Source organism: Chenopodium album, chromosome 2, assembly GCF_948465745.1.
Source record: "Chenopodium album chromosome 2, dcCheAlbu1.1, whole genome shotgun sequence".
Classification (NCBI taxonomy): domain Eukaryota; kingdom Viridiplantae; phylum Streptophyta; class Magnoliopsida; order Caryophyllales; family Amaranthaceae; genus Chenopodium; species Chenopodium album.
This window is the reverse complement of record NC_137835.1, coordinates 85,445,266-85,588,621: the sequence shown is the minus strand read 5'-3', so window position 1 is coordinate 85,588,621 and position 143,356 is coordinate 85,445,266. Positions and strand designations below refer to the sequence as shown.

The following is a 143,356-nucleotide window of genomic DNA, read 5'->3' as shown; positions in this document are numbered from 1 at the left end:
GAAAGCTATTATCCACACTTTTTAAGGAATTTTTGAGGTTACGGGGCCCGGGGTCAAAAAGTGTTGAGACCCTAGGGGATACATCTTAGGGTCATATAATGCCGTTTGGAACCATATATAACCATTAAATGATGTCATAAATGTCCGTGGTAGGCTTGAGTTCACAAAATCGGTGTAAGTTGCGAATTAATAAATTGACCATTTTAAGGCAAATTGGATGGTTCCACCCACTCAATTGGACTCCCGTAGGGTATTAGGGACCGTGGTAAACAACTCGACAATTTTTATTACCGGGCAAAGAAAGGTCAAAAATTCCAAAATAGAAGGCTATTATCCATGCTTTTTGAGGAATTTTTGAGGTTACGGGACTCGGTGGCGAAAAGTATTAAGACCCTAGGCGATACATCTTAGGATCATATAATTCCGTTTGGAACCATATATGACCATTATATAATGTCATAAATGTCCGTGGTAGGCTTGAGACAAAATCGGTGCAAGTTGCGAATCGGTAAATTGATCGTTTTAAGGCAAATTGGATGGTTCCACCCACTCAATTGGAATCCCGGAAAATATTAGAGACCATGGTAAACATCTCGGCAATTTTTATTTTTGGGCGAAAAAAGGTCAAAAAATTCCTAATTTGAAGGCTATTACCCATGCTTTTTGAGGAATTTTTGAGGTTACGGGGCCCGGTGGAGAAAAGTGTTGAGGCCCTAGGGATACATCTTAGGGTCATATAATGTCGTTTGGAATCATATATGACCATTAAATGATGTCATAAATGTCTGTGGTAGGCTTGAGTTCACAAAATCGGTGCAAGTTGCGAATTGGTAAATTGATCATTTTAAAGCAAATTGGATGGTTCCACCCACCTAATTGGACTCCCGGAGGGTATTAGGGACCATGGTCAACATCTCGGCAATTTTTATTTCCGGGCGAAAAAAAGTCAAAAATTCCAAAATTGAAGGCTATTATCCACGCTTTTTGTGGAATTTTTGAGGTTAAGGGGCCCGGTGGCGAAAAGTGTTAAGACCCTAGGTTAAATATTTTATTCACGTTTTTTGAGAAATTTTAGAGGTATCGAGACCTGGTGTCGAAAAGTTTTAAGATAGTAGGGGATACATCCCGGGGTTATATAATGTCGTTTGGATCCATATATGATTATTATATGTTGTCATATATGTTTGTTTTAAGCTTTAATTTATGAAATTGGTGCAAGTTGTAAAGGGGTTAATAGACCGTTTAAAGGAAAATTAGACGATTCCACAGACCTAATTTGACTTTGAAAGGGTATTAGGGTTCATGCTTAACATCTTGGTAATTTTTATTTTTTGGAAATAAAAAGTCAAAAATAGTATTGAAGGTTTTGGGACCTGGTGTCGAAAAGTTTTAAGATACTAAGGGGTATATATTGGTTTCAATTAGCTTCATTTGAAGCCATATATGACCATTATATGTTGTCACAACTGTCTATGGAAGGTTAGAGTTTATGAAATCAGTGCAAGTTGCTAATGGATAAAGTGATCATTTAAAAGCAAATTAAATGGTTCCACCCACCCATTTAGATTCCCAGAGGGTATTAGGTTCCTTGTTAAACATCTCGACAATTTTTATTTTCAGACCAATAAAAGTAAAAAAAATTCAAATATTGAAGGCTATTATCCACGTTTTAAAAACAATTTTAGAGGTTTCGGGCCCCGCTGTCGAAAATTCTTGAGATACTAGGGGATATATCTCAGGATCATATATTATTTCTTAGAACTAAATATGACCATCATATGTTGTCACAAATGTTCGTGATAGGTTAGAGTTTATGAAATCGGTACAAGTTGTAAACGGGTAAATTGACCGTTTAAAGTCAAATTCGATGGTTTCACCGACCCAATTGGACTCCAAAAGGGTATTAGGGTCCTTGGTAAACATCTCGACAATTTTTTATTTCGGGGCCGATAAAAGTAAAAAAATTGAAGGCTAATATCCACGTTTTTTGAGCAATTTTAGAGGTATATATTGGGACCCGATGTCGAAAAGTCTTAAGATAGTAGAGGACACATCTTATTGTTATATAATGCCGTTTGGAACCATATATGATTATTATATGTTGTCATATATGTCTGTTTTAAGCTTTAATTTATGAGATCGGTGCAAGTTGTAAACGGGTAAATAGATCGTTTAAAGGCAAATTGGATGATTCCACACACTTAATTTGACTTTGAAAGGGTATTAGGGCGTTTATGCTAAACATCTTGGTAATTTTTATTTTTGGGAAAAGAAAAGTAAAAAAAATTCAAATTAAAGGTTATTATTCACGCTTTTTGAGAAATTTTGAAAGTCTTAGAACTTGGTGTCGAAATGTTTTGAAATACTAGGGGACATATATCGGGCTCATATAGTTCCGTTTGAAACCATATATGACCATTATATTTTGTCACAACTGTCTGTGGAAGGTTAGAGTTTATGAAATCAGTGCATGTTGCTAAGTATAAAGTGACCGCTTAAAGGAAAATTGGATAGTTCCACCCACCTTGTTAGATTCCCGGAGGTTATTAGGGTTCTTGGTAAACATCTCGACAGTTTTTATTTTTGGACCGATAAAAGTAAAAAATTCAGAAATTGATTTTTGAGCAATTTTGGAGGTTTTGGGCCTTGATGTCGAAAATTCTTGAGATACTAAGGGATATATCTCTGGGTCATATAATGTTGTTTAGAAATATATATGACCATTATATGTTCTCACAAATGTTCGTGGCAAGTTAGAGTTTATGAAATCGATACAAGTTGTAAACGGGTAAATTGACCGTTTAAAGTCAAATTGGATGGTTTCACCAACCCAATTGGACTTACAAAGGGTATAAGGGTCCTTGGTAAATATCTCGACAATTTTTATTTCCGAGCTGATAAAAGTAGAAAAATTCAAAAAACTGAAGGCCATTATCCACGTTTTTTGACCAATTTTAGTGGTATCAGGAACCGGTGTCGAAAAGTCTTAAGAGAGTACGGGATACATCTTGGGGTTATTAATGCCGTTTGAAACCATATATGATTATTATATGTTTTCACAACTGTCTGTTTTAAGCTTTAGTTTATGAAATTGGTGCAAGTTGTAAACGGGTAAATAGACCGTTTAAAGGCAAATTGGATGATCAAAAACACCTAATTTGACTTTGAAAGGGTTTTAGGGTTCATTCTAAACATATTGAAAAATTTTATTTTGGAAAAAAAAAAGTCAAAAATTTTCAAATTGAAGGCTATCCATGCTTTTGAGCAATTTTGAGGTTTCAGAACCTGGTGTCGAAAAGTTTTGAGATACTAGGGGATATATATCGAGGTCATATTGTGCCATTTTAAACCATATATGACCATTATATGTTGTCACAATTGTCTGTGGAAGGTTAGAGTTTATGAAATCAGTGCAAGGTTCTAATGGATAAAGTGACTGTTTAAAGGCAAATTGGATGGTTCCACCCACCCGGTTACATTCCCGGATGGTATTAAGGCCCTTGGTAAACATCTCGACAATTAATATTTTTGGAGCGATAAAAAGTCAAAAAATTCAGACATTGAAGGATATTATCCACGCTTTTTGAGCAATTTTGGGCCTCACTGTCGAAAATTCTTGAGATATTAAAGGGTCAAATAATGTTGTTTGGAACTATATATGACCATTATATGTCGTAAAAAAATTTCGTGGTAGGTTAGAGTTTATGAAATCGTTACAAATTATAAACGTGTTAATTGATCGTTTAAAGTCAAATTGGATTGTTTCACCAACCCAATTGGACTCTCAAAGGGTATTAGGGTCCTTGGTAAACATCTCGACAATTTTTATTTCCAGGCCAATAAAAGTAAAAAAATTCAAGAATTGAAAGCTATTATCCACCTTTTTTGAGCAATTTTAGAGGTATCGGGACCCGATATCGAAAAGTCTTAAGATGGTCCAGGATACATCCCAGGGTTAGATAATGCAGTTTGGAACAATATATGATTATTATACGTTGTCATATATGTCTGTTTTAACCTTTAGTTTATGAAATCGGTGCAAGTTGTAAATGGGTAAATAAACCGTTTAAAAGCAAATTGGATGATTCTACACACCTAATTTGACTTTGAAAGGGTATTAATTAGGGTTCATGTTAAACATCTTGGCAATTTTAATTTTTGGTATAAAAAAAGTCAAATTTTTTTTAATTGAAGGCTATTATCCACGATTTTTGATCAATTTTAAAGGCTTTGGAACCTGGTGTCGAAAAGTTTTAAGATACTAGTGGTACATATATCGGGGTCATATAGTGCCGTTTGAAACCATATATGACCAATATATTTTTTCACTATGTGGAAGGTTAGAGTTTATGAAATCAGTGCAAGTTGCTAATGGATAAAGTGACCGTTTAAAGGAAAATTGGATATTTTTACCCATTCAGTTAAATTTCCGGAGGGTATTAGGGTCCTTGGTAAACATTTTGGCAGTTTTTATTTCCGGATCGATTTTAGTAAAAAAATTCAAAAATTGAAGGCTATTATCCACGCTTTTTGAGCAATTTTGGAGGTTTTGCGCCCCGTAGCTGTCGAAAATTCTTGAGATACTAGGAGATATATCTCAGGGTCATATAATGTTGTTTAGAACTATATATGACCATTATATGTTGTCACAAATGTTCGTGGTAGGTTAGAGTTTATGAAATCGGTACAAGTTTTAAACGGGTAAATTGACCGATTAAAGTCAAATTGGATGGTTTCACCAACCCTATTAGACTTCCAAAGGGTATTAGGGTCCTTGGTAAACATCTCGACAATTTTTATTTCCGGGCCGATAAAAGTCAAAAAATTCAAAAATTGAAGCCTATTATCCACGTTTTTTGAGCAATTTTAGAGGTATTTGGATCCGGTATTGAAAAGTCTTAAGATAGTAGGGGATACATCCCGGGGTTATATAATGTCATTTGGAACCATATACGATTATTATATGTTGTTATATATGTCTGTTTTAAGCTTTAATTTATGAAATCAGTGTAAGTTGTAAACAGGTAATTTGATCGTTTAAAGGTAAATGGGATGATTCCACACACCTAATTTGATTTTGAAAGGGTATTTGGGTTCATGCAAAACATCTTGGAAATTTTTATTTTTGGGAAAAAAAAGTCAAATGTTTTCAAATTGAAGGCTATTATCCACGCTTTTTAAGCAATTTTTTGGAGGTTTCGGAACCTAGTGTCGAAAATTCTTGAGATACTAGGGAATATATATCGGGGTCATATAGTGTCGTTCGAAACCATATATGACCATTATATCATTTATATGTTGTCACAAATGTCTGTGGAAGGTTAGAGTTTATGAAATCAGTGCAAGTTGCTAATGGATAAAGTGACCGTTTAAAGGCAAATTGGATGGTTCCACCCACCCATTTAGATTCCCGGAGGGTATTAGGATCCTTGGTAAACATCTCGGAAATTTTTATTTCCGAACCAATAAAAGTCAAAACATTCAAAAATTGAAGGCTTTTGTCCACGTTTTTTTGAGCAATTTTAGAGGTATCGGGACTCGGTGTCGAAAAGTTTTAAGATTCTAGGGGATACATCCCGGAGTCATATAATGTTATTTGGAACCATATATGATTATTATATGTTGTCACCATTTTATGTGATAAGCATGAGTTTATAATTGAAATCGGTGCAAGTTACGTTGTAAACGAGTAAATTGACCGTTTAAAGGCAAATTGGATGGTTTCACACACCCAAAGTCACTCCCGAACGAAGGATATTAGTGTAAATGGTAAACATGTTGGCAATTTTTATTTCTTGGCCAACAAAAATAAAAAAAAATGTACAAAATTGTAGGCTATTATCCACGATTTTTGAGCAATTTTGTAGGCTTCGGGACCCGGTGTTGAAAAGCCTTGAGATATAGGGGATACATCTCGAGGTAATATAATACCGTTTGGAACTATATATCTCCATTATATGTTGTCATAAATGTCCGTGGTAGGTTGGAGTTTATGAAATCGGTGTAAGTTGTAAACGGGTATATTGAACGTATAGAGGCAAATTAGATGGTTCCATTCAATTGGACTTCCGGAGGGTATTAAGGTCCATGGTAAACATCTCGTCAATTTTTTTTCGGGCCAATAAAAGTAAAAAAATTCAAAAATTAAAGGCTATTATCCACGTTTTTTGAGCAATTTTGATGATACCGGGACCCGGTGTCAAAAATTCTTAAGATATTGGAGGATACATCTCAGGGTCATATAATGACGTTTGCAACCATATATGATTGTTATATATTATCATAAAGTTCCGTGGTAAGCTTCAGTTATATGTGGATCACAGTCTGAATTTTCACACCAGGTTAGTTGCACGGTCATGGACTATAGTCTAAAGTTTCATTGAGTAGACTCGATTAGGTTAATTAACTGCTAAGAAGCGCTTGTGGAATATTCAGAATTTCATAAAAATATGACTTACCATAATATCGCGTGCAAGACAATCAATTGCGTGCGCTGCCTATAGCAGCGCAACCAATCCACTTGCGCTTTCCGCGTAACTTATTCAAGTACATTGTAGGGCATATATACTTTATGATGCACAAAGAATTATTGTGTGGAATCTATGGATGGTGGAACAATGAGGCCAGGCTTGTAGCCCATTTTGTTCCTTTCTCAGATCATTCATACAATTATACTTGGAATCTTTTCTGATATTTTAACACATAATAACATTGAAGAATCAAGTAATGGAAATGTATGCACATGAGATTCACAAAAGGTTGTTTGAAATGAATGTTATTAGAGATTTTGAGACTGGGTGCTGAAAAATCAAGTAATGGTTTGGGATGCATCTAAGGCCACTAAGGGTCATATAAAGTTTTTACACTTGTTTGACTTTATATACATCCATCCTTTGTCTTGGCCATATAAAGGCCCATTGTGACAATAAGCTAATGAGAAAATATGTTTTCATAACAAGCTAGATTAGTAAATATTAAGAGGCAAAGTGAGCAGTTTTAACCATACAATTGGTATTCGGAGGTTTGCGAGGTCCATGGGAAAATGAATGTTATATAATACTACCTCCGTTTTTTATTCATTGACACGTATTTCTTTTTAGCAAGTTTTTTTTAGTTGTCACATTTCCTTTTTGGATAAGTTTTACTTTGCTTTTTAAGTGTATCCCACTTGTTTTATCATTCTCTCTCACTCTCTCTCCCCTCCTTAATATGTGTGTCTAAATTGAACGTGTCAACTAAATAGAATCGGAAGAAGTACATAATTTCTACAAGACTATCAATAACGTCTCAGCGGTGTCAACATTATAATGGTCCACATGAAATATGGCCAATTGGCAATTGGCATGTATCAATATTTAGTACTGGTATTTATAGAAACCCAGTTAGTTAGTTACCAAGGGAAATTCGAACCACCTCACTAGTTAGTAGTTACAATCAAAACCCCCCATCAACTAAATATATATTTAAGTCCATAACATTCTTACTCATTATGGTCCATCCACCGTACAGCTAGTAGGGAAAGTATGTATCACTATCAGGGTGGATAATGCAAACATTTTACAGGGGAACTTTTATTTAACTCAACTCACTTGTTTGCCTTACATCCGTATTTATACATAAAGAATTTACCAAATTAAATTGAAGGCACAAACACGGTTATTATACGAAATCATACAACCATGCATGAACAAGTTAAGTAAAGTAAGCTGTTAGGACTAGTTACTGAATTAATAATTGATTGCAATGGATAGTGATTATATTGATTGATGAGAGAGATCCAAAGACAAGCTGTACCTTGAAGAAGAATAGAGTTTTACGCTATTTTTGTGCAATCAATTTGTTACACCCATGGAGGTTTTGACAAAGTACTTATTCATTTAATCTTGCGTATGTACGTACGTAGTACATTATTACGTACTATCATTTACTTCATTTCAATCCATATAATTCAACTATATTAATTAAGACAAGATCGAGGACGTAATATTATTTGTAACAATTTGACTTTCACGACAATATTGTTACAATTACGCCACCGTTGCCAGCCAAGAAGGCAACAAATCAGAGAATGCATGTAGACGGCAATATGCATGGATTGTCTTAATTAAAATGGTCCAATTAACATGGAGCTAGCTAGCAGAGTGATCAGATCATAAGCAATGTACAACATGTTTCGTTCATTTATTGACCAATAAAGTATAACCACATTGCAAAGGTGATACATGTTAATACATAATTCGAGCACACTAACGTACTTTGTGATTAGACTATTATATTAGTTGAGTTCCTTTTTAACTATCAAGCATAGTAATTTCTCTTTTTTCAGCAGTTTATATAATACTCTATCCGTCACATAATACTTTGACACAATTTTCATTTTCGTCCATCCCAAAATACTTAATACATTACTTAATATAAAATATTTTCTTATACTCTTTTTGAGACCACAAACCCAAAAAACCAATTAGTTCCTACATTTTTTTTCTCTCCTCATAGTCCTCACTACCCCCACCTCCCCTACATTTGTTTTCTTACAATATTTAAATATAATAAAAGATAATCCTTTATATATATAATACTCGTAAAAAATGTTTTAAATGGATGCACTTATAATTTTCTTAAACTATGTGTCCATCCCAACGTCCCAAGTATTATGGGACGGAGGGAGTAATAATTTAATTTACATGTGTATGTATATAAGTGAGCAACCAACCAACTGAAGTACCTAAAAAATCATACTATTCAATTGTTTTTATTGCATTATTGCACTTGTTCAATTCCCCTCCTTCCCACGCAATAGTAGAAGGACTAATTGAACATTCCTCAATTAATGCACTATGCACTCCACTTGAAATATGAAGCAATCAAAAGTAGCATGGTGGCCGTCAATCTCGTCTTAAACAACATACAAATGAGATGATACAAGCATGTTGTAAGAATTTCGGTAAAACTTAATATAGTAATAGTTTATGACTGAATGTCTTTGCTTGTATTAATGCCGCATGCTTAAATTAATCTAATACAGTTTGTAATAGTGTGGAAATTAGATATATAATCACTTAAGTTTTAAATTTAATTTTCCTGTAAAGAAAATGTAATTTTGTTAAGTGAAGATATTAGACAGATCTTATATTTTTATACTTGTATTCTGCTTTCAGACTTTCTATATTGGGGGCCAAATTACACTTGTATTTTTTTACACACATTTTCAGAATTTGATTGGTGATACATACACAATTACACATTACACATTACACATGCATGTTGTGATAGAGTCGTTGGCGATATAACTCATCTCAGTAATTGAAGCCACCAACCTCAAGTTATCTATAGATCGAATCCCCACCTCGTATAACACTAAGTAACTTGTAATATGTCAGAATGAAGTACCAAGTAATACATTATTGTAACTCATAAATTCCAAGTAAAAAAAAAAACTAGAAAAATTTCCTCTTTAGTATTTAATTCTGATTTATGTGAAGAGATTAACGAAGAAAAGTTTAGGAGTCTTACCAAATTAAAGTCGTTGCCTTATATGACTTGCAAAAGAAAGAACGTGAGCTGCCCAAGGGGTGTTTTCGAGAACAACTATCTCATTATCTTTAGCATAAGGTGGAGAAAGAAAATAATAAGTAGAAGGGTTTTGTGTATAATAAGTGATGAGTATTATCAGATAATGATATTGCCTTTCTATATATTTATAGGGATGTGTGATGACAATATTCATAATTATTATTGAAAATCTTTTGGTTATGAGAAAGATGAGTCATAATAAATCTGTTATTGAAGGGGACGTCTAATGGGAAGGTTGTATGTGCTCCATTCGTATCAAATTAATTTAGTCGGAGTTTAATGTCAAAGGTATCTTTCATATTTAGTGTATCCGACGGACCTCTTTTAAATATAAACTTGATGAGGCGGAGACCAAAACATCTCTATCTATTGCAATTTCACATTGAATTATTTTAATGAACACAACCTTATTATTTGTTAACATGACTAAAGAGAATAATAGAGCAATAAAAACACTGTTAAAAGACAAAAGATGTGACGACCAAGTAAGTTTATACGTAGAACAACGAACCAAGCAAGCAAGTGTTGATTATATGTTTAAGCATATAAATAAGCTAAAAGAGCTAGTAACAATGAAGTAATCTAATCGTAAGAGTTTATGTGGGGGATGGAATTGAATATTCTTGCATGTTTATAGTGTATAGTAACAATGATAGAATCACAGTATCAAGCACAAAAGTAGAAAAAGTGTTTTTCTTTTGATGTAATTCACAACATGTACCCATTAGACACGTTAAAGTTGTTAATAGCATTGAAAGCAACATGTATCCAATCCATCTACAATCTACTAATAATTAGGTGCTTGTACCGATCCAAAGTATGAACACATTAAAAGATGCCAAGGTAGCACGTAGGCCAAATATAACCTTTGATGGAAATAGTTCAAATAATCAAATACAGCATAAAAAGAATTTAATCCTTCCAATCATAACATATACACTTATACAGTATATTGTACCAGACAACAATTGGTGACTACTTACGTGGAAGAGAAGGGTTCACATAATCCCTTGGAAAACACACAGTATGTTCGTATAATCGTTGAATTCATCATTTGCTGATATTTTGAAATCAAGATTAATGCTTTTTACATCCTCAAATAATTACCATGCATGCATGTATATAACATATTATATTATGCAATATGCATGCGATGTGAATCCTTTTTACTAGTTATGTCCCTTACATTTTCTCTCCCACTATCAACAGGTTTTTAGAAATTCCTTAAACTATTTTATTTACCCCTAGACATCTACACTCCTTGTTTCTTGAATTTAATATAAGTACCTTACTTTAGCAAGCAATATATAAATCGAGGAATGAGAGAGTGCAACTAACTATTTGTTGTAAGAATATAAAAAATTAAAAAAAAAAAAAAAAAAAAAAGGCTATTTTTGTTGTTTGTAGATTTTTAACAAAGGATATTTCATTATTATTACTAAAAAATTATGCATCTACAAAAAAATCATATTTATTTTAATACACATGTTTTTGGTGTAATAATTTAATACAAAATTAATAAGTAACCTACTAAAAGTCTAAAACCCTTAAGTTGGTCCCTCTCACTCATTTTCCACTATACTGCTATTATTGGCGCAATTAATCTTTGAAAAGTAGATATGCATTACAATATTCTGTTAATTGAAAGATGAAAACTGCATGCTATTAAATATTTGTTGAATTGTAACATATGGGGTACGACCGTATGAGACACATAACCCTTGGCAGATGTCAACTAAATTAGTTAATTAAAGACTTGCATGCGGGACTGCTAAAGATTTGCTTATGCTGAATTGATTGGTATGTTGAATTTACATGAATTTGAACTAATTAAGTAGAGTTGTGCAAGTTAATTGTTAAGTGCATTTGCACTAGAAATTTTATCATATCATTAGTCGTTTATATATAGAGAAAATAGTACTCCGTATTCATTACTCAACAACTCATACTACAATAACGTATATCGCTAAGAAGGCTAATTAACTGTATTAGACTTGTTAGCTTCCCTAAATTTGTGATTACAATTGGGAATTCTTTCACACATATTCTGTGTGGCAGCATCTGTGGAGCACACTTAACTCATGTCATAATCTAGCTTAGCTTGTGCTACCTTATTAGAATTAAGTAATAACTTTAATTTAATTTTTGAAAAATTAGCGGCGAATTAATGGAAGCCTATCCAAGAAGGGCTTCAACCAGCCAACGTGCAAGCTAATAAGATAGATAGATATATAGATATTACAATCAACATTGAATTGGATAGCAATCAAACAAATTAAAACACAGCAAAATGGTAATCCAAATCAACATCAGCAGTCCATTTCATATCAATACCATATCTACCAATTTAAACCCGTAGCTTCTTTGGCCATATATCATAGCATACCTAGCTATATCGAACGATCAATAATATATAATCAATGCTTTTCTATATAATCAAATTAAACAACCATATGTATGTGAAAGGAATTGCTCGATCAATTTGTTCCTACAACATTTAATAATGTTGTTGATTGTTTGATCATAAAAGAGTTTAGGTGATCGAAATGCAATGCAAGTCCATTGATGTGCCCTAATAGTCCTACATACTAATTTAAATTTGTGTAGCTTAATTAGCTTAATTAGTACAAGGTAGATACTTTGCATTGTCTGTGTCAAAAAAAAAAAAAAAAAAAAAAAAAGATACTTTGCATTGTCAAGTAGTTATAATGCAATTACTAAGTGCATGACATTTCACCAAACATTTAAATCCTCACATTAATTACATTTCAAATTCAAATACTTAATATCGCGTTGATAATATGGTAACACTAGAGAGCGCGACAACTAATTTCAAACTGGCTAATTAAGAAAGATTAGGATATTGTATTAGTGCATTATTACAAACAATCAAACAATAATATTCAACATATGGCCAAACCAAACTTGTAGCCTTCTATAGACACACCATTAAAAACCTATACTCGTAGTACATTACTAAAAACATGAAAGTAAAATGATCTCATGTACGAATACTTTGAAATGATCGATAACATAAAAATAAAAACGCACTTGTATTTGGAAGTTTGGTTTCCAACAAAAAAATGATCAACGTCGAAAAGAAAAAACGTCACATTGATGAGAACTTATTGAGAAGTCTGAGGAGATGGTGTACATATCCTCTTTTTTATTAATTTCACAAAGCACTTTAAATGCCTTCTCAACTAACCTGTCCTTTTCTTCCTCAACTCCCTAATTTCATCCATCTAATTCCAAACACCCCATTTTGTTTGGGTCATCAATTCATCTTATAAATTCATCTTATAAATTCATCATCTTATGTACGAGTAGTATATATCATACATCCCTCAACTATACTCATCATTACATTATAATTCGGCCTTTCGCAACGTTCAACCAGCCTCCAACTCATTACTTCATACATTACACTCTCCTTTTTTCCTTGTAAATTTTGTTCCTTTTTTTTTTTAAAAAAATTGCTTCTTTTAAATTATACTTGGTATTTATTAATTAATTAATTAGGTAGTGTTTTTCTTTTCTTTCTTTTTGCGTGTTAGATAGAAATGGTTCGTTTTTATGTATTTGTTACGTGTGAACAACTGACTGGCTAGTTTTGATCATACTAGTATTGCAAAAACCGTAAGGCAAATAACCAAGGAGGAAATTAGGGTTGAGCAAAATTAGTGTGATTGATCAATGCACAATGCAAAGTTGCATTGTTATAAAGTAGAAACACACACATTATTTACGAAGTTTTCACCAGCTTTATTAAATGACCTTAAAAAGTTAGCTTGAATTCACCACTTATTTATTACCAACTGACCTCATCAACTTTATCTTTAACGTATATGTTGTAAAGAAAGTAATAAATCAACGAAAACAAAATTGACCTATCATGGTTAATATTGTACGTACCAACATGTGGCTATATTTTTTATTCTGTATTCTATGCTTCTTTTGAGGTCAAATATTAACATAATTAAGGTTGGTGAACCACAGTGAATCATATATATAAGCTATGACCACCAAGAGATTCTCAGTACAAGTAGGTAGTGGAAGAGATGGACAAGACGGCCGCCCCGCCGTCGGTCCTATTTATCGGAATCTTCTCGCCAAGAATGATTTCCCACCACCTCTTCCTGATGTTTCTACTGCTTGGGATTCCTTCAGGTAAATTTTCTTTTTGTTTTTTCACCTTAAAGTTTCTCTAGGGTAGGATTTTGTGTTTGGTAAAATGAGTGATTTTTTTTGTTCCTTTCATGGTAATCAGCTAAGATTGCACTTGTGTAGTACACTACACTGATTATGAGACGACTTTTATTGAGTAATGACGTGACAATTTCCGTCTAATATATATTCGAATTTATCTCTTATTTTGTAGGCTCTCAGCTGAAAAGTATGCAGGAAATAATATGTTGGGTTGGCGTGAAATGGTCAATGGCAAGGTAATAACTTACAAAAGTAATAAAAAAATAAATTAAAAGGGTTAATTTTAATTTCTGTAATTTTGATCATAGTATATTAGTAAATACTCGTATTTAGCTAATTAGTTTTGGGTGAAAATGTTAAATAGTGGGGGCCTTATGTCTGGAAAACATACAAGGAAGTTTATGAAGAAGTTCTAAACATTGGTTCAGCATTACGGGCATGTGGGGCTCAACCTGTAAGAATTTTTAATTATTATTTTTTTTAATAATGTTTTGTCGGTTATATATTTTTACATGACCAATATTCTTGCTGACCATAAATTAATACAGGGTGCAAAGATCGGAATATATGGTGTTAATTGTCCTCAATGGATTATGGCAATGGAGGTTAGATTAGTTTGCTTCATAAATTTTAATAAGAATAAATTAATAAGTATACTATATTAAGTACATTATTATACCTTAAAAATTTTGTTTTGTGTATAGGCTTGTAACGCTCACAGTTTGATATGTGTGCCTCTCTATGATACCTTAGGTAAGAATTAATTAATTAACTCTAAACTAATTTGTTGAAACAAGATTAATGAGATTATTTCATCTTAACTACTGTTGTTATATTGTCTAATCAGGTCCTGGTGCTATAAATTACATAATTGATCATGCTGAGATTGATTATGTTTTCGTCCATTCCCTAAAGGTTAACGAAGTATGTGTACAACAACTCTATATTTCTATACTCGTACGAGTTTTTGCTTCGTTTAGAGGTTTAATTTCGTATGGCCTGATTCGCTGTTATGCTTGTGTTGTGTACAGCTACTTAACCCTGATTGTTCTTCCACTACAAGGCTAAAATGTAAGTGAGAATACTTTAACCTCTGAATTGGTTTGTTTAAGCTGAATTAACAAGTTGGGTATGACATTATTATTATTATTGCAGCCATTGTTTGTTTTACATCGCTCACTGAGGAAGAAAATCTCAAGGCTCGTAATGCAGGAATTGAGGCGTACTCATGGAATCAGTATCTCCAAATGGTCAGACTGTGTGCTTTGTTTTTAACTTGTGTTCTAAGTTAGTAGTTGGCTGTTAACCTTATCGGCTTTCAATATATCTGGTCATAATGTTCAAATAGGGCAAGGAGAATCCATCAGAGACTGTTCCGCCACAACCAATCAATATTTGTACGATTATGTACACCAGTGGCACCAGTGGAGATCCTAAAGGTGTTGTTCTAACACATGACAACATGGCTATGTTTTTAAGCGGGTTGGATCTTTTCTTGGAACAATTTGATGACAAGGTAACCAACCCCGTCCATACATTTCATGGTTCTGTTATCTTTGGCTCTTTATCATGCAATAATATGATTTAATTACGTATTCTTGAACAGATGACAGTAAATGATGTGTATCTATCCTTCCTTCCCCTGGCTCACATATTAGATCGCGTGATAGAAGAATATTTTTTTCATAAGGGTGCTTCTGTTGGCTTCTTTCACGGGGTATTCTTGAACTCTTGCTATTCTATTATATCATATCTTATAACACGTACCACCAAGAAACAGAATAGTCTGCTACAAAAGTTTCCTAAGCTTATATCGTGTTTTATGAGTGTTGTTGACTTGCAATGCAGAATGTAAAAGAAATCAGTGACGACCTCATGGAGTTAAAGCCAACTTTTTTTGCTGGTGTACCTAGAGTTTTTGACCGTGTGTATGAAGGCATGTGCTTATACTCGGTCCTCCCTCTTTGATCTGGCTTGTACCGATGTAAGTTTACTAATTAATTGTGTGTTCACCAGGCATACAGAAGGCAATTGAAGATCTTATTCCGAGGAGGAGGAAGATTTTTCACCTTCTTTACAAATAGTAAGTTGCTAATGTTCTGTTTACATTTTAGTTCCCTAGCACAAACAAAATACTTATGATAAGTGGTTTATAATATGCAGCAAATTATTCTGGATGAATCGAGGGTACAAGCACAAGCATGCATCTCCTTTAGCAGATTTACTAGCTTTCAGAAAGGTTATTGCCTTTGATCTGATTTCACATTCTGATCTACTTTGTGCTTTAATATTCTTCAGAATACAACTTTTATCAGCTCTTTTTTACTGATTTCAGTGCTTCATGTGTTATTTTCAGCTGAACAACTATAATTATAACTGAGTATGACACTTATTATTATACTGCAATGCCTTACTCATAGTACAATGTCTGCAATTAATTTAGGTGAAGAACAAGCTAGGTGGTAGGGTTCGACTTATGGTATGTGGAGCTGCACCTTGGAGCGAAGAAGTAGAGGAGTTTTTGCGTGTTACTTGCTGCTGTTTTGTACTTCAAGGCTATGGTAAAGAAAAATTATAGCCTGCTTATACCTTCGTCTTTAATAATTTAATTTGTAAACTTCGTTTTAAGTTTTTGTTTTAGATAGGCATTGCATTGATCAAATTTCTGGTTTTTGTGCAGGATTGACAGAAACCTGTGGATTGTCCACAGTTTGCTACCCTGATGAAATGTCGATGCTAGGAGCTGTCGGTGCTCCATCTGTATACACAGAAATGCGCCTTGAAGAGGTTCCGGAGATGGGGTACCACCCACTGGATGATCCTCCACGCGGGGAGATATGCTTGAGGGGAAAAACACTGTTTTCTGAATACTACAAAAACCCTGAGTTAACTACAGAGTCTATCAGAGATGGGTGGTTTCATTCAGGTTAAGCCTCTGTCTGGTTCCTGCTTATGTCAGATTTCTTCCCTTGAAATTTTTATACATAAAATCTTTCTTTATAAATTATCAGGTGACATTGGTGAGATGCTTCCTAATGGAACAATAAAGATCATTGATAGAAAGAAGAATCTGATAAAACTCTCACAAGGAGAGTATGTCGCGCTTGAGTACTTAGAGAAAGTATACAGCATTACTCCCATTGTTGAAGATGTAAAGCCTCTTCTGAGATAACTTCTAACCTCTTCCTCTGTACTTATCTATTTGATATATGTAATCAAATATCATTACAGTTATTAGTCTAAGGTCTTTCTTATTCTAGGAACTAATTTTTTTGGTGTCTTTATGAAGATTTGGGTCTATGGAGATAGCTTTAAGTCGATGTTGGTTGCTGTTGTGGTGCCAAATGAAGATAATACGAAGAAATGGGCAGCTCAAAATGGATGTAAAGGCACATTCACTGACTTCTGCTCCCTTAAGGAGTTCAGAAATTATGTCCTCTCTGAGCTTACAGTTGCTGCGGAAAGAAACAAGGTGCATACAACCTTCTTATATATACTAAACTTATCTAACACGAGTAGATCTCTGAACATGTCAATCATTCTTGTAACAGCTTAGAGGTTTCGAGCATGTCAAGGGAGTTGTTATAGAACCTCAGACCTTTGAATTAATACCAAGCTTAATGACACCAACTATGAAGAAGAGAAGGGATAAAATGTTAAAACACTATCAGGTAACAAACTAAACACTTTATTCATTCCACAAGTAGCTTTGATTTCACGCGATATTTCCTGATTTATCTTTCAAACCATGTACAGGCCGAAATTGATGACTTGTACAACACTTTGGCTAAAGGGAAGTGCTGAACGACAAATGCAAATTCGATATAATGTTTTCGTGTGTGCAGCTGTTTAAGAAGAATAAACAGTGAAGAAGGCTAGGAGCATTTTCTAACTTTCTGTATAAAGTTTGTATTTGAGGCTAGAGTTTGAAGAAAATGGAAAATCACTGAGTTTTATCATCAATTAGATTGATTTCTTTGTTTTGTAACGTTTCATGATGCTGCATAATGTTACTGCTTGTACTTCAATTCTTACTCAGTATATGATAATTGACTTAAAATTAAGAATTGAAGTTGGATAATAGCACAACTTAATTAATACGAGATGATAACATGATTCAAATCTGTTGTTTGGTTTTTAATTAGAGAGTTTTAATAGAATCCACCTAAAAAGAGTTAAACTCGAACTTTCATCATTAAGATCGAGCAACCACGTTATTCACGAGCTTGATATTCTCAGCCTAAAAAATGAAATAAAATTGAAATTGTGAAAATTCTTGAAACAAAATAGCCAATCATATCAAACAATATACTTTGTATAAAAGATTAAAACTTATTTCAAAACTCCATATCCTCAACTTAAATACTTTTAAAAGCGAGTTAGATTCAAACATCCTAATTTTTTTTTTAGCGCAACTAAAAGCTCAAACTCTAATAAGATAGAGCTTGGATGTATGCAATATATGCCTATTTGGGTTGAACGGTTGGGTCTGTTTAGCTCATTAATACCCCCAACTTAGGTCACAACATAAAAACTTTATAATAATTTTTCGTTACACCAAAAATAATAAAGTTATAATGTTGTTAAGCATAGCAAACAGAAAATATTCACTCAAATTTTACCGCCAAATAACTACCCTTCAACCGGCTACTTTAAACCAAATGATAAAGATTTCCCTTCAAAATTCCCAACTTAACGATGCTCAAATGCTCTTTGATGACAATCCCAGTTCTCGAGATGTTGTTTCATGGAATATGATGATTGCAGGTTATATTAAAAAGAACCATATTGATGTTGCCCGCCAAATGTTCGATGAAATGCCTCAAAGAGATATTGTCTCTTGGAATACCTGGATTTCTGGTCTTCAGAAGAAGAAAGATCACAAGAGTATCTACCAGTGTTATCTTCAGATACAGAGTTCTGGTTTGCGGCCAACTCCGTACACCTTTTCGATAGTGATTAGTTCGATTTTGGGTAGTGTATCCAATGTTTTTATTCCTCAGCTTCATGCTCAGATTATTTCGTTTGGTCATTATTCTAGTGTTTATGTTGGATCAGCATTGATGAGGGGTTATACAGATTTGGAGGATCATTCTGCTTTATGTGGGTTGTTTGATGATATATTAGACAAAGATAATAGTGTATGGAACGCATTGATTTTGGGTTATATGGACTTGGGTTTTACTGATGAAGCTCAGAGAGCTTTCAACAAGATGCCTCGGAAAGATGTGGTTTCTTGGACTACCATGGTTGATGGGTATTTGAAGAATAATGAGGTTGAAAGAGCTAGGTATGTTTTTGATAAGATGAACGAAAAGAATGTCGTTTCATGGACTGCTATGATCTCTGGGTATGTGGGAGTAGACAAATGTTTGGATGCATTAGAGCTATTTATTCTGATGATGAAATCCGGCCCTCAGCCAAATCCGCACACATTTGCAAGCATTTTAACTGCCTGTGCTAAGCATTCTGAACTTCGTACAGGACAGCAAATTCATGCAACCATAGTGAAGCAGGGTATACTTGTTGATAATGTCTTGGTGACTGCCTTTATCAGTATGTATGCCAAATGTGGAGACATTGAAGCAGCGTATTGTATATTTGAGCAAATGCCTGGCAAGAATTTGGTGTCTTGGAATACTATAATAGGCTGTCATGCCAGGCATGGGCGAGCAAGAACAGCACTGGATGAATTTGAGAAAATGATTAACAGTGGGGTGAAGCCAAATAACATAACATTTACCAACATTTTATCTGCTTGTGCCCATGGAGGTCTAGTTGAAGAAGGGGAAAAAGTCTTTTATTGCATGGAAAGAACTCATGGCATACATCCAGAAAAAGAGCATTATGCTTGCATGGTAGATCTGTATGGAAGAGCAGGTCACCTTGGCAAGGCAAAGAGCTTAATTGACCACATGCCATTTGAGCCGGATACTGTTATATGGGGTGCATTGCTTGCAGCGTGTGGCTTGCATTCAGATTTTGAATTTGGCAGTAATGCTGCAGATGCACTCCACGACTTGGAAGGAAATCACCCTGCTGCATATATGGTGCTTACAAAGATCCTTGGTGAAAGAGGAATGTGGAGCTCTTTGACAGATATTAAACAGATGGAATATGAACACATGAAAAAGCAAAAGGCTGGCAGTTGGATTGGTTAAATAGAGCTGGAAACCGGTCTGAATTCTGAAAGTAGACAGCATACTTGGTATGACCATAACTTTATTGCACACCCAAATATTAAGACGGTCGAGTAATGCCTGGAGAGCATACTGTGTCAAAATCAAGTAATTTCATTTAGACAAGCATGCACTATTTGTCATCCATTGATCTTCAGGCACTTCAGTCATTAAGAGATCCAAGTTGATATTTGCTCTCTCTAAGATTGCTTGTAGTCAAAATCCATGTAATTTGGTTTATACATCTGAAAGCAGCTGGAGATTGGAGTTTTCAGTTCCCTGTGGATGTCAAGGAGACAGAAAATCGCTTCACTGAAGTACCGGTTCTTTCACAATGAAACCAGAAAGAAACTTGGGGCTCTGCTATGGTCATACAGAATTAAATGCTATGCCACCATTTGGCCGGCTGAGATGGCTTCTTTCCTACTTCTTCTGCACTTAGCCACCAGCCCCAGTTGTCTTGCAGACACGAATTACCTGATTAGAATGAATTACTAGAAGGGAACTTTGGTACTTCAAATCCATTATTACACTGTATCTAAGACCTTACCCACAAGGCCACGATGGATAAAAACCCAATGATCAAAAGGTTCAGGGGGTCAGTTTTGGGAGCTCGCACGAAGATGCAAGTGAAGCCTGAACCTAGAAGAGGAACTATATATCTATCAGAATTTTTAAGTCTTCAACTCCCATGCTCGAATGAGTAATGAGGAAACACATTAGGAATAACTGATATGCTCACACCATGTTTTCGGATTCCAAAATTCTCCAAGGAATGTTCCAAGGCTAGAAAGCCATTATTTGTTTACATCAGTGGAGTCCGGATCAACTATTAGATAATGTCTTTGCCATATCATTTCTAATCCCTTTTGCTAGGCCAACCCCGAAAGTGCTATACATTTGAAAAAACAACAAAATGGATTGGATTTCTAAAAAATTAGATGCCACAGAATACTCAAAATAGTTTTCTACAGGCCTAACTTTAATTCTTTACCTTCCAAAAAAGTTTTCTTTTTTCAAATCAAAGATAGATTCGTCATTCACGTAAGTAAATAGAAATATTGCAGCAAGTATCAAGCAAGAAAATACTATTCCAAACAATTTTATAAACTAAGATGGTATTATTTAAATAAATAAAAGACAGAAGGTAACAATTTGCACGACATTGTAATTATAACTAAGTTTCACTCCAAGTAAAAGCAACTTCCATTACACAAGGCCAACCACTAGAATTCTAAAATTAATCAGAACAGGACATGACTGCAGCCTTTGGGAGCGTCACGAATCCCACCTTGAAATGATGAAATAGCAAGAACAAAAACTCCTCAACAAGGTGCACTTCCAAAGCTCTCCATGTCCCAGAAGTACAGGAAGAACTATGAGGTGAATATTCTGAATAATATCTCCTACCTCCTGTTCTTGCTCTCTTCCCCATCCCTCTCACGCTTCTTGTAAAGCTTCTCCAGAACCCGCTTTGCTTCACAATTAGGGAAGTTTTCAAGGTCATAGTAGTGTGGTGCAATATCAACAAGCCTGTTCAGAAAAAATATATATTATATTTTTAAAAAAAAGGCCTTATAACAAAAGATCATTGATAATAGCCAAGCAGTGGTATTTCAAGGACAGGATGATCTAACCATTCTCCACGGACATCAGTGACAGTACGAATGAAATTCCGGCTGGTCAACACGTATTCATTGTATATAACCCACTCTGGTTTATGATCCAAGCAATTTGAAGGATGCAAGTGAACCACCTATACGGAGACACCAGATGTTTGAGCATGAAGTTATAAATAAAGTCATTATTTGGGAGGGGAATGGGGGGGAAGGGATCCAAATATCCATTCATCAACAAACAGTTGGAATGCATGAATGAAATAAACATGAGCATTTGGATTTTATTTTTTTGCTAGCTACAGTGTCATAATATGAACTTCTGAAGACACTAGTACAGAGTGGGGAGCAAAAAAATTATGTACTCACTTGGTTATCTTTCACTGTCAGATAGTGTCCTGTTTTTTCCAGATGTGCCACTTGCATGAAATATCCTGACAGCATTGCCTTCCGTATGTTGACATAGTAATCCCTGCTGTTGAAATCGGTACTGCATAACTTCAGGTTGAACCTTGCCATAATGCGCACAAGTTGCTGTCTCACATTATCTGCAGCCTTTAATGTCCTCTGGTTGATAAAATTCTCGTAAGACCAGTTTGGGTCTTCTTCTGTGAAGTACAGGAAAGAAAAGGTGAGCAGGACCATCCAAGAAAAAAAAATATTAACCAAAAGCAAAAAGGACAAGAAAATGAGAAAAATAGGCACTCACGATTCTGCTTGTAGGCATGATAGACATTCAACAGCGTAAGGTGATCTCCATCAATGTGTCCAAACCTAGCTTTTGCTTCATCTGCAGCTTTCTGGGCCTCCCTAGGCCTCACAAAGCAATTGGGAACTAGATAAAGTAATTGTTATCACAGACGAGGCCCACGGAAGGTCAGCAGATGCATAGAGGCGAGACCAGACCATTTGCTTGATGAGAAAAAACTGAGAAATTGGATCTATCTGCATCAGCACTTACTTAGAAAATCTATGGCACATGCCACCAGGGGCATGGAACCCAGACTAGATAGTTGCTGATGGTGACCTATACCGACTCACAGACATGCAATGCAATTCATGCATAGACAGTGACCTATACCGACTCACAGACATGCAATGCAATTCATGCATAGACGTCTAATCGTCTATGCATGTATAGACGACTTAAAAACAATTGACACATGCATAGACGTAGCCTATGCATGTATAGACGACTTGGAAATAATGGACAGGGATGCTGTCAGGGACAATTCTTGCCCCTCACAGACAGCCAAAACAAGTTTTTAAAATGTGACATGAGACTCAATAATTAAACAAACATGCAAATAGACAAGAGACAAAAGATTACCTGAAAGCATTGCTGATATTGAAAGGATTTCATTTGAACAGTTGAACTCAGGACTCACGACAAGCATCTTTCCCATTTGGGGATCCAAAGGAAATTCACTCATAATCTCTCCAAGCCTAGTCAAATTACCTTCATCATCCAATGCACCAAGATAATTCAATACCTCTAAAGCTCGCATCAGAGTCTCTGGAGCTGGGGGGTCCATAAAGTCAAAATGTACCAAATCATCAATACCAAGCTTCTTCAGAGTAAGTACAGTATTCGCGAGATTTGACCGCAGAATTTCTGGATAAGTCTGCGGCTGGAGATCATTATGGAAACTTTTTTCTGTGTATAGCCTAAAGCATTTACCAGGTTGTGTTCTTCCAGCACGACCAGCCCTCTGGTGTGCACTTGCCTTCGATATAGGAGAAACCAATAGTGATTCAACACGAACTCGGGGATTATAGACTTTCTGTTTAGCAAATCCAGGATCAATCACAAAGACTATACCATCAATGGTCAAAGATGTTTCAGCAATGTTAGTAGACACCACAATTTTCCTCCCAGGAGGACCTCCCTCTTTTGTTGGAGGAGGAGCAGTTTCAAATATCTTCTGCTGCATAGCAGGAGGAAGAGTAGAATACAATGGAACAACTTTCACAGGTCCAACTTGGTCACCTAAATTTCCCACTTCTTTATTAATTTTACGACAAGCATCCTCAATCTCCTCCTCTCCAGTGAGGAAAACAAGTATATCACCAGGAGGTTCACACATGTGTATTTGTACAACGGTTCGAATAGCAGCCTCAAGGTAGTCTCTTTCAGGATCCTGGGTGTAAAAAATTTCCACAGGATGCAGCCTTCCAGGAACTTTCATAAGAGGAGCACCATTAAAATAATCCTGAAATTTCTCAGCCTCAAGAGTAGCACTCATAACAACTAACTTTAAGTCTGGTCTGTTTCGTAACACTTCCTTCAAAAGCCCAAATAGCACATCTGTTGCCAATGTCCTTTCATGAGCTTCATCAAGAATTATAACTTTATACCTCTCCAAAAGAGGATCTGTCATTGCTTCTCTCAACAACATACCATCTGTCAGATACCTGCAATACAGAATACATGGAACTTAGTAACCGCACAATTGTAAATAATCATTTTCAAGAAAAGGCACAAATTGAATCATAAAAGGACATGCATACTTCAAAACCGTTCTTGAATTACTACAGTCTTCAAAACGAATGCTGTAACCAACTTCTTCTCCCAAAGTCACATCCATTTCCTCTGCAACTCTACGTGAGACTGACATTGCTGCCACCCTACGTGGCTGGGTACAACCAACCATCATCTTTTTTCGTTTATCAGAAGACTCTAATTCCACAGCCTCCAAAACAAATTGCGGAATCTGATCAAGACATACATAGCAAGTCAGAAAAAAAAATTTGTCACATTTAATTTCCCTTACCAAAGATATACAAGCATGTTAACATCTTCTCAATAATTCATGCCAAAAAGTGCAACGACAATAAAACCAACCCTCTGCAAGTTAAAATTCCTAGACAACACACCTAGACCATAATACAGATAAATGTTCGACATCCTAGACTCTGTTTTACTCCACCCACAACTCAATCGTACAACCATCAAATGTTTAATAACAAATACCTCCCTTTTACAGCTACTTCACACTAAACCATCTTCAGATTATATTATTCTAAACAAAAGCCATATTCTTACGATATCTCTAACCCTTTTTGTAATTCTAGGAAAATTTGAATCCCAAAATAAGTAAATAATCTGTATTTATTGATAGCGAATGTGTATCATGGAAAACATCATAGACAAATACGCAATAGTAATTACATAGCCTAGAACCTAATGTAAGCAAAACAATTGTTTAAAATTTCAGCAAGAGACATTTAATCCCAAAAAATAACTCTAGCTATGATTACCAAAATATCAAGCTCAAATCAATACGAACGTATACACAAACAAATCAAACCCTAATTTCTACACATTAAAAACATAGGGAAAATACCCAAAAATCAAACGAAAAAACAATTATAAACAAACAAACTATCTAGGGTTTTCGAAAAAAAAAAACCCAAAATTTCAATAAAACTAAATTGAAAAAAAAAAAAAAAAAAAAAAAAAAACTAACCTGGGTAGTTTTACCACTACCAGTTTCACCGACTAAAACAATGGTCTGATTAGTATGAAGAACCTTCAAAAACTCCTCTTTCTGCTGCCAAACAGGAAGAGATTTACGCTTCTCCAGAATATCGAAAAACCGCTGAGAATAGGGCCTTCCATTCCATCGATTAATCGAAAGATTAGCGATTCCATTGTTCATCATCATCGGAGCAGCAGCACCGTTAGATTTGGTAAGCTTGTTAATGGAGTTGTCGTCAACAACGTCGAACAAGCTAACCTTCCTCTTTCTCTCTGTCCCCATCAATTCAATTTACGAAACCCTAATTTAAGCCCGGATTATCGGATCCGAAAACCTCCCAATTAATTTTTAATTGAATTTGGGGGAGAAAGAGAGGGGTTTTGAGTGTGCTATGGGTTGAGGAAACCCTAGGAGAGAGAAAGTGAGGAAGAAAGAAGGAAAAGGAAGAGCTTGCAGCCGTTGATATATATATGTGGGGTGAAAAAGGGTGGAGTAGAAATATCAATATTCGCAACTTCTAGTTTCGTCCTTGTATTTTGTATACGTCGGTTATTAAACTTTCTTTACCCCTACTTGACGCTCAATTCGGATACTTGCCTCAAATTTATTGAAGACGGGTTGGATTAGGTCGGGTTTATTTCAAATTAAGTCATATTTAGATGTTATGTTGGATAAAATCTAGTTGGGCTGAATCAATTTTTAACTTTTATTTATGTTACGGTTACTTTTACTCATTATAGGAAAATTTTTATTTTTATTTTTTTTTTTTTGAGTAGCTTTTTAGGAAGATTTTACAATTAATGTACACTATTTATTCTATACCCTATTTATTTTAATCTTTTCAATAATATTACTTTCGTTCTTAAGAGACTCACTTACTAATTACTAGGAAGTATATGTGATTAAAACCTAATAACTTTGCTTGTATTTTATGAATCAGGAGAAAGTAGTACTGCGATTATCTTGTAATTGGGTATATATTGATAGATGTATATTCGTTGCTATGTATTTCTTCTAGATTTTAACTATTTAATACTCCGTACAAAATATGCACAATTGAAGATAATATTATACTATATAATGGTCAAGAATGTACATGAAAGACCAAGTTACAGTCCTGTACTTTTGTGAGTCGAATTTTCAAGAAGGCTCATCTCCCTTGCCCTTATTTTATCATAATTATTCGAATATATTAACATTAAATTGTTTCCTTTAAGTTATAAAATGAACATATTAGCCTTTCATCATTTTAATTTATTTATTTGAATATACTAGATTTAAATTAAGTGATAGATTTAAGGCCTGTTCTCATACATTTATTTTCAGTTCACTTCAGCTCAACTCAGCTCAGCTCAGTTCAGTTCAATTCAGTTCAGCTCAGCTCAGCTCAGCTCAGCTCAGTTCAGTTCAGCTCCTAATTTCCTTCTCTTATAAAATATTCAGTTCACTTCAGCTCAACTCAGCTCAGCTCAGTTCAGTTCAATTCAGTTCAGCTCAGCTCAGCTCAGCTCAGTTCAGTTCAGCTCCTAATTTCCTTCTCTTATAAAATATTCAGTTCACTTCAGCTCAACTCAGCTCAGCTCAGTTCAGTTCAATTCAGTTCAGCTCAGCTCAGCTCAGTTCAGTTCAGCTCCTAATTTCCTTCTCTTATAAAATATTCAGTTCAATTCAGCTCCTAATTTCCTTCTCTTATAAAATATTCAGTTCAGCTCAGCTCAGTTCAGTTCAGTTCAGCTGAGTTCAGTCTATGAGAACAGGCCCTAAGATGTGAGGAAAACATATATTTCGATTTTATGTGATTTTCACTAAGACCAAGGTGGTTGAGACTATCAGTAAATTCTAGCTACTAGCTAATGAGAATGTATTGTTTTAGAATAATTTGGGTGTATAAATTTGTGATAATTAATTAAAGGTTTCATATTTAGGTGTTAATGCGAGATTAACAATGTTATGGATACAATTATTTATTTATCATTAATTGCATATAGTCCAGGCCATACAGAGTTGTGAATAAACTATTGTGATCTTGATAATTAGGTAGAAAAACTAATCCTAGTATAAGCTTTGCTTGTAGCTTGTAAGTAACATACTAATACTATCAAAATTAATAAAGAAATAAACTTATAATAAGTAATTAACAATATACAAATACTAGCTACAACTCTCTAATCATACAACTCCGTTGTTACCGGCCAAAATCAAGTACTTGTCCTTCCTTGTAAGTTTAGTGCACTGGAAATTGAGAGACTCTCCTATCTCTCTTTGTACGTGATTGGCCACGTCGAACCTCGATTGGCTACGATCTTGACACGTAGACAAGCCGGAAACGGGTTCAAGCAACTGGACGGTGTAGCTAGGACGTGGGTTCATTAGGAAGAAAATAGGGTCCAAACATTTGAGACCACTAGCAGTTGTTCCATAAAACATGGTCACATGACAATCCATTGCCACAGGGGCAATTTTGTCATTCATTTCAGCAAACAAGGGACTAAACCTTAAGAGAAATGGTTCTCTACATGTTGTTCCTTCAGGGCAAACAACTAGATCCCCTTCATTTAGGAGCTTCTCCATCATGTTCCCGTCTTGATCGCGATCACGAGTCAATCGGACGGTTTTGATTGGTGCTAGGATCTCAGATACCCTACTTAGGCTGTAAGTAACCGCGGTTAGTGGCTTGCTAAGTGCATATGAGAGGAAAAGTGGGTCTAACAATGTTTTATGGTTGCAAACATAGAGCTGACCCTTTTCACCTTTGGAAGATGATTTCGGGTTCGGGGTTGTTGCACTTGTTAGGAGCCTCATGCCAGTGAATGTTAGGATTGGAGTAGCTACTTTTTGTGGAAGGGTTAAAGCAATTACACCTCTAAAAATGGCAAGGATTATTCCAAAAGGTAGCCACATAAATAGGGCTAAAGTGGATATTGGTGTTGGTCTAAGAGCCAATCTTCCATCATGAAATATCAATGGTTTTGGGTAGTTTTCACTTGGTAGTGCCTGCCATTTCCTCTTCATTTCTTCATTCGTTAAATAAATTTCCTGCAAATTATTCAAAGCAAAATGTTAAGCATTTAATATTAAATACGACTAATTAAAATATCTCGTCATTGTTGACGGCCCAAATTATAAAACTTTATGTATATAGATATAAAAGATTAAAATTAGAAGTCAATAAGAGTGTGAACTCAATACACCATAAAAAAAAATTAGGTGCGAATTTTTTTTAAAGCGGTTTAAGTTGGTTGTGAAATTCATTGCTTAGTATGTATGATTACGGGATTTAAGTTGGTCTGTTTTAGGATGCTGCCTCTTCAAATCAATCGGTCTCATATCTCATGCCCTGTATCAGTGTATACGTATGTAAGTGCATGTCTACAAAATTGCGGCAAAAGCTATAACAAATTGCTCAACTTTCTATCAAAGTGACATCCCATAAAATCTTAGCCCTTAGGTCATACCTGAACTCTTGGAAATGATGTTAGTTATATCAAACTGAAAATATGATCAGCATATATGAAAATATATCTTTATATATTTGTATATTTTCATGACAATAGCAAATGTTCTGATCTTTATATTGTATATAATTTATATAGTACTTGTAATAAACTGTATACACATGACAATATATTCCATTCTTAGCATTACATGCAGTGGGATTAAAGGAATGAGCTAGGGGATCCTACAAGCTTTTTTTACATGGTTTTCTGAGGGAGCTATGAAAGTAATTACCGCTTAGGCTTAATTAGATTATTATAGTAATTTAATTGTTTGCGTCCATTTTTGTTCTTGTCCATTTTAATACAAAGATAGTGCACATTTGGTACCTATTAAAGTTATAAAGTACCAATATATTTCTTTATCGGTATTAATATGACTTTAGGATTTGACGTTTTGTGGATACTAAGAGAATCTTTTTGTCTATTAAGATAGTATATAAATATATATAATACCAATAGGCCGGGGTCTCTTGTGTCCAAAATGCATGCATGATCAGAGACTTCCTCAGTTGACCACGGGGGTAGTCAACCCAAGCCAACTGAGAGGAAGATCGAGCAAGATCAAGGTACATACAGTTGATACAAAAAGAACTTTTATATAGGGACAATAAAGGTCAATCATAGTGAATATCGTTGACTTTGCATAACATTTTTAATTACCATGTTATTTTTACTTTTTTTTTTTTTTTGGAACAAATAAACCACGTTATTTTTACTTGATATTTATTTACATTACTACTATTACATAACTCTTTTTGTTTTGTTTTTGTTTTTTTTTTTTTTTTTTTTTTTTTTTTTTTTTTTTTTTTTTTTTTTTGAAGCAAACTTAACTACTACTCAACAAGACATATAAAGTATATATGGAACGATAATATTAATTATTGACAGAAACAAAGATGATTTAGAGAAAAAAAAAAAGTTAGAAATTAGTTACCTTGCAAAAGCGGAAAAATGGATGAGCTAGGGATGATTTGGTGCCACTAATACCAAAAACCTTAGAACCCTTAATTTCACCTTCTTCTAACATGTGCTTAAGATCATGCACATTATCTATCTTCTTATTATTATTATCTTCCATTAAACCAATAAAATATCCATTATAAACTTTAAGCTCTTTTCCAACAACATAGTCAACCTCTAAATACTCTTTCACAAAACTCTCAACCATCACATGAGGTAAGTTACTTACACCCATTTTCCTCTTACACATTTTCACCACTTCAAGCCCTTGTAACCCTACATCTTCAAGGAAAAACTTAGGCAAAACCGCCCTTCCGACGACAAAACCATCTTTCTTGATCCCACAAAAGCTAACCATAACCATCATCTTTAACCCCATTTCCTTGCTAAACATGCAACTGAATGGGTACAATATAAGGAGGAGCAATGCCCTTAAGAGACTCCCGGCTTCAAACGCGACAAGCATGAAGTAAGGGAACATAGATGATGATCTTAACAAAGTTTCCTCCACATTAAAGATCAAAGTTTGATCATCTAATAGTTCATTTGATCCAATGAAAGAAGGGTATTTTTGAAGCTTGATTTGAGAATTGTTACGAATATTGCTTACTTTTCTATGAAGATACTTTGGGGTTTTGTAATGTTGATGAAGAATTCTAGAAAAGAAGAAAATAATAGAGCTAAAAAAGGATGTATACTTCACCATTTTTTTTTTTAATAACTTGTGTTTTTCTTGTCAGAATTCAAAGGGATTGTCCTAGTATTTATAGGGTTGAAGATATTGGGCCTTAGTATATTTATTGAAGTTATTTACGAAAAATGGGATTAGGTCCAGCTGTATGGCGGTGTGCCATCCAATAAATCAATTTGAATAGGAATATATAGCATTGTGTTGGTCAGAGTTGCTATTAAATTTACTCGGTGAAATTCCTTAAGGTGCTCTGTTTTGGAATACAACTACTAGTCACTAGTTGATTTGGTCAATGCTTTACTTAAGGCCTTCTATATCTTGCTCTGTCAATTTCAGTGAGAACTTACAAGTGGGATTTGGGAAGCCAACGCTAGTACGGCAATACCACTACCAAATCTTAGGTATTCTCGGGTATACTTATAAAGTAATGTACTCGTAAATGCATGACAAAGAATTGAACTCGAGACTTTAAGCACAACTCAATGCATTGTGACTCTGATAAAGCTAATTAAATATTATTTATTGTATTTAACCTATAAATTTACACCTTACCTAAATAAAAAAAAAAATAGTAATAATAATTTTTGGCGGGGCCGGAGCTACCCAGGCCCCTTTCTGACTACGGAAACCAATATGTAGAAGTGTTAATAAGTGTAGCTAGTTATGCTAATTCATCAAATAATTCTAGTTTGGCTTGAAATTAACATGTTGAATTCTACATAACAAAGTTCGACTTAGAAGGTTGTGAATAAGATTGAAGTATTGTTTTCATCTAATTAATTTATTCTATCATGTTATAACAATTTACTTATGTTATTTGTAAACTAAAAGTAAAATAATTTTGGTGAGAAATTTATCTAAGGCTTGAGATTTGACTTGAGTTCGAATACAAGTATACCAGTTTGAGATTGATGGACACAAGCTTGACTCCGACATGCCTATGCTTTGTTATCTATTTGAAGGACTCCAAAATTTTATAAAAGAAAAATGACACCAAATGACCAAACATATAATAAAAATATACATCAACAAATAAGAATTAATTAAAAATTATGAAGGAATAATGCAATACATTGTAAAACAGAGGAAATAATTCTTGTATTACATTGTAATTGAAAGCGTTATTTAGAAGAGGTTTTTTTTTTGGTGCACAGAGATCCGTTCTATGCGGCACGGGTCCACAACATATAATGTACAGTACATAGAATTATGCATCGCCCATGGTCTAATGTCACAATCACAAAACCGTTAGTCTAATAATCATAATAATAATAGATCGACTTCTCTATCATTCTTTAGAAGATCGAATTGTCACCCACTCACCCGCATCTCATGGAGAATGAAGGAATCCGCGTACATCATTTTGCATCATCCATCAATTTCCGAGGTCGGCTATGTACGTAGTCAGTTATGCAACAAATTTAGTACTCCATCAGTCCATCTATCAATCAATTAATTACTATGGAGTACTCCATATAATATATAATTAATTTGGTCATTTAGAATAATTCGTTTTATTGGACGATACATGATACTGTATCTATTAATAAGGTCAATTGATCAATGTAACCCCAGACAAATTTGTAGTAGTATATTGACACTAAACATACATGTTGCTCACCTTTTTTAAAATATAATTAAATGTAGGTGGAGGATTAATGGATTATTAAAACATTTTATGCCTTGATAAACTTTGCTAGATATACGAATGTATATATGTACCAATTATATGCAATTTAATGCAATCTAGAAATTTTATATGAATGTTACTATATAACTTCGTATCTTTGGAGTTGTACTCTTCAATAAAGTCGTGTTATTTTATTTTTTACTACATGATAGACTATTAACATGTACATCTTGAAATTTTAAAATTTGTATGAGACAAATTGAATGTTATTATATAATAAGTTGGACCTTTACATTGAACTAATTTGAAAAGAGATCCGAGCTAATAATGAAATAGATAAAAAATCAAATAGAAGCACAACAGTTGTGCAATTATATATCCATGTGCTCCAAACTAGTCGATGGAGTAGTACGTAGTAGCATTATAATGCCTTGTCTCTGGTAATGCATGTTCATGATGGATGGATAAGTTATTAAGTTGAATAAAGTATATCGAGTTTGAATAAATCATCAAGTCAAGAAAGAGTATACAGCTTGAAGCAATGCATCTTATGAAATGCATTAAATTATCCTTCATTCCCATAATATTCCCATACCTTATTGGGGCTTTTCCTCTTGTAAAACGTTATTTTACTCGTTCTATTCTTCCTGCCCCACTCGCTGTACTTTCTAGGAATCAATTAAGGGCAGTTTTCGACTTTCGCTTACATGTGAAAGGAATTTGGTAGTTAAAGTTGCAAGCAAGTCAAATTTACTTGGATTTAGGTGATTTATACGCTTTACTTTCACAATGGAAATAGCTCTTAATAGAGTATCAAATCCAATGTTTTGTACTTCGTACAATTGAAATAAATTTGGATTTTACTACTTTCAAAATTGAAATAATCCTTCATTGAGTTAACATCCAATGCTTTGGATGATTACATTTCCTTACGTTTCCATTGATTTTACTTATTTATTTAGCAATTATATGGTCAATCTGCGCTCTCAACCTAGGGAAATTGAGAGATTGAGATGAATGTTTTATTCAAATAGTAAGCTCAACGTTGTTCATCAACTGTCAGTCGATCTGTTACTTATAAGTTTTCCAAAACTAGCGAAAGAAATTGGGCCTATAGGCTAAGGCTAAACCCTCAATCACCTTGACATAATCCAAGAAAAGTGCCCTTTACATTTTTAAGCATTATGTGAATAGGAAAAAGTTATCTAGAGACATGAATGTGCAGAGTAATTGATAAATGTATATTACTTGTATAACACTAACACTCTCATGGTTGTATGATAACTAAATAAGGTAAAAGATAATGATTTTTCTATGCTGAAATTGAAATAAAGTAAAGGTATAGTGAATTTTATTATACACATTGACATAAAAAGAGAGAGGACGATTATCAAAAAAAAAAAAAAAAAAAAAAAAAAAAAAAAAAAAAAAAAGAGAGAGAGAGAGAGAGAGGACTTTCAAATACTGGGAAAAAGTTTGGATGAAATCATAGGCCCTGTTTGGTAGTAAGCTTATTGGGAGTATATTAGCTTATTTGACTAACTTTAGCTGATTGACTAGTCAAACAAGCTAATACAAGTGTTTGGTAGTAAGCTTATTGAAAGAGCTTATTCCACTAAATAAGCTCTTTTTGAAAAAGCTCATTTTAGGAGCTTTTTCAATTAGCTTATTCATTAATTATTGTGAAATGACACTTATAACCTCATTTAATTTAAAATCCTATCTAAACTACCTACCCCACAATTAGCTTATTGGTCATTTCACATACTCAATCACCTTTAATCTATCAGCTATTTACCAAACACTTTTATATAATCAGTTAATACAATAAGTTAGTCAAATCAGTTAATAAAACCAGCTAGTCAAAATCAGCTAACTCAATCAGCTTCAGCTTTCAGCTTTCTCCCAAACAGGGCCATAATTTTTTGATAAAAAGTTCGGATAGATGAATACATAACTTATCAATCCATCTAACCTATAGCAAGCTTATTTGACTTGTTCAAAACGACAACAATATGCATACATGCATATGGTGAGACAAAATTGAATTAGAGCCATCCCTAGGTTAGAGGTCATAAATAATGATTGTGACCAAATAAAGAGGTAAAGGAGTTGCTATATTTGGATAAAGACTAAAGAGGGATGGGCCGGAAGAAGAAATAAATAAAGATGGTCATCGTCTCATCTATGATCAAGAAATGGAGATACTCGTATCATTCTAGGAAGTACATATACAGTTGTACTTATAAAGTATGCATACATGGTTATGTCTGTTTTACCAGTTATATATATTGATCAAGTCAACACGTCCTAGCTAGTAGCTACCCTTAATGTGAGATATGGACTACTAGGTCCCGCTTATATGGTTTACGTACATGACTTGATTTATTTCACATTGCTTATCGCCTTCACGCTTTTCGCCTTAGCCTCCAAACACGGTTTAGGAATTTGTACATTCTGCCTTGTTAATTCGAATACTCCGTATCATAGTGAAAGACGTTAATCATTTTACCTTTAAATTATTGCTTTTTGAATAACATTTTGAGTTTGGGGGTAAAACAGTGTAGTTAAGACTTTAACCTCTGAATGTGGGTTGACTGATTCGGACATAATATGATTTATAAGTACAACTATATCTGAGATAACCCCTCCGATGCCTAAATCAGTACATGTGATTGAAGATCAAAGAGAGAATTCAATACATACTCATGGAGTCATGGGATAGTAAATATGAGCCCCACAATAGATGAGCTGGACTTGTCCTCATATACAATGGACATGCTTAGGATTAGGTTTGAAGAGTCTAATGGACTGATTTAGCTTTTGGGTTATTTAATTGAACAGCCCAAAATAGTTAGACCCAAACACTATGTATTGTTTACTGCCTCTAGAAAAGAGTTCCAAGTCAAAAGTATAAAACGTGTAAATCATTTCTAAAATTAGATTTAAGACTCCTAATAAGTAATAATTTTCAAAACAAGAATGGTTCAAAGTTGATGATACCGTGAAGTATATGGAATCTATTTACTTTTTCTTGGAAAATAGATCGAGGGTAGCAAAAACAGCCTCTTTGCTGGTACTTGTTTGACAAGCTAAACACACAACAATTCATTTACGTCGTACACACAACAGCAACATATGCTGCAACACATTTATTCTAGACCAAAAAAAGAGCGTTTGATAGAAATTGTGTATTAGCTTGACTAACAAGCAAACAACAGCATTGTGTAGCATTCTTGCATTAGCTAAATAAAATGCGTCACCCCTGGGCCAACAAGAGCATAGCCACAAAGAGCGAGAGGTTGACATTTAATAAAGAGTACATACTACATACGACGGCTTGATAATCCTAAGATGTCAATATAAGCTAGTAATGTCTTTGAAAAATTTAACTTAGATCTAACTGCATACTAAACTAGGTGGAAAACACAACTTGAAGTTTAAACCAAAGAACCAAAAAATTTGCTCCTCGTACCGGGAATCAGAGTCAGGACAAGGTGGCTATTTGAGAGATGCAAATATCTATACAATCTCCCATGGATGAGGCTCTATGAATATTTACAAACGAACAGCCGTTTGGAAATTGGATTTCTCTTTAGAAAAATGTATCAGAAGTTGAAAAATCCATTTAAGTGAAGCGTTGGGTTATCCAGATGTTTCTATCAAAGAATTTTTACCGAGCATCCCTGCCTTCTTGCTCCTGGGGACTTGAACTAGAAGTCGCATCCAAAGAACTACATAAAAAGTTGAAATTCCTAATATCAGCATTTGAGCATTACCTAATGTACGGAATATATATTGTGAAAATAACAGAATTGACTACTCACTTAGGAGACAGAGATATGGGCTGATTCGTTTCATATGTGGGAGCATTGTTGAAGAATTGGATCGAAATCAAACCTTCACCTGCTGTAGCTGGTGCAGGAGACCCCTGAAATTTCCTAGTAAAGCTACTTCCGGAGTATATGCCTGCAAGATCAAGTCCTAATGATGTTTAAGAACAGTTATGAGTTGCCTCGGGTGACTAAACATTGTAGTCATCAGAAGAATTCTTCCAAGGTAAAGTTCCTATATCAGGGAATAAACAATGCGGCCAAAAAGCATCCCAGATAAGGATAAACAAGAACAGCAGATAGTAAATGGAATAAAATAAATTTGTATAATTTCAATAGCTATACATAGCTTAACCGTTCGTAATTTGGGGGTTAGTGGCAGAACCAATATAATACATGATACATCAGCCAAATAATGAAGAGAAACTCTCAAATACAGGAACGAGGATGACATAGGAGGTAGAAGAAGCTGGAAGTTAGAGTTGGCGAGGATACACAGGATCATCTGTCACATAGATGTGCCTGTGGAATCATATATGAGAACTCAAATAACCTGAAAATTAAAGAAATTACACATGTCTTAAAGCTAAAACACATGCATTTTAATGCAAAACAATTGAACCAGTAAACTTGATGAAAGTTACTTTTAAATCAAACAAAAAATAGGAGTGGTATGATTGAAATAGAGGCATAACAAAAACAGAATTTTATGGGCAGCTACATTAATGCATGCAAGAACTTTTGACAACTGCACTATTACTTTCTTAGCCCAAATAAAAATTTCAGTTAAAAAATCAAGTTGTCACAAGTAAAACTAGAATAATGCATCATGAATTCATAATACATCCTCTAAACAAACATCAAGATGCACGTATGATGTTATCATGACTTGACAGATGACAAAGTTCACCGTTTTCCAATATCTGCTGGTATATTATTGAAGCTTCAACATATTTCTTTTCTAAAGACAAACAATTTGGGACAAAAACTTTTTCAGAATTAGTTCAGATAACATATATATATGTGACTCTACAATCTACATATGGTCCAAAGATGAAGCGTGAGGGTTCTCTCAAGGATGAGTACTATTTCCATGCTCAGTTTCTGATGCAACATACAGACAACAAGCAAGGAAGTGAATCAGTAATCACTAAAAGCATTTAAGGACCTTTATAATCTTCTCAATCTAAAGTAAATTTTTTGGAAACATGGGTTTGGCAAAGTTCAAATCTTTTTTTACACCCTAGAATTGCCTGATATATCAGCTTGGTTCAATCTCTCAAATTAGTCAGTCAATTAGTAATACATTTGTCACAAACTGGTATTCTATAAACAAGCTTCCAGGAGCAAGTCTCCTCTACCGGGAAGCAAAGAGTTAAGTATGATTGAGCCAACAGAACTATGCATTTGTTAGCAAGAATATAGGAGAGCATGCTGTATAACTGGGAAAATAGAGATGGCTCAAACTCTGATTGGAACTATGTCCATACCTTGAAACACTATAATAAGGAAGAACAAAACAGTTATCACCATAGCAGTTACGCTGCTGCTTGAAGACGACCGCTTAGCATCTTTCATCTTCCTAAAGGCTTTAATACGTTCAACTCTCGCCCTCTTCCTAGCAGCCAGCTCAGAAAGCTCCTTCACCAATTTCAGGTCCGATGCAGTCAACAACGGACCATTAGGAGGCCGGGGTGGTTTGGAGGCCTTTTTCGAGCCCAGCTTTTTTCGTGACTCATTAGAATTCCTCTTTTCAAAAACAGCAGCAAAATCTCTACCATCTTCACTTCCTGAGCTTTTTTCAATGAGTAAATCAACTCCATCATTCGACTTTGGAAAACCATCACTCGAATCAAGATCAATGGCACCATTTGCCAATCCATTATAACTTAAACCCCCATTAAGGGCCCCTCGACTCAACGATTTTCTCCCTCTTCCATTCCCAGAAACACCATCCCCACTATCTTCCTCAGAGGTAGTACCACCACATTCAAGATCAACCAAAAACTCTCCTTCTCGAGAAGCCATAAGGCGCTATATTATAATTATAGTATATAGTATAATGTTGTTTACCACCTACAATCTTCCTCTTATTTATCATAAAAATCTACAAAAATACTACAAAATTAAAGGCTTATAATTCCAATAAAAACGTGAATTGGTCAATTATATTTACAGCCAAATGACTTGAAAGAGTGGTAATCCTCTCACTTGATGTTCAAGCCTAACTACCTTTAAATTATTTTTTTCCCAACAAATTAAATAAAATAAAAACAAAGAATTTTGAGAGATCCACCTCAAACTTTGGCTGATGATTGGGAAAGAGAACCCTGCACCTCTAACTACCCAATTTACCTGCATCATTTTTCACATTAACAATCAATTAGCACCAAAAGATTTGATTTTTTCTGCTAAAAATAATATAAAAATATAGATAATCAAACCCAGAACATTATATAATTGATCAAAAATCAAAATGACACCCAGAAATCAATTTTAAAAACCCAGAAACATGACATAATAAACATTAAATAAAATGTATCCAATAATTAATAAATATGAAGAATTAAAATAAATGAATGTACGAACCTGATAGAGAAGCAGGGAATAAAACCCTAGATCACAGGCGAAAGGAGCAGAGAGAGAAAAATGAAAGATCTTTATAAAAATAAAAAGAAGCCGAAAATTAAGGGGTCAAATTATTGGACATCAAATCAAATTAAGGTCTCCCAAAAATTTAGCTCAAACCTATTTTCTAATAATGAATGAAATCCCAGATACCAAAATTAAAGGAATAAAATCAAAAAATCAAAAATTTTGAAATGAAATGGATAAAATGGGGACATAATAATGAGACAAAATAATTAATTTTATTTTACTGAAATAGAATTAATTATAAAATGGATTTGGATAATAACGAGAGGACGACGACAACAACCACACACAAAAAAAAAGAAAAAAGAAAAGAGAGTAAAATAGAGTAATGGTGTTTTTGGTGTGAATGTCTTATTGGAGTTTGAGGAAAACGTGTCAGAGTGCGCATATTTTCGCTGACGGCCAAAAAAGTACATTTTTTATACGTTGTTTTTTGGGTGACGTGTCAACGGCTACCCATGAGGCATGTCTACAGACCATATACGGATTGAATTTTAAATTATGGAGATGTTAGAGGGGTAAATTCGAGTGTCCGAGTTGCGTTCGGTGAGATTAGGCCGGGAATTTGAGTTGGATTAAGTGAGACAGGTCGGGTTTATTTTGAATTTTGAGTTATGATAAATTAATATCTCTGTGTTCATAATACAAATTGAAATTGTTTCATTGAGTTAGATTAGCGTGATTGGTGGTTAATAACTAGATGATTATAATCTTAGGCCGGGGAGTTGAGTGGTTTAAGATTACAATTAGGTATAAAGAGATGCTTGTTTTAACTTTAGTTTATTTAGACAAAAATTTCTTCTTAAAATAGTGTAACTTTTGTCCTAGAGCTCATTCAACCGTTGTGTTAACTCATGAATGACCGTAAGAATAAAAACAAGACTACACAGAATAGACACTATGATAATTACAAGGCAAAGGACCCAAAAGGTCCAAAAAACCTTGTCCGTGTATAATATGATGGTGTGTCCAATTGAGAAGAGACGTCACAAAGACTCAAAAGGAAAAGGTCAAGATCTCTCCTGATTGTGAATTAGTCAAACATACTGTTGGGTTTGGAAACCCATCTCTACCGGTGTTGAGAAGAAAGTTGAGCATATATCTCCATGTCTAGCTAATAATAACGATAAAGGTTCAAGCATAAAAGAGGGGAGTGAATATCACTTACTACCTCCGTTACATAATATCTGCAACGATTAGACATTTTTCCTCTCTATTTTATGTCAAATCGTTGCAAATAATATGTAACAAAGGTAGTACTACTGACACTGTTGATCAGTGGAATGAGTAATGGCTTTTGAATCCAACCAAGTGCAATCTTTTCCCCTCTTTTAAGGCGAAGAACAAGAAAGGTAAAATGTATTATTGGTATCGTTTTTGTAGGTCCAAAACGCAAAGGAACAAGCTCTAAGCATCTTATGGCTAGCGTATATGAAGGAATTAGTCAATCCCCATATTTTTAATGATTAACAAGTTATGAAAGTTTCACCCACTTCCCTCGATATAGTTCTTGTGTTAGTATGGTAAAGAGCTAAACTCTCCCCATGTTGTACTTATAGTCTCAAGTCTGTTGAGAGCTAGTCTCTTTTTTTTGTGCTTAAATTTTGTGCTTCCTAATAATAGTACATATCTTCCATCAACTATTCTTAGTTAGCATGTTAGTAAGTTACCTAGTACCTACACAGTAATTATTCTATCCATTACATTTCATACACAACAAGCTATAGAATAAAGTCAAGAAACTTATAACATTAAAATATAAATTAGTCGGTATAGAACGGTAATTAACCGAAGAACAAGACAATCTCGAAAGAATATGCGCTTAAACTTGACTTTTCTTGCCGGCCAACAACACTTGATCAGCTTAATTATCAAATTATATTTTCTTCCACACCCAAAAAAATAGCTTAAATAATGGGCTAATGGACCAGTTTCAGTCGTTATATGATGCATTATTTTCTAATCATAATCATGCATCTAGGCATAATCTTTGTACATGCATGTTTAGGTCCTCATAAGCCGTACTTATTTATTAATGAGTAGTCATTTGACTAGCTAGTATCGTGATTAATATAACTCTCGTATCAACATGGATCATCACATCAACAAAATGCATAACATTAGTAACTTTATACATATTACTTTTAAGCGTTGCCCTATATAAATGGACTAACTGAACCGTGAAAGATGCCAGACTCCTTATAAAAACACGAAAACAGGAGGAGGAGGAGGAGGGGGGGGGGGGGGAGGATGACCTAATAACACAGGACGGCAAAATGTCACTGTCACATAATCTCTAAAATATATTGTGCTATTATCATCCAAAATAGGTCACTGGCTTTACAGCAGGAGATTGCTGCACAGCACATAGTCTCAGATCATATTAGCAAAAAACACATTCAATAAAATCATTCTCAAAAATTAAATTGAAGTCAAATGAAGCCAAATGAGGACTATCATTTTGCAACATATACCCATCTTCAGCTAAGACACCCTTGTCAAATTCTTCCTAACAACAATTCAGTAAAAAATTGATTATTTCTCCCTTTCGAAATAACAGTTTTCTACACAAATCTGTAATGGCGATAACCTCTTCAGTAAATCAATAAAGATGAAAATACTAAACACAATTCAAAATAAACGGTCTAGCAGACAGGATGAACAAGCCTAGAGAAGCTGTTTGAATCACTCACCTGAAAAAATTCCTAGCTCTGTGTACTGACTGCAAAAAAAAACTATGAATGACAGCTTGGAGATTTTTTTTAACTAGGTGTGAATAAATTCACCTGATTTGAATAAATAGAACTTATTCAGGCAATAAAGGGAAATATATAACACGCGAAGGGGCCACTCTGATGGAGCTTCTGTGAATTATGAGAGGTGTTGCTCCTGAATCATCTGTAACCAGGGGAAGTGAGATTCTTCAAGAAAGAACTGCAAGTGTTAAACAACGCTTCCCCCAACGCCCTCCTCTTTCACCAACAATATGATGTTGCAAACAGGAGGATGATGATGAACAATATTTTCTTTCTTTATCCCCATCTGATAATGGAAGATCCCCATGTAAGACCAGCACCAAATCCAGATGTTGCAATGATATGTCCTGGCTGAACTTTTCCACTCCGAACAGCTTCATCCAATGCCAAGGGGATTGATGCGGCACTGGTGTTACCATAATTTGCCAAATTAGACAAGACGCGTTCTGTAGGAACTTCCAAACGTGTTGCAACTGAATCAATAATCCTCTGGTTTGCCTGCGCTCACAATTTTAGATCTTTAATGTACAGCTATATAAAGCACCAAGATTTCCTTGAAAATTAGGAACTGAAAAAGAGAGCAGATTATTCTAACTTCATGAGTACTTCAAAATGCACTGCTTCATAGCTTATTTCAGAAACTAACAAAAGTAAAAGATGTTGATTAAGCACGATACCTGATGCAATAATAACCAATCAACATTGGAACTATTTAGACCAGCCTTTTGAAGTGCAGCCTCAATTGACTGGGGCACACATCTTACAGCAAATCGAAAGACCTCTTTTCCATTCATATTAATACATGAATAGGATGGGCGCCTTGGGGGGAAACCTGCCATGGCACAATTGTTGCTTATTGCTTCATCCACTTCATCAGGTCTCAGGGATGCATTTAAATGCCTACATGTAAGAGAAGTACATAAGAAACATGATTTGCGGAGACATCACATATAGTCCAACCATAACAACTGAACATTGATTCTGCTGTTGGCAGGGTCCTTAGTTGCCCATCTGCACATAGCCTTACTTCCATCCAGAATAAAACTAACTAAAGAGGCTGTCAGCCCGCCCCAAAGACTCAAAGATATATCACCTCTAGTTCAATGAAACTCAAATGCATACCTTGCACCCTCACCATCACTATGCAGGTCAAAAGCAAACATGCCGTCTTCTTCACTGTCACAAGCCTGGTCCAATTAAAAACACCAAATGAATTTGTGCATCTACACATCAACGTAATAAAAGGATAAGCAGTAATCCAGTAAATGCCACTCAAAAGCCAGGCCATATGCAAATATATCAAATACCCTATTTTCTTATACAGATGCCTGTTTTCTTCTTCCCCTTTCCCTCCTTTTGAATTAGAGGACAATATTTGATGGAGTGGAGAGCGTATGTAGAACATAGTGACATACAGCTCAAAGTCAATGCTAGACGCCAAAGCCAGAGACAGAGAATGAGATAGTTTGTACAGTGGTACGTGGATAAGGGCAGTCGTTTATACAAAATTACAGCAGTTGTACAGCATAATTTAAGGGCATCATGACTAATTAATCTACCTCCATCCTTTTATCAAGGACCATGTGTACCAAAAAAAAAATGTGCCAAATGGAAAAGTTGATATTAAGAGAGTACTGCTTAGAAACAGCGTAGGTTATCTCAACTGAAAAAGAATGTTTTTAACAGCCCACTTGTACATAATCATATTAATAGGGGTCACTAAGAAAAGAAGCTGCACTTGTTCAGTGGGAAACTAACACCTAACCCCTGCACCTTTTCCTAGATCGTTAGCTCTTAAGTAGTGAGGTAAATACTACTACAGGCAACTCCCCACCAGAAAAAAAAAAAAAAAAAAAAAAAAAAAAAAAAAAAAAAGATTTGACAGGTTGAGAGAGCCAAAAGGAGCCGACAAATAAGACTGAAAATCCAAAGGAAATTGACACCTCACCTGCACTACTACAGCTCCAGCAGCATCACCAAAGAGTATGCAGGTTCCTCTATCAGTCCAGTCAACAAAACGAGAAAGAGCATCAGCACCTATAACTAGGACATTCTTGAATCCACCACCTGGAATTTACAAAGCAAAAGATAAGCATTTTTGAAGTTTGAGGGATAAAAAGAAATTACTAGAGAAAAGAAATCAAAGTCACTACCCCTTACGTGACAAGCAGCAGACACCAGACCCAGCAAAAATCCACTGCAAGCAGCAGTAATATCATAAGACAAGGGACTTCGGCTGCATCCTAATGCTTTTTGTACCTGTATAATAATTACTTAATAGCATGATTCAGGATGCTTATATAAATATGAAAGGACAAAAAAAGGCCGCAAGTCCATATGCAAAATATGCATCCCTGTGGAGAAATCAACCATTACTTTTTACTGGGTTTCACCATCACTACTTTTTGCCTTTCTATAATATTGACTGCTTAGTTACCTAGACTACATTTGTTGTCAGAATTCAACAGTTTCACTCATTAATATATATGAGCAACAGGCATCAGGCATCAGGCACAACTGTATTTGGTTGATCTCATCTAAGTAGAATGTGTAAGTAAACATTTATTTATATTCTAAATTCCTAAGAATTCCATACTAAACTTTCTAATGCCTCCATTCTATAGCCAAGATTAAAGCTTTAAGAAACTGACGGTAAGAAAAACAGCTCTTGACACAAAACCAATATTGAGTTCATCAAAGGTGTACTGATAAAATATATAGGCATACACACATGTCCCTGGGTCAAGCCTCACACTGAGGCTGTTTTCAGAAAAGCAAATGGTCCACATATAACTGTTCCTTTAGGGAATTTACAAAATGAACAAGCAAAATAGAAATATTTAAATTAACATACTCATTTTATATTTTAGAAGAAAAAAAACACTAAGCAGAAGGTTCAAGCCTGGGTGAGCCAGTGAAGGGAATAGCATATTCAAGAAGCTGTAATAATTCAACTCATGAGTAGCCAACATTAAGAAAAAAAAAAATACCTGAGGAGCACTGCCAAAGAGGTCCTCGGGTGTAGAAGTGCACATCAAGATAAGGTCAATATCATCTGGGCCAACATTGGCCATCTGTAGAGCATTCCTAGCTGCTTCGGCAGCTAAGCCTACCAAGCTATCGTTACCTGTAAAAGAGCAACAAAACCTGAGATCGACATCTGTGTGAGACACAGGCATGCAGTCAAAGTTAAGGAAAAGATCTTACAGAAAACCAGAATCCATTATTACAAATACCCAAGCTCATTTGTTGGCTTAATCTCAGTTGGTTTGGTTTAATTTAAAGGATATAAAATGTTAAAATTTGATAGACGTGTATTGCTTGAACAACATAGCCAATTAATGTAAAATCATGGGTCTTGCTGGGCCAGCATTATCAAGATTGGACACACATACCAGACTTACGAGGAAGGTCACTATGAGAGTATGAGTGTTTGAAGTAACAGGGATCAACAAAAGAGTCAAGCAACCCTCTCTAAAGTTCCATATATAAGACAGACACACTAACCTGAAAGGACACGTCGATTGCGAATCCCTGTCCGAGTAGATATCCATTCATCCGAAGTTTCAACAAATTTAGAAAGATCATCATTGGAGATCTGCAGCTTTGGTACAGCAGAACCACAACCTACTAGCTTACATCCCCTGTTTACTAGCCTGCATGAGGAACCGTCAATATAATAGCCAAGTTTATTTGAAGGAGTAAAAAAGAATGGAGAATAAAAAGCCCAAGCTCCATGTACTGGGAAGAAAAGATGCGCACGGAAGAAATTTTACGTTTGATTTGACAGTAATTTTCCCTTTTTCAATTGTTTGTTTTGTACAGATTAGAAAACAAAATTTCCAAAAGGTAATAGTTTTCCAAAGAGTTTCCACAGTTTCCTCCCTATTCCTAACATATCTTTCCACTCCTCCCATCCCTCTTCTCCCTTTCACTCCCATTTTCCACTTCCTATCGAATTTTTCTTGTAAGGAAACATACAAAGGAAAATATATTCACAACTTATTCTTGAATATAGTTTTTCATTAAAAATCAATTCTGGATATATATTTTTTTGTCACAATAAAAAGAACCTAAGACAAGACAAAAACATTTTAAAATTAAACATCCCCAGCAATCTTAATATTAGGATGAGTACTGACTAGTGACTAGCAAGCCATCACACAGAATTTCAAAAGGAGTATATCCCATCTTGTTCTGAAATTCATTTGTTTTCTTCAAAGTAACACGAACTATTTACATGTATCAGGATTCTGTAGCCAAACCATGCAATCGGACATATAATTCAGCAAAGACAAGCTTCAAACTCAACTATCTGATAACTCTGAAACAATGTCCCTTGCATGACGGTGCTAGAACTATTGCAACAATTAAAATTCTAATACGGAGTACCAATTTACCTCCATCCAGATTTTAAGCCATATTGACTGACAATGCAATATAAGAAACACAATCCATTGACTCTTTTACCTTGGCTGGTTATTCAAGTCCTAAAAGATAAAACACCACTCAAAATCTAATATAGTATACGTACAACATGAATTGTTATTCACTAGATTTGAGTTTTTGACCCCTATAATAAGCTGAAAACCTAGTAGAGAATCAGAATTGATAGCAAACCAGGTCAATGATAATCAGCAAAAGACTTAACCTTTATCTCACATTCTCACAGAATCAAATTAAATTCAACCCAACGAAGAATTATCTAAACCAACAATCAAAAATTACAAAATACCAAAACCCTGAAAAAATTTCCACAAAAATCACCCTAACTTGTAATTTATAGCAAGTTTCTTCCAAAAATTGCAACAAAACAATTAAACCCAAAACATTATAATCAACAAAGTTGCAGCAAAATCTACTTCACAAAGCTGAAGATTATATTACAATTTACAAGCACAAATTACCTTGAATTGACATCAATGTCGGGTTTCTTACAACAAATGTTGGAGAAACGGCGACCAAATCCATTGATAGAAAGCATGATATTTTGCTTTTCATTAACGTTGGGATTCAAGAAACGCAAAATGTGCTGGAAATCTACGTTGGCTACCAAAGACTGTTGATGAATTTAAGAACAAATTATTAAAAATAAAACCCAAATTTTAATAAAGTTTTGATCTTTGAAGTGAAAGAAAGAGATCGTACCATTTTCGCATCTCCAGATGGGATTAAGGATGAAGTTCAGAAGTGGCTGTTTTCTCTCTCTCTTTGGTGGAGACTCCAAAGAAGGAAGAGTTTGGTTTGGTGAAGTAATTGGGAAAATTTATGACGAAAATAAAATTAAATAAATTAAAAGAAGTTTTTTTTTTTCCTTTTTTTTGGTGAGAAAAATAGGTGGAGGAAGATGAGAAAAAGTATGCTTTGAGGCTTTGAGCCTTTGAGGTCTATTTAATGCTGAATTTATTTAAATCCAAATCTATGAGATCCAAAAGTGGGATCAACCAAAATTGCAAGAAATGTTTTGGTAGTTGGGTATTAATTTATTAAATAATACTCATAAAAAATAATAAAAATGGCCGTGCAATATAAAGATTGTAATTAATACAAAGTATCGCCTATAAATATCATAAAAGCATTAAAGCTACACGAACCAACTTGAATTAGTTGTAGAGGATAACAATTCGGTTCTCACCCTTACCGTGTGAGATTACTTTGTATAAATGCACTTTGTTTCATGATAATCTACGCGTAGCAACGTATGACAACATAATATCATAATCCACTCCAACCCTGCCAAACTTTATAAAAAATATGAATCGTATTGACTATCGAGTACAATTTTGGGTTGACTTTTGGTTGAGTTAGGTAGATACAAGTCGATTTTAGATAGTTTTCCCGGATTAGAAATTGACATCACTAGCACTAATGATTTACTGTACTTTTATTTACTATATATTCTTTTAGTAGACAAGGCAAGATACAAGATCATGTAACTTTATTTGTATCTATCATGAACGCATTTGAATACAACTTTATTTGTATCTATCATGAACGCCCTTGAAAAATTTACGAAGTTTGTGTGATTCCTAACTTTTTCTTCTTCTTTTGATTCCCCCCCCCCCCCCCCCCCACCCACCACTTCTTTTATCTCATTTTCACCCATACTCGTCCGATAGACTTTCTTCAATTTTTGAAGATATCATCCAAAATACAAATACATAATATAACTTCATACACTACAACGAACTAAAGTCTTGTTCTATTTACCTTAAATATAATATTTAGTAGAAATAATATTAATTTAGTAAAAATACCATTTACTTTAAGAGAACAAAGCTATAAGCAAATTAGTAAAATTATAATATAATCACATTTTAAAAAACATACTTCAAAGTTATTAAGTATCATGTTTGAGAAAAAAGCCTAAATCATAAGAGAATTAGATCTAATTAAAATAACATAACTTTCACATAATAGCCATTTAATATGAAGTACTACTACTCCCTCCGTCCCCCATTGATAGTCACTTTTGCCATTTTTTGTGACTCAAAATGTTAGTCACATTTGCTTTTTTCAAGTACCATTAAAATTATTTTTTTACCAAAATTCTGTAACATTTGCAAAAATATTTGTGCAAATTTAAATTTCCCATGTAAATTTTACTTTCCCATGTACTTTAATTACTTTCTCTCTCTATTTTTTTGCATATCCAATGTAAATACTTTTTCAATGTAAATTTTTTAATTCTCTTTAATTCCCATGATTTTTCTTCAAAAGTGACTATCAATCGGGGACGGAGGGAGTATAAAGCAAAACATGTTCAAACTTGAGTGAACTCTATGCATGTCTATTGGCTATCAATAATATACTCAATAAAGTCAATAACTTAATAGTCAAAGTACAGTACAATACAATCCATATCATTCCTGTACATTATCCATAATTTGTTTGCTATTATGACTCAAGGCATAATAAAAATTCCTCTTTTTTTTTTTTTTTTTTGGGGGGGGGGGGGGGGGGGGGGGTTGGAAGACAATCATCCAAACATCAAGCATTTTCATCATTATGTACTTAAACTTCTGCTTTGCAACCAAGATTATCACAACCTCCACAAATCTGTCTATTTTCTATTTGTATGCTGAGAAAGCAATGAGTTATCACACAAGAATTATGTAATTTAAGAAACAAAAGGGGCCAAACCATTGATCCCTGGTATGAATCGCATATAATAAACGAATCATCGGTACTATGAAGTTATAAATGAGTTCTCAGAGACTGAGAATACAAGTATCACAGATAGTATTATCTGGGGGATGCTTCAGCCCCGTCTTTTACAATGGAACACAGAACTTGCTTTGATATATACCCCTCTAGCTCCCTTGACACCCCTGTCAGTTTCAAGTCGAAATTGCTTTTGTATATCTGATTTGGCTGTGCAGCTGTATTGGACAGTGTAGCTGGAGAACCGGAAATTCGTCTTCTTGGACTTGAGAATCTTCCTGGTGAGCCTGGATGTCTTGCTATTGAAACAAGAGGAGTTGTTTTGTTCTGATCACTTTCTGGCTTCTCCAATGGGCCTTTTTTCACCTCGAAAGGAAGTGGATTAAGTTTTTCGTGTTCAACCATTTGCTTCTCTTTGGCCTTTTCAGCAGCTTTTAAAGCTTTTTCTTTACTCATCTGTATCAGCTTCCATGGATCAATGCTAGCACGGAAGTGTTGATTCTGGTTAATGATGGAGGTGCCTGATTGAGGATCGATTTTGACAGATAATTGTTCTGGACTCTGAAAGTATGGCAGGGTAATTAGCAAGTCGAGAATAGCAAATATTCAAACAGTCAATAATGTAGAGGCAAATTGTAAATGCTTGTATAAGTAAAGGCGCGCTGCAAATGCTTTACCAGATTTGATTTCTGTCCTATGAACTGAGACAAAATGATCCTTTTTGGTGAAGCAGATTCACTGCTATCATCTGACGAAAATTCTGAATCATTCAATGACTCCAATCCACTAAATCGATGCTCTGCTCTCATAGCCAATATGTAATCATATGTTCTCATTCCCTGCAACAATTTTATTAAGACATACTCAGACTTCAAACAGGCTATATCATATTCAGGTTGTGGCAATAGAGGCATCTTTTTGGTACATTTAAACAAACTGATCAGACTGCAGTTTAAGCAAGAAATGTTCAACACAGTATGCCTAAATTATGACAGCATAACTAGTGAACATGTGACTGCTTATGTCATGTCCCTTTGCATTACTTTCTATTCACAGATGATCATTGCTGGCTCCTTGTATCTAGAATACTAAATCAATCAGCTCATACGCGGACACAATGTAAAGTAATCAGGCCATAGTGTCTATAAGGAACTAAGGAAACATAATCAAAATACAAGTCGTAAACACTTATATTTTCCTCACAGACAAAATCCAAACACACGGTGCACTACATGGGCTCTGGCAGTATGAAGTTTCTCCTGGCAAGATTAATAAGGATACCTGTTTGAACTTTTTGATCACTGCTAACAACTAAAACTTTGTTTCTTGTAAGAAAAATACTAATTTATTGAAGGCATCAAAAATACTAATTCTTGAGAGCTCAATATCAATTATACACAAAGTAGCCAGCAGAAGTACCTTACGAATGAGAACAACATGAAAGAAAAAGAGTTGGCCAAGTGCTGCTGAGCCATAAGCTGTCAACAAAACCAACACTGCCTACAAGATCATCATCAACAACCAATGAGCGAGAAGGCATACAAAAAACGCTAGGTACACAAAGGGCAATCAGATGAAGCTTACAGATATTGCAGCAAGAACTCCCCTAGGAAACTTGGTTGTGTGAAATACCCTTGCTAATTCCTGATCCATGTTTTTCTTATAAGCAAAGCACCGAACGAATACAGCAATAGCTGTTCCTCCTTCAAGTGTAAGCTGCAATAATCAGAAAGAATTTAGGGAAAAGATATTTTTCAATTGTTTATCTTTGGTCAATAAAAGAACTTGTACACTCAATATGGGACGAATGATTGATGTGCACAAAATTGAAGTACACTTGCAACAAGAAGCTAAAAAACTCACCATCAATAGGACAAATATCATAAGGAGGATGAATGTTGTATAATTCCTTTTTCCCACACAATTGTTGAGCCACTATAAGGGAGCATAAGATCGAGTTAGAGAAGATCCAATACATTCATACACACACACATACATACAGCCGACACAGGCATACAATATGTACTTTTCTTACCCGGCAATGGTGATCAAAGCCCTCAACGCAACGATTACATGTCCTACAATGTTTGCTATGTTTTTTAACATGGAAATTGCACAAGGAGCAAAAGGAGAAATCCTCATCCTTATCATTAGGATCAACATCATGCGAAACGGAGTCATCATCTTCTTTGGTAACAAGGGGAGGCAAAGGAAAAGGAAGCAAGGGATCCAAGTGAACATGACCATTAGCAACGCGCGGATCAAGTAAATACTTCCTCCTTATACAAGTCTTAAGAATCTTTCTCTCAAACCTCCTAAAACACCTCATAACCATCTGTCTCAATATAAAACCATAATTCAACTTTGTCAGTGTTTTTGCTTTACTCTTCTTCACTTTCTTTTTCTTGTAATTACTATGTCTATTTTTCGCAGACGGATCAGTCCCAGTACACCTAATAAATAACACCATAACCGAGATTGCCTGATACAAACCAAACAATTAACAAAAAATTATCACCAATTACATGTAACAGCTCAAAATTGTAACTTTCAATTCAGAAGTATGCAAATTTTCAAGGGTTTTACCACTGAAGAATATATTGAAATGACTACAATTTCAGCGATTCGATTGCCAAGAAAGAATCCTAGAAAGCAATAGAATGAAGCCACTAGGAAACTGTATACTGCCATTCCCACCATCTGTAAGTAAGATCATATAAAACAGGCAATTTGACCAAAACATCAGAAAACTAGTACAGTGAACTAAAACATAATTATTTCACTAACAAATTTCAATTTTTTTTATAAAAAGGAAAGAAATGAAGTCACCTGTAAAGGGTGGAAAGGGCGCTGCCAACCATGGCGCCTGGCATACATTCCTAGTAGCTACCGCTGTCGCCGCCACCGGCTTCTGATAGAAATTCCTCCCTATTCAAGGAGAATTGTGGTGTACCCCACAAATCTTAATCCAGGCAATTTGATAAGAAATAGGAATAATCATACATTGAGCTTACTGTCTAGATAACTAATTCAAAGAGCATAAATTTTGTGACCCACAAATTGAACTAAATCAATGTATGTATAATGAGAATGATATACTAACCTGGCTCAAAAATTACAGAGAAACCCAGAATCTGTAAATGATATTCATATTTGATATTCTCTTGTTTGAGCTTGAATTTAAATTAGAATCCCCTAATTTTGAATTAAATTTCTGAAGATAAAGATGGCATAAAACAGTCAGAAACACATAAAATCAATCAAAATTTCTCGAATTCATGACATAAATATTATTATTCTTTGAGCTGAATCTTGCAAATAAAAAAAGGAAGCAAATTTGAGAAATGATTCTACAGATTTAGCAACAGAAACCAATGAAATTGACGAAATTATAATAATACCAAGTTCTAATTTGTAAAGCAAGAAATAAAATGGAAGGTTTAAAAATGGGAGCCAGTTTACCTTGTGAAATTGAGTTTGAAGCGTTGGAGAGAGGAGAGAGGAGAGAGAAGAATGAAGCAAAGTTGAGCGGGGTTCCCGTTATTTTCAACAATTCGAAATTGAAGACAAAAGAAAGATGTTCGATTTGTTTATTGGGTCTGTCAAATGTGGCCCAATAATCATATCTTTTTTTACTTTCCAAACAAAAACAGACTTTGCATGAGACAATGTATGACCCAATCAAGGCCCTACTCAAGCAACCCCCCCCACCCCTTTTTTTTTTCCAATTATTTGGATCGGGTTTAATGAGGTCGGGTCGAGTCAGGTTTATTTAAGGTAGAGTCACATTAAATTATAGTGTACACACATCTTACAAACCGAATCAAGTTTTTTTCTTCGGGTCAAATCGGAGTAAATCGGTAGAATAAGTATTTAACACCTTTAATGACTTCCAAGTTGGAGTCGGAGGCAGAGTCAAAATGGGTGGTGCATTGACCGCCATCCCATTACACAATGTCTGTCCTATGCTCCAATTCATTTGATAGGGGTTATGGAGGTAAATTTGCCACTTATCTTGCCTGTCAAGTAATGGTTGTGAACAGAGGATGTTATCGACTGGAGGGTCATTTTGACGCCAATGAGGAAGAATAATTCAAGTCTTTATTCTTGATTGTTGCATTACAAATGGTGTTGTGTCCAACCCAATCCCCACGACTTGCGCATGACTTATTACCAACATTGAGTTGTGCCATGGATTGCTTGCATATGATTGGTGTGAATTGGTGTTGACCAAATTCATGGAAAGTGTCTCTAGCTTTGCTGGTCGTTTTTATGCCAATGGATATGCCGGTGGTTGTGGTGGATGTGCAATGTTTGGCGTTGTATGTATTGGTTTTTGACTTGTGGAATCACTCAAATTCATTGATTGATTAATATTGCTTGAATTATGATTTTTGTACATAAGACATTTTTTTTAATTCAAGATCTTGTACATGTTGCAGATTTTTTTATCTAGACCGTCTTGATAGCCAATTTGTTGACTAGGGTGTCTTTCCAAGGATTAAGGTTTAGAGCATGAAGCAGATTAAAATGGCAACAAAGTTTGACCGTTTGCAATCTGGGGACTATGGAAAGATAGGGGTAAGTGTATCCAAATTCATTGAGATTGTCTCCGGCAAGATTTGAATTTGAGTATTTATACAAGGTTACCTATATGAACAATATATATACATTTATTGTCTTAAAATATAGTTAATGATTGTATTATTCAATCTTCACTAATATCAACTTGTATCAGTTGCCAGATGTTGCTTACGGAGAAAAATACCCTAGGGAGGCAAGGGACACGGAAGCTCCCAATAATTTCTTCTAATGCATAAGAGAAACAAAGAGAAAACAAACTAAAAACAAAGAAAAAGATAAAATAAAATAACTTCGGAGGAACAAAGCGAGGGAAAGCTATGACAACTGTCTCTGAATGTTATATATGCGTGTATGATGTTTCGAAAATAATTGTATCATTCAAGGATAGGCGAAGGAGACCAGAAAAAGGGAAGAGTCTGTCAGACAACCGTGTGAGCACCCCGCAGCTCTAGGAACTGGGAGGTACGACCCTATAAAACAGATCCTGTTCAAGTAAGGTCATAATATTTATTCTTCTTGTTTTGGTTTATAAAGGAGCAAAAACCGGTACAACTGGCCAATGTGGGACTTTTCCTGCCATATTTTTATAGTGGGATTTGTAAGTGACACCAATAACATGGTTTTAATGCCGCTAACCTTCTACTAGACATACTACATTAATTATTTTAAAATGAATTGAAGCTAGTACTTTTAGCTGCTCCATCGTGCTTTCGCGTAGGCTATCACTTGTTTCATGTGTAACCTTGGTTTTGATATCCAATCTCATCTAAACTTTATATGGATATTGAAATCAAGATCAACTTGAACGAGCAACCAACTTATTTTATATGATCAGATCAAGCAATGTATTAATTTTCAGCTTATATATTTTGGACTAGTGCCTAATGTGAAGTATGCAGAAGCATCAAAAGAAGCATTCTCTATTTGTTGTTCAGATAATGTAGCAGGACTTGAGAACAGAAGCACTAAAACAACTTGTCAGCTTCTTCCTCTTTTTTGACCTTGCATCATATCAAAGAGTACTTTCATCAACTCAAGTAAACCATACACTCTATCCTTGTCTGATTACTGATTAACCGTGGCCAACTGAGCTCAGTTGGTTCCCAAAAACAGATGAATTTCATATCTACATACTATTGGAGAAAATTTGTCATCAAAATAATTTTCTCCAACAGTATGTAGATATGAAATTCAACACTACTAGTTCACTAATTAGTATTATTACAGTGCCTGCAAAAAAAAATTAAAGGCATAGCAAAACAGGCAACCAAAAACATACTACACAGCTTAAATCACGGCAAAATGTAAGCCTGTAATAACTGCACAAGGTTAAGTCACAGCAACACTGTAAAACCATCTGCACAGACATCAAGCACCCAGCACAGGCTCGCACATTGCAACAAAGTCACCAAAATCAGCCGAGGAGACATTTTCAATCAACTCCCCAGAGTTATAATACCTCAAAAAAGGCAGGTAACATCAAAATTTAAGCACACTTCCAAGGGTCAGTTTTGAGGGACAACTATGTCTATCACTAGTTCATGCGCTCTACACTGCCTAGATATTGAGAGGATTCATTGCAGATGAATAGCTTGTGCTGCAACACTAGTTTCAACTAAGCTAACAATATCCACAGCACATCAAGATGACTATGATAAACTAGAATGGAAGTACAAGTTACCTATAAAAGGTACAAGATAGATAAGATAGCATAGGGCAGATATTAATTTTCACATAACTCTCAATAATAGCAGCTATAAAAAAAATAAAAAATAAGAGATCCATAACTGCCGTCAGACTCTAGTTTCTTCTTAAACACAAGGCAGCAGGTGGGATGTGCTTGCTTTATACAGCCCACAAAATCATAATCCTATTTCGCCTCAGGTCCACCTACAAAATCTACCTCCCAATGTGAACAGTAAAGAATGCTAATCAAGAAATCTGAAAACCCGCATTTACCAAATAGCATTTTGGGTCTAAAAAGTCGTAAGTATGCTATTTTTTTTTATTTTTTCCAAATTTATGTTCAGTACTGCTTCTTCTGTTGCCCACTCTTCAAGTAGCTAAGAGACCTAGTACTAAATACCAAACCAAGACCAAAAGGGTAAAGATTTCTAAGTTCATAGGGGTTTTTCGGTTTAACAAGAAACAACAGAGTTTGGAGGTTGGCCAATCCAACACCATAATTTCTAGAAAACAAATAAGCTAAAAGAAATGGATCCAGAGATAAAATATATCAAGAATAAGAATACATGAGTAGAAAAGGCTCCTCAAATAAAAATTCTTAATAATCTCCTTTAATACCTTTGAATCCAAGTATATACCATAAAACTTTATGAGGAAAGAGTATACTTCCATAGAATGAATCATGTTTGGTTTTAAAGTCCTAAACATCTTTCGTCATTCCTCAAACTGATCTATTTGGCAAGGAAAAGACAAGGCAACATCTCTAAGCAAAAATTTTGCTAACCCATCAGCGTAGCTCCACATAAAGACATTAGTTTCATCCCAATAGCACAGTGAATGTGCATAATTTACTCTATTTTCTTCGATAACATGCCAATTTATGAAATAGGATGGAAAAAAAAAGGGAAACATGAGGTAGAGGAGAGCCAAAGATATCTTGAAAGTGGAAAAACTGGAAATCACAAGTAATATACAATTGATAAGACTTTGGAAATCATAACATTTCTCTAAGGAAATCCAGTTTCAAAAAAGCACATGAGAAAATGGGTTGTCCCAAAGAGGGAACCTGTAATTGCTAATGAACACAATAAAGGTGTGATGACATATATCACTAGGGAAAGAATTGATATTAACCTAAGAAAAGGGAGCCACTATTAATCTTAAATTATGGTGACAACCCTCAAAATTGATAAGACTATTAATATATTACAGCATACATAATTTTTATCTCTAAAAAGGGAGATAAGAGCATAGGAATTGAGTTTGGTGCCAAAGACCACAGCAAAATATGCTTCTTGTAATGGATTTGAATCCATAAAAGCTGGTATTATAAGGTAACTAAATTAAATTCAAATCCAGGTAAACAACACAAATATTCTGATTTCTGAGTAAAACCCTTCAATGGCAAGTAGATACAAAACACTGAATTTTAGAAGCAACTGAAGGGCAGAGATCTAACTAATGTGTCTAATGATCACTTCTGGAACAAAACACTTTCAAAGTTTCAAGGCTACACGATCTCAAATCAAGATTATGACATGGAATATAAACCTTCGTTGCAAAGTCACGGCTATTGAGGACCTCGATGAGCCATATATACCTCCTTTTCTTCTCTTCTGCGTTGGCGAATGGTGTTGTGCCGACGTTGTAATTTCTCAATTTCATCGGGGGGTGCCAAAACACTTGGTGGAAAGGTGACAGAATAATACAATTCAATTACCACCCTTTGGTGAAGTATATTAAAAACCATCACCAAGGAGACTAGGTTTTTCCGGATTTGTAGTAGGAGGTTTTTTGGGGAGTGAGTTTTGATAAATCCAATAAGTATCTGGTTTGAGTCCATATAGATTGTTATCTCCTGCTTCATAAATCCCAACTAACACCACAGCATGTGTAACACGACCCGGACCCCTTCTTAAAGACAACATTTGTCTTGAATTACCATATTCATCCAACCCTGTATATGGTTTTTCAGCATATTCATTGTGGACATCAAATACAGCAATGATTGGAATCCGATAGGAAAGTATCTTCCTCACTTCATCCATATTCACATTCTCAGAAGGTACCACTACACTTGAATGTGTTTCGTGGACAAGACCACGCAAATAGGGGCATCCTACCCTATCTTCTCTATCTGGATTTTCAAGATCTTCATTTAAAATTTGCTTCAAAAGCTCCTTTGGTTTCCACAAACCGACATGGTTTGGAAATCTCTCTTTGAGTCTCCTTTCCCACTCATCATGATCAAGAAGAGGACCCGGATCAAGTTTAGAAGGGGGTTGTGCTGTTGTGCTTTAGCCCATCGAATTCTCATATCATATTCCACTTGACGGGTTGTTGCCGTAAAAGCACATGATACTGTTAAGCAAATAAAATCATTGCTAAATAAAGTAGTAGTTTGAAATGTTTACATTGTTAGTTGAATATCATAACAGCTTAATTCATACAATTTTATATAATAACTAAATGAATTTTTTTTTTTTTTTTTTTATGGCTTATAATGGGTCATATCCTAATTTTAAGGTACTAGGGTAATGGGTGGCAGCTTGAAGAACAAAAATAGCAGACTTAAAAGTCCATAAAGAACAACAGTAATGATGAACTTATTAGTTATTTTTATATTCGATCTGGTTACATAGCATTAGGTAATCAACTCTCCCAAGCCCTCATTTCTTTTATACATTAATATACTATGTTTCTCGAACTCTTCTTTACGTCTAAAGTACATGTGTAGGACTCGTATATTTTTTTTTACTGAATTAAAATTATCTTTGCTGATCTGAAATTATTTTTACTAAATCTCTATTATATTTTTTTTCTTTATATTTACTTACTCGTATTTTTACTGAATTGAAATTATTTTTATTGAACTGAACTTATTTTTACTGAATTGAAATTATTTTTACTGAATATTTTTTTTTCTTAAGGTTGATTGAACAGGGCCTTAGCAGACACACAATGTGCCTAGGGGTGAGCAAAAATTCCATGTAACCAGAATTAAAACCAAAACCGGTTAGGAACCCGAAAGTATACATAAGTGGGAACCCGGAAGGCCGGAACCGAAACCAAAATTCGATGGTTCCAATTCCAATTCCTAAATTTTTGGATCTGGTTGAACCAATTTCAATTCTAGTTCTGAATTTTAAGACCAGGTTCCAACCAATTTCAGGGTCGGTCGGATATAAAATTTTTACCGAGTACCCAGTTTGCTCACCCGTAGATGTGAACATACATATAAAGAATTGAACCTGACTTGTTCGTCAACCCGAAATTCCAATGCCCCATGTAAACACGAAAAATGGAAATTGTTGACCTAACCTACACCAGCTTGTAAAGAACCCAAAACTTATTGGACCCAAAAGAACCTGATATGACCTGACTTACAAAGACCCGTGACCCTAGTTCATCTAATCTAGTATTGACCCGACAATCCGGCATGTTATCAACCCAAATTTAATTAACCCATATCCTAAATTCATAGTGTGTAGAAATTGACCCGACTTGCTAATGACCGAACTAAATTTCACTTTTGTAAACGGTAAACCCTTACACCAAATACCAATCTTATTTTATTTGACGTTTGAGTAAGACGTATAGATTTACAGTAAATGACAATATGATGACTTGTTTAGGGCCAATTCTCTTCAGCTTAAATTCAGTTTAGTTAAGTTTTTAATATCCTCCTCTCATAAAATATTCAGTTCAGTCAATCAGAACAGGCCCTTAGTTACAGTTTACTGTGATTGTTAATTGATTTAATTCATAACTCAACTAGAAACGTATTCGTTAATGACTCTTATACTATGTAATTAGGGGTGGACATGAGTGAACACTCGATTTTGTTCGGTTAAAACCAGGTTTAATTATTAACGAACCGAGTTTGAGCTCGAAAATATAGTTCCCAAGTTATCATAATTTCTTTATTGCAACGCGAGTGATTTTTCAAGTTATTGTATTCTCTTTATTGCAATTAATGATAAAATTTTGTAAAAAAAATGATAAAGTTGATTTTATTTAAGTATCTGATTATACTTAGATAAGTTTAAGACTAATTTGTATTCACGACATATGTATGTGATACGCTACTTTTGTATAAATATGAATGTTACATCATTTTTTCAATTTACATTTACAAAGTATATCACTAAGTAATCAAGATGGAAAGCAAAAACATCTCAGATCATAAGCACAATAAACTCCCATTTTTAAAAAGTCGAAATAAAAATACGCCCTACGCACATGCCCCTCAATTTGGCAAAAATGAATTTCGATAAATGCTTATCGCAATTTGTTTCCTTGAATTAAATAAATGCATGGTGGTTAGAATATAAATCCACCTAAAAGATATCAATGATGTTGTCTTATGATCAACATTAGTGATGATAATGTTCATTTGATGCAAAATTGACATTCATGTTGCAAAGTCAAGGTATTTTAGAAAAGTATTATAGTATAGGAAAATTTAACAAGAATAATCCAACCTTTCGTCGGTTTTTCTAAAATAATCCAATCTTTCAATTAACCTTGAATAATCCCACCTTTAATACTTATTCTCCCTTACCAATCCTATTTTACCTATAACCTCTACAGCCGGTAATTTTTTATTTTTCCTTTTCATTTTTGTTATTATTTTTATTTAATTAACAGAAAATTATAAATTCCTTCTTTCTTCATCCTCCCCTTCCTGTTTCATCCTCCTTCAAGAGTTCAACTCACCATTACCACTTCACCTCACCATGATCCACAACCACCACCACTAAGCTCCACCCTCACGACCTCAATCCACCGTCACCTAAACCCCTACACCACCCCACCACGAATTGAACTATTACCCACCTACTCACCACCCCACTACGAACCACCACCACTACGAACCCCAAGCTATCCATGGCCACCATTAACCCTGTAATAAAATTTTAGACCCGAAATCTGTAGGGTACCTGTTAGTATAAGTTCCCTGTAGGATACACAAAACCGAAACCTATCATTTAAGCCCAAAAGTAAAAGCCTTATATCAAAATTGTATAAAAGTCGTTACATACCTCTCTCCCTCCTCTTATTCATTTTTCATCTTACTTTTAAAGGTTTAATTAATGGTATTAATATAAATATTTGTAATTTTGTATTAAATATTCAAGACAATCAATGTTAGTTTATTATTTGTATTATAGTTGTAAGCTTTTAAGCTTACTTTGAAAAACAGGGTACCCTATTCCGAAACCGAAACCTTCAGGTTCCGATTCCCAATTTATAGGAACTTGTTGAACAGGTTTCAGTTCCTATTTCTATTTTTAAGAACCTGTTACAACAGGTTTCGGTTCCGGGTCCTAAGATTTTTACTGAGTACCCTGTTACGCTCACCCCTAATTATTTCGTATCTTTTAGTAAGCTTACTTGAAACCTTTTCAAGTAGTCTAAGCTAAATGACAATGTTGACACTGGTCTTCGGTAAATACGAAGAATCAATAATACATGGACAATATTTATAATTCAACATAAGCTATATATCTTGATATAAAAGGATAAAGGTACAAAGATTTTAAGTCTAGCTCTAAGGCAATATAAGCTAGCAACATTGTACACATAACACATTACATAGTTTTTAGTCTATGGTGACACTTTATTTTGTTATTTTTTTTCATACAAGTACTGATATAACTTTGTCCTTGTTTCCAAGTACATAAGGAACAAAGGATATGTTCTATGTTCCTTAAAAACCCCCCTAAAACATTTATGCCTATTTATTTGGTTCTGGCTTTGTCAAAGTCCATTGAGGTAGTGCTTGATGTAAAACAGCTTGTCCAAGATCTCAGATTGCATTTATTATCTCTTTCTTCATAAGCTAGCCTGGTAAGCAATCATCCCATCATTTATTTTATTAAAATCTAGGCTGAAACCAGCACTTGAATCAGACATTATGAGCATAGGTTATTGTTTGCCCTGGGATTATGTCTGAACAGATTCTTCTTGCAGAATTCCCTTCATCTTATCAGATGAGGTATCTCTTACTGAGTACAATTTCCATATGACGAGCCTGTCAGAATAATCTGTGTTTGATAATATTTCACTTCAACACCTTTCAAGGTCCATATCAGCACATTGTTCCTTCACTAACAATGATTGATTGCATAGAGGCCGGAAAGAATTAAAGCTCATAAGAAAGATATTGATCTTGTGCAAAAGGAATGCATCAAAAAATCAAAATTATAATTGATCTGAACAAAGAATTTAAAAAGAAGAGACAGCATACAGTTGCACTGTCATTAACGAATCTTCACTATGCAAGTAATCTTCATACAACTTCAACAGCCAAATTATCCCCGTCTCTGGACCAGGCTGGCAGTAACAGTGTTAAAATCATAAAAAGCAACAAAAAAAATGCTATCTATGATTTCTGCCATAATGCAGAATATAAAAGTAAATTGTAATACTCACCTGCATTTCAACTGTTACACGATGATGGTTTTTCAGGATATACTTTTCAATTATAGGAAGGAATACAACTTTAGAACCTTCTGCTAGAATTCTTTCCTTCAGCTTCATCAGTTGTTTCTCCCACCTCAATAGCTTAAAGGGATCCATATCATAAATTCTCCTACATTAACAAAATAAAAACAAAAGCACCATAGAGAGTGATAAGTTTTAAGCGCAATTGGTCTTCTGATGGTTAGGGGTGGTCATAGTTTTAAAGCGCTCAGATTGAGCCAAATAACTTACAATAGACTGAAGTATTAAAAATAGTCCACATGAGAAGGAGTCAGTGTATCTAAACAAATCAACTACTGGCATTACTGACCTCTTCATTTTCAAATACAGGAGACAACAACTCTAGTTTGTACAGTGTATCACCATTGTATTTAATGTTTCACAAAAACATTTTTGGAATTCAGGATATTACCAGTTTACCACCAAATTTTCTATTAAATATATATATATATATAATTTACAACCTTAGAAATCACTATAAAGATCACAGTTTTCAATGAAAACCCAGATCTTGCCATAAAATCAAATTCAAAACCAGAAAACCAACATTATTGCCTCAGATTAAAGTGATTGTAACCAAAATTCCCCAAATCAAACCCCTAATTAGGCTATATTTGAACCTTTCTTGCTAAAAATGTCATTTAGGCTATATTTGAAACTTTCTTGCTCAAAATGTCCCTATAGCTAAGTAACTTGTCATTTTTCAATGATTTCAAGTCATATCTACCTTAAACTAAGTAAATTAAGGATGTAATACATGTTTGATTTGGTTAACAACATAGAAAATGGGTGGGAGAGAAGTCATTTAGGCTATATTTGAACTTTTTTTTGCTCAAAATGTCCCTATAGCTAAGTAACTTGTCCTTTTTCAATGATTTCAAGTCATATCTACCTTAAACTAAGTATATTAAGGATGTAATATATGTTTGATTTGGTTAAAAACATAGAAAATGGGTGAGAGAGAAGTCATTTAGGCTATAATTTGAACTTTGCTCAAAATGTCCCTATAGCTAAGTAACTTGTCCTTTTTCAATGATTTCAAGTCATATCCACCTTAAAAGTAAGAGGCCGTTTGATTGGGGTTAATAATCCCTTTGTTGATGTTTGTTTGTCACATTTAATCATTTCCTTTACCCATTTTTATTTTTGACTTCACCCAAAATCCCTCTACATTGATTCCCCACCCCCCCTAGACTTTGCCATTCCCTTTCCCTAGCCACCATTACACCACCATGCCAACAACAGCCACCACCCTTCCACCCTACCCCCACCGCACAGCCACCGCCGAGCCACCTTGCGGCCCCTACCCCAGTCATCGCCGCTCCCCCGCCACTCGCCGCACCACCCTGTTCGCACCTCGAAACCTCGTCGCAGCACCCTCGTTCACACCTCCCTCGTCACACCTTCCCTGAACCCTAGTCGCAACACCCATTTCGCACCTTGAAACCCTCGTCGCACCACCCTCGTTCGCAGTTTTCGCACCTCCCTCGTTCGCACCGCCGCCTCGTCGTACCTCTCCAACCCTCATTGCAGCTCCCTCATCGCTCCTCCCCTGTTTGCACCGCCGATAATTAGGGTTTTTGTGGGGTTTCAGATGATGGATAATTAGGGATTATGAGTGGGTGGAGGTTTTCCGGGGAGGGGAGGGTTGGTGGAGGTGCGGCGGCTCTGAGGGTCGCCGAAAATGTGGTGGCTGAGCGGTGGGATAGATGGAGATGTGGGAAAGTGAAGGAAAAGGGGGTTTTGTGGTGGTGTTGGTGGTGGTGATTCCTTTAGCTTTTGTAAAACAAACAACATGCTATATGGAATGGATTTCATTCCATTCCCTTTGAATCCCTTTGAAACCAAACGGCCCCTAAGTATATTAAGGATGTTATGAATCACATACATTTGATTTGATTAAAAAAAATAGAAAATGGATGAGAAAGAAGTCATTTTAGGTTATATTTGAACTTTTTTTTGCTCAAAATGTCCCTATAACTAAGTAACTTGTCCCTTTTCAATGATTTCAAGTCATATCTACCTTAAACTAAGTATATTAAGGATGTTATGAGTGGCATACATTTGATTTGTTTAAAATAATAGAAAATGGGTGAGATAGAAATTATTTAGGCTATATTTGAACCTTTTTTCTCTATAACTAAGTAACTTGTCTTTTTTCAATGATTTCAAGTCATATCTACCTTAAACTAAGTATATTAAGGATGTTATGAGTGGCATACGTTTGATTTGTTTAAAATAATAGAAAATAGGTGAGATAGAAATCATTTAGGCTATATTTGAACCTTTTTTCTCTATAACTAAGTAACTTGTCTTTTTTCAATGATTTCAAGTCATATCTACCTTAAACTAAGTATATTAAGGATATTATGAGTGATATATGTTTGATTTGGTAAAAAATCATAGAAGTCATTTAGGCTATAGTTAAACCTTTTTTGCTCAAAATGTCCCTAACTTATCCTTTTTCAATGATTTAAAGTCATATCTACCTTAAACTAAGTATATTAAGGATGTTATGAGTGATATATGTTTGATTTGGTTAAAAACATAGAAAGTGTGTGAGATAGAAGTCATAACTAATATTGTTCTACCACTTAGTGACTTATTTGATATTTTATTATGTCATATTTAATTTGTAACTACATTTTAAGAAGGATTATTGTCCAAGAAATAAGATCAATGTGATTCGAGAACAATGGACTAATTATTGTTAGGAACTTAGGATAGATAACTTTTTGTATGTGTTGAACTTAGGTAAAAAGTATATGACAAATGTTCACGTAGATATTTATCAATTTTTAATTATTTAATTTAAAATATTTTGCATAATCATTATATATAGAAATAAATCGAAAAATATCCATATTACAAACGAAATGTTGCCGAAATGTCCAAAAAAAAAAAAACCACTATTTGTAACGGACATAGCTTTTGCCAGTTATAAATAAGTATTATTCGTACGGACATAAAATATGTCATTTACGAATAAGTGGTTATACTTTAAGGGTGGGTGAAATGCCCGTTACAAATAACCACTTATTCACAACGGGCAGTGAGTGTTACGAATAGCAGGTTATTCGTAACAGCCGCACTCGTAAGGCCTTCTGCCTGTTACGAGTGGGCTGTGTTTGCCCGTTACGAATGGGAAATTTTCCACTAGTGGATGAAAGGCACCACATATCCACTGAATCCGTAATCCAACCTCTTCTGCAAAAAATCGAGGAGAACATACCAAAAAAGTCTTCAATTCAATGCTACGAGCCTACGATCAACGTCAATCGAACCGAATCGCTTCGAAAATCGATTAAAACCAAAGGCCAATTCTAAGTCTGTTGCAAGAAGAGTGATTAAAACAACACACATCACAAAATGTAAACACAAAAATCCAAAACATATCACAAAAATTATCGTTCAAATTATCAAAGAAAAAAGATTCAAATTCATGTGACATAAGGGCCCACCAACTTAAATGATGATAATCAAGTTAACACAATTTTCATGATTAATCAGGAAGTAATTGGCAACATATTTCATCATCCAAATTAGCAAAACCTTTTTTATAGCAACATCTTAAGATAGTAATACACAAGAACAATATTATGCTAAAAATTATCACATGACAAATTTTTCGATCATACCCACAGATAATTTTTCGTCAAAAATCAACTGAAAACGGCAAAACCTTTTTATCATAAGAGAGTTATTAGGGCGACCTGTCTTTCAGCGTACGAAAGTAGGATTTGAATCTTTGTGCTAGCCCAAACATGCGAAGGGTGCCCCCTGTATGCAGCATCAACACCTTTTCTCCTTTGTCTGGTTGCTCCTGGCTTAACTGAACAGCTAGCTCCCATGCTGCCAATGGGTATATTGGATCGATAGGTATCCCTGATTCATTAGCTACTTGTTGACATGCCTTGATTTCTCCCTCCAAGACATTGCCAAACATGCAATGAGTGAGCCTATTGGCTTAGCCAGATATCAAATGGTGATACTGCAAGACGAAAGAGAGTGTAAAAAGGAGGGGACAAAAGCACAAAACACAAAAGTATGGAGGGAATTATGAGGATGATATGACTATATCACTAATGAACATAAAATTAATTCAGCTAAGGAAAAATTAGTTCTAACTCTTCTAAGTGATGAAAGCATGAAACAATTACTCAATTAGTGCTACTAATCTTAAAATTCACCGGAGAGTAATTGAGTAACTGTCAACTCACTTTCTTGGAGTTTTGTGATTGACCCACTGAATGAGGTCATCCTCCAACTCGTAGTTGCAAAGTTCGGCTGGCGCATATCTTTTAAAATCTGAAATCAGACAATTCTCCTGATTCTTGTATCTGACGTATGCATCAGCTAGCATTACAGCAGTTACCTACCACGGCAGCCTGATTAATATCGACAGCATAATTCACATGCTTCAATAAAAATAAAAATATAAATAAATAAACACAACATATTAAAACAGAAATTTGAACCATACCCACGAATTAAGGCTCCAAGGGCAAAACCAATTGATGTTGTCCCAGAGCCCGCATCAATTACAAAGTTATATGGCCTCTTTTTCCCTAGTATATGGCTTTCGGATAAGTACCCCAGTAGGCTAATGATCCCTGCAAAAATCAAAACAGATATAAGCAGTCCCTAAATCACTATTGTCAAAAGGTTAAAAAAACATAAAAATAAAAAATTATGTACAATTGACATTTTAATTCAAACAAATTAAGTATAAAGTAGAAGGGTGACAAAAAGTGAGACGTCATTTATATAAATCATCCCGAATGAGTATTTCTAAAAATACCTATGTTACCTGGAGTCCTAGACTGTTCACTTAACCTCAATTACCGATGTTGGATCATCAACACTACAACATGACTACATGAGTACATGACTATGGAAAGTCAGCACTTCGTTTAGGACCAAGAGCATGGATTTTTTATTTCATCAATTAATGGAGTTTGACACTTGTCAAATTACCTAAACATCACAGAGCACTTTTGGCAGAGATTGAACAACAAGTGCAGGAAACAAAGGTCACCCCTGCAGAAGTAAGTGAACAGCTGACGAAAAGTGAAAACTAAGAGAAGGCATTGACAATGATAATGAATTTCATTGCTGAGAAATAGAAAAATGAGGACCTCAACAGCACTTGGCAGAAAGAGGTAGCAGAAGTGGGAAGTAAAGAGTTGAAGAGGAGATCAAGGAAAGTGTGCAAATACTGAATTAAGAATGATATGTTCAAGTAATTAAGAAGCGGGGAGTAACCAGTTTTAAAATGCAGAAGCCTTCGTACAAATCAAGCTTTGAATCAAAACTCTTCACCAATATTTAAAAAATTAATAACTAATTATAAAACCCATCAAATAACTCAAATTTGTTCCAAATGCAGATTTATCACTACAAAAACAACCAGTTCATCAATGAAACCCAAAAAAGCACTCATCACTCACAAGGGAAAAAAATAAATCAAAAATATTGCAAAAAAAAAAACACATTAAATCCAGCAATTTATTAAATGATGATCATTTTATCCCTTTTCTAGAACAATGAGATAAAGCATAAATCAGATAAATGTCTGTGTAGATGATTCAAGCATATAGTTCTGAAGCATATGTCTGAGCTACTTTGAGCAAAACTGAGTTAAGCTCAGTTCTCAAGGCCTCAAGCTCAGGTCTGAGCTATCACCCAATGGAGACGAATTGGTGAAAAGCTATACAGAACAAGGTGTTACTTTCTATATCAAGAGACTATCTCATACAATATTTTTCCATAAACTATACCTGCATGTTTAACATCTACCTCTGTCCGATTATATTAATACTAATTGTCAAATTGTAAAATCTTCGACTTTTGCTTATCAAACAGGAACTACTCCTCTGTTACATATTATGTGCAACATTTGAAATTTATTATCTCTTACATTTAATTCCCAAAAGTTTCACATAATATGGAGGTAGTAAGATTTTGATTAAATGCAGACAAGGTATGCTCAGTATTCAAATAAAGCATATAACAGATTAAAAATATACAAGCCATTGGAAAAGGAACTCACATTCATCTGCACGTCAACAACTGCATCCGACACTTCAGCTCTTGAATTGAATACCAGCCTGGATCCTCTTCCTATAAATCAATATAATAATGCATTAGACGACCATATTGAGTTCTTAATATAAATTGAATTCTGCTGCATACTATGGCGTAGGAAAGTAGGCAAGTTGAAACCTCTAAAATCTTCACAAATAGGCGCATGGCTTCTGCAGGCACCATGTTTCCTAGACCACTCCAGCTATACACATGAAAAACAGAGAACAGTATAAAAGTGCATTAGTTAAGAGGATGAACATAACCTAATCTTCTACATGGTCTTCCAGGTAGCAAAAACAAATGTCAGTATCAACACGATGTATTACTAAATTATCAGAACCATGTGCAATTCAAGAATAAAGTATAGATGTTTTATTATCGATGTTGCATGTAAATCAAAAGGATATAGGATAAGACAATAAGACATATCTAGGACAAACTTTTCCATTTGCTTAGCTCAACAGGACTCCAAGAACTTGATTTCGGAATGCTGCATGGTCCAACAGTACCCTGCAACCAAAACAGATCATAATTAATATCAAAATTGAACCCTCGCCAAAGCCAAGGTAATCAACAACCGGAAACTCAAGGAAAAAATCCAAACCAAACTAAGATACATAATCAACCTAAAAGCAGATCACACTAAATCACAAAGACCTTGCCAATGTTCACAAGCAACCATATCTCCACTTTCCACATTTGCTAATGGCTTCAAGTATTATCAGATTTGGGAAAAGGTTAAGATTTAAGTAAAATTCTCAACTTACACTATAAGCCTACACAGATTCGTTCCACTCAATGTTGAAGGATAGGAAAGCATTAGGCCACTCCTTACCAACACTGTCCCAAAAAAATACCATGACAAGGACAACTATATGTAACTTCACAAAAGATCCAGTCTTTCGTATGTTTCTTAGTACACTTAGTCTATAAACACAAATGAAGTAATGCTATTTGAAATGAACCCATTTTGTGTTCATCTTAAACTTTGTGACAAGCTCCCTTTAACTTCGAAATTGAAAGAGTGCTCTAAAATATAAAATAAAAGACCATTTGCAGCTTATGGCAGAACATAAAAGTAGTTGACCATTTGGCCAATAGTTTGAATTTCAATGCATGGCTTCAAAATGAAACTAACTTGAGTTTTATTGTAGTGAAAAGATCCAAGGTATTTTCTTGTGTACTGACAAGATTGTCTTAAGATAAAGGAAATTTTCATTGAATTAAAATGAATGAAAGCATGTATCTATAGTGGATTTTTACTGAAGAAATAATACAAGTTAGTTACACTAAATATCATTGAAAGTCATCCTCACAAGTATTTTTGGATAGAACTAAATTGACAGAAGCACCTATTAGCTTAAGGTTGTCTCCATTGTGTTGTTATTTACTGTTGAAAGAAAACTCTGGACAATAGCAATCAAATTTAAGGCAACATAACATTTTCCCTAGAACAGCAGATCAATTGAGCATCAATACAATTTATTAGAGAAAAGATAGCTAATAAGCTGCTTCAAAGGAGGAAAAATTACTCATAAGCTGCTTTAATGGAGTAATTAAAGGGGAAACAGAGCGTAAATGTGAAAAACTTAAAATAAAAAAATCCAAATAAAATATACCACAAAATCAAAGAATTAGAAAAAACTCACATGTGCGAGCAAATCGATCAAGAGGTCCCGACATTTCTCAGATATTTCGAATCAAATTTTTACGAGCACTTTACCATCACCGGAGCTTGCATTCTGAAGGAAAAAAAAATAGACAATCTCCCCAATCTTAACTAATTAAAACTGATGTAGACATTCTATACCATATTTTACCCTCGATTTATAGCTATTTTTGTATGATTTCTAAGCTCTACGGAGCTATTTCTCGCTAATATCCTTCTTCTAGTGTGGCTTGGTCTATTTGATTGATTTTTGTAGGCATATGAAGACTTTCGGATGAAATGGAGCATTTGGAGTGATTATGAGCATGCCACGACATTTTGAGGTGGATTGGAGAGCTTTATAAAGAGATTTGCAAGTCATGAGAAGTGTATTGGAGTGTTAGATGATGATTGATGATAATGCTACATGGTCGTGTACCCTTAACTACACGGTCATGCGAAGGTTTCAAGTTCGAGTGTTTGCTACACGGTCGTGTACCACGAGCTACACGGTCGTGTGATTCCATCTCCGTATGAAGTCCGCCTACACGCTCATGTACCTCTCAGCTACACGACCGTGTACGTATATGATGAAATTTGAAGATCAAGTATGGTCAGCTACACGGCCGTGTACGTGTGCGCAGGAGATTTATTTTATTTATTATTTTATGTTTATTTTTAGGAAAGTATAAATAGGGGTTTTAACCCTATTTTAAAACATCTAGTTTTTATTATAACTTTTTCCATTCTACGTTGTTTTGGAGAGAACACATAGAACTCCATTGAAGCATTCATCTTAATTCAATTTCAAGTATTTCTCTTTCATCTTTAATCTCTTTAATTTTCTATTGTTATTATGTTTTCTTTAATTATTTGTCTTGTTATTTCTATTATCATGTGTGAGTAGTTTCATAATCTAGGGTTAGGTTGAACCCTAATATGGATTGATGTGTTATTTGATTCCCAATTCCCAATTTAATTAATTTGTAATTCCTCTTTGTTAAGGTTGGTTTTATTATCAATGATTAACTAGAAATAGTATTGTTGAATGTGATTAGGTTTACAACGAAAGTTGATTCTTAATTGATTTTAGAACCCTAATTAAAAGTTGGAGCTTTTATGCATGAAAATAGCTAATTGTTCTTGCTAGGACTTATAGGATGTCGTTCTCAATGTCTTTAATATGTATGATTCCATGAAAATAGGTATGATTGCATGTTAGGGAAGCTATTAGTTGATCGAAAGAAACTCTTAGTATTGTTTTAGGGAGCATCTGTCCTGTGGAATGTTTATTGATTTAATTGAGGGAAAGGGATTGTTCTATTGCATTGATTCATGTTAGTGGGGATACTTAATCTTAGATGTTTTTAGTTCTTGATTAATTCCATAGTATTATTATTCATTGCTTATTAGTTGATATTGTTCTTAGTTATTAATTCTCACTTATTTGATTTGGTTACTTGCTTAGTAGTTACTTGAGTCTAATTAATTAGCTGAACTATAGTCTCTTGGGATCCGACCCTTACTTGCCCGTCTACATAGTAGTGGTCTTGTTAGGTTATTTTTGTTAGGTACGCGACACGCCTATCAAAAACCAAAAAAGGCAGAAAAATCAAATAATTTAAAAACCTTACACCTCAAAAATCTAGATCATAGAAATAAGGGAGAAATTGTAACCAGATTTGACGGTGCTCATTAACATGTTTTAAGTACAATAACATAATTAACTCAATTAACAACAACTACAGACGTACTTATTGGGAAATTAGTTATCATGAATTTACAACGATTAAAGATCCTTACGAAATATATTAATCTTAGAAATAATAAATTTACAAAAAAAGTAAGTATTTGCTTACTTTTTCTATCATCCATCTCGAATGATTCTTTGCTGACTTCGACTCCAAAGGTCAAATATGCCAATCCGGGAATTGTTCAACATGAAATTTAGGAAACCCAGCAAAATGAAAAAAAGCAGAAGATAATACGGAGTTGTTGCGAAAAAATTATAAACTGAGGAAATAATTAGGGTTTAACAAAATCAAAAGATCAAATCTACGACTAACTACAAAGTGAGTCTTGAGATCTTGAATGAAACAACGAAAAGATGAAGATGCAGTTGGCCTCTCGGGTTCATCCCTGTCTGATGGTAAGAGGTGAATTGTATGATTGCATGATACTTATCCTGAAACACAATTTCGTCTTCTCTTTCAATTCAATTTCTTAGGTCCTACCAAAATTCAGAACCACCGCAGGACATCAATTAATTCAACAAATGCAACAAGAACAAACCTCAACCAAAAGTTCAATCAATCAAAAAAATCAAAAAATAAACAATAAATTGATATCTATGACAGGACCTTCTCATGAATCTCATCCTTCTATAGTCTATACTTAGCAAAATTCTCACAATTTTTTATCCAAATTCCCCAAAACAAACCAAATTAACAATGATGCATCTCTGGAAACAAGGAAAGAACCGAACTTCACGAAATTGAAACCCTAACAAAACAGTGATCAAAATTCAATTCCGAAAATATCACAATCAAACAAATTAGGAAAAAAAGAAAGAAAAATGCCAAAATTCTAAAACTGAGAATTGGGAATATGAAAAGTAAATACGGAGTAATCAATATCAATTTAAAGTAAATCAATTAACCTTACACAAGCAAAAACGGCCACTTTGGTTTTTGAAATGCCAGACGGCAGCACCAACAACACCACCAATAAATCAGACTCCATAGACACCAAATCAATGCAATGATGATCATTTCAACTTTTCAATTGCCAAACGGGAAGCTCGACAAACACCAACCATAACGCATCACAAAAGGCAAGAAAGAAAACAAAAAAGAAGCCATTAAAGGCACGCGCCAGGGAACTTAAGAAAGGAAGAGAAAGAAGCAAGTTGAGAAAGAAACCTCTGAAGAAAAAAAACGAAACTTCAAAATGACCCCGGACAATCAACTTTAACTTGCCCCAAATCATAATTCTCTTTCCAGCACAATAAAACTTCCACTATTTTGACAAAGTTGCACTAATGATCGAGCAAAAATGAGGTGCCAACGAGTCATTTTACACTCTCTGCTCCATAAAAATTGTAAAAGTCTAAAGTTTTTTACCAAAAAGTTGCAATTATTATAAAGCTGAGAAAAGATTTGAAATAATGTCAAGTGCTTATAAATTCAAATTATCTCAAAATCTTACAGTTCTCCCAACTACACCTGCCCAAATAAAATATGATATATTTTCCAAAAATTATATATAGAGTAATAAACATAGTTGTAGTAGATTCAACAAACAAAATGCCCAATGAAGATCTACAAAAAAAAAAAAAAAAAAAAAAAAATGTTTATGACTTGATTCGCAATTATAGTGCTTAGTACATAACATGGTTTTTAGGGCCATCAAACAGGTTGAAAACATGCAACCATTGTTTGCAGAATTCAAAACTTGGCTGCCAAGTTGACATCCTAGGCGACTGTAGAACCATGAGCTCGAGAGCGTAAAGCATAAGGCTCAGACATTTGCTTCATACGAAATCCATGGGTTGGATGCTTAATGGTGTCAAGTGACTCAAGTCGACAAAAATCACAGCGGCTAGATTTACCTGTGGACAAATAATTTACTTCGTAATTGAAGTTCATAACGAAATGTAAACATAACTAGTAATTTGAAGAATAAAGGCCAAAAATCTCAAACTTAACGATACGACAAAGAGGTTAGCAAACATTATAAGAGCAAAAACTAGAGCAGATATAAACCAATATTTTACATGCTCAACTAGAGGCTAATAAATTTGCAACCTGCACTTTCTCGATTTAAAATTAAACATGCTATTGATGCGGCATTGTAAAATATTAATTTTATTTGTCCGGAATCTCATTTTGTTCACATGTTAGCCCTCCTGCCCACCAACTACAAACCTAGAAGCATATCATGAGCGATGAAGGCCAATTAAGATGCACGAATCTCAAACACAATCAATATGTTACATACTTAACTAGCGATGGTAACAGATTTTAATACTACACTTTCCCAATCTAAAATGAGACCCATCAACACAAATTGACACGATGTCTTGCACACCCACTAGTAGAAAAAATCAAATGCTGCAATCATATTGCAGGTATCAGCAAATATGTAACCTACAACAGCCTAAGAATCTAAGATGCTGAACAGGAAAAATTCGGAAGTTTGAGGGCAGAAAGAAGCTTCTTCTTACCTTTAAGGATATGACAGGCATTGACAACCCAGCGACCTGTTTCATGAAAAAACTCCACAAAGAAGAGCTTGGCGGAAGAATTGTCATTCCCATCAAGAGCTTAGCCGTGAAGTTTAGATGCATCCACATTGGAAAATGGCTGAAAATTGAGCTATCCAAGGGCTCAACAAGTTCATAGTTGGTACGCTGCAAATAACACATGGAAATTTTGACAAGAATGAAATAGATGACACAAGAAAAAGACTAGAAGCATGAAAAAAAGGAGGCTAAGCTAAGTACGTGTAATAGAAAGAATTTACATACATGTCTCTTGTTGTAGTATTCCAGTGCTATTTGGGAGAATTCAAGATTTTGACGACGATAGGCCTCTGTGTAGTCCTCTTGCGGATAACTTAAAATTAGGAAGTAGATATACAGGTACAGAATTAACAGAGAAACATTAGTACCTATAATATTAGCGTAAACTTAATATAATCATAAGAGAGGTGATAATCTGAGAGCTTTGAAGGTGTATCCTATCCGTGTATGACAAATATATTGTATAACCAAACAAAAAGGTTAAATAACTCACATTGAAATAAAAGAGGAAATGAACTCAAAATTAGAGTTTCTAATTAACATAAATTTTAAATTATATTATGTTACGAGTAAACACTTAACATAGTTGTAACTAGAATATGGGAAGTCCAGTCATGTCCTGTCCTTACTTGTAAAATCCCTAATATCAAAATTTTAATACTTGATAATCATGACGCGTTATTTTTGGTTAGGGCAGAAACAATCATCAGGATAAGCAAGGTTATAGGAATGAATCATGATGCGTTTGCGTTAGGTTAGGGAAGAAACAATCATTGGATAAGCAGGGTTATACGAATGAATCATGATGCGTTTGCGTTAGGTTAGGGCAGAAACAATCATCGGGATAAGCAAGGTTATACGAATGAATGGCTACTCCACTAAAGTCAAGCATTATTACTCATGAACAGAACCAGCCATTAGCCATTGCTAAGCTATGAGCTATTCCACTAAAGTCCTTTATTATAAGCTAAAAAAACACATTAATGATAAACGAGATAACTTACACATAGTCCTCTGGTACACCAGGATAAGGATCAGTTACATCACGAAAACCACCGTCGTCGTCTTCAATTGGACTGACCCAAAAAAAAAAAAAAAAAAAAAAAATCAAAATCACTGGATGATTTTATTAGAATAATTCAATTATACAAAAAAGAATTAAATTAACCTGGACCCTGTATTCATCTGATTTTTCAGCGCCCTGGACCCTGTATCCTTCTGATTCATCTTCATCCTCGTTAATTGAATTGAATTACAAACCCTAAACTCGTATAAAAAAATTTAAATCGTTCTTAAAATTTAACATAAGATAATCTCAATTTCAATAGAGCAAATTATGCAGCTAAATCATCAGAAAATCGCTCGAGGAAGAAGACCGCCATTGACATGCCTTGCTACTGGGTTCGTTGTTTCGCGTTTTCCCCGATTTGCTCTCCTCTGATATATATAAGCCGTATTGTACATCTTTTTTCTTTGTCATACGAGTATGTCATATGTATGGGCCTTAAACATTTGGGCTTCTGATGTTTCTTACTATTGATATAGATTAGACTTCTTAGTAGCCCATCTAATCTATTCAAGTTCAATGAAAATTATTACCACATCTCGTCAAAACAAAAAAAACAAAAAAAAAATAATTAATTACCATCTCTGTATCATATTATTTGTGAGATATAAAAAATTTTAAAGTTGCAATATAGCAGATATAATAGATTATAAATTTCTTAGGGTGGATAAATATTGTAAACTTGTTTTCTTAACTTTTGACATTTCCTCCTTTTTCCCATCCAACTTTTTTTATCCTTTTCTTGGTCACAAAACCCCTTCCCATTTGCTCAATATAATTTAGGGTTCTTATTTGTTCAAGAATTGGGGAAAAGTGATATGTTATGGATAAAATTAAAATGCAACAAAAACTAATAAAGATCAAGAAAGATAAATTAACTTTGATTATACTACATATAAGAAATCAGAAAACTACAAGAGAAAAGGATAAAATTTACTGAAGCTCCAAAGACGAGTATAATCTATATGTATAGTTTAGTATTTAAAAACTATAACCAAGAAACTAAGAAAGACACATGTCCCCATTCATTCTATTACACTTCTCTAACCACAGTGCCACATGTCATCTTATACTATTAATTTTTTATTACACCATTTTTTAAAATTCTTTTATTAAACTTATACTTCATCTTTCATACACACTTCATCTCTTCATCTTCTTCTCTTCCCTTTAATTTAACCTTTTCCTATTCTCTCTTTAATTTTAGCACTTCCACCTTCTATCTAAGCCTCTTTTTTCGATTATACCCTATAATGACTTACTGATATTTCCTCATTTATCTCACAATACAATTTTATATGAATAACCCGTGCATTGCACGGGCCAGTAGGCTAGTTACTAATAATAAGCAAACCAGTCTTGAAATCCTCGAAAAAAAATTAGTCTACAACAAAATAAGAGACCAAGTGGTTATTACCCGCATGTATTAGAAGTTGGTTTAGTTATGTTAATATTATGTTGATAATATTGTATATTTGGATATATATTCTTTAGGAGTTTTAGGCAAGTTAAGTTTCCTAATGTATTATACTATATATGTCTTTGTGGATATTTTTGAGTTTAACATGGTATCACAACCTCTCTACTTTCTAGAGATTTTTTTCGATCCTGGTTTGTTTGTCCCATTCGTAATTTTTCTTCTTTATTTTTCTGCAAATTTGTGAGATTAGGGCTTAGATTTTTTTAAAAAAAAATTCCACATAATTGGGTGTAGTTGCAATTACAGTCTTTATTCCCTAATTTATGCTATTGTGCTGCTCTCGATTGGTCGAGGTTCGATGTGTGGTGCGCTGTGGTGTTTGTTGTGCGTGCTTGAGGTGCGTTGTTGTCTGCTGTTGTGTGATGGACAGGTGCTTGTGCGCAAGTGCAGTGTGTGGTGATTCGAATGCGATTTTCGGTTCGGGTACGGTAATAGAGCAAATTATTTCTAATGAAAATAGTTCGTTTACGACTTTGAATTTGAGTGGGAGTTCGACGGAAAATCTTGGTCGTGGTCAACGTAAGAAACGTCCACCTTCGTGGATACGTCATTATGTCACAAATACATACATTACGAGAAATATAGACCCCACTTCTTCGTCAACTGTCACTGACTGGGTAAAGTCGTATCCCCTAATCAAAAATAATTACCTAAATCCTCTAACTAAAGTAGATAGGGAAGTAGGGTCGATCTCCACAGGGAAACAAGTCTTTTTACTCCTAATTAATTATTATAATCTAAATTATCTAAGTAACCAATATTTATATTCGAATAAGAAACTAAACTACTAAGATTGAGAATAGAGAGAAAACAATATATAAGAGGATCTAGGGTATAGGTTCACCAATAAATAATACTCCAGGGTAAAACATAGTAATCAATCATTGACATTGCATAAATAACATGATTAACAGGCTCTCGCAATTTATTAATCAACATAGATCTAACAGGCTCTCGCAATTTACTAGATCTAAGTTCCTATTGAAAATAGCCTTTAATATCAAATTAACATCTGCTCGATTCATCAATTCAATATTGCTATACTTTTACAAGCCGCAATTGTAAAACGTTAAAACAATTCAATAAGAAATTATCATGCAATACCAATAATCAATAATAGTCAATCATCAATGCATCAATTAACCAGATTGTAAAGGGCTTTCGCTACGTATTACAATCACACGTATTAAAACTACTCATCTCTAATCAATAATAGTCAATCATCAATGCATCAATTAATACCATTAATTTACCGGTATTAAATCTCATCTCTCGAATCTCGACTTAACCATTTATAAATTAATCTGCCTATTGAAACTAGACCTAAACATTAATTCTCATCTGTCGAATCTCGAATCAATGTTGTCAAACTCATGCATAAAAGATAGGCCTAATCTAGTCACAGAGCATTAAATCAATCAATAGGAAATTAATCTAGCATTGATAATTAACAACAATAAATTACCCCTTCATATTATTTTTGGATCCCCATAAACCCTAGAAATAAAACTACTCACACATAATTAAATCTAAACTAATCAAAGTAATAAAGCAAGACATGATAAAAAAGAATAAAGTAAATAACTAAGATTAAGGGAAGAGAAATCGTTACCAAAATAAATCTGGAATTAAGAGTAGAATTAACAACAAAGGTTTAAGAGAAAAGAAATCTAAGAGAATAATTAAGAGAGTAAAGAAAGAGTAAAAAGAAGAAGAAGAGATACTAAAATCGTATTACGGGGGAGTATTTATACTCCGTACCAAATCCTAAATTAAAACAAATTAAAACTACGTTAAACGTCTCCTAAGAAATACACGCGCCCGGTCGGGCGAGGCACCGCCCGATCGGGCGCGCCTTTTTGCTCATAATACAAATCTCGTGCCCGGCCGGGCGCGTCACCGGGCGCCAGCCAAAGCTTCTCTCGCCCGGCCGGGCGCCAGCCTTTTTGGCCGGGCTGCTCATTTGGGCCACTATTTGGACTACAATTGGGCTCCAACTCTTCGGGCCAATCTGAATTTCCTCTCCAGTCTTGAATACTCGGTCCAAATGCCCCGGTATCACCTATACCGAGCCCTTAATCACCGGTTCGATGGCTCTAACCGGCCCTAGGCTATAAACTCTGGTCGTGCTTCCCCAATGCTCGTGATTGCTCCAAAATATCTCGGGAAAATACTCCAAAAGCATAAATCCCTGCAAAAGTCAACCAAATCTACGAAAACACTAGAAAACACCAATTAGTAATAAAAGTGGCTCTAAAGAGCCAAAAACACTACTAATTATGACCAAGGGACGGGGGTAAAATACTATATAAAATAGACACATTAGTCACCCCTTCACAATCTCATTCTTTAAGTATGCCTTTCCTATAGCTTGTCATGTTGAATATAATAATTTTTCTTTGAGACATAGGTGTTTTAAGATGGCAATTACGAAGGGAAAGGAACCGTATTTATTTAAAGAGGCGGTTAAATGTGACGGTTGGCGCAAGGCGATGCAAGATGAGATTGATGCCTTAGAGTGAAATGGTACGTGGACCGTTGAGGATCTTCCTCCCAACAAGAAAGCGATTGGTAGTGGTTATGGGTATATAAAATAAAATATACCGACAAGTCTAAAGTGGAGCGTTTGAATGCGCGTTCAATTGTTCATGGCAATCTACATGTTGAAGGTGTCGACTATCATGAAACATTTGCTCCTATTGCTAAGATGGGTACGGTATGTCTTTTTCTTCCTATTGTTGTTTCTTTGAATTGGGAATTGCATAAGATGAATGTTCATAATGCTTTTCTTCAAGGTGATTTGGATAAGGAGGTTTATATGCATTTTCCGCTGGGCTATGTCCTCCAGTTCAGAGGAAAGTTTGCAAGTTGAGAAAGTCTCTATCTTTATGGTTTGAAACAAGCTCCGCGTTAATGGTTCGCTACGTTATCAAGCGTTTTGCGACACTTTGGTTTTAAACCATCTTATGCTGATAATTCTCTATTTAGTTATGTTCTCATTGCATGTGCTTGTCTATGTGGACGACTTGATTATTGCAAGTTCTTCTCATAATGCTATTGTTCATTTCAAAGCATATTTGCACAGATGCTTCTATATGAAGGATTTAGGCGTTCTTAAATTCTTCTATATAATGCTATTGTTCGTTTCAAACCATTTGAAACTCCATTTTTGTTACACAAAAGAAATGAATATAGATAGATATACATTGGATAAAGCAAACAAGAAACTGATCGAACAGTCATAATTCATCCACCTGACTTGGTTTTCTGTCTCCTTAGAACTCAAGGTTATAGGGGTACGATCCTATTGAACATATCCAGTTCAAGTAAGGCCGTATCCTATTATCTGCTTGTCTTGGTTTATAACACAGTATTTTGTTTGTATCTGACCAATGTGGGACTTTTGTCAATTCAATTAATAACATGATTTTACATTATTTAATGCCTTTTCTACTTTCTTTGATTTGTTTTAGATGCATAATTTTCTAAATGACGAAGTTTCAAATTAGATGCATCACTTTTCATTTTAGTAAATATATTCTCTCTATCTCCATCTAAAATTTGTCTATAAGTCCGTGTTTTACAAAATACGAGTAATACATCTCATATGAAACGGAGGAAGTATTTAAAATTTGGCATCTCTTCTAAGTGGTACATTTTTGTAATGCAAAGTTTATGCATCATTCGCGCTGAACATAATGTTTTGTTGAGATTTTTTATTTCATTCATGTTTATGTTCTATGCTTCAAACAATTGATAATGTAAGAAATAAAGTGCGAAAAAGCCGTATAACCTCCACACAACTCATAGCCTATATAAAAGAACATAACCAATGACATCTAAACTTTATTGCCTTAATATAGTCAAATGATATCAAATTAAGTTACAATCTTAATAATTCATAATACTGGTAGACAACAATTGACAACTATCTATCATAATATTAAGTACTCGAACTCCGAATAGCTCTCGTAATCAGTTTTAAAATGGAGTAGAACCTATGTACCCTCCGAACAAGTCATTGCCTAAATAAAAGCATATGAAAGCATCTGAAGTGGCTGCTTCAATCTGTTTCTGGGATAATGTGGTAACACCCCAGTTACTCAGAGCTGTAGCTGTAAAACTATCCATCAAATGCTTCTTCACATCAGAAAAACACAGCTCTTTCACTAAATCCAGGAGACCATACCCTTTATACACTTCTTTCTCCTTGATAGCCGAGGCCAACTGGCCTAAATCAACAGCGTTCCTACACTTGATCCCGTAATCCCTCTCCAACGCCTCAAGACAGTGCCTGATCCCGACACCCACAAAGGATAACCCTCGGAGTTGGAGAAAGTTGGACAGTGAGCAAGGCGCTGTTTTCAGTTGCAGCAACTGGATGATCAGACAACTGGTGCCATAACAAAGCTTCAATATTGCAACTCTTTCTGAAACTTGGTGGTTACCTCCAACGCCATCAGCACTAGAGGACGGTCTAAACTCTTTCTCAACACCCAAACCTACAACACATTTACAAGTATTACCGCGTACATTTTGGCTTATGCTGACAAGCAATTCCCTTAGACTTTGATCAAGCTGGGCTATGGTTTTTACTATTGTGGTTTTTACAACTCTGCTTTCTAGTCCAACCTTGCAAGTTATCGACATATTTGTTCCGTGATAATTGTTCCTAGAACCAGTATATGAGAAGGTATCAAAGGAAAAAAGAGATGTAGAAAAAATAGGAGGAGAAAGAGAGTAGAAAGTATCAAGTTAACTAGAAAGTAACCAACTTTTTCACTCCACTAAGTAAAATACTTTCAATAATTGTACTTTCATGGCCGAAAGATTTGAACATAAAACACAGTTCTCATAGCCTTACCCCACCACCACCTACAAATTTGATGGCGCTAAGTTTTCTATCACAAATGTTACTTTGTATTTGTGGGAGGTGTGATAAAAATGATAAATTCAACTTGTGTAATAATAAGATCAAGAAATACCATCAGGTAAAACTACTAGTTAGCGAAAATCACATCCAAATCGTAACACATACATTGTATTATTCGTATAATCAAGAGTTCAGAACTACTAATCTTAAATTACCTGTTACTTCGTAATACATAGATTAAGCAAACCATCGGTCTAACCCATATACACCATACAAACAAAGCATAGACGAAAATCACCCTTCCAACCACAGGAAGTATTAGTGCAGCAGAACAGATAAGCTTAGAAGGCACCGTAAGTAGCAGCTTTAATATGTTGTTTAGTGCAGCAGCACCCCAGCTACCCCAAGCGCATGTGCTCTACTTCGTATTACACAATACACAAATTATACAGTATCACACATTGCTAGCCAAGTCCAGCAGACAAAATGATCTATGTTTATCCTACACTTGATCGTATTCAACGCTTCAAGTTAGTGCTTTACTAACATCAACAAAGGACATCTCTTGGAGTTGGAGAAACTAGGAGACAGAACAAGTAGATTTTTACACGGAGAGCCGTTTGTGCATTAAAAGAAAATCATGGCACAGTTATATGACTATATCACCACATTTTTTTCACTCTAACCTTGTGCATCTGAGACATAAACTACGTAATAACATTTTTCCCCAGACTTCTAGTAGAGTTTATGCAGGTATCAAGTCACTAAACACAACCAGTATTTCTACTCTATTAACCTAATTAACTGTCCATCCAAAAAATTTGCCTCAACTCAACGCCCAAAACAAAAAAGATCGCGTAACAAGTGTACTGTTATTGTGTTGGGAATCTGAGTTATTGAATTGTAGAAATAATTAGAATCTTGCATTATAGAAGTATGATTCAATATTTCCGTATTTCCTGAAGATTTAATTAAGCTTCTGGAATCCAATGCATCTACTGTAATCAAGACTTGAGTAGCTTAGTCAAACCGTATTTTAAATATCATTCGTTTCTACCTACGCTCCTTTTTAATCAATTCCGTACCACAACAATTGACAGTTTCTGATACCAATTCAATCTAACTCGTCACCTTACTCATTTGTGTACACCTGTACATTAACATTCGAGGGACAGATTGAGCATTTGGCAAAACATCGATAACAGAAATGTGGTAGGAGTAGCAAAGAGTACGCTAGTATGAAGTAAAGAGCTGGGCTATCGCACAAAATTGTTCGCTTTTGTGGAATTCAAAGAGCATTTCATACATAATACGGAGCAACATCAAAAGAATATTCGTCCCACAGGGAAAAAAAATCAACAAACATTTGTCTGTAGGTATAACTTTAATGTATCAATATAACAATATTAATAAGCGAAGATCAAAGCTCAGATGCATATTCATTAAGATCATGTCATAAGGTGGTCATGTACACAATAGAATATTCTCCAATAGTCGATATAAAAATTCAACAATACTATCTACCAAGTATTATTACAAGACCTGCAACAATTACTAATCCAAATAAAGCCAACAAAATTAAAGGAGCAAAACAGGCAACCACAAAATACCTACACAGCTTAAACCACGCCAAAAATGTATACCTGTAATAACTGCACAAACTATGTTAAGTCAGCAACACTGTAAAACTACCTGGACAGACATCAAGCACCCAGCACAAGCCAGCACATTGCAACAAAGTCACCAAGATCAACAGAGGAGACGTTTTCAATCAACTCCCTGGAATTATAATACCTTAAAAAGCAGCCAAACTCATAGGTATGATCAAAATGTAAGCACCCTTTTTTATGGTCAGTTTGGGACACAACTATGTCTACCTGGATACCACTAGTTCATCTTCTCTAAATTGCCTTGAAAATGAGAAGTTGAAAAGCTTGTGCTGCATATACATTATAGAAGCACTAGATTCAACCAAGCTAACTATGCCTAGTCTAGAGCACTCAAAGATAGTGTGATAAACTAGAATGAAAGCACAAGTTACCTAAATAAAAGGTCCAGACTCTATGACTGCCTTCAGATTCTTAACATCTTCTTAACCAGAAAGCAGCAGGTGAGATGTGCTTGCTTTATATAGCCTACAAAATGATATCCTATTTCAGTTTTCAGGCTCATCAACAAAAACTACCTCCCAATGTGAACCCAGCTCACGAAAAAACCACAAGCAAAATATAAGATACAACTAAATCGACACACAGCAGGGGCAAGGATGTAAAGAATGCTAATCAAGAAATCTGAAAAACCCACAATCACAAAAGAGAGGAAAAAAAAAAACACATTTTGGGTCTAAATATCTTTTCTTTCATGCTTCTTGTGTTGTCCACTCTTCAAGTAGCTTAAGAGACCTAGTACCAAAAACCAAACCAAGAATAAAAGGAAAAAGATTTCTAAGTTCATCGGGGTTTAACAAGAAGCAACAGATGTTCCACTAATTGGAGGTTAAGCAATCTAACACCATAATTTCTAGAAAACATATAAGCTAATAGAAATGGAGCCAGAGATAAACATATTAAGATTAAGAATTCATGACTAGAAAAGGCTCCTCACAAGTTCTTAATACTTTCTTTTACTACCTTTGAATCTAAGCTTATACAAAAAACTTTACAGGAAAGGGCCTACTAGCATAGAATGATAATTTTGGTTTTTAGAGTCCTAAACATCTTCCTCCATTCCTCTGATGAGCTGTTTGGCAAGGAAAAGAAAAGGCAACATCTCTAAGCACTAAAATTGCTAGCCCGTTGACATAGTTCCACACATTATCAATTTCATCCCAATAGCACAGTGAATGTGCATAATTTACTCTCTTTTCTTCGAGAACACACACCAAGACACCAAGTTATGATTCAGGATGGAAAAAGAAAGGAAACAGAAGGCAGAGAGGAGCCGATGATAGCAGGAAACCACGAGTAATATACATAGAGGAAAAAAAAAACTTTGGACATCATAACATTTCTCTAAGGAAATCCAGCTTCAAAAAAGCACAGAAGAAAATGAGTTACTCCAAAGAGGGGACCTGTAATTGCTAATAAACAAAACAAAAGATATGAAGAGATTAATATTAGAAAAAAAAAAAAAGAGGTTGAGTCAAGATTAGAATTTAGACTGCGGAGACAAACCCTCACAGAATGGGAAATCACAATGAAATGACCAAAATAACTTAACTACAGCAAACAGTTTTTTTTTATTTTTTTTAAAAGGGAACTAGGAGCCTAGGATTTGAGTTTGCTGCCAATTACTACAGCAGAATATGCTTCTTGTAATGGATTTGTACCATAAAAGCTGGTATTAGAAGTTAGCTGAGTTAATAAACTCAAATCCAGGTAGATACAATTCTTTCAGATTTCTGAGTAGATAACTTCAATGGCAGGCAGATTCAAAACACTGAATTTCAGAAGCAGAAGAAGGGCAGAGATCAAGCTATTGTGTCTAATGGACAATTCAGGAACATGACACTTACAAGGCAACATGATCTCAAATCAAGCATTATGACATGGATCAGGCCTACATGAGTAGAAAAGGGAATATAAACATTCCCCACAGCATTTACAAGCTTTAAATTCCGAGAACTATATCTCAGAATCTCAAATTCTCAGATCTTAAGCTGACAATCTGACATTGACTGACATGGAAGAGCATAAGAGGACATGAAAAGCAGATGCAGTTTCTGAACGAATATTATAGCAAAAAATAAACCTGAGAAGCTATATAGTAGGAGGAATGGAGGAAAAGCATATGAACACCAGAACATGCAACACTGGTTTGATTATTATGTTCAGTAGAAGAAAAACCTTTCAGTCAGAAACAATATGTTATTTATGGAAACTGCAAGAGTATAGATGGATAGCACAAAGTCAAGAAAGGATTGAAGGATCCTAACTAAAGCAAGGCAGCCCGCAAAAGATGAGTAGACTAAGTAGCCATGAGATCTAAGCTCCATCTAGACAGATCTGTGTGCGAATCCTCTGGCACAATATCTTGATTGGCATTTTTGATGGAGACAAACTGGTGGAATATTCTAAAAAGGAGAACTGATGGAATAGCCTAGAGAAAGTGTATAGAGAATAACACCCTTATAGTCCAGTTTCAACTTTTCTACAAAGAAAACACTTAAGTAGCCATAATGAATGCCTGAATTAAATTTTCAGCTGAACGCTTCTGCTCAGGTGTGCCAGATATATGTGCCACACGGTCTCCACGAGAAGACTTTGGATCAGAAATCTCTATTACTGCTCCAGATATCTAGAAGACCAAAAAAACAAGCGAAATTCCAAAGAATGTTAGATACTTAAAGCCTCATCATTCGAAACAACACAAATAGGAAAGGACTCACAGAAAAAGAAAGAGAGCTTAAGATCAGCAAACACAAATCAAAAAAAAAAAAAAAAACCTTCACTCCATACATATAGTCCACAAATTCAAAGTTCAGTTTCATGTTGGAAAGTAAATGTCTAGAGCTGATTAAATTTCTTTAAAAAAATCTCACTCAAACTTCAATTTGATGAGTTAGTGGACATAACAAAACCATAGCTCTTCTATTCGTTATAGAAATAAGATAAGCTGAGTTTAATTGATGAGCGGATGAGGTACTCAGGTCCTTAAGCTTATATCTGGCCCTATCAGAAAATAAAGGTACAGAACTACTCAATTACTCATAATTTCAAAAGCTCGTCTTGTAATAAACTAATAACATAATCAAGCCAAGAAAAGAAAATAAGAGAATATGCAATGGTTGAGTGAGCATGGGCTCAGCAGTGCCAAATCAGTTAAAGCTTCAACTGTCTGAAGTTACGATCATAGACATAAGTTGAGTAGTCAATCTAGTGAATCTTAAGCAGAGATCAGTAGTACATAGCTTGACTCAGTCATTAACAGCCATAAAAAACACATTTTGAGCGCATAGACTAGTAATAAGCAGCTACGTAAAGATAAGGTTATCAATAGGAATGAAACCTCTCAAAGCTCAGCTATCCACCCAGATATGTCAGCATGTGTTTCAACAATGTATACACTAATGACACATGAGCAAAACCAAAATGGAAAATCTCACATCAAATCGGAAAACAGAATGTACCTGACGAATATTGGAAAGATTAGCCCCGCTTTTTCCAATAACTTTACTTACTGCACTAGCGGGAATCATTATCTCCAGAGTAGAGGATTGCAGCAATCTGTTCCATGCCATAACCAGAATAGAAAACAATCAACACAGGCAAAAGGTTTAGCTAGAAATGAAAATTGGGTTTTTAAGCAAATAATAATAATCATACCCTCCATAAAGCTTGGATGAATACGAGGATCCATATCCATCATCTCCCATCTGGAATGTACAAAATCAAGAATAAAATTACTCGACATAGAAGAATAAAAACAAAGACCTAAATCCAGCCTCCAGCCAACATATATTTTGACTGTTAAGTAAAACTGTAAACTATTGTGTGTGTGTGTGTGTATATATATATATATATATATATATTCAACTAAACAACCCAGAATCAAAGGGAAAAAGAAAAAAAAAAAAAACCATGGAAAAATTTGTAAGTGCTAAGTGAGGGGAGGAGGTAGTCTTGAGAAAATAACTTAGAAATTATTTCATAAAATCTATATCTTCGATTAGATGATTAGATATGCAAGGGGAACATAATAAACAATATTAAATAAACCTTTAAAATCCTTTGTTTCTGCAACCAAACCCCAGATATCTACAAGAGAATAAAGGGAAGGAGACACAACAACTCATACAACATCAATATTAAATGATCGGCAAAATGAGGAAGTAGGCAGCGGCGAATTTAGAAATATAATCAAGTGGGGCCAAAATACTTTTGTTTAAAATCTATTAGGATCAAGTGATCAAATTTTGATAGAAAATATGACATTCAAAATTTTACACTTGAAAATTTTTATTTAGCAAATTTAAGTGGGGTCAAAGGACCCCACTTAGGACAATGTGGCTCCACCACAGGAAGTAGCTATTGTGCGGCGTGAACACCATACCCCATACTGAGAATTCAAACCAGAATTCCAGAGGGAAGCACGTAATCCAACATAAAGATGGGATTTGTGCTACACCATAGCCATAACAATCATAAATCAACACATTAGAACCCATAAGCTTCAAGCCAACATTATAAGGAGGTTCTCTTTTATACATAGATCAGAATATCAGATCAGTAACAAACACAGATCATTGCAGCTAAGGGGAAGGTACAGTTAAAGAGTGAATTTAACATACCGACAATGATCCATATTTGTAATGGCTACTAGATGAATACATGCCAATATTGCCAACCCCACCTCCAGACTCAGTTCTTGGTTCATAACCCAAAGGGTTGACTGGAGGAACAGTTTGTAAAACAGGAGGCAGTGAAAATCCACTGCTACCAGGGTATAAAGAATCAGGAGCAACAGAAGGATTGCTAGCACCAGCCTTATCTTTCAGAGCATCATCACGGAGCCTAAGAATAATTTGTATAAGTGCATCTCTGACATTTTTAACTTCTCCAGACACCTAACATGATATAAGAAGTAACAAAAATTAACTCAGCTACAAGGAATAGTTTTAAAAACTTAAGAATTATAGGATTCGTACCTCAACATATTCATCTCCTTCATCAGCACACTTGGGATTGTCTACTTTTGAAATCCGGATATCAGCCCTGGTCCTTTTCCTAATCTCATTGATTATTGAACCGCTCTTCCCTATAATGCACCCAATATTTCTAGATGGAATAAGAAGGCTCATGGTAACATTTTCAGCATCTTCATTGATCTTTTCTTGAAGTAATAGGACAGCTTCAATTGCCTTTGATTGTAGATCATCCGATGACTGCCATGAAACAGCAATTTTATCACAAGAGTTCCATAATACAAATTTTAAAAATATATTATTAAAATTTAACCAATACTTAGCAAGAAGTCTTACGGTAATAATTGACAATTCCCGTACATACAATACAAAGAGCATATACACTCATGTCAGCCAATACAGGATAAATGTAATTTTTAAGAAGGACAACAGCAATGACCAAGCAAGGCTTGGCTTGGTGGAAAGGTTTTAATCTCGCAACCATGAGTTTTGAAATCACACTCACAAGGGGGAACGTCATATTATAATATTTTTTTACCTTATCTATAGTAATATATAAAGTGAAAAGGGGTTTTGGGTGATAAATTTTTCTTTTCCCAAAATACCCCTATCATCTTTAATTTTCTATATAAAATAAAAAAATAAAAAAAACTACCTTTATTATTTTATTTTTTTTTTACAAAAAAAAACTACCATCAATTAAAAAATAAAAAAATAAAAACTACCATCTTCTATATAAAAAAAAATTAAAAGCTACCTTAATTAAAATAAAATAAAATAAAATAAAAAACTACATTACTATCCTTTTTTTAGAGAAGTCATATCCTTCTATTGCCTCCATAATTTCATCAATTTTTAAACTCACTAATACTTTTTTAATTAGGAATTTTTTTTTTTTTTTGGAAGACTTTTTTTTTAATTAGAATTAGGTAGATAATATTTCATGAAAAAAAGGGAGAAATGAGACACATAAATTTCTTATAATGCACACGCAATATGGGTGTGTCTCATAGCTTGTACAGATAATTAAAAAGCATATCTACTTTAAAAAATTTAAGTTTGTCTTTCAAGACTAGAATAACAGTTGCAAAGTGGAAAGAGGGAGGGAGGGGGGACTGTTAAATTATGACAATTTTGTATCAATTTAATGGAGGCCACTGAACTTATATGCACCCAAAAGAGGGGGGGTGGGGGGAATCAGCCATTCAACTCTACATTTATATCCTCATACACACTAACGAACTAAAAAAATGATTTGATAAGAAGGAACCTAAGAAAGCATCAATGATAAATATCCACACAATACCACAGGGGAAAAAATCCACATTCCAGAAATGCAGTGATGATGATTCAAAAAACTTACGAAAAGGTATATACCAAATATTATCCCTTCCATTCATTCATTACTACTAATCAAACTAATTGATTATTAATTTATTCAAAAAAAAACAAAAACTAATTCATAGGTAATAGTTTCTAGGTGGCATGTGCTGTCAAGAGTACAACAGCAGGAAGAAACCAAAATGCAAGGCAAAATAAAAAACACAGTGGGAGTCAGCCATTCAACTCTACATTTATATCCTCTTAAACACTAACGAACTAAAAAAGTGATTTGATAAGAAGGAACCTAACAAAGCATCAATGGTAAATATCCACACAATACCAAAGAGCTTTTAGCTTTGTGGGGGAAAAAACCCACATTCCAGAAATGCAATGATGAATTGATGATGATTCAAAAAGCTTAAGAAAAGCTATATACCAAATATTATCCCTTTCATTCATTCATTACTACTAAACAAACTAATTGATTGTTAATTTCTTCAAAAAAAAAAAAACCTAATTCATAGGTAATAGTTCCTAGGTGGCATGTCAAGAGTACAACAGAAGGAAGAAACCAAAATGCAGGGCAAAATAAAAATCACAGTGGAAACAGGGTAGTAACAGAGAAGATTAGAGAGAAGACATATGTTAGTTGTAGTAATAAAACAGAAGTCATACCTCAGTTGAAGTTACAGTAATCAAACATTCACTGCACTTATCTCGGGTAGCTTTAGTATCATCAACCTCAATGTGTGTACCACTGGCCTGTCTTACACTTTTGATAGTACACCCTCCTCTCCCAATGACACGCCCAATCTTATCAGAAGGACATAAAACCCGTATTGTCAGCTCCTCAGACCGAGAGGCCCCATTATAACCAGGGACAACAACAGACCACATGCCTCCTGAATCAGCATAGCCTGGAACAGAAAGTTCTGGTGCATGAGCATCCATTAGAGAAGCAGACCTAGAAGGAGCTATGGGATCAGTATAAAATCCGCTGGCAGGATAAACAGGCATGTCAGCAGGAATAATGATGCTTGGTGCAACCTCGGGCACACTAGTTTCAAGGGAAATTTCTTCTTTAGGAGCAAACTTATACATGATTGCAGAAACAGCAAACAGCGCACTTTTAACAGCCTCAGAATCTCCTGAAATCTGATTAAAGACAGAGATTTAACAAAAGCAAAAGATTGACATCAAGTTACAGAAGTGTTTTCCAATATGAAGAGATAAGTTGAAAACACCTTAGATATCAAAAAGCCAGTAGAAAGAGCAATAACGATAGTGAGCACTCTGCCCGAGCTATTCAAACTTTAGAGCTGTTAAAAAACAACTCTTGGCATGAAATTTACAAATACAAGAATTAAATCTACATGCCATATTGGCTACTCAAATTACAATTGCTATAGCCAGTTCAACAAACTTTGGACAACCTGCTTATAGCAACACAAGCAACAAGATTACAACATCAATTGATGATAATCACCAATTCAACACTGTAGAGAGGCAAGGTTATCCTTACTGTGCATAAAGATTACAAATACTAATTTCCTTTATTTTACCTTTAAAAAAAACAACTTGCAAAAGATGGCAAACTAAGAAGCTGCATAAGAAAATTTGAAAATAATTCACAAGTATACATGCTGCTGCACAATGATAAGATTAATGCAAAGGGATGCACCTCATGCAAGAACTTGTAAGCTAAGAACTACACATAACATAAACTTATTCCAAAGAGCGACTGACCTGAACAAAATTGTCAAAATCCATAGCACACGAATGACTCGGGTCCGTATCATTTTTACGAGTGACCCTAATATTAGCCCTTGTATTGCTTCTCAATTTCTTTATAGTGGTCCCCGACTTGCCAATTACATTAGCAGATTGACTAGCTGGGACGAGAATGTTGCACTCTTCTATATCTTTTTGCCTCCTCTCAGAATCACCCAAGCTGGACAATGCATTAGCAATGGCAGCATGCATTCTAAGAAGAGCATCTTGAGCAGGGCAAAGGGGTGCATTATTGGTATACTCCTCATCAAATTCAATATCTAACTTCTCCTTTACATAACAATAGATAGTAATCACCCTTTCCTTGGCACCAGGAAATGGATCCACCACCTTCACCTTCGCTCTCGTCTCCTGTCTTATCGAATTTATCACCTTTCCAGCTTTACCGATCACACTACCGATAACCGTGTCAGGACACAGAATCCTGTATGCAATCAATTCATCACCACCCTTCTCCTCCTTATCAGTCCGTCTTCTCTGATTCTTACTATCCCCATAGTTTTCTCTCTGACCTCGATATCGCTTGCCCGTTTCACCCATATATTGACAATTATCTACAAAGGGAAATTTTGATTCAAATTTTAATACAATCCAACAACAGAACCATCAACCCTAGAATTATGCAGATTTAGTAGCCAATTTACTTCACTACATGCACATTTTATAAGTCAATTTTATTCACAGAAATGATAATTCCATGCAGATAATTACATTATATCAGGCTCTTTCACAGCATAAAACTTTAATCCATAATTTTAATCTTTTGCCTCAAAACCAACTATTCTTTCAATCAAATCTTATTTCTATCGATAATTCAATCGAAGCCCACATTGTGAAAATTAAGGCCAATGAATAAGTACCCATTTCATGATAATCAAGTAATCAACCATTGTTATAGGGATTTTATAGAATAACAATCAGCAAAAACTTGATTAAGAAAAACCGGATTCCACAACATCATTCCCCAAACTTGTAAAATTGAAACATACCTCAAGATATCCAAAATGATTTTTTTTTTAAAAAACTTTTGTTTCTACCCCAGAAATCGAAAAAAAATAATTTAATTATAAGTAGAATTCTAGAAATCTAACATAGAAGAAAAGCATAAAGAAACAGAATTTCTGTAAAAGGGATAGGAGTTACTAACCAGAAAGAGAGGAACTTTGGAGAAGAGAGAACACGAGGGCTTCAACTTGAAGGATATGCAAGGATCCTATGAAATCAAAAATTAAAATCCAAGACCATTAACAATATTACATACCAACAATACAAAGTAAGTCATCTTTACTTCGTCGGACTATGACATTCTTTTGGTTATGGCTCTACTTGGCTAGGCCCATATTGACCATATACGGTTTTGTTCGATTCATAAAGTTTGGTCTTTTAGTCATGTTCGACATAGCGTTTTATGTAGCAGTTAGTAATGTTTTTGATTTGATTAAAATGCTAGTTGGAAAATTTTTATTACAAATGGTTAGATCTAGCTCTAACATAAGAACAAGTGTTGTCTTGTTTTCATTGTCGACAAGCACCTGTATTTACACCTCTTTATTTAATTTTTACGAGAGGAAGAAATTAAATTAGGTCTTTTAGTTAATTCATTCATAGTTAGACATGTAAAGGTCCAGCACATGATCGAACCGACAATAATTAAAGTCCAATTGACCCATAACGAAAACCTGATTTACTTTGTTCAAAAAAAAAAAAAAATGATTTCCTTTCGTTGAGTCCAGGAGTTCGATATATGATTTTTATCTTCCACATATGGACCATAACTAGATTCAATAGTTTGTTTCCAAATATTATATTTAGAAACTGGTTGTAACTAGTTTCAATTTTCAATTTTTTTTAACCGAAACTTTTTTACTACCCAGTTATATTCCATCTTTTTAAAAACATTATTTTAAATAAGTTAGTGAACCCTAATGACTAGGTTGAATAATTAGTCACTAAAGCCAAATGAAAATCTCATGACCTAAATCTAAGGGGTCATTTATTAATATGGAAAGTAGAAATGCCTATAAAGTTACAATCTATGAGAATTATTGTACAAGATGATACCGGTGCCGATATGGTATAGGAAACTATTGGCTGAAATTTTTCCCCTATCCTATTCTATATCGGTATTCTTACCATATCGGCCTACTCTCGTTAGCCATTTGGAGAGCTCCTCCCAATCACATGGATATTCACCGCCCACTTGTTATGCCAGCTACGTGGACCGACACATGGCACCATCTTGGTTATCTTTCTATAAATACTACTCAAGCATAATTCACTTTTAAGCTATGTACGATTTCATCTCTCTAAACCCCTCTCTCTCTCTCATTTCCTTTCTTACTCATATCGACCAGACTTTAGTATTAGAGCGCTTATTCTCGGATAAATCCCCGGATTAGTTAATTCATGTTGACTATGCGGGTACCCACTTAGATGATAAACTTTTACCAACTCCATACATTAATACATTAATTACTGGAGCTCACCCAAAACAATTACATTCCATCATAAAATTAATGAAAACTGCTTAAAGTATTTGGTTAGCAATGGAGAAAGTAACTTTTGGTAGAAATTTCTATATGGCTTTTCTGGTAGTACTTGAGATTACAAAGACTCGTACTTCACCTTATGCAAAGATATGTACTTGCATGCTAAGGCACTTGTACTAGCAACATATGCATTAAAAAATTCCCACCTCCTCCAAACATATAGTACTCTCCACATATTACTATAACTCAATCATGTCTAAATATTCTTCATTGGACTCATGAAACCCATAAACTCTTTCAACTTTCTCTCTCCTCTTCCTCCCTCTCTAACCTCCAATTTTAATCATTTTAACTCCTTAATTCCAGCTTAATCTTATCTTTTGCCCATTTTTTTATAAAGCTTCTCACTTTATTTTATTCTTTGTTTTATATTCACTTTGTATGTTGTACACTTGTACTACTCATATTATCTCGTAGTACTCCCCTCTTCTTCCTATCAAATGAACGTACATCCACAATATTTACCTCATCCTTACCTTTTGGCTCTAATCAACTGCTCAATGAAGGTGCTTTTGATGATTTTTTAGCTCTTAAACCAAGATTAATTGGTTAGTTCATCTTCCTCTCTTGCCTTAAATTTGATTTATTCTCTTATATTATGTGACTTAGGTATAATATATGTTATTTTAATCTATTGTATTTGCTATACAATTCATTTGTCATACTACCATACTTGTATTTTTCCCAATCATATAAACTTTGCAACTAGTTTTAAAACATTGTTTTCATGCTTGGTACTAGGTAGTACATGTAATTATTTAGTAAGTATTGTACTTTTTTTATTAATCATGTCAATTAACCATTTGGTATCTTTTCGATTTTAAAATTAAAGATAAGAATAATCATTGTGTCACAGTTAACCTGACGCATATTATAAAAAGAAACAGACTTTAAAAGTCAAAACAATGATTGTACTTAAAGTATTCGAAACAACCCGTCTCTTTTTTAAGAATACAAGATTCATGAAAGAATCATGTTTTATGTTAATTATGATAGAGTTTTCTTCCTAACTATTTATTATAACGCGGTCTAGATGGTTATGATCCATTCTATTCATTGGTCATCCCTGATCGCAATCATATAAAAGCATCGATTATTTATGTATTATTTACTTTTATGTCTAACCCTCCTTTTGGAAATCCCCTCTACAATGAGGAAGATGACTTCTCTTTCCCATATCAACCACCAAGTGATGATCCCATTAATTTTCCACCTCTTATTGAAGATCAAACTACTTTGCCTAATACATCACCAATACCCATGTCAGAGTACCAAGATTTAAGCATATTTCTTGGTGAAGATCATTTAGAAGATTATACACTAATAGAACAATATGGTCCCAACATACAGGACCCAATTAATTGGGTTAGTCCAATTGAACAGGTTGGTCTTGAACAACATGTACAGCAGGGTACAGCAGCAGAGGGCTCATCTCAGGGGCATCATGAGATGCAATACTACTATCCCACTACGACGACAACGATGATGACAACGACAACGACAACGATGATTGATGATCAAACTGCTGCCCCCGCAGATGGGGGTGTTAGAGAAGGATCATCTAGTAAGAAACTTGATCACAATGCTAAGGAAAAAGTAAGGAGGATGAAGCTTAATGAAACATTTTTGGCACTTCGTTCTTTGCTCCCAGATTCTAGAAGAGCTAAGGTACTTTTTAACATTTTTTACATGCTATATTATTGTTTTTGTTGCTTGTATAAATAACTAAGCAGTTATCATTTGATTGATATATTCAATTAATACAAAGTAAAAGACAAGAATATCTCTGCCTCATGCACCCTTCAAAGTTCAAACATACAGTAAATCATATTTCAGCTAATTTAAAGTGGTCTTGTTTATAATTAAGTGTATTTTGTACATAAATCATCAAAACTTAGGTCTATTAATTCTGCTTGAAGATGGGAAGGATTTTAACCTAAGACACCAAATTAAATCACAACAATAGGACACATATATGATATTATACACCTATATATGGGTGACTTCATTAAGAGATTTTTTATGTTAGATCACTTAGATGATTTTAGGTTGTCCTTAATTATTGGTCTTTCAGAGATTATTTCTTTGTTATAAGTGTATGCAATGCTCAGTAATTAGGCTATTTTCTCCTTATCTTATTACAAGTAAGTTTCAGCCAAAAAAAAAAAGCAAGTTATTAGCACCATAAGTTCAGTTCAGCAGAGATAAGCCAAGGAAAGTTAGAGCCCGGAGAAAAGGCACCTAACAAGTACACCCAATTCGATACAAAAATACAAAAAGCCTACTTATGTATGTATTCTAATTACATAGATTTGATTGCAACCCAATACATAACCTGCTCCCTTGAAGCTCATTACAGCTAACAAACCGAAATAACTAACCCTATAACAAACCTTAATTGAGGTGAACTATGAAGTATTCCAATTCAACTTGAAAAACAAGGCAAACTTACAAAGACTTGAACCATGCTTTGCTTTCTTTACCAAAAAAAAAAGGAACAAACTCCTCATGATTTAAAAGGCAAAAGGTCTGCTTAGGGCTGCCTAAACATTTTCGATGAGCCCTCTTTCAACACAACAATTTCTTAAACATTGAGCTTGATTCCAGGCTGATAAGTGATAACTCATATTCATTAGCAAAGATGGCACAAAGCCACAAAGGCACAAAGTGAACCGAACCTTTCAAACATGCATGACTCGCAATAAAGGAGGTGGGCGATAATACAACAAGATCAGTTCAAGCATAATTTACCACTTTACCTACTACAATTCTACTATTTAAAGTTTATAATTGAGATTGTTTAAGAATAATTGTAAACTTAAGCCTCTCTAATCCCTGCCAGCACCAAAGGGGTCATATACACATATCTCTGAGAATGCGACTTTCTGAAGCACTTACAAGTGTAGATTATTAATTGCATCTCATAGGATACTCTGAGAATGATTATATAATTGCATCCTTCTTCCTGATTCTTATATGATGGGCATACTTGCTACTGCAACACACTTGTGTGCAGTGTACGACTCTTGATTAATTGACTGGCATGCACTTACTCTAATACATGGACAAATTTGCAGAAGAGGTGGAGTGGACCATATATAATTGATAGAGCCCTTGATTATGTCCCTCAGCTTCAAGCTGAGATAGAGAAGCTTACACTCGAGAAGAGCAACATGTTATCAGTGCTAGGGAAGAAGCAGCAACTTGTTGTAGGTAGCAGTGATGCTCATGATGCAAACAAAGATAAAAAGACACTAACAATCTCAATGAATGAAGTAAAAAGCGGTGAAGTGGTAGTACAAATATGTGAACAGAACAACAAAGATGGTATCTTGTCCACTTTGATTGAGAAATTAGAAGGTCAAGGCATCCATGTCCTAGGTGCCTCTTCGCAACGTGCTTGTGAAGACAGATCCTGCTTCCATCTTCATGTTCAAGTATGTTTTCTTTGCCTATCACAGACATACATTAAATCTAGTATGTCTACTGAATTACTAAGTAGAGAAAGTGCATGACTTGGGCTGCAAACTGCATGAAAAACTCAAGAGGTTTCAGTGATTAGAAGTGTGATTCCTTAACTAAGGTTGAGATCAGAGTTTGATATTATGATGCCTTTGTGCCTTCTCGCAGTCTCAGAAGGCCAGAAGCAAGAACAATTTCGTTCTTTTCACCTGAAAACCTCTAATATAAATTTATTTGTCTAACTTGTTAGCCCTTACATTGAACATTTGACCTTAGCTTGGATAGCCCTTATTTAAACTTATTGTTGAGCTTTGGAATTTATGAATTTTAAGGTTGTAACTAACTGATTTAGTATACATGAAATGCAACTTACTGTGCATTGCACCGGTCACATCTATACTCAGTTTAGCACACTTCAATGCCAAAGCTAAGGGTACTGAACTACTGATAATAGTTACAAATTTAAGGGTGAAAGATTAAGGTTTTTGGGAGCGAGTAAATACTTTTATTTCTTCATATCTTCTCAACATATATTTTATGCGTGCATTATGTATGATCATGCGCAATATGTATGAGCTATATGAAGCTACTCTATGTGAAACTATGCATATAATTACTGTGTTCAACTCTTGTGCAGATGGGAGAAAGCCCAGTTGAAGCTGATTATGTTGCAGTCTTACACAAGAAGATCATTTCCTGGTTGTCCTAGTATAGAGAAAGATATGCTTTATATGATGACTGATTAAGATTCACTAATTACGAAATTGAAGCCTGCCTCCTATTTTTCATAAAGGAGAAGAACTATGCAATTTTTTGGAAGACAAACTACAGGACATTTGAAAATCGCATGAAGAATCACATCCTCGTATATATGTGCATGCAATTTTTATGCTTCATTAACTTACTTGTAGTTAATTATGATTTCATTATATGTATACTTTGAGGGATTGTTTCTTATAGGCAACAATTTATCATTAGAAATTAGAATAGGATGATTTTTCCTACAATCTACAGTTCTATGGACTAGTGTTGTCTCTTTATGAATTATGATTGTTGAGTATCAATTTCAATTTTCAAACCCTTGAAACATGGGACACACAAGAGTCAAACGCGACAGTTTATAAAGTTATTGCACAAAATGTAGCACCATCCCAACAAAATTGTATCCAAAGGCCGTATCATTATTGAGCTTTTAAAATAAAAATTAACTCAGCAACAATACACACCATTACTTTAGATTTTTAGAACATAGCAACGTCCCAACAATCAAACAAAATTAAAATTTGATTCAGCAAACAAATACACACCATTATTATAAAACGTGGCTACAGTAAAAAGATACATTATTTGTTTATTACGTTACAAGTATCCTACTTAATCATTATCTCTTACATATATACCCATCACTGTCATTGCTTCCCAAATAGTTATTTTGTTTAAGAATTTCAATATCATCATCTCTAAGTACCGTAATTCTTCTTAACGTGATCCACAACACAAGATTCATATAAATCTTAAAACACGTCATACTTAGCCCACACCAAACAATTGCACCCTTATGAGTGTCATGCCCAGAAATTCAATCATAACAAGTCTTCTACAGTTCTACTCACTAAACTTGCACAAACTTTGGTCAACCTCATAGACTCATAGCACCCCACCCCACAAGAATACATACCAGCATACTGAATTGATCATCATCAACTCGAGCAGCTTTTCGAAAATGGAGTCACACCCTCCACCTTTCAACCCCAACCCATGGGACCCACTTCCACCACCACCACCACAACCTCCCAACTTCCAATGGGGGAATCCTGGATTTCCCGGCGACGGTTTTACTCAATTTCAACCCTTTCACCCTCCTCCCGATCACTCCTTCGCCGCCGCCGGAGGTGGTTTCTGTCAGCCGCCGCAGCCTCCGCCGCAGCCTCAGCCGAAACCCCATTTCTTAAAGAAGCGGAAATTCGGTAATTTCTTCAAATAAATTTGATGGGTACTAGTAGAACTACTTCAGTTTTTGTTAATTGTTTGATAAATTGTTGATTTTGTATGTTAATTGAACTGATTACAACTAGGTAGAACTATTTGCTAAGAAAAAAATCACAACTTTACTGGAATTAGGGTTTTGATGATTTTGTTGTGATAAGCTTGATATTGTCCACTGTGTCCACTGAATGGTATGTAACTTGCTATAATTATATACACTTGTGAATGATTAGATTTTGGTAGGAAAAGCTCGTTTCTTGATCAGGTAAGGCGGTTCGAGTTTGAAGCTCTTTCTTTGATGGTGTGAGATATGGTAGGTGATTTTATTGCTTTCTTTTTGATAGATAGAGTTGATGATGGCAGTTTTGTGAAGCTTTATGTTGGTGGGATTCCTCGAACTGCGACCCAAGATGAGGTATGTTACTGTGGTTTTATGAGCCTATTTGTTCATCTGATGAGCTGTGTCAAGTTCCACAATGTGTTTCATTATAAGGAGAATTATTTGATGCTTGTCAAAGTATGAATTCTTGCACATATTAACAAAATCCTTGTTATACAGAAAATTATAGGTCTAGAAGTCCCTATTATTCCTCGCTGTGATAGCTTTCCCTCGTGTTTTTGGTGTCGTTACTGGAAGCATCAACCAAAACCACTACAACAACAAAAATAAATGAATAACAATAGTTAGAAGAAGAAGAAGTAAATCTTAAAGGCTTTTGTCATTTGTGTTTACAGATTTTTGCAGCTGTTTATACAGAGTATGTGTTTTTCTTTCCAATCTTAATCAATCTATAAGTGTTCCTATACCCTGCAATTGCTCCTGAAGTGACCATGCCTCTATCATATTTAGTTTAATTTTACAACTCCATGCATCTCATGTAAAGGTCACCCTTGTCCTCTTGAGAAAGCAAAAAATGTCACTCCTTGACACCCTCCATCTCTTGGTTTTTGTTAACAAAAATATATGTATGGAGGAACAATGCAAACTTTGTAAACAAGACTACAGGTCACAAGGCTGGATATCAAGCATGTTGCTCCCTTTAATTAGCTGAGAAAGTCTTTTCTTCCTATGCGAATATGAAATTCATACTTCATAGTGTGCTACTTGAATAGAAATGTTTTGGACTTTTTTTGGCTTGCATTAACTGCTTATTTAGATTATTTTGGACATATATTCACTCACTGTATTCATCCCTTTTTTCTTGCTTACATGTGAGTTTTATGATCTTTTTTTGATGAAGATTACTCTGAGGTTTCATGATCCCTTTTATAGTATACTTGCTCTATCCGAGGTTTCACATAGTGTTTTGGCCTTTGTTCTTATATGTAGATTTTTTGCTTGTTTCAAGAGCATGGAAATGTCATGGAGGTTGTTCTTCTTCCTGATAAATGGACAGGTCAACAGCAAGGTATACACGTATGCAAAGAAATTGCTTTATGCTTTAGCATATTTGTTGACTGTGTAATTAGAGCTGTCAATTCTGGTAAACGGGACGGGTTTGGGTCGGGTAAGAGTGGGTCGGGTCAACTTGGGTTGGGTCAATTCAGATTAATTCCATAACCTATGCGGGTCGGGTTTGGGTTGGGTCATGCTAAAGTTGGGTCACGTCGGGTCATACTTCTTATCGGGTTTGGGTCAGGTTAATAACAGGTCGGGTTACATTCGGGTCGGGTGAACAATAGGTCGGGTTACATTCGGGTCGGGTGAACAATAGGTCGGGTTTAATTCGGGTTTTCAAGGGTTAGGATAATTATCATTTTTATCAAGCTAATTATTTCCTTTGATTATAATATATATGGCAATATATTAGGGAACTATAGTCTATAATTTAGGAAGATAATTATCTCCTTTGACCATACAACAAATATATACTATATTTAACTCTTAAATTTGAGGATGATGCTCCTTTCTTTTGCTGGCTTGAACCAACTTGGTCTCCCAAGACAAAATGCTTTAATCTACAATAATAAGGTGGTCTAAATTGCATTTAGTGATTTAAAATCGGGTCGGGGAACAATTTGGGTTGAATTTAGGTCGGATCAATAACAATTCGTGTTAATTTCGAGTCGGGTTAGTAACAGATCGGGTTGAATTTTTGAGTTGGGTAAGTAATAGGTATGGTAAAATTCGGGTTGGGTCAATAATAATTCGGGTTGAATTTGGGTCAGGTCAATATCAAGTCAGGTTGATTTCGGATCGGGTTTGTAACAGGTTGGGTTAAATTCAAGTCAGGTAAGTAACAAGTCGGGTTAAATTCGGGTATTGACGGGTTAAAAAGGGTTTGGGTCAATTTCGGTTCAAGTCGGGTTTGGTGCAAGTTAATTAAATTGGCCGTTGTAAATCGGTGCAAGTTGTAAACCGGTAAATTGGTCGTTTAAAAGCAAATTGAATGGTTCCACACACCCAATTGGACTCCCGGAGGGTATTAGGGACCATGGTAAACATTTCAGCAATTTTTATTTCCGGGCGAAAAAAAGTCTAAAAAATCCAAAATTGAAGGCTTTTTGAGAAATTTTGAAGGTTTCGGGGCCCGGTGTCAAAAAGTCTTGAAATTCTATGTGATACATCTCAGGGTCATATACTCATATAATGCCATTTGGAACCATATATGATCATTATTTGTTGTCATAAATGTTCGTGGTAGGCTTGAATTAATGAAATCAGTGCAAGTTGTAAACCGGTAAATTGGTCGTTTAATGGCAAATTAGATGGTTCCACCCACCTAATTGGACTCCTGGAGGGTATTAGGGACCATGGTAAAATTTTCGAAAATTTTTTATATTCGGGCAAAAATAAGTAAAAAAATTTCAAAATTGAAAGCTAATATACATGCTTTTTGTGTAATTTTGGAGGTTTCGGGGCTCGGTGTCGAAAATCCTTAAGAATTAGGGGATACATCTCGGGGTCCTATAATGACGTTTAAAATTGTAAATGATCATTATATGTTGTCATAAATGTTCGTGTTAGGCTTGACTTAATGAAATCGGTGCATGTTGTAAACCGGTATATTGGCTGTTTAAAGGCAAATTGGATGGTTCCACCCATCCAATTGGCCTTTCGAAGCGTATTAGGGATCATGGTAAACATTTTGGCAATTTTTATTTTCGGCCGAAAAAAAGTCAAAAAATTCCAAATTTAAAGTCTAAAGATCCATGCTTGTTGAGAAATTTTGGAGATTTCGAGGCCCGGTGTCGAAAAGCCTTGAAATTTAAGGATTATATCTCGGGGTCATATAATGCCGGTTGGAACCATATTTGATCTTATTTGTTGTTATAAATGTTCGTGGTAAGCTTGAGTTAATGAAAACGGTGCAAGTTGTAAACTGGTAAATAGTTCATTTAAAGGCAAATTGGATGGTTCCTCCTGCACAATTGGACTCCCGAACGGTATTAAGGACCATGGTAAACATTTCGACAATTTTTATTTACGGGCGAATAAAATCTAAAAATACAAAAATTGAAGGCTAATATCCACGTTTTTTGAGAAATTTTGAAGTCTTCGGAGCCCAGTGTCTAAAAGTTTCGAAATTCTAGGGAATACATCTCGGGGTCATATAATTTCGTTTGGAACCATATGTGATCATTATTTGTTGTCATAAATGTTCGTTGTAGGCTTGAGTTGATGAAATCGGTACAAGTTGTAAACCGGTAAATTGGTCGTTTAAAGGCAAATTGGATGGTTCCACCTACCCTATTAGGCCCCCAGTGGGTATTAGGGATCATGGTAAACATTTTGACAATTTTAATATCCGGGCGAAATAAGTCAAAAAATTCCTAAATTGAGGGCTTAATATCCACGTTTTTTTAGAAAATTTGAAGGTTCCAGGCCCGATGTAGAAAAGCCTTTAGATTTTATTAGATACATCTTGGGGTCATATAATGACGTTTGAAACCATAACTGACCATTATATGTTGTCATGAATGTTCGTGGTAGGCTTGAGTTAATTAAATAAGTGCCCGTTGTAAACCGGTAAATTGGTCGTTTAAATGCAAATTTGATGGTTCCACCCACCTAATTGGATTACCGGAGGGTATTAGGAACCATGGTAAACATTTCGGCAATTTTTTTTTCCAGGTGAATAAAATTAAAAAAATTCCAAAATTGAAGGCTAATATTCACGCTTTTTGAGAAATTTTTTAGGTTTCGGGCCTAGTGTCGAAAAACTTTGAGATTTTAGGGGATACTTCTCGGGGTCATATAATGACGTTTGAAACCATAAATGATCATTATATAATGTCATAAATGTTTGTGGTAGGCTTGAATTAATGAAATCGATGCAAGTTGTAAACCGGTAGATTCACCATTTAAAGGTAAATTGGATGGTTCCACCCACCTAATTGGACTCTCGGAGGATATTAGGGATCATGGTAAACATTTCTGCAATTTTTATTTGGAGGCGAAAACAAGTCAAAAAGTTCCAAAATTTAAGACTAATATCCACGTTTTTTTGAGAAATTTTGGAGGTTTCGGAATCCGATGTCAAAAAGACTTGAGATTTAAGGGGATACATCTCGGGGTCATATAAGGCCATTTGAAACCATATGTGATCATTATATGTTGTCATAAATGTTCGTGGTAGGCTTGAGTTTATGAAATCGGTGCAAGTTGTAAACCGGTAAATTGGACGTTTAAAGGCAAATTGGATGGTTCCACCCATCCAATTGGACTCCCAGAGGGTATTAGGAACCATGGTAAACATTTCGGCAATTTTTATTTACGGGCGAAAAAATGTAAAAAAATTTCAAAATTGAAGGCATTATCCACGTTTTTTGAGAAATTTTGAAGGTTTCGGGCCCGATGTCGAAAAGCCTTTAGATTTTATTTGATACATCTCGGGGTCATATAATGACGTTTGAAACCATAAATGACCATTATATGTTGTCATGAATGTTCGTGGTAGGCTTGAGTTAATTAAATAAGTGCCCGTTGTAAATCGGTAAAGTGATCGTCTAAATGCAAATTGGATGGTTCCACCCACCTAATTGGACTACCGGATGGTATTAGGGACCATGGTAAACATTTTGACAATTTTTATTTCCGAGCGAAAAAAAGTCAAAAAATTCCAAAATTAAAGACTAATATCCACGCATTTTGCGAAATTTTGAAGGTTTCGGGACTCGGTGTCGAAAAGTCCTGAAATTCCATGGAATATATCTTGGTGTCATATAATGCCGTTTGGAACCTTATATGATTTTTATATGTTGTCAGAAATGTTCGTGGTAGGCTTGAGTTAATGAAATCGATTCAAGTTGTAAATCGGTAAATTTGTCGTTTAAAAGCAAATTGGATGGTTCCACCCACCCAATCCAATGAGACTCCCAAAGGGTATTAGGGACCATGGTAAATATTTCGTCAATTTTTATTTCCAGGGTAAAAAAGTAAAAAAATTCCAAAATTGAAAGCTAATATTCACGCTTTTTGAGAAATTTTGGAGGTTTCGGAACCCGTTGTAGAAAAGCCTTGCGATTTTAGAAGATACATCTCGAGGTTATATAATGTCGTTTGGAACCATATGTGATCGTTATATGTTGTCATAAATATTCGTGGTAGGCTTGAGTTTATGAAATCGGTGCAAGTTGTAAACCGGTAAATTGGTCGTTTAAAAGCAAATTGGTTAGTTCCACTCATCCAATTGGACTCCCAGAGGGTATTAGGAACCATGGTAAATATTTCGGCAATTTTTATTTTCGGGCGAAAAAAAGTAAATAAATCTCAAAATTGAAGGCTAATATCCACGTTTTTTTAGAAAATTTTGAGGTTTCGGAACCCGATGTCGAAAAGACTTGAGATTTAAGGGGATACATGTCGGGGTCATATAATGCCGTTTGGAACCATATGTGATCGTTATATGTTGTCATAAATGTTCGTAGTAGGCTTGAGTTTATGAAATCGGTGCAAGTTGTCAACCGGTAAAATGTTCGTTTAAAGGCAAATTGGATGGTTCTACCCATCCAATTGGACTCCCAGAGGGTATTAGGGACCATGGTAAACATTTCGGCAATTTTTATTTACTGGCGAAAAAAAGTAAAAAAAATTCAAAATTGAAGGTTAATATCCACTTTTTTTGAGAAATTTTAGAGGTTTTCGAACCGGATGTCGAAGAGACTTGAGATTTTAAGAAATATATCTCGGGGTCATATATGTCGTTTGGAACCATTTATGATCATTATTTGTTGTTATAAATGTTCGTGGTTGGCTTGAGTTAATGAAATCGGTGCAAGTGGTAAAACGGTAAATTGGCCGTTTAGAGGCAAATTGGTGGTCCCACTCCCCAATTGGACTACCGGTGGGTATTAGGGACCACGGTAAACATTTCTGTTTCAGGCGAAAAAAATTAAAAAATTTCCAAAATTGAAGACTAATATCCACGTAGTTTGAGAAAGTTTTTATGTTTCGGGGCCCGGTGTCGAAAAGCTTTGAGATTTTAGGGGATACATCTCGGGGCCATATAATACTATTTTAAACCATAAATGATCATTATATGTTGTCATAAATGTTCGTGGTAGGCTTGAGTTAATGTAATCGTGCAAGTTGTAGACCAGTAAATTGGCCGTTTGAAGGAAAATTGGATGGTTCCACCAAGTCAATTGGAGGGTATTAGGTACCATGGTAAACATTTTGGCAATTTTTATTTCCGAGCGAAAAAAGTCAAAAAATTTTAAAATTGAAGACTAATATCCACGCATTTTGCGAAATTTTGAAGGTTTGGAGACTCGGTGTCGAAAAGTCTTGAAATTCCAGGGAATACATGTTGGTGTCATACATTGTTGTTTGGAACCTTATATGATTATTATATGTTGTCATAAATGTTCGTGGTAGGCTTGAGTTAATGAAATCGGTGCAAGTTGTAAATCGGTAAATTTGTCGTTTATAGGCGAATTTGATGGTTCTACCCAATGGGACTCCCAGAGGGTATTAGGGACCATGGTAAATATTTTATTAATTTTTATTTTCGGGTGAAAAAAAGTGAAAAATTTCCAAAATTGAAGGCTAATATCCACGCTTTTTGAGAAATTTTGGAGGTTTCGTGGTCCGTTGTAGAAAAGCCTTAGATTTTAGGGGATACATGTCGGGGTCATATAATGTCGTTTGGAACTATATATGGTCATTATACGTTGTCATAAATGTTCGTAGTAGGCTTGAATTAATGAAATTGGTGCAAGTTGGAAATCAGTAAATTGGTCGTTTAAAGGAAAATTGTATGGTTCCACCTACCCAATTGGACTCTGGGAACGTATTATGGATCATAGTAAACATTTCCTCAATTTAAATTTCCGGACGAAAAAAGTAAAAAAATTCAAAAATTGAAGGCAAATATCCACGCTTTATGAGAAATTTGGAGTCTTCGGGACCCAGTATCTAAACGTCTTGAAATTCTAGGGAATACATCTTGGGGTCTTATAATGTCGTTTGGAACCATATATGATCACTATATGTTGTCAAAAATGTTCGTGGTAGGCTTGAGTTAATGAAATCGGTGCAAGTTGTAAACCAGTAAATTGGTCGTTTAAAGGCAAATTGGATGGTTCCACCTAGCCAATTGGACTCCCAGAGGGTATTAGGGACCATGGTAAAGATTTTGACAATTTTTATTTCCGAGCGAAAAAAGTCAAAAAATTCCAAAATTGAAGACTAATATCCACGCATTTTGCAAAATTTTGAAGGTTTCGGGACTCGGTGTCGAAAAGTCTTGAAATTCCACGGAATACATCTTGGTGTCATATAATGCCGTTTGGAAACTTATATGATTTTTATATGTTGTCATAAATGTTCGTGGTAGGCTTGAGTTAATGAAATCGGTTTAAGTTGTAAATCGGTAAATTTGTCGTTTAAAGGCAAATTGGATGGTTCTACCCACCCAATGGGACTCCCAAACTGTATTAGGGACCATGGTAAATATTTCGTCATTTTTTATTTCCGGGCAAAAAAAGTAAAAAAATTCCAAAATTGAAGGCTAATATCCACGCTTTTTGAGAAATTTTGTAGGTTTCGAGGCCCGTTGTAGAAAAGCCTTGCGATTTTAGGGGATACATCTCGGGGTCATATAATGTCGTTTGGAACCATATATGATCATTACATGTTGTCATAAATGTTCGTGGTAGGGCTGAATTAATGAAATCGGTTTAAGTTGTAAATCTGTAAATTGGTCGTTTAAAGGCAAATTGGATGGTTCCACCTACCCAATTTGTAACACCCCCGATTTACTAACCGAAAATAAACAAGAATTAAAGGAAAAATAAACAACCTTTAAATAAAATTGCGGAAGCATACACCTAAATCGGAGGTATCACCGCCACACTCAACAACCTGTCGAGTGTTAAGGCTTATAAATCCCAATAAATACAACCCAATAAATCTAGGTGGGCTATTTATACAACTTTACAAACTGGTTACAACATATTACTCGAAACACTTGAGCTCCTTTAGCTTACATTCACTTGATAAACCTGCTTAAAAAAATCTTGACTGCTCACCATTAAGGACAAATTCCAAAATAGATCGTCGCAGGGCCACCATAAGAAAAAGACATGGCCGCAAACACAAGTAGCAAAACAAAATAACACACACACGTCAGCAAAAGCTGAGTAATCATCACATATCAGAATATAGAGTATATTTGAATAATAGACAATACTAGCTCAATTAAACAATGTAGTTCGAAACTACATTATACATTGTACTCTGAAAAATAACCTTTATCAACTCAACCTCGAATAATAATCCTTTACTCAACTCATAACCAATAGTGTGCCATGCTCTTTGTTCTATACCTAGCCTTGGACATGGGTAATTCGAATAAAACCTAGAAGTATAAAAACTTGAATACTCCCAATAACCAGAAAACACCTTGAACCAGACCACATACGGGTCAATTCCCATTGTAGGGGGACCATAGAAAAATAAATAATAAAGATTGTACCTCATTCTTAACTCATGATCATTATCTCATTACCAACAAGCCAAGGACTAAGGTCTATAACGCCGAGCCTCAAACCAATAACAAAATAATAATCTCAACCTTTTTAATCTCATACATCGATCAAATAATCATAAACTTGATAATAAATAGTATCTCAATAATGGCACGAGTTCCCAAATAACATGACAATTGGATTCATAATATCTCAACTCCTAAAAAAAACACTAATAACCTGAATATAATCAAATCTCAACCCAAAAATAATACTCTGCATTAACAACCCTAAAACCTCGATAAAACAATACTCCCTATAACAATAACATTAAAAATCTCAGGAAAAAAAAAAAATAGAACAATCAATCAATACAACAATAATAACAAGACAATAACAAGACAATTAAATCAGATCATATCATAAAATTATATACATCAATCATAGCTATAAATTCAAGCATATAAATATCAAATCATACAATAATATAAAGCAATAATTATACAAACAATTCCAAAATTAAATCCGTGTAATTACACATAATAAATAATACAATCAAACATCTCCAAATTGATAAAGTGTGATTACATATAATAATTAATGTGATCAAACAACTCCAAAGGGTTGTGCGTGATTACCTTTCAATGAACTGCAATAGCATATACGAAGTATGATATAAGGGACGAAATAAATTGGCAATCTTGCAGTTCACGGCTTTGATTTCCCAAATATATTGTGCACCTTCTCTTTTAATCTTATAATACAAATACAATTAATACATATAATGATGGATATTAGAGAATAAAACAAAAAATTAATGAAGAAGAATCAAATAGAATTTTTTACAAAAATCAATTTTGGGTTTGGTTAACAAATCCCACGCATAAGAACGAAAACGGCTGCTTTCTTTCTTTTTTTTTTTTTTTTTTTCAATAACTTTATTAGGGTTTAAGAATAGTTTATATACGTTTAAAATTGTAGAGTCCTATTTAAATTAAAATAGGGTTTTAAACCTTTCCGAACTCTAAAATAAAAATATAAAAAAATATATAATATAAAATCATAAAAAATTGGGGTATTACACAATTGGAATCCGGGAGGGTATTATGGACCATGGTAAACATTTCGGCAATTTTAATTTCTGGACGAAAAAAATTAAAAAATTGAAGGCGAATATCCACGCTTTTTGAGAAATTTGGAGTCTTCGAGGCTCGGTGTCTAAAAGTCAATTCCAAAATTGAAGGTTAATTATCCACGCTTTTTGAGAAATTTCGAATGTTTCGGGGCCTGGTGTCGAAAAGCATTGAGATTTTAGGGGATACATCTCGAGGGTCATATAATGACGTTGGGATCCATATGTGATAATTATATGTTGTCATAAATGTTCATGGTAAGATTGAGTTAATGAAATCGGTGCAAGTTGTAAACCGGTAAATTGGTCGTTTAAAGGCAAATTGGATGGTTCCACCCAGCCAATTGGACTCCTAGAGGATATTAGGGACCATGGTAAACATTTCGGCCATTTTTATTTTCGGGTGAAAAAAAGTCAAAAAATTCCAAAAGTGAAGGTTAACATTAGAGCTGTCATTTCGGGTAAATGGGTCGGGATTGGGTCGGGTCAACTCGAGTCGGGTCAATTTGGGTTAATGCCGTAACCTATGCGGGTCGGGTTCGGGTTGGGTCATGCTTAAGTCGGGTCATAAATCTTATGGGGTTTGGGTCGGGTTTAGGTCGGGTTAACAACAAGTCGGTTTACATTTGGGTCGAGTGAACAATAGGTCGGGTTTAAATTCGGGTTTTTACGGTTTAAAACGGGTTTGGGTAATTCTCGGGTTCGAGTCGGGTTCGGTTCAAGTCAATAATTTGCGAGTTAGAATTAGGTCAGGTCATTCTCGGGTTTGTGTCGGGTTCGATTCAAGTCCAATAATTTGCTGGTTATAATTAGGTCGGGTCATTTTCAATTCGGGTCATTCTCGGGTTTAAGTCGGGTTCGGTTCAAGTCAATAATTTGCGAGTTATAATCAGTTTGGGTCATTTCTAAGTCGGGTCGTTCTCAGGTTCAAGTCGGGTTGTGTTCAAGTCAATAATTTGTGGGTTACGATCAGGTTAGGTCATTTCCAAGTCGGGTTATATTCGGGTTCAACTAACTATAAATATATAATTATCATTTTTATCAAGCTAATTATTTCCTTTGTATATAATATACTTTTTATATGGCAACATACTAGGGAACTACAGTCTATAATTTAGGAAGATCAAGACAATTATCTCCTTTGATCATACAACAAATATATACTATATTTAACTCTTTAATTTGGGGATGATACTCCTTTCTTTTGCTGCCTGAACCGACTTGGTCTCCCTAGAACAAATGCTTTGATCAATAATAATAAGGTGGTGTAAATTGCATTTAAGGTGATTTGAAATTGGGTCAGGAACAATTTGGGTTGAATTTAGGCCGGTTCAATAACAAGTCGTGTTGATTTCGAGTCGGGTTAGTAACAGATTGGGTTGAATCTTTGGGCCGAGTTAGTAATAGGTCGGGTAAATTTTGGGTCGGGTCAATAACAAGTCGGGTTGAATTTGGGTCGGGTCAATAACAAGTCGGGTTGATTTTAGGTCGGGTTAAATTCAGGTTTTGATGGGTTGAAACAGGTTTGGGTCAATTTCGGTTCAATTCGGGTTCAGTTCAGGTCAATAATTTACGGATTACATTCGGGTCGGGTCATCTCTAGGTCGGTTCATGTTCGGGTTCGGGTCTCACATACTCGGGTCAACTCTGATCTAGGGTTGGTTTCAGGTTGGGTCAGGTCGGGTTTTGGTCACCATTTTTTCGGCTTTAGATGGGTCGGTTAATAATCGGGTTTGAGTCGGTATTTTGGGTCGGGTCAACTTTTGACAGCTCTATATGTAATCATGTTCTCCTTTTAATTTTGTCCCCCTTTCAACTTTTCTACTTCACAAAATATTGTCCCCTGCTAATTATAAATGTTAAATTCATATAAGCTGTGCAGATTTCCTTAGAATAAATGAATTTGCAATGAATATAATACCTTTTAGTCGCATCATTTCATGAAAGCACGTGTCTTAATTGAGTTTAATATTGAGCATCATAAATATTTAGTCAACAGCATATTGGCATTTGGGCAACTCATCTAATGATGTCTCATCTGTAAAGTTAAGGGACAAAAATTGTTACTTTAGACAGGGTAATTTATAGTGTTTTATCTAACTTCCCAGGAGTGGGAATCATATTATTTTATGTGTACACGTTTATCTTGTTGTTGGTTGCTATCATTTTGTATTGTTTATAGTTAAGGATGTGAATATTTGGTTCTCCCAAACCCATCTCAAAAGTTTTTAGGCTGGGTTGTCTCTATGGTCACTCTTTTTTTGTTTATCCTTTCTTGATGATCTAGTAATTGGTCTAATTTCCTTACGATTTTGCTACTACACACTATGGATGTGGAATTAAATGAATTGTCCTCATAAAGATTTGTCTTAGCTTCAAGTATTCTGTTGAATGATTCTCCCTCCATCACAGAGTAGTAACCATATTTAGTAATTTTGGGGTCAGCTTATAAATTGTTCCTCTGATTTACTCTTAAAGTTAGTCAGCTAATAAATGCAAGAGGAATCAGTGGTCAAAGTTGTGCCTTGAAAATCATTTGAAGTCAATTCGGACTTTATAATGGGATACAGGGAATAGTTCTTTCTCTGATTGCTTTCCTCAATACACCTCCTAAGTTCACTTTATCTTTGGATCTTTTAGAACAGAAAGGGTTAAGGGGTGGGAAGGGGAAGAGAAAAGTGGGTAACGTTCAGGCAGAGTACTGTATCAATTTCCAAATTGCCATGACTGTGATGCTAATGACTCAATGTCTGCAGATTATTGTTTTGTGAAGTATGCATTCACTGAGGAGGCTGACAGAGCAATAATAGCTTTAAACAATCAATTCACTTTTCCTGAAGTAAGTCAATAGAAGTCAGATAACTTGTTATTGAGTTTTCCTTTATCCCCTTGCTGTATGAACCATGGATGAACCCCATCATATAACCTCTTATTTACAGGCTATGGCTCCCATTAGAGTAAGATATGCTGATGGAGCCAGACAACGACAAGGTATTTCCTTAATTGTACGAAGTATTGTGTTCTGTTCTCTCTGTGACCTTTTTGTATTAGCATCATATATGAAGCCTGTGTCCTTGGTCCGTCAAACATCGTTTGCTTTTACTTCTTTATTTATTTATGTACTTTATTAATTCTTTTTTTTTTTTTTTTTTTTTTTTTTGCTCCTTTTCATTTTCTATTTTATCTCTTTGATTTGGTCCATTGACCATCTGAAAGCAATTGGTTATTGAAGAATGAGGAACATAAGGTTTCAACCCTGTAAAATTTCTTCAGATTAAAGGTGAAAGTTGTAACTGGTGTGTGGCTTGGTTGATGACCCAATTATTAATTTATTTCGTAATTTTATAGCATCATATTGTTGTATGTGCTCTGGCTGTCTGGCAAGATAGGCAAGTTTGGGTTTTCTTTCATATATTATCTTGAAAACCTTTGATTTTATTTTAGCTTAGATTGTGTGTTGCACCTTGCACATTTTTAAGTGAAACTGTTCTTTATCCTTTTTGTGTCATTTGAATTGGGAGAACCATTCTTAATGTCTTGTATGCTACAATCCAAATATGTTTTTTTTTTTTTTTTTTTTTTGAAGGAACAATCCAAATATGTTCATCATTTATTGACTATTGAACTGGAAAAATGTTAGTTTTCTGATACATGGGAATAAAAAATGTAATTAATTAAAATCATAAAGTTGTTTCCTTAAAGAAAATTAAAATTGTCATGGAATCATTACCTTGTGGAGATCAACTTTTACTTTCCTCGTTTTCTTTACTTGACCCATAGTTCTTGGCACAATATTTAAGGAGAGGAGAGAGAGAGTGTAATTGGTGCACAGTTACTTTCTCTCCCGTTGAGAGTACAAGAATTGTTGTTCCCGCATGCACTTTATAAGGGTAATTTGGTGAATATGACTACTAACTACTGACCAAATTTAGTATGGATCAAGTAATTTGACATTTTCATTTTAGGAATGTTAGTCAAATAAATATAAACAGAGGAAGTAATAGAAGAACAATTGAAAAAGTGCAAAATAAAGTAACCTGATTCAACTTGGATATTATTGAATTAAATAAGGATTTGTTGACTAAGATTAAGGAATTCTTATCCAATTTTGTTGGTCCCAATTTCGTAAAAGCAATCTTTATTGACACGCTCTTGGATGTATGAATGGCATGGCATGTTTTTAGTGTGGGAGGTGGGGTGCCCACATTGCACTTATTTGTGTAGGAAACTAGGAACGCTTTTAATATATCAATAGTTTTATGCGAGAAAACTTTGTAATAAAACTGCTACATTATTATCTGGGCTTTTGCCATGTACTCTAGAGCTGTTTGTCATATTATTTTAATGTGTAATGGAATTGATATGGGTCATCTTTCTATGTGCTTACTTTGTGTTCTTCCCCGACTTGTTTTTGTGGGGCACTTTCTCTAGGTTTGGAGCGTCCAGTGCAACATGATTCCTGCCTTGCTAGACCAGGTACTATCTTTAAGAGAAGGTAATGTATTTTGCTAACTACTGATTGGGTGCTCACTTTTTTCTTTCTTTGTTACCTTTTTGTTGAATTGCTCTCTAGGCTTGGTGCAAAATGATTTGGCCTTTTCTGGACCAGGTAACTTCTTCAGAATAGATGAATTTATGTCTGTCTATGACTAATATTACTTGTTTCTCTCTAAAATTTGAAGGTATTGTCATATATATGTTTTTTTGGGAAATTTATCTTTCTGGTTTACGTGTCGCAGCAATTGTCGGACAGAATCTGCACAAACTGTATGTAAATGGCTTTAATAGAGAAGCTTCAAAACGGGAGATTGAGGAAGTATGTTAACTCTTTGTATCCTTGGCCAATCACTTCAGAAATAATTGTTTTCTTTAATGTCACGAATTAGACCTAATTGGAAGACCCGTTGTTTGTGGTATCCAAATTAATTTCGATGTTGGCATCTTTGGATAGAATCATAGAATAGCTTTTTAATAACTTTTCCTTTTGTCAGATATTTTCTGCATATGGTGTTGTTGCTGATGTTTACCTACTGCGTGATGAATCTAAGCAAAGCCGTGGTTTGTTTTTGTATCCTTAATTTTCCACTCACTCTTTTCATTTCTTTATACAAGGGTGTGTTGATTATGTAATGGCTTATGTTTGCTATTGTTCTGCTGCCTAATTTGGTAATCCTCAAATCTTACCCTTAGATATTTACCTTGGCCTGGATTATGTTTCGTATGATGTGATTGTGATACATTTTATTTTGGCATGATATCTTTTCTTTATGGTGTGAGACTTTATAATGTGCAACACCATTGACTCATTTTTCCAAATCTGTTGTTGCTTCTTGTCACCATCTTAGCTGTAAGTAGTAAGTGCTGAGTGTGGTACTGTTGTTGCTTTTTATCTTTTTTAGTATTATTGAACAACTTTATGTGAACTTGATCAGTATTCATCCACCATGTTTGCTTTCACTTTTTAAAAAAATTTTGTGACATCAATTATTCTTGTCACTCCTGTGTCTCAGGCTCATCTTCAGGTGATACCTCTTTGGGTGGTGGTGAATTTTTAGTTTTGTTACTAATGTTATGTTTCTTTTGCTTTCTTTGATCACTGTGTAGATTACTTTCTTTTTCCTCTCTTAATACTCAAGTGGTCATGTTCAAACCATGTAGGATGTGGCTTTGTGGGCTTTACTCAAAGACATATGGCTGAGGCTGCAATCAGCGCGCTAAATGGAACCTATGTGATGAAAGTAAACCTGCGTAACTTTTATTTTCATCTTTCCAAGTCCTCTATGTTGATGATTGAATTTACTTGGTACTCAAATTTTCCTCAGGGGTGTGACTGTGCATTAGCTGTTCGTTTTGCTGAACCTAAGAAGCCAAAGAATGGAGAAGTCAGGTAATTATTCTTCCATCACTTGGTTTGTCAACAAATTCAGAAATCCTATAGGCCCTTTACAATTTGTAAACTTGATGCTATCTTACTGCATAATTTGGGGATGCTTTTAATTTTACTGGCAATGAAGCTAGTATTGAGTAAATCTTCACACTTCAGTTGTGGAGCACACCCAAACAGCAATATAGTGTCAAATATTAAAACCATTTTCATTGATGATGATAACAATTGTAATTAACTCCTGATGGTCATATTTTGTTCTTTTGAGAAATTATTGCCTGTGTAAACAATTTGCTGTCATTTAGTCGATTTAAACTTTATTGATGTGTCCTTTTAAAATTCAAATCAGACTTGCTTTCGTACGGGGATTTTTTTGCTATTATCTTTCATCTGTTTTGGAGAACCAATTGCTCTCTAAATCTAGCATGGCTGTTTGGATGATACATATTGGGAGATAATAATAATGGGTGGTTTAGAATTGGGAAACCAATTTGCTTCTGGACTCTACAGTTGGAACCTGGGAATATACTTTTCTCCAATATCCCAGAAATAAAGGTAGGTCATTTAATTTAGAAAGATTATCAATAGAGATTCTGTGGTGGAAGTGTTATTGTTCTGTCTTCTGATGGATCTTGGTTCTGATCTCTTGTTGATTTGTTGTTTCTATTAAATGCGGCTTCTATATAATGTCAAATGTTATGTATCAGGGTATGTGTTGGCCATGATAAACTAAATCAGTAATGCAACTCTCTTTTCCTTAATGTGGGCTGATTAATGATCTATGTTTTTGCCCTCGTGAATGATAGATTGATACAAAGTAACACACAAAGCCATAAGATATGTAAATATCACTATGGCATCTAAATATATATATACTTTGTATATGTTTTACTTTGCTACCACTCAATACTACTTTGTGCAGGCCAATTCCAAATCCTGTGGATATGCGGGGAAGTAGCAAGTCCAATGCTCTACATCTTGTTAGTACATACTTGCCAATCTGGATAAATTGATATTATGCGTTCTGTTTATTAAAAGAAAGTATGTATGCACATGACTAGAATTCTTTTGTTTTTTTTTTTAAAAAAAAATAGCTTTGGGGGGAACCTTTAAATATTTCAAGATCTCTTGGTGAATCTTTTTGCTAAAGTATGTTTTCTTTCTCAATTGAATCTCAGTTGCTGTCCGCACAACTACTTTTTGCAAATAATGTTCTGACCTTAAATTTGTTATACTGCATTGATATATCTTGTATGTCGTCATTTTGGATTTACCTATTGAATGGACTTTAGTTTTCTTTTCATCATTTTAATTATTATATAGTGATTTGAGTTTAATGGGCAAATTCTAATTAAAACTACTAGTATGTGGCTATTATTTGAATTGCAGTACTATGCTATTAAATAATTTCTGTTTTGTCTGTGGGTTTTTTATTAACCATTTGAGAAATATTAAAAGAAATAGTTTGAGCTTACTGCAGGGTAACTCATCAAATTCCATGCAAGTAAACAACACAGGCATACAAGGTAACAGTTTTCCTACAGTGGGAAACAGGTTGGAGTGTCCTGCTAATGAGATGCAGAAACCACTTCACAAGCCAATTTCACCTTCACGGTTTTCTCAGATGTCATTACAACACTCACAGCCTTTGAAGGGGAGCCCTCAGCCCTCCAGACAAGCTGAATCTCAGCTTTCAACACCATTGCATTCAAACCAAAAATCAAATAACAGTATAGAGCAGCAAAATGATGATCAGGTTTGCTTCAACTTGTGTTTTCACATTATTTGCCGTATATTCATGGACAACTTTCTGTCTCTGAGCTATTGCCATATGTGTGTATCTAGTTTCTCATTTTTTGTCTCTTTTATTTTCAGTCACCCCAGACCTGCAGAGATACTGGATCAAATTCAGTTATGCTGATCTCTGAACCTGCTTTGTGTCCATCCAGAAGTGATTTGTCAGAAAATCCTATAGACTGTGATTGGAGTGAACATATCTGCCCTGATGGATGCAAATACTACTACAATTGTTTGACATGTGAAAGCAGGGTAACATTTCAATGTCTTGCTAGGCTTTAACCTGTTTCCTCGCTTCTGGTTCTTATCTTGTTGGCTCTAACTTTTATGAATTTTGTAGTGGGAAAAGCCAGAGGAGTTTGCCCTTTATGAACAACAGTTAAAAGGGAGGCAGGTGCATAAACATTCTTGTCAAGAGCCCCGTCTCTCAGCTTTGGAGGCTTCATCTGTTGTAGAAGACTGTCAAATCCAAGCAGCACATGATCAGAAGGAACCATGCGATTTCGAAAAGCCCCAGTTGACAATGTCGTGTTCTGTGGTTAGTCTTCCCTATGCTCCCGTTACTAATTATTTACTTGCTTTTTTAATTTGTTGCATATAATGTTTTTGATGTCTGGAAAAGGTTATTCATTTCTCTAATTAGTAGTACTGTTTTATGGTTGGACTTTTTGATGATGCTCTGACTTAAATATAGCATTGTTTCTTAATAAATTCATGTCATATCAAGAATTGAGACAGTGTAACAACTAATTCCTGAGGCAGGGTGAGGAATTTCATTTTAGCAAGTTACTCCTCAGTCCTCACCCTTCATTTACTCATCTTTTGTGCCAATCCTCTATTATTATATGCTAAAATGTCAGATTGAACCATTGATTGAAAGTATAACCTGTGCGGCTGTGCCAGAGTTGTTTATATCAATGGTCGTCGTTATTCGGTGGGATTTTGACATAGCTTAACATACGGTAACATCACCCCTGTGTTCATTGTCCAACTGAGATTATGAGAAAAATTAGTATGTCATTGGCAACACAATATTTTAATTTTTCCAAGGAATGATTTGGTCCAATTACATTTTTAAGGTTTGGAAATATATCTTTTTCATCCAATTGAAGTTATGAGGCCTTTTCAACTTCTATTTTTACTATGAAAGTTGGCTTTGAATCTATTTTGTTTTTGTTATACTCCAGGAACATGGTCATGAGCAAGTACAAGCAGAAACCAGTGCACTTGGTGGGCCGTCTTTTGTTCAATAGGTAGCATCTCAATTTTTTCACTTTTTTTTTTTTATAAAAAAATATTATTATTTTGCTTTCCTTTTGCTTGTAACAACTTGGTATTAGATCTGTATATTATCTATATAAGGACCAGGAAACTGTATCAAAAGGGAAGTTCTTTTTCATGGGTTTTTCTTCCTGCTAGCTCTGCACTTAACTGTAAGTATACCAATGATGTGCTAATTTGGAGTTACGCATTGATCATTGTTTAATCCACGATTAATATGGTGTACGACCTTAAAAGGACGTCTCTTAGGTAGAAAAAAAAAGGCAAGTACTGCTGTGAATTGTGGTATAATTTGTTGAAATGCTGATCAATCTATGGTCTTATTTAACTTCCACCAAATCTATCAGGAAGTATTGTAGTTATGTTTTTACACAGGAAGCTGAGGTCGGAATCTTGCATGATAGTATATCATTATAAATTGTTGTGAGACCATCTTACATAAGTTTTGTTCATCTTCAAACTCGGTACATAATGTTAATTTCATTCCTTTCCTGCTTAGAGATTCGACTCATCTAATTCATAAAGTAAGATGAACAAGTAGTTTCAGTAATAATACCCCAACTTCCAGATTCTCCTCAACAATGTTGTATGAACTTATATCTCGTATCTTACTTCAAATTACGACATAGTATTATATCTAGTTATTAACCTTGAGAATATTTCATAAACACTAGAACCAAACATAAAAATGTACAAACAATTAAGACAAAAGTAACATAGATGCATTTATATACAAGTCATGCACACAGTTTATGAACCAAAATACAAAGTAATGGTTAAAAAAGAGTGTGTTGAAGACATTCAATGAAAGAAAAGGCAGAAGAAGAGGGGCAGGCAGCAGCAAAGCATGCACGAAAGTAGCAAAAAGAATGCACATAAATTCAGCGTGATCAAAGTGGGGTATATTTATATACTTGTATTAACTACTGTTACTATAGTTGTTGTCTTCTCAACCTATGATTATTATTATTGTTACTTGTTTTTGTTTTGTGTTGTCCATCCGTGCGTCCTCTTTTGGATATTTCAATCTACTTCATCGATGACTATCAGATTGCTGCATTGTTTTGTGTTTTTAGAACTCCCATGTCTTCAGTGAAAATTTCTCGAAATCACGGTTTATTTATTTTAATGTTGACGCTTTAACTAATTATGATATACGAATTGACATTAAGTCGAAAGTTCACTATTTTGAGTGTCTTGTTATTACTTATTACTATATTTTTTATCCTAATTTGTCACCACCTCATATCATTAACAAAACTATGTACTAATTTAATCATGTAGTAAAACACATCTTGAAACATAATTTCTCTCATTCTTAGGACCGGCATACATATTATATGAAGTACGGAGTATTATTTCTTACTATACGTATCACTAATTCACTATCAATGATACAAGTATATAGTATACTACGGAGTAGTTTTTTTTTTTTTTTTTTTTTTTAAATTCAATTCTAGATGCGATGAAAAATCAGTGAACTCAATTTAAAAAAACTACCAAGGCTCCTATTTATCTTGAAACCAAAATAGAAATACTCCGTAGTAGGACTAGATTACTCTATCTTACTCCGTATTGTTATACAACTATGAAAATGATATGCAAATCAAGATTATTTTCAACATACAAGATAAAAAGATTTTATTTTATTTTATTTAAAAAAAAGGTAAAAACAGATTCTGAAAAGGAGTGTATGAACGTGGCCCTTGCTTTAACTTTAAATATAAACCTGAATATAGTCTAGTCTATATATGAAGCTCAATTCCCCAGATGAACAATGCAAAACCGAAAGTTTTTCTGTCATTACATACCTATATGTAATCAATATATCATACGTACTTTGTTGCATCTCTTTCTTGTAAACCCTAGCTAAGCTCCTACTCCTCTTCTTTTGCCTAAAACCCCTCTTATTTTCCTCCATTCCCTATCTACTCATTCAATGCTTCTCTTCCTCCTTTTTAACCCAACAAAGATACTTGCCCACTTCTTCTTTTTTACCTTTTTTAGTCTTTTTTTTTATACACACACTAGTAATTTATCTATAGAGTGGACAAGAGTACAGGCAATGAGGTAAGCTTCATTAAATTCTTGTACTATTACATCAAAATGAGAATGGTTATGATCATGATCATCCTAGTATGTGGCCGTGTTTAGAACGCACTGCACACAACACGGTTTAGCTGATACCGTCTCACACTAATTTACTGTGAACATCAAACAGTCAGTAATTGTCTATTACATGATCTCGTCATATATGTGCAGTGTGCACTTGCGTATCAAATGAGAATTTTAACTAAAGGAACCATACATAAATGAAAGAGATCGATAGATAAAGGGAACTAACAAGTACTAGTACTAGCATAGTAGTTGTAGTTTTTCCATATCATACTCCAATAACCAAAAGTTGATACAATGACAAATTCCTCATATATGAAGAAGCTAAGTACTCATTTATATGATGATGATTAAGGATCTTTTACACCAAATTACACTAGCTAAGATCAGTAGTGAGAGGATACTACTAAAATTACAAACCTAGTCAGCAAAATAAATAAATTTTGAAATTCAGAATACAAAAATACACATAAAAAATACTAATACTATACTATATATTATATGATCAGATCATCTTACTCTTCTTTTTTCATGATAGAAGGAACTATATCTTGTAGAAGCCCATGATCTCTAAGCAAAGCTGCGCTAACTGGAGTAGAATTTGCAGCACCACCACCACAAAAGCGCTTTTCTTGTGAAGCTAATATTGAACAACTATTACCAACATTAATATTATTTGGTAATGTAAGACTATTATTATTACCAAAATGATTAAGTTGAGGTACCAAGCTAGTGACATAATTCATGTGAAGCTGATTGTTAACCATTTGCACTGGCAGGGCAAAGGGGGAGGCTGCACTAGCACCACAACCACCACCAACACCGACACCGTAACCGGAGCCGTAACCGGGACTAGGCATAACCCCACGTGGAAGGACAGTACAAGGGTGGGTATGCTGACCTTCATAAGTTGTAACAACAATGGATGGATCAGTGAAAGACCTCTCCACTCTTTTCTTTACATTACATGATGCACTGGTGCAACGGTAGTAACTCCTATAAAAACAAATCCCCAAAAAAATTACAAAACATAATATAACACTATCAATTTTTTCAGTGTAACAATAATTATTTATACACTGAATTTGATGAATTTCGATTGGATGGTTTATCATATGGTATAGTGTAGTGTATAATGTAAAGTTTTAAGAAATAATTTTTTACACAAAAATGGAGAAAATTAAAGAGAGTATATACCTTGGGAAAGGGCTGTTTTTGACAGCTTTTTGGCCGTACTTTCTCCATCGATAACCATCTTCTAGATGATCAACCTCACTCTTTGTCATGAAAGCAAATCTTGGCTCTCTCTGCCGTTTCTGATTTGTCTTTTTGGCTTTTGTCGTCGATCTTTTTAAAACGCCCAAAATACACCCAATACATAATTAAAGTTAGAGAAACTTCAAATGAAATTTATTTTAATTAAGGCCGTAAGGGTATTTTATGAATTGATTATTATTCAAACTATATTATATATGCTTAGATTAATATACTATATGCACAAAGCAAAGCACAATATGTACAGTATCATTACAGATTTGGTACCAACAAATGAGAATTAAAATCAGAGTAAAACACACTAAAAAACCTCTTTTTTTGCATTTTATCAGAAAAACATTTGATGACCCACAACTTCAAATCCACTTAAAATCACAAAACAAAATGAACCCATTTTCCCATTCACACTACTTTCAAATGGGTTTATCTCAAAAAAAAAAAAAAAAAAAAAAAAACTTACTGTTTCTTAGCTTTTTGTTCAAGTTCATCTTCACCATCTTCTTGTTGGTGTTCTTCATTTGATGCAGAAGAAATCGAAGACGAATTGGGAGTTGTCGGAACATTATTACTATTACTATTATTATTGACAACCTCAGAAGATTCTGGATTAACAACAATGGAAGAAGAAGTAGGAGGAGGAGGAGGAGGAGCAATAGTAGTAGCAGTAGAAACAAGGGTGGGATCAGGTGCAGGAGGATCCACTGAAGTAGAAAAGACTTGATTTTGTGAACTCCCATCATAACCATTGATCATCATCATATCATACAAAGAAGAAGGGTTTATATTTTGAATCATATCTTGCATACCTAACAATTCCATAAACCCTGTTGTAGTTGATGCTGAAGAAGAACAACTAATCTTGTTTTGATTATGATGATAATCAAATGAATCATAGCTTTCAAAACAGCTTGAATTGGCTAATGATGTTGTTGTTGATGAAGATGAATGATGATTTTCACTTAAATAATGGTAATTACTACTACTATTATTGTTGTTGTTCATCAAAGTTTCCATCTTTACTGCTTTCTTCATCTCCATTTTTTTTAGAGAGAAAATTTTCAAAGTTTGTAGCTTTGAATTTTTACCTAATATGATTCTCTCTCTAGCTACCACCTTAAATTAGAGAAGAGAGAGAAAGAGGTGAAAATGAAAGAGGGTTGAGGAAGAGAGAGAGGGAGAGAGAGAGGAGAGAAAAGAGTAGATTTTGGTTTTAGGATGGATTGAAAAAAGTGAAAATGGGTACAAAATCAATATCAAAATAAATATGCAAAAAAATGTTGTACTAGTACTATTACTCTAGTAAGAAGTAGGTTATATATTTATTGGCTATATTTTGGTGCTAGGTTTGAAGGACTCCCTAGCTAGATAGCTAAATAATTTTTATAATGTATGGCTTAAATATATCCAATTTGAAATTATATTAATTAGCCCATACATTAATTAATACTCCCTACATCTATTCAAAAAAAAAATTAATACTCCCTACATGGATTATTTATTTATAACCAATTTCTACATAATAATATAACGATTCTTTACATAATAATATAGTGCTATGTTTATTTCTATAAGTTTAATACCTTCACTTTCGAAATCTGAATGCGGAGTATCTATCTACAAGTATAACTTAACATTATTTTTTAAATTTTTAAAATTGTAATGGATTGTAGGCCGTCCAAACAAACTTGTTGTAATTCTTTAGGGAATTTTATTTTTGGTGTATAAAAAACTTAAAGACTTTGATTAAGACTTTGGTTTATAAGAGTGATGAATTACAACATATTCACTTGAACTTATTAATGTAATTATTATAGTATGTATATTAAGGTGAAAATAATATTACTTGTACAATGACGTATTGTGATTAGTGAAAAATCTTGAAGAAAAGATATTTAAAAACGGACACGTGTCGGTCAAGTAGAGTACGGACAAAGACGTGGCTTGGTTGGTATTAAATGCAAAGAGAGTTTGGTCGAAGGAAGATGCTGGCGAAGTCGCCGTTTAAATACTGTTTAAGGTTTGACCAAGCTTTGTTTTTTATTTGTTATTTTAAAAAAATTGGTTAAATAAAATAAAGTGTGAATTGGGATTTGAGCTTTGTGGGGGATAAAAGGCAAATGGCATGACATGAATAATAGAATTGAGGATACGCCGCTTGAAAGAAAAGAAAGAAGCTTCGTTCGTGTGCATGTGAACGTGAATCCTCCAATTATGCTATGCTATCCACTTAATTTGTTTAGTGTTCGTTTGTTTACTCCTTTTCTTTTCAAATTTCAAAATTTTTAAATATCGAATGCGCTCTTAGATTTGTTTACTTTGTACTAATAACACACATTATTGTTTCTTTGGATTATGTTGAATGGTTCTTTTGTGTCTTTTGGGGCTAGTTAGATCTAACTCACGGTTATTTTAATTTACTCCATTAGTTATATATCGTGCTTGCTTGCTTAAGACAAATTTTACTCGTTTATAGTGTATTGTTATGTCGAGTCATGTCATATTGTCATGTCATTCTACATATTTATGGACAAATTTTCTTTCTTCATAAACTAAATATATATCATGTTAATGTAGGAGTTCACTCTATTATTGTATAACGGAGTATGTGGTATGTAATAACTTTGGAGTGAGAACAAGTACTAGCTTTATAACTTTATTGGCAAGAGGTGCACTTTTATGCATCGATCGAGCACAAAAATGCAGCAAAGCACTTTAAAATCCAAAGTATTTTATATAAACCCGTGCAAGAAAAATGAAAAATAAAGGCTTTACTAAGACAAATAGCTAGACAATATGGATGACATGCATGATCCTTCAAAATCCTTTGCTTTATTTCTCTCCCTTTGCTTTTCTAGAAGGCCAGATTCTTTTCTCACCGATCCCTAGAAAGACATTAGGAAAGAATAAAATAGTGGGGGTGGATTTTCATGAATTGATAGCTCAATAAATATGTTATTGGGAATTTCGGCCAATTGCATAACAAAATTATTACTCTGCAAAAAAAGTGAGGTTAAAGTATCAATTGTTTAAGATGTTCCCTCTTATTCAAAATGTAGATGGTTTTAACAATTTATACACGTCAAGAAATTAATTAAACTATTTCGTAGGTGATTATGTTAAAATTACATATATAAGTATTATTCATTTATTCTACATAGAGTAACACATGATATTGGTGAAATGAATTTACAACTTATTAGAAGTATGTCGGATGATGAAGTGTGTATAAAACAATAAGTGCTAGTCATATTATCACAAGATTCACAACATTCATTCACAAGTACATATTGAGTGGTATTGTATTGTTGTTATCTTATTTGATTCGAACACTAAGAAAAAAATATAGTATCGCCTCTATTTTTTAGTTTCTTCTAATGGGAAGTTGACACGAATGATAATAAAGATAACATATAAAAACAAACAAAGAGACAGGATATAGCAAATTAATATATGTTAATTTGAAGAATAGGTTGTCTCCAATCAAAATATTAGATGTGTACGTGAAGATCGAAAGTTTTATAATATAGATCGGAGTAGCAAAATTAAAAGGCAAGTGTAACAACAAAATGGAGTATCTTTGGTGTATACATTCCAATATCAATTTTTATAAGCTTCAATAACTTATCTTACTGTTTTTAGTTGGAAAAAAAGAAGAGACAAATGGATCAAAATAGATTCCAAGTGGAAAACTAAGGTTTTATACAAAAAATGATGCCATATGCTAAATAGAGACAATAATATATAAATGGCTGAATTGCTTTGAACCTAACCCTAAAATTAAATTATGGCAAACAAACATTATATTACATAAAAGAGAAATTAAAAAGAAAGGTTAAATTTGCAAATGCATAAAAGAAGATGACAATAATGGAGGATAGCTGTGTTTCTTTTGTGGACATCCAACCTTTTTTTACCCAAAAAGAAAAATAAAGTAGACAAAATAATAATTACAAAGTTTAAATTTCACATATATTTCTTGCAAAGCTTCTGCACGTGTGACATAGTGTTAAAATTTGTGGCCTGATAAAAATGATTACGTGCTGAGGTAATTTACGTGCCTCTTTTAAAGATCTTTCGTTCGTTCGTTCGTTCTCCTCTCTCTCCGCCTATAATTTTGCCTTTTTATTTCATCATCTTATATTCGATCTTGTTTCTTTCGCATGCATCTTCTATATTTATCTATCTATATTCTAATTATGTACTTTATACGTACATTTCTAATTCTGACAAGTGGCAATTTACATAATGTATACCGAAATTACTTAAGAACAAGATAATGTAAGTACGATCTAATATATTCTTTAAAATTCATAAGGATCGTCTATTCTCGAGACAGAAAATTTAAAATTTTAATATTGTCGTCATATTATTGTTCCTTCAATTATTATTCTATGATTAATTAGTTGACATTTAATTGTAATCGCTCTTATGTGTATATAGTAAATTAATTAGAACAAGATTGATTATTTTTAAAGCTCCTATATAAAAAAAAAATGTGGTTCTATATCTGTCTATTTTTTAAATAATCATAATTCGTATAGATAAACTAATTCTTAATAACCATGGTTATATATTCAAACTTTTTTTTTTCTATTTGTGAAAGTTAAATGTGATTAAAGATCAACTTTAATTCCAACTACTAGAAAACATTTAACAATCAATGAAAATTAGCCATGACAAATAAATATACTTCGTATTTTGAAGCAAGATACATGCATGATGTTGCCTTTGATTGCATCATACTTCGTATTATTGTTTGTTCAAATAATTCAACAGCACGATAAAAATCTTTATAAAATGCGGTACGAAGTATTATGTTGCGTGTGTAGTGAACTAGTGATACTTCTAGTACAAGACCATGCTAGCTAAAATTAATTTATTTCTTTACTTATTTATACTCTTTTGTTTTGGCACAATAAATGCTAGCTAGTGTGTGCTCTATGAAACTTTTTGTACACCTCATATATTTAGCTTATACTTTGTATTACTCCGTATTATGAAATATTATAATGTACTCCCTCCGTTTTTAAATACTTGCCTCATTTTTCTTTTGCGGCCGTTTTTAAATACTTGCTCCATTTCCTTATTTGAAAAGTTTTTATAATATTTAATTCATTTTTCTCAACTAGTGGTACCCAATTTTATTACTTTTAGACTCTCTCTCCTCTAATTTACCTTCCACTAACCTCACTTCCTCTATATTTTATTACTTTCTCCAATTTCTCCTAAAACTTTGCGCATGGAGAAATGGATCAAGTATTTAAAAGCGGAGGGATCGGAGTATTATTTTCTTTTATATCACCTTATCATTAAAAATTACGGAACATTCTTTCGTAAAATTGTTTATTTGTAAATAAGCGAAAATGGTATACGTAGTATAATTTAAATTTACAAATTAAATTGATTCCCACAAAAAAAAAAAAAAAAAAAAAAAAAAAATCATATCAACTTATAAATCATGTGACAATTATCATGCAATATATCATGCATTTGCATGATCAACCGACGAATGCATGGCATTGGCATATGGGGGCCAGGCCAGCCGTGGAGGATCGCTAGCTTTTTTAATAAAGAATTTCGTATTACTTTAGGTTAACATCTTGTTAGTTATTGGGATTAGCATCAAATCTATGGTAATTAATGGTAATCTTTTTATCTATCGTTAATATGGATAGGATCAGGATTAATGTATTGATTATTTCCTGTCAATTAAAGTAATATATTTTATAATATAAATACTACTAAAGTAAAACTAATCAATAGTTTTATGTAATGATAAAGTTGATTTCATGATGAATTGTATTCATCAAAGCAAATAACACCTTGAGAGCTTTCTTGGTGGATTTTTATCCAATGAAGGCATCATATATATCATGTTGAAGGGACCGATTGATTGTGATTAATGACTAATGAATAGGGTGTAGGCGTGTAGCTTAAATCTGTTTTTTCCGAGCTTATTATAGTTATGAATTGTGAATTAAAGCTGTGTTAGTTACATATATGAACATGATAAACTCCTCTAAAGTGGAATATTATATATCCACAATCCACTATAGTATAATTGGTTATAAAGCAAAAGAGGGTATATTATTCTAATGTTGAGATGTTATATAATTCGTGGGCTAGACTCTAAAATTCTAACCTTATTTAGAAAGTGAGTCTGTCGTGACTGGACTAATTTTGTTTAGATCAATTATAAGTCTTAACTTACATAATATTAGAAATTTTTTACAATGAAATACATTGATGAGCTAAACTTTGGATCATCTACAAGATTACAACTTTTACACAAACCTATCCATCATTATGAAAAAAACACACACGTACATATGAAGAAGTTTATGCATCTCATGAGATTTGTTATAAGTGTGTTGGTCAAGTATTAATTTTTTTTTTTTTTTTTACAGATGGTGTTAAGTTTATGTCAATAGTCATAAACGGTGCAAATTAAAATTACGTGATACATTGTAGTTTTTCATTTGATGGTGTATAGTTCGGAGTACATCAATATAAATTATCACCCTTAGATGTTGAAGTGTTCATCATAGTTATTTAAAGCTATGTGACAAAATAAGCTTTTATAATACGAGTAATATATAAATTAATAGTTTAGCAAGTAAATTAAGATTAAGTAGATGTACTAAGTGAAGGCGAATAAGGAATGATGCGTTGATGACTTAAGATTATGTGAAACGAAATGGGCCACGCCACCCTTCACCTTCACCTTCACCTACGGGCCGTGTCGCAATCGCATCGCGATTCGATACCAATTCAATTAAAAACAGGTCTTGTTTTGTCCCTTCATTATCTCCCACGTGTCTTTTTTACTTCGAGCCCCACAAACCCATCTTGTCCCTCCACGTGTTTCATCTGTACGATTCTTATTCCTCTCATTGGCACGTGCGTATTTCATAATCGTAGTTTTTATTTTTTTTATTTTTATTTAGTTGGTTTTAGGGCAGAGAGATCCTCCCTAACCTCAGCTTGTTCTATGTGACAACATCTCATTGTATTATCTTTCATTATCTAACACTAATCCTACTTGGATGGCATCATTATGTCACATTTATTAATATCATTAAAATAGCTTGATTTAAAATTCGTAACACGTCTAAACTACGGAGTACTCTGTATAAGACATGGGTCTTGCTTGGGAAAAAAATGAGTTGAGTTGACTAGTTTAATATTTACATTTTACTTAAATTCGTCACAATACGGGATAGAAGACATACAACATAATAGAAGTCTTGCAACAAATAAATTGTGTTTAGATTATCCTGAACATGCATACTACTGGCTTGACTGGAACACTCTAATGGATTGATATGCATTTGCTTCTAGTTTACGTTTGGGAGCACCAAATGGGACACAAATTGCACTGCTCACATTAATAAATTTAAAAGCTCTTTTGTTTTCTTCTCAAGAGTCGTCTTCTCTCTATAGTTTTTTTATTTATATAATACTTTTCCATCATTATTTTTAAATATTTGAATATATTGATACTGACAATTCTACATGACTACATGCAAGTTTTAAGGTGTGTACTTGTGCTGGAATTCTTGATTTCTTAAGAATTATATGTAAGTGCCGTTTGGCGATATTTCATTAATGAAGTCCTTTTTCTTCTTGTAAAAAAAAAAAAAAAAAAAAAATACATGACTACATGCACACAACACATGTATGAGATATACTCCATATGACCATATTAGTATACTTGTATTCCATTAACATTGAAAATAATAAAGTTTTTATAAAATAAAAAAGTAAGTAAAGTTTAGATGATTTAATATAATCATAAATGCCAACGACGTTATAGAGTACTCCGTATTAAATATATAATTATATGAGCATGTCATTATATTTATGATTATAATTTAGGTCAATTATATATACAAATACCTACTCCGTGGTTGATAAAATTTTAAAAGATGGTACTTATGGTATAATTAATATTTTGGCTATATCTTAGCCTTTAAATACAACTTTCTACACAAAATAATATGCTTCATTCCTACCACGTATATACAATATTATATACATGTATTGTACAATACTTCTGTATATATAAATGTATATATGAATACTAATTATTGAGAGTTTGAGACTATTGACTATTGTCTATGGTCACTGCTTCTCTATCTCGACTGATTTGAGACGCAACAAAAGTAGGTTGCTTGTACCAATCGTCATTTAATGAACCTTGTCTTAGCTCCCGATTATTGATTCTTTTTGGTTGCAAATTGCAAATTGCAAAAGGGTGATAGATAATTAGATAGAATAAAAAAATGAATTTTATAACTCAACTTTGAGAATGGATCCAAAATACTAATATCGATTTGACCTATTGGATTATTTAAATAATATATAAGTGCTCAATACCAATGAAATTGACCTACTTGTATTATTTTAATACGACAAGAGGAAAAAACAAATAGTTAATACGATAAATGGCTCATCTTAATTGTCTTTTTAATTTATATGCAACGCGTCTATATTTGAGTACATGATGTGAAAAGTACAATATGTACATATCGATCATTCATAAGACTTATTACATACATTCGAGAGTATACATGCATGAATAACCAAATATTATTATTAAACTGTACATCCGAGATTCTGAGTGCACATAAGAATTTTTCATAAGCTTTGCTTGGACATTTGCATGGAATCGGAGGAGACCCTTGTGATTATATTGCGAGTTGATGGCAAAGATAGAAGGCCTTATGAAAAGAACCAATTATGAGTGCGTAAATCAATAAGTTATATACCTGTAAGATTAACTCGTATAATAATCAACTTAAAATAAAATAACTCTGACAAATTGTAAGGATAATAGAAACGCATCCTCAAGTTCCTAATTACAATTGAATTTATTTATTAATTTTTTTTTTTTTGGAAAGAATTACAATTGAACTAATTAATATCGTATCATAACTAATTATTCTATGTTGTTTAAACAATTAAACCCCCCCCCCCCCCCCCCAAAAAAAAAAAAAAAAAAATTTAAAAAAAAATAAAAATTAAAAAAAATCAAGAGTTAAAGGGAGCTATCAGTTAGGTTTTGTGTGGGGCAGGCGGGTTCACAACACCTGTCTAATCGAAGTAGATGTAGCTGATAGTCCTCCACCATTAGCGGCCCCGTCAATAATTTGATTGCCATTTGCCACTTTTTTATTTATGCTTCGTTTTTTTGGACATAACATAGCCTAATATAGCATCTCTTTATGTAACAAATCATAACTTCACTGTAAATGTCAACTAATTTGGTTTTTACGCAATAATCTACTAAAATTTTATGTTAGAAAAACTGAATAATTACTTGTGAGTTGAGAGTAATTGCTTACTCGTATTTATAAATAGAATTAAAATGACAGATAATTCAATTCATAAAAGGTTAATATAAGATTAATTGGTTGTTGTATATCTTTTTTATCTTAACGTGTTGAAATCTCATTTTAACTCACTTATGAATATCAAACATTATAAAAAGAAGAGAGATATATAATGAGCTTGTTTGGTAAATGACTTTTCATTGGCTTTTTGATTGAATTTTAACTTCTGACTTTTTCATTTTTGATCAAACATTCAAAATTTTGTGTTTGGTAAATGGCTTTTTCAGCCAGCTGAAAAGTCAGTTGAAAAGTTGGCTTTTAAGCCAAAATAAAAAAACTACTTGGAATAGCTTTTGGCTACCTAAGTTACTAATAATACCCAACAATCAATTTTATCAAACATGTTTTTAGACTAATAAAATGTCAAACAGCCAACAAAAAAACCAATATAAACAGTCAATCAAACCAGCCAACAACCAATTGCCATACAAGGCCAATGGCATTATATAAGAAGTACTATCATCAACTAAAACCTTCTTATATTTGACTATGTGAGCATATAACTCTAAAATTAGACTAGTCACCATTCACACCAATATTAACGTTTTCATATACTACCAATTTTGACTAATTAAAGGTGATATTTTTATTTCTATTTTATTCTTTTAATCTCTATGTATAGTTAAAATTGATGGGATTTCAATGGTATTTGTTAACGTAATTTAAACTAATTATATTACAGTTAAATCTAAATAGAGATCGAGAGTATGATATATACATTAATTTGGCAATTAAGCAAAGATTAAAAGTGGATCATCCTTAATCAGAGATTAGATAAACAACGAAAACAATACGACAAGACTAGATGACAATTCTCGTATTCTAGAAGATTGACTTAATCTTATATTTGACTATACAATAAATGTTAAAGTTAACGTACAATATGGTCTTGGTTAAACGATCCTTTCTATACTAATTAATATTAATTACTGTAATGTTAATGAGTCATCAATTATATTGTAGATCTTTCTTTAATTTGTTATACCAATTGGTAGCACATGCACCAGACATTTCTTTAACATCCAAGTCGGATGTTATGGGGACATAATTTTAATATTATACAGCAAAGAACAAAAAATATATACATAAATAATATTTTCTCGGTTTTTTGGTTGACACATTTCTATTATCAAGCTTATCAATGCATGTTTTAATGATTAATATTTCTAATTATCAAAATTGTAAAATTATAAAAAGTTGATATTAAAAAAATATACATTGAAATGATTCAAACAAGATCCCACATGATCTGAGTATGTTTTGTCGTATCTATAAACTACAAAAGCGAGTCAAAAACCTGTTATGTGAATAGTGTAAAAGTCAAATGGTGTCAACTAAAAAACAGATAAAGTAATAATAATAAGCAAAATTTAAGCAAAACATGTAAAAACCCATGTACAAGTAAATGCCTTTGTCTTTTAGGATGAGATCATGATTATTATAAGTTTATAATATTGTGGCAAGGTGGATTAAATTAGAAAAAGATATATACACATTTGCTTAATTAACGCATTGGCATCACATTGTGACAAATTTAATTAGGGATTCGATGAAAATCCATTACTACGAGTAAATTACTATATGGAACGTACAATGCTACTGTTTCTTGTAACATAAGGTCACAATTTAGGGCCCGTAATCTAGGTAGCCACGGTTATTGTTAGGAGACCGTGCTAGCTAGGGACCGCAGTCGAATTAAGCAAACGGTTTATAGTGAGGGCTATAAGAGAGATCTTAGTTAGAGGTAATAACGAACTACTCCGTATTAAGCCTTAAGAGAAGATTAGTTAAAAACATCATTTGTGCGAATGTCAACCAACTAAATTTGGTTGGATGAATATTAGCTTGTGGATTGTCATAAAAATTGAGATAGATTTATATCTTAAAGTATATATAAATGGCAAAATTACAAATCTAAATCCATCCATACTGCGGTCCAACACCTAAGTGAACACTACTGAGTACTGAGTAGGTGTAGGTGTGGTGTATTAAAAACTACAAATCAAAATCAATTTCTTTGAGAATAGGATGTTTATGGATTATATAAACCAATCTTTTCTTCTTAAGTCAATGATGCATCAGCCCATCACTACCGACCTGATTTTCTAAATAACAGAAATGGAGTATGTATATATATATATATATATTTTTTTTTTAAATTATTGGTTTTGTCAATAATAGTGGATTAGTGGTTAACACAGACCAAATGGCCCAATACGTTAGCTGCTCAGCATAAATGATCATATTGGGCTTTATTGGGCCATACCAGTATCACTTGAAGAACTTTAGAAGTTTGGTCCGGCCCACCTTTTTTATCCTCTGCAACACAAACCTACATAGATATGACTAACACTATATCATGAATTCATGAGTATAGGGCATACAATATGTTGTGTAAGCCAACGAGCTTCGTGAATTAATCAGAGGTGATAATCAAGATCTGAGAAATCATTGATTGAGTAGATGCACGCGTACATATAGTATGAACTCTATTATCCCATACTAAGTATTATATGGAGTATGTCTATATATGTGTTTATCATATGTAAAGTTTTGAATGTTCATTTTTTATCTTGGGGTTTCGGATATTTAGGTCATAATTTTCTACTACACCCTAGACTATTCGGTAAAATAAGTTGTTATATTACTTGTTGATGGTTGTAAAACTTGCATAGTAATAATAAGTACTTATCATCATGATGAGCGCTGCCATTTTGCGATGCTTTGCTAGTTGAGCTTTGTAAAGATTACTCCACTTTTATAGGTTAAATTAGTCGTCCATAATTTAGTGATTGGCAAAGATAATAATAATAATAAAAAAAAGAAGAGAAATCTACGAGCTACATAGTATCTTTTACTCCATGTCTCTATATGCTAGCTAGTTGAAAATTTGTTGTCAAACAAGGCAATTAGAAATAAAGTTGTTGCTGAATATGACCTATTAGAGGTTAATAAGATTATGTAACTTTGTTTAATCTTCATTCACATCCTTCTTATGTACGTATTTGTGTTGCACATTAATTGGTACACGTATTATATATTAATCTTCAAAAGGAGTAAATTTTAAACCCTTTTTAATTTCTTTACAACATATAGATCGACCTCAACATAGTCTGATCTGTATCACTGTATGCATCAACCTGAGAGGCCGAGTTAGCCTAGAACAGTAAGACAAATAAAACAAAGAGAAATTATTTCAATCAATCAATAAAATTAAATATGAATCATATCTTTATAAAAATGATTCAGACGAATTCAGTATACAAATTCCAGTAATCAATCATTTACTGGGTCCATTTCTAAAGTCACCTTGCACACAATAGTATTTCCAAAAAATAAAATAAAAATAATAAGAAGAAGAATAAAAATAAAAACACTGAGATTATGACCTATAATCTCCTAATAATAATGTACCTAATTAAGACCTCCTGTTCATTAATACAGAATAATAAACTAAGCTTAATTAAAGCTCTAGCCTTAATTTATCCTACGCCAGATTCTATAACAAGGATTGTACGTTTAGGATAAGAAGAGATTAACAAGAGAAAATTATAAAAAAAATAAGAAGAAATAATTAAAATCCAAATTGTAAAGAATGTGTCGAGCTTTACAAGCAAAAAAGAATTTATAATAATGATTTTTTTTTTTTTTTACTCATGATGGTCTTGAGAATTTTCCAAAACATCAACCATAACTTGCATGACCCTAACCCTCATTTGCAAGGAAATAATGTACGAAGCTGTATCTCTAAATAATCCATCCAACCCTTGATCGCACGACGACGGCTCGTGGGTTGGAACCAACCTTTGTAGGGTTTGAACCTTTCTTTCGATCCCATTTTCGTCGAAATTGGATCTTCTCTTCATCAACACCCTTCCAAGCTTCCTTGAACGCCTTTGTTTCCTTCGTGTTTGCCTTTGTACATTTGCTCTTTGAGTAGTAGTAGTACACAAAAACCCATCATTATTATTATTATTTGATGAGTTATTATTTCTACTTGTAAGATCTCCTCCCTTATTCTCTAAAACAATGGTTTTCATGTTTAAAGAATCAAAGAAAAGATTTGGAGGAGCTCCCATTATTGATAAAACTAGTAGTAGCTTGTAATAATAAACTATAGGTTAAGAAAAATATTGTGTATAATATAAGATTAAGAAATGAGAAGAATGTATTTTGATGGGTTTCTTGAGAGCAAGCTAATATATTACAATGTGAGCAAACAAATGGAGCTTTATATAAGTCATGAAATTGAAGGGGTGGAGATGAGTTGTTTGGCAATTAAGGATAAACATGGGATTATATAATTTGATTAACTTAAGCCAAAAAGTATGGGGGGCCTACCAAAATGACAAATTTCATTGGCAAGTCTCCAACACTATAGGATAAATCAATCAAAATAAGCCACGTGTACATATTTTTCTCATAAATATATTTATTTAATTTAATAATTTTTATTTAATTTTAATTTATAAGATTTGCTTTTGGGCATGTTCTCCTACTCTAAAGCACATGGTTCCACATGATATGAATTCAGCACCACCACTATCTTCTTAAGCCTCTCTAACCATCCTTAAGCCATGCACCACGCCTCCCCCAAATCCTAACCTTTTCTTCCTTTAATGTTTTTTGCAATTACTAATCTCTAATCTCATCAAAACACCCTGTATTATTCCTTTTCCCTTCTCCAAATTCATTGTATTTTGCATTTTAGGACCTTAATACCTTCAAATCTATAAAAACAAGGATTATTATTGTTTTTTAGCTTGTGACATTTAAACTTCTACACCGCTTGTTTATAATACATACCCAACAACAAATATTAATTTTATAAAAAACTTTAATATTTTGAAAGTATATATTGAGACGAATTTATCGTTACTATCCCATATAATATATATATATATATATATATATATATATATATATATATATATATATATTTCTGTGTAAAATAAAATAAAAAAGGTAATATGAGTTAAATTAGATTATGTGAATAGCATAAATAATGTCAAAATATTACGATTAATAAAGTAAAATAAAATTGGTATTATTTAGATCCGTTATCCAGCTCAACAAGTTATGGCATATAATTAGGCACCATACTTTATGAAATTACATTAAAAAAAAATGGTATTAGTGATGGGTTGTACCAATTCTCTGCATGTTTCCAATCAGGAAACCTCTTAAAACAATTTTTAATTGTCAAAGATTAAACCATTATAAATAATATGCATACGTCATACAAATTCTATAGTTAAATTATTTAATTTTTGTTGGGTTGTGTTTGGATAAGAGGGATTTGGTGATAGATGATATTCTGACAAAAGTATTGATGAATCTGTTGTACTTTGGTACAATTTTTTTTTAGATGTTTGTTTCTTCGAAAATCCATGTCCAATTATTCATGTCTTTCTTTAGTTTCTTCTGTCTGGTTCAGAGCATTCCACGCATACATACACCAAATATATTTTTTTTTCATAATTATAAATTCGTACCTACTTAAACTGCCTTCGTTGCATTCCATTAGCCACTAATTTTTCTATTTAAACGAAATCAATATATTTTAATCGTTAATGTAAACAATGCTTATTGTTATGAATATGATTACCATTATACGATGTAATGAACATGTAATAATGAATACTACAGAGTACATACTTCGTAGATTTTTGTTTGATTTATAAAAATAATATCATATATATGCAATTTTGTAATAAATTATACATATTTCAAATTCAATATTGAAAATTGTAAGCTTTATACATATATTGAAATTTTTAGAGAGCGATAAAGAAAATGACATGCATGTTTGGTTCATTAGATTTCATATAGCTTGAAAATCCTTATACTTCGTATAATTGATGTATAGGAAATTTGTGACAACATAATACTCTTTATTTGTTAAAAAAAAAAAAAAAAAAAGCTATTAATAAGATTAATTTACAATCATAATAATGATAGTACGAACTAATAAAGTAGAATTCCATATGCATGTATGTTGATTAAAGGAATAATATTAAAATTAAAAAACTCTAATACAAATAATGGAGAATCTAAATCTTAATTTCAGGCTAAAAATACGTGAAACATTTGGCGGATTCGTGTCAAAACATAGGTGATTATATTGAGTATCCCAACTATTGTTGAGCGGCTTGTTTTTTAGTATAAAGAAGATTACTTGTATTTGAATCTTTGTTCTAAAACTATGAACCTATATCAGCTGTATGTTGTATGTTGCTTCAAGTCTCATTCATTCGACCTCCATCTCTGAAGTTTTTGAGCCGAAGAACATGCATTCACATGCACGAATTTAATAATAATATTCATCTAGATCATATAATTTTATATACGCATGCATGTAAAACCATTATTATTAGTATGATGGTAATTAATCAGCTAGGTTTCGGGATAATTTTACAATGACTACGATACTTTACTTAGCAAGAGCATATAGATAGTGAATTTAGATTTTTATATAGGCCACATTCATATTATTGCTAGTAAAAGTTAAAGAATAATGTACTGGCATGATTTCAGATAAAATTGGACGAGGCACTTGTAGTGTTGCTCATTATATATATATGAATACGACTATTCATATATATGAGCAAACAATAACAAACTTCACAGCTACTCTAATGTATAAAATTTGATGTGCATGGTCCATATTCTATACTTTCATTAGAAACAAACGGCTATAAGTTTCATATACAGCTAGATTATTCCATAATAAGATTTGTATTGGCGAATTAGGAGGAAAAAAAGTGGGTAGAGCTAGCTACAAATGTGTTATGCACCCTGCCTACCATCCCTTGGTTGGTAATTTACCAATATCTTAATTAATTTGAAGTTAATTGGTAGTTTAATTTTAGATATGATATTAATTGGGAAGCTATGAATGAAAACCAAAACATGATGATATATAGGATGACGGCTGTGCACATGGATCCCTCTTTTAAGGTAGGCTTGATTTTGTTATTTATACCATTATTCAATTGCTTTAATTTGCCACATAGTTAGTGCTTTGTGTGTATTAACAATGAAACCCATAATTAAATTCTTTAATTTAATGTCTTATTTATTTTATTATAGATTTATAACTAATCACCCTGAAATGTGGGAGTATATACCTTATAATATGACTTATACGAATAAAGTATAGATATATATAGTGTTATACATACATCTTGTTTGTTAGATAGATAATCAAAGTCGATATTAATTAAGAAGGTCGTTAATAGTGTCATCTTCTCATCAACCATGGGCTTCATCACTGTGCTATAACGATCGTTCCTTGATTATTAACACTAATAAGTGTTAATTCGGATCAGTATTCTTAAATCATTGAATAAATAAATGTTTGGACCTCGTATATTATACTGCTTGTGTGTTTTAATTTAATTAGAAATCTTAATATATAGTTGTAAATTTTTAATGCCAATAAAAATATATATTGATCTATGTAAGGTGAAGTTAAAACACCAAGAAACATGAAAATAAAAAGTCTCCCCTCATGTTGTTACGTACCATAAATTGGAGGAATGTTTTCTTTAGCAACATGGTTTGACTAATGTTGTTATATGCATGGACCTTTTGACTATTAAAGAAATATGAAATATTTGTCTCCATCTATCAATTCTATTTTAGATTCTTCACCGTAATAAAAAGATTATGAATTTAAGTAATATAATGTAATGTAGTTTTATTGTACTACACTAAATGTCATTAAGTTCAACATAATAAATAACTAAATAAAGTATTTAGGCAATTTATCGACGCCCACAACACTTCCCTAAGCTTATAGCTTTGTAAACCTTTAAAATTTATACATGCATCTTTTGCTAGCTCGATATTTTGAAAGTATTATTCATCATATTATTTAGTTTTTAATTAAGGTGCCAAAGTGATTAAGTGATAACTAAGCGAAAGGATTACACAACACAACCACCTTTAATTAAAAAATAAAGAATAATGAAACATAGAATGAACAAAGAGGGCTCCACAAATTATGCGGCAAAAAAGTTAATGTTTTTCAATGGTAGCCGTTTATGGGACAAAATTAAAAGATAATACATTAATACACCAACAAATTAAACAATATTATTGCAAAATTTAAAAGGGGGATTCGATGAAGTTTCTTGAAAGATCAAATCTTTAATTAATAATGTGGACCAAAGAAAAATGATCAAATCATATGTATATCGTTGGAAAGCCATGTTCTTCATGTGATTATTCTCAAACAAGAAGTTGTCACCCATGTTCTTTTTCATCCTTTTTTGCAATTTCAAACATGCTCTTCATCTATGGAAAATAACTAATCAATCTCACATTTCACACCTTTTTTTTCTTTTCTTATTTGTTTTGTTTTATTTTCGACTCGAAAGAGATTTTACAGGTCCAAACATTGTTCCATGTAGAGACTTTGAACCTTTAGCTTTTCACTAGCTATATATACTTTAATCTAATCCCAAATTCCCGATCCATCTATTCCAGTAGTCATAAACTTATATGTAATTTTAAGTTAATGAACTATTATAAAATTGTATAGTGTTTCTTGAATTGGAGAATATATATAAGACATGTCCTTAAGCATGATAGATTATTATGCAAGGTATACTTTATGAAGCATAGTGGAGTGACGAGGATATCTAAGCTATGAGACGTGGCATATGTTTGGTTTATTACTAATTAAGTTGGATTATGGGAGTCTCATGTGTTAATGAGGTGGTCACATGACACTAATGATTTTTGCTAATTAGCATTTTTTAGCATGCTAGGGTTACGTTAATTGCTAATTAGAGCTAGCTAATCAATCCCTTTTTCATGTGCTATTATATAGATCTCATTTCTATCTAATTAACTAGGATAAATATCTTATCCAAAGCATGGCAATTTGCATTTCTTTAAATTTTATACTACTTTTAATCAATGTTACATATATATATGCAGCAATTTGCTTATGCTCTCCAACACAAATATGGTGTCAGCAATTATGTTAGATTATTATTGTAACAAAGTAGCAAAATGTGCTCATCTTTCGACATTAACATGTACTTGTAGTGTTGTAGATGATATAATATTAGACTGTCAGTCTGTGTTACTGTGCATTATTTATATTTGTGAGTTGGAAGCAAATTATATATTGTGCATATTATCGTCTTGAAAATATTTGGAAGAATTGATGTCATACCATACTGTCATTATGTGGTTACGACCTTATATATTCATTATTTTTCATTCACGATGCAAGAGGTTTTGGAAATATGCATGTCGGTTTAAGTAAGTGGATGATCAAGGGTGTTCACTTTTTTTTACAATTATTATAAGTTTCAATAAGTTCAATAATTTAAATAAATCGGCAATTTTCTATCATGCTTGCTTAGAATGATACTCCAATCTGTAAGATAAAATTTCTATATTTAAAAGGGAAATTTAATCTGTTCAAATTAGACCATGCACTCGTTAGTGACACTACGTCAGCACATGCACGATAACTAAAAAAACACAATGAAAAATGCATAATTAAAATAGATATGAGTTCCGTTCAAAAAAAAAAAATAGATATGAGTTATTTCTTTCATCGCACTAAACATAATGTAACATCTTTTAATTAATTTTCTCTTTTGTTCATCATTAATAAGGCAATTTGCTTGACAAGTTGACATCATATTTTGTAAAATTTGGATTATTCATGGCAATTTGGCTTTCCCCATACTTTGCGATCATTATGCATCAACTTTCAACTTCAATAATGTGCTACACATTTGATAGAGTAAATATCTATTCCTTTCTCCTAGTGGGCATCATGGGATTCAAATAAGGGGTTAGGCTTTATCTTTTGACACCAACCATCCTAAAACCCTAATATGCATGGGAACAAAAAGAGTAAGGAAAGAGTAAGTAGTTATGATATCCTATTCTAAACTATCTAGCTAAAATAAACTCTTATACACAATTTTTAATAACATGTTCATTAGCTACAACATAGCTTGCAACTCAACCAACTTCAAACTATATGCTAAAACCCTAATTTCACAAAATTGCATAAGGATATTTAATGTCGCCAGTCAAGACCTTAAAAGAGTTTACTACAATAACCGCCTATGCATGGTTTTATTCTAAGTTTTTTTTATTTTATTTTACGTGTATTTTTTTTAAAGACAAAACCTTATACCTTTCTTTAAGAACCTATTCTCTTCAGCTTAATTTCAGTTCAGTTCAATTCAATTCAGCTCCAAGTTCAGTTCAATTTCTAATTTATTTCTCATAATAATTCAATTTAGTAAATTAAAACAAACCCTAATAGCTATTGCTCATCAACCGAGGAGATCAGTCATAACAAATGGAGTAAGGCCCTGTTCTTTTGAGCTTCTGGGCAGAGCAGAGCAGGGGTCAGCAGAGCAGAGCAGATTAAATTTTAGCAGAGCAGAGCAGAGCAGATTTCAACATTATTATTAATACTATTATTATTAATGTTGTTGTCGTCGTCGTCGTCGTCATCGTCGTCGTCGTCGTCATCCTCATTATCATCATCATTATTATTATTATTATTATTATTATTATTAGTCAAAAGATAAAAGACAATGGTTTACTTATATTTATTTCACAAAAAATTTAAAATATAATGATTTAATGAGTAATAATGATTTTACTTATAAATTTGTCCTAATCGTATATTTTGAACCCTAAAATAATAATAATATACAAAGTACTACTTGAAAACAACCTCTTTTTTTTTTTTTTTAATTCTTAAATTGTATGGAAAGATTTGAAAATTAATTCAACTCTATGAACTAACAATCAATACCCACATAAAATGTTTCTACATATTGTGATTCTAATATCAAATGTTTATAAAAGAAATTGTTATTAATTGTCATTGTTATTATTATTTATTTATTGTTATTATTATTTATTTATTGTTATTATTATTATTATTATTATTATTATTATTATTATTATTATTATTATTATTTATTTGAAAGAATTGTTATAACAATTAAAAATAATATAAGTTTAAAAAAACCCTAGCCTCCTCTCTCTCTTCTCTCTCCTAAACTCTAGCCTCCATTATCAATTTTAAAGGGGCTTCCATCGGATTTTACCGGTGGAAAGCCCCAATCTTTATTTTCTTTTAAGCTTTCTGTTTCTTAGGTTACAATAATAATGTCTCCCTCGAAAGAAAGGGTCTATCTCCTTCGAAAGACAAGGTTTTTTCGATCTCCTTCGAAAGATAAGGTTTTTCAGACTCCTTCGAAAGACAAGGTTTTATTTATATTTAATTTGGTCTCCGGCTGTGCGGGGCTACGATTGATTATGGATCGAATTCGGGTTACGGAATCAGCACAAGAATTAACTTTCTCACAAAATTGCGAAGCGACGACGGATCCACTCAAAAAGTTGTATGAGACAACGAATCGAGAATGTGCCGAATTGTTATATTTATGTATTTGGATTCTTAGTCCTTCCCCGATTAATTCTTGTTTGATTTTGTTAAATTCGTTTTCATTATTGTTAATTGTCAATTGTAGATGCCGGCTTTATTTAATGAAATTTAATATCCTTTAGGACTTATTTTAGAAAGAATTGTTATAACCATAAGAAATTATTAATTAATAATATTATTAAATATTAATTCTTAATAGTTTGAATTATTAAATATTATTATTGATAATTATTTTTAATATTAATAATTATTATAATTATTCAAAATAATAAATTATTATCATCGATACAATATTAATTATTATTATTGAATATTAATTATTATTGTTGTCATTATTAATTATTATTTGAAAATAGAGCAAAGCAGAGCAGAGCAGAGCTGAGCAGATTTCTTTTAAGCATAACAGATTTAATTTAAGCAGAGCAGAGCAGAGCAGAGCAGGGGCTCAGCATAGCAAAGCAGCTCTAAAGAATGGGGCCTAATTATCATAAATATATACTCCATTCGTCTCTCTAAATTTGCTCCACAATTAAAAATTAGATTTTGCCGACTTATAATCAATTAAACAGGGAACATCATAACCGGGGAAATCAGAAAATAGGGTTTGTATAACGCAAGCCGCAAAAAACACAAAATTTTCTTTCTCCTCCCAAATTCCAGAATCATGGTCAGCGAAACAGAGGAATCATATTTCAGGTTTGTCCGTGAATCTGACATTTCAATACCTTCTTCATGCTTCTCATTTCAGAGAACTTGATCTCTTTAAGGGTTTTGTTTATTGTTAGATTCACGCACAAACTCGCAATTTGTCTCCTCTTTCTTTTATCTTGTTTAATATGCCTTTTTCAATTCACCCTCAATTACTTATATTTTTCCTAAATTAAATTTGATTACAAAATTGGATCTTTGATTCATTTTGTTTTTTTTTTTTTTTTGTGTTTTGTTTATTATAATTATTATGATTTTAATTTTATATGGTTACTGATTATTTGCTTAGAAAAAGATGGTAGGATGCTTCTTGTTTATGAGCAACTAGAGAACTATAGATGTTAGAGTAGAGTGTAATTTTTGTTTTGGACTAATGTTGATATTATTGATGATGTAGATTGAATTTTGGGAGTGTTGTGTATTCCTGTTCAAGTTGAGATTGAACTTAATTTTCTTTTTCCCTAAAATTATGGAAATTTAAGAGGTTGGTCTTGATGATGTACATTATATGATACTCCGTACTATCTTACTTAAGGGGTATTTTTTTGTTCATTTGGAAACCTGATTTGTTGCAAAGGTGTGATCTTGCTTCATGAACTCTCACTTATGTCATTGTGTTAAGAATATGTGTTTATCCGAATGTTGGAAAGATTCTGGGTTTTATAAGGATGTTAAGGGTAAAGCCTTTTGTTTCTGTTTTATATTTCGAATTGACTCATTGTTTGTATCATTTCTTCCTTGTACTATTGATTTCATGTGATGCATGTTTGGTGGCTTTAAATCTAGGAACTTTAGAAAATGTTGCCAAAGTCATGGTCTTTAGATTCAGTGTCCTTTAACTTTTGTGAGTCATGGTGTGTGTTGAGATCGAGCTTGATAATGTGCCAAATTTACTTTTGGATTTTGGGGTGAGGATTGCATTTAGATATAGCCATATAGGTGTGAGTGTATGGTCCTAGTGTGTGTTATGCATGCTAAGAATATTGAGATTATATGTGGATCTTGTGCTGTGCGTACTTAAAAAACTGAGACCATGGTTATTGTGATATGCATGCTTAGGGAATTCAGATTATATGTGGCTTTTGTGTTATGCATTCTTAGCATATTGAGATTATGGACTTCTTATGATGCATTCTTTGCAAATTGAGATTAAGCCTGATCATGTATATGTTACTATCTTACATGAACTTGTGGT

At 33.9% G+C, this 143,356-nt stretch overlaps 13 protein-coding genes, 2 long non-coding RNA genes and 1 pseudogene across 22 annotated transcripts; 4 read left to right on the top strand and 12 right to left on the bottom strand.

Annotated features, from left to right (window-relative positions):
* Positions 1–9,127: 9,127 nt before the first annotated feature.
* LOC145591815 (uncharacterized) lies at positions 9,128–9,712 on the bottom strand. The gene is made up of 2 exons (XR_014102349.1): positions 9,514–9,712; positions 9,128–9,357 (listed from the first exon to the last, which is right to left on the bottom strand). It is a non-coding gene; the product is annotated as an uncharacterized LOC145591815 (long non-coding RNA).
* A 3,156-nt stretch (positions 9,713–12,868) lies between these two features.
* Positions 12,869–17,766, top strand: LOC145591804 (long chain acyl-CoA synthetase 1-like). 3 transcript variants are annotated; one of them, XM_081648302.1, is made up of 20 exons: positions 12,869–13,017; positions 13,573–13,743; positions 13,955–14,018; positions 14,147–14,236; positions 14,331–14,387; positions 14,487–14,535; positions 14,630–14,706; positions 14,814–14,853; positions 14,938–15,032; positions 15,131–15,298; positions 15,389–15,499; positions 15,631–15,718; positions 15,799–15,865; positions 15,946–16,021; positions 16,226–16,343; positions 16,463–16,708; positions 16,794–16,933; positions 17,072–17,254; positions 17,334–17,453; positions 17,539–17,766. In XM_081648302.1, exons 2-20 carry the CDS (start codon positions 13,592–13,594, stop codon positions 17,584–17,586), a joined length of 1,989 nt encoding a protein of 662 aa, XP_081504428.1. In that variant the 5' UTR covers positions 12,869–13,017; positions 13,573–13,591; the 3' UTR covers positions 17,587–17,766. The 3 variants fall into 3 exon arrangements, with proteins under 3 accessions (XP_081504428.1, XP_081504432.1, XP_081504426.1); XM_081648306.1 differs by having other exon boundaries at positions 12,875–13,095; XM_081648300.1 differs by having other exon boundaries at positions 12,875–13,480.
* A 677-nt stretch (positions 17,767–18,443) lies between these two features.
* LOC145578243 (putative pentatricopeptide repeat-containing protein At1g56570) lies at positions 18,444–19,943 on the top strand. The gene has a single exon (XM_081635602.1). The coding sequence runs from the start codon at positions 18,444–18,446 to the stop codon at positions 19,941–19,943; it is 1,500 nt and encodes a 499-aa protein (XP_081491728.1).
* Positions 19,944–21,034: 1,091 nt separating this feature from the next.
* Positions 21,035–25,508, bottom strand: LOC145605168 (putative pre-mRNA-splicing factor ATP-dependent RNA helicase DEAH2). Its single transcript, XM_081661201.1, has 7 exons — positions 25,048–25,508; positions 24,089–24,291; positions 22,908–23,992; positions 22,287–22,412; positions 21,947–22,185; positions 21,599–21,717; positions 21,035–21,494 (listed from the first exon to the last, which is right to left on the bottom strand). The coding sequence occupies exons 1-7, from the start codon at positions 25,339–25,341 to the stop codon at positions 21,368–21,370; spliced, it is 2,193 nt and encodes a 730-aa protein (XP_081517327.1). The 5' UTR covers positions 25,342–25,508; the 3' UTR covers positions 21,035–21,367.
* A 1,633-nt stretch (positions 25,509–27,141) lies between these two features.
* On the bottom strand, positions 27,142–30,241 carry LOC145591798 (putative glycerol-3-phosphate acyltransferase 3). The gene is made up of 2 exons (XM_081648295.1): positions 29,491–30,241; positions 27,142–28,095 (listed from the first exon to the last, which is right to left on the bottom strand). Exons 1-2 carry the CDS (start codon positions 30,220–30,222, stop codon positions 27,229–27,231), a joined length of 1,599 nt encoding a protein of 532 aa, XP_081504421.1. The 5' UTR covers positions 30,223–30,241; the 3' UTR covers positions 27,142–27,228.
* Positions 30,242–35,119: 4,878 nt separating this feature from the next.
* LOC145605158 (uncharacterized) lies at positions 35,120–38,710 on the bottom strand. The gene is made up of 4 exons (XM_081661190.1): positions 38,260–38,710; positions 37,161–38,025; positions 35,665–35,806; positions 35,120–35,571 (listed from the first exon to the last, which is right to left on the bottom strand). The coding sequence occupies exons 2-4, from the start codon at positions 37,696–37,698 to the stop codon at positions 35,511–35,513; spliced, it is 741 nt and encodes a 246-aa protein (XP_081517316.1). The 5' UTR covers positions 37,699–38,025; positions 38,260–38,710; the 3' UTR covers positions 35,120–35,510.
* Positions 38,711–40,900: 2,190 nt separating this feature from the next.
* On the bottom strand, positions 40,901–46,378 carry LOC145605148 (beta-ketoacyl-[acyl-carrier-protein] synthase III, chloroplastic-like). The gene is made up of 9 exons (XM_081661178.1): positions 46,230–46,378; positions 45,989–46,140; positions 44,589–44,737; positions 44,072–44,208; positions 43,235–43,340; positions 43,030–43,148; positions 42,204–42,268; positions 41,759–41,981; positions 40,901–41,579 (listed from the first exon to the last, which is right to left on the bottom strand). Exons 1-9 carry the CDS (start codon positions 46,230–46,232, stop codon positions 41,358–41,360), a joined length of 1,176 nt encoding a protein of 391 aa, XP_081517304.1. The 5' UTR covers positions 46,233–46,378; the 3' UTR covers positions 40,901–41,357.
* A 1,693-nt stretch (positions 46,379–48,071) lies between these two features.
* On the bottom strand, positions 48,072–51,787 carry LOC145591785 (protein S-acyltransferase 18-like). 2 transcript variants are annotated; one of them, XM_081648285.1, is made up of 10 exons: positions 51,708–51,787; positions 51,349–51,459; positions 51,075–51,207; positions 50,832–50,945; positions 50,281–50,727; positions 50,109–50,180; positions 49,830–49,961; positions 49,665–49,745; positions 48,923–49,084; positions 48,072–48,806 (listed from the first exon to the last, which is right to left on the bottom strand). In XM_081648285.1, exons 3-10 carry the CDS (start codon positions 51,120–51,122, stop codon positions 48,327–48,329), a joined length of 1,536 nt encoding a protein of 511 aa, XP_081504411.1. In that variant the 5' UTR covers positions 51,123–51,207; positions 51,349–51,459; positions 51,708–51,787; the 3' UTR covers positions 48,072–48,326. The 2 variants fall into 2 exon arrangements, with proteins under 2 accessions (XP_081504411.1, XP_081504414.1); XM_081648288.1 differs by having other exon boundaries at positions 51,349–51,751.
* An 11,867-nt stretch (positions 51,788–63,654) lies between these two features.
* LOC145578234 (D-cysteine desulfhydrase 2, mitochondrial-like) lies at positions 63,655–67,790 on the bottom strand (annotated as a pseudogene). The gene is made up of 8 exons (XR_014098848.1): positions 67,749–67,790; positions 67,528–67,601; positions 67,200–67,293; positions 67,057–67,069; positions 65,488–65,617; positions 65,225–65,392; positions 64,718–64,963; positions 63,655–64,333 (listed from the first exon to the last, which is right to left on the bottom strand). The product of XR_014098848.1 is annotated as a D-cysteine desulfhydrase 2, mitochondrial-like (transcript).
* Positions 67,791–68,508: 718 nt separating this feature from the next.
* Positions 68,509–71,978, bottom strand: LOC145605142 (uncharacterized). Its single transcript, XR_014105008.1, has 3 exons — positions 71,399–71,978; positions 70,599–70,924; positions 68,509–68,833 (listed from the first exon to the last, which is right to left on the bottom strand). It is a non-coding gene; the product is annotated as an uncharacterized LOC145605142 (long non-coding RNA).
* Positions 71,979–72,112: 134 nt separating this feature from the next.
* On the bottom strand, positions 72,113–74,534 carry LOC145605132 (uncharacterized). Its single transcript, XM_081661160.1, has 6 exons — positions 74,433–74,534; positions 74,211–74,303; positions 74,047–74,118; positions 73,268–73,355; positions 72,965–73,150; positions 72,113–72,349 (listed from the first exon to the last, which is right to left on the bottom strand). Exons 1-6 carry the CDS (start codon positions 74,504–74,506, stop codon positions 72,272–72,274), a joined length of 591 nt encoding a protein of 196 aa, XP_081517286.1. The 5' UTR covers positions 74,507–74,534; the 3' UTR covers positions 72,113–72,271.
* Positions 74,535–79,426: 4,892 nt separating this feature from the next.
* Positions 79,427–80,482, bottom strand: LOC145591777 (3'-5' exonuclease-like). Its single transcript, XM_081648279.1, has one exon. It carries the CDS (start codon positions 80,236–80,238, stop codon positions 79,570–79,572), a length of 669 nt encoding a protein of 222 aa, XP_081504405.1. The 5' UTR covers positions 80,239–80,482; the 3' UTR covers positions 79,427–79,569.
* Positions 80,483–84,251: 3,769 nt separating this feature from the next.
* LOC145605123 (KH domain-containing protein At4g18375-like) lies at positions 84,252–91,490 on the bottom strand. Its single transcript, XM_081661149.1, has 8 exons — positions 91,366–91,490; positions 90,174–90,772; positions 89,103–89,582; positions 87,108–87,344; positions 86,751–87,026; positions 85,786–85,835; positions 85,590–85,686; positions 84,252–84,757 (listed from the first exon to the last, which is right to left on the bottom strand). Exons 2-8 carry the CDS (start codon positions 90,756–90,758, stop codon positions 84,626–84,628), a joined length of 1,857 nt encoding a protein of 618 aa, XP_081517275.1. The 5' UTR covers positions 90,759–90,772; positions 91,366–91,490; the 3' UTR covers positions 84,252–84,625.
* Positions 91,491–93,501: 2,011 nt separating this feature from the next.
* Positions 93,502–97,303, top strand: LOC145591769 (transcription factor bHLH160-like). The gene is made up of 3 exons (XM_081648273.1): positions 93,502–94,435; positions 95,845–96,204; positions 96,867–97,303. The coding sequence occupies exons 1-3, from the start codon at positions 93,884–93,886 to the stop codon at positions 96,936–96,938; spliced, it is 984 nt and encodes a 327-aa protein (XP_081504399.1). The 5' UTR covers positions 93,502–93,883; the 3' UTR covers positions 96,939–97,303.
* A 517-nt stretch (positions 97,304–97,820) lies between these two features.
* Positions 97,821–117,340, top strand: LOC145605095 (flowering time control protein FCA-like). 4 transcript variants are annotated; one of them, XM_081661124.1, is made up of 16 exons: positions 97,821–98,196; positions 98,560–98,630; positions 99,546–99,624; positions 111,017–111,099; positions 111,200–111,251; positions 112,692–112,736; positions 112,834–112,869; positions 113,000–113,076; positions 113,252–113,315; positions 113,919–113,998; positions 114,083–114,147; positions 115,067–115,124; positions 115,625–115,900; positions 116,020–116,193; positions 116,282–116,479; positions 117,129–117,340. In XM_081661124.1, the coding sequence occupies exons 1-16, from the start codon at positions 97,953–97,955 to the stop codon at positions 117,192–117,194; spliced, it is 1,668 nt and encodes a 555-aa protein (XP_081517250.1). In that variant the 5' UTR covers positions 97,821–97,952; the 3' UTR covers positions 117,195–117,340. The 4 variants fall into 4 exon arrangements, with proteins under 4 accessions (XP_081517250.1, XP_081517242.1, XP_081517263.1 ...); XM_081661116.1 differs by having other exon boundaries at positions 97,822–98,196; positions 113,252–113,318; XM_081661137.1 differs by having other exon boundaries at positions 97,828–98,196; positions 98,579–98,630; positions 113,252–113,318.
* A 2,309-nt stretch (positions 117,341–119,649) lies between these two features.
* LOC145591760 (uncharacterized) lies at positions 119,650–121,858 on the bottom strand. Its single transcript, XM_081648266.1, has 3 exons — positions 121,073–121,858; positions 120,535–120,684; positions 119,650–120,333 (listed from the first exon to the last, which is right to left on the bottom strand). Exons 1-3 carry the CDS (start codon positions 121,648–121,650, stop codon positions 119,853–119,855), a joined length of 1,209 nt encoding a protein of 402 aa, XP_081504392.1. The 5' UTR covers positions 121,651–121,858; the 3' UTR covers positions 119,650–119,852.
* Between the last annotated feature and the right edge of the window lie 21,498 nt (positions 121,859–143,356).

Coding starts and splice junctions, on each gene's coding strand:
- LOC145605123 (XM_081661149.1), bottom strand. CDS start 90,758: ATGGGTGAAACGGGCAAGCGATATCGAGGTCAGAGAGAAAACTATGGG. Junction 89,583..90,173: donor ATTTTGACAATTTTGTTCAG/GTCAGTCGCTCT, acceptor GTCTTTAATCAG/ATTTCAGGAGATTCTGAGGC. Junction 85,836..86,750: donor ACAAATATGGATCATTGTCG/GTATGTTAAATT, acceptor TGTACATTCCAG/ATGGGAGATGATGGATATGG.
- LOC145591777 (XM_081648279.1), bottom strand. CDS start 80,238: ATGTCGATAACTTGCAAGGTTGGACTAGAAAGCAGAGTTGTAAAAACC.
- LOC145591760 (XM_081648266.1), bottom strand. CDS start 121,650: ATGGAGATGAAGAAAGCAGTAAAGATGGAAACTTTGATGAACAACAAC. Junction 120,685..121,072: donor GAACAAAAAGCTAAGAAACA/GTAAGTTTTTTT, acceptor CGTTTTAAAAAG/ATCGACGACAAAAGCCAAAA. Junction 120,334..120,534: donor AAAAACAGCCCTTTCCCAAG/GTATATACTCTC, acceptor TTGTTTTTATAG/GAGTTACTACCGTTGCACCA.
- LOC145605168 (XM_081661201.1), bottom strand. CDS start 25,341: ATGGGGACAGAGAGAAAGAGGAAGGTTAGCTTGTTCGACGTTGTTGAC. Junction 23,993..24,088: donor AATTCAAGAACGGTTTTGAA/GTATGCATGTCC, acceptor TCTGTATTGCAG/GTATCTGACAGATGGTATGT. Junction 22,413..22,907: donor AATATCAGCAATGCTTTCAG/GTAATCTTTTGT, acceptor TACTTTATCTAG/TTCCCAATTGCTTTGTGAGG.
- LOC145605148 (XM_081661178.1), bottom strand. Junction 44,738..45,988: donor GACATTGATGTCAATTCAAG/GTAATTTGTGCT, acceptor TTCCTCATGCAG/GCTAGTAAACAGGGGATGTA. Junction 42,269..43,029: donor CTGGAGCTGTAGTAGTGCAG/GTGAGGTGTCAA, acceptor TAATTGGACCAG/GCTTGTGACAGTGAAGAAGA.
- LOC145605158 (XM_081661190.1), bottom strand. CDS start 37,698: ATGGCTTCTCGAGAAGGAGAGTTTTTGGTTGATCTTGAATGTGGTGGT. Junction 35,807..37,160: donor CCTTATTATAGTGTTTCAAG/GTATGGACATAG, acceptor TTGATCTTGCAG/GCATATACTCCGGAAGTAGC. Junction 35,572..35,664: donor CCCATATCTCTGTCTCCTAA/GTGAGTAGTCAA, acceptor CTTTTTATGTAG/TTCTTTGGATGCGACTTCTA.
- LOC145605132 (XM_081661160.1), bottom strand. CDS start 74,506: ATGTACAATACGGCTTATATATATCAGAGGAGAGCAAATCGGGGAAAA. Junction 74,119..74,210: donor CAGATGAATACAGGGTCCAG/GTTAATTTAATT, acceptor TTTTTGGGTCAG/TCCAATTGAAGACGACGACG. Junction 72,350..72,964: donor TGCCTGTCATATCCTTAAAG/GTAAGAAGAAGC, acceptor ATTTGTCCACAG/GTAAATCTAGCCGCTGTGAT.
- LOC145578243 (XM_081635602.1), top strand. CDS start 18,444: ATGATAAAGATTTCCCTTCAAAATTCCCAACTTAACGATGCTCAAATG.
- LOC145591804 (XM_081648302.1), top strand. CDS start 13,592: ATGACCACCAAGAGATTCTCAGTACAAGTAGGTAGTGGAAGAGATGGA. Junction 15,033..15,130: donor GGAATCAGTATCTCCAAATG/GTCAGACTGTGT, acceptor ATGTTCAAATAG/GGCAAGGAGAATCCATCAGA. Junction 16,344..16,462: donor TTTTGTACTTCAAGGCTATG/GTAAAGAAAAAT, acceptor GTTTTTGTGCAG/GATTGACAGAAACCTGTGGA.
- LOC145591769 (XM_081648273.1), top strand. CDS start 93,884: ATGTCTAACCCTCCTTTTGGAAATCCCCTCTACAATGAGGAAGATGAC. Junction 94,436..95,844: donor CAGATTCTAGAAGAGCTAAG/GTACTTTTTAAC, acceptor ACAAATTTGCAG/AAGAGGTGGAGTGGACCATA. Junction 96,205..96,866: donor GCTTCCATCTTCATGTTCAA/GTATGTTTTCTT, acceptor ACTCTTGTGCAG/ATGGGAGAAAGCCCAGTTGA.
- LOC145591785 (XM_081648285.1), bottom strand. CDS start 51,122: ATGTATGCCAGGCGCCATGGTTGGCAGCGCCCTTTCCACCCTTTACAG. Junction 50,181..50,280: donor GCTTTGATCACCATTGCCGG/GTAAGAAAAGTA, acceptor GCTCCCTTATAG/TGGCTCAACAATTGTGTGGG. Junction 49,085..49,664: donor ATGTTGTTCTCATTCGTAAG/GTACTTCTGCTG, acceptor AAATTGTTGCAG/GGAATGAGAACATATGATTA.
- LOC145591798 (XM_081648295.1), bottom strand. CDS start 30,222: ATGGTGAAGTATACATCCTTTTTTAGCTCTATTATTTTCTTCTTTTCT. Junction 28,096..29,490: donor CATTTTTCCGCTTTTGCAAG/GTAACTAATTTC, acceptor AATAATTTGCAG/GAAATTTATTTAACGAATGA.
- LOC145605095 (XM_081661116.1), top strand. CDS start 97,953: ATGGAGTCACACCCTCCACCTTTCAACCCCAACCCATGGGACCCACTT. Junction 113,077..113,251: donor CAAAACGGGAGATTGAGGAA/GTATGTTAACTC, acceptor TCCTTTTGTCAG/ATATTTTCTGCATATGGTGT. Junction 116,194..116,281: donor GTTTGACATGTGAAAGCAGG/GTAACATTTCAA, acceptor TGAATTTTGTAG/TGGGAAAAGCCAGAGGAGTT.